Source organism: Triturus cristatus, chromosome 8 (assembly GCF_964204655.1).
Source record: "Triturus cristatus chromosome 8, aTriCri1.1, whole genome shotgun sequence".
Lineage (NCBI taxonomy): Eukaryota > Metazoa > Chordata > Amphibia > Caudata > Salamandridae > Triturus > Triturus cristatus.
In genome coordinates this window covers 1,111,277,213-1,111,421,391 of record NC_140591.1, presented here as the reverse complement: position 1 = coordinate 1,111,421,391, position 144,179 = coordinate 1,111,277,213, and the positions used below count along the sequence as shown (strand labels likewise).

The following is a 144,179-nucleotide window of genomic DNA, read 5'->3' as shown; positions in this document are numbered from 1 at the left end:
GAGAGCACCCCAACGAACCACGAAGCAGCCCGGGGAGGAACGGCACCCCCGATGGGGGCCTATCCCCAGAGGAACTAGCGGACCGAGAAAGAAGTCGCAACCACGAACTGGAACTAGCAAAACTAAAAATCGAAGGAGAGATAAAACTGGCTGAGAAAAAACTGGCAGTAGAACAGTTACGCCTACACGGAGAACTAGAGGAAAAGAAACGACAGAGAGAACACGAAGAAAAGAAACTCCAACTAGAGCACGAACGTAGCCTAAAAGAAATCGAGCTCAAGGCCAAGAGGGTGGAGGCCCGACCCTCGGAAACACAACCCATCTCCTCCACCGTGGAACCGAAGGTCCACATCCCCAAGGATGTGGTGAAAGAATACTATAAGAACGACGACATTCAGCAATGGTTCAAGGCCTACGAAGTCGCCATGACCTCCCACCGTGTCCCGCAGAAAGACTGGGGGGCTGGGCTGTGGGGCCGGTTCCTGAGTGAGGGGAGAGATACCCTGCTGAACCTGCCCTCCACGGTGATGAACTCCTACAGTCACATGAAAGAGGCCCTGGTAGCCAGATATGGGCTCACCCCTGAAATGTACCGGCAACGGTTTAGAGACTGCAAAAAGATACCCGGTACCACCTGGGTGGAGTACGTGAACTTTTACAGCCGGGCCTTGGACGGATGGATCAAGGGCAGCAAGGTCTCCACTTTTGAGGAGCTGTTCGACCTAATCGCATGGGAACACTTAGCCGCTAATTGCTTCGTAGAGCTGCGCCAGCACCTCCTGGACAGCAAACTCACAGACCCTCGGAAACTGGCCGTCGCGGCTGACCGGTGGGTGAACACCCGGACCTCCCGGGGCCCCGTGGGAGACTACGGTCGCCACAATCAGGGACCCCCCCGCCAGAGGGGCGGAGGGAACCAAGGCCGGCAAAGGGAGCTCCCGGGGGGATCCCCGCTCAGCCCTCCCAGAGGACAATCTCTGCCCTTTCCAGCTCCGCCTCCGGCCAGCACCGGGCCCCCAGGGAGGCCGGGACCCCGAGGGAGAATCACATGTTTCCGCTGCCAGTAGACCGGACACTATGCCAGTGACCCTCAGTGTCCCCTGTACCAGCGGACCACCACCGCAACCCCGCCGGCTCGACAGATGGCCTCTGTAGCCCTGGGGGAAGAGATGGAAGACTCCGAAGAATGGGAACCAGCCGCCATGGCCTTGGTCTCCCTAGGGGACCGGGAGATGGTCCCCGGAACGCCCCTGCCCGCCAACACGAAGAAGTACCGACAGCAGGTGACGATCAACGGTCACCGCATCGAGGGGCTCCGGGACACGGGGGCGAGTGTCACGGCGGTCCACTGTCACCTGATTTCCGAGGATCAGATCCTGCCTGATGCCTTTTGCCCCGTCATCTCATCAGACAATTCCGAGAGCCTCTGCCGGATGGCCCTAGTCCCCTTCGAATGGGGGGGGGGGGGGGGGGGGGGGGGGGGGGGGAGTCACCGGCAAGTTAAAGGTAGCGGTCCGAACCTCCCAGCCCGTGGACTGCCTCCTGGGCAACGACCTGGAGAACTCCCCGTGGGGACAAGTGGAACGAAGGGCCCACCTCGAGATGATGGGCCTACCCGAGTGGGTATGCGCCACCACGCGCTCGATGACTCTCCGGGCGCCTTCCTCCGAGGGGGGAGAGGCCATGCCCCTGAACACCGCCACCATCCCCGAGAGCCAGGATACACCACCAGAGTCCAACGACCCCCTTCTGGACGAACCAACCGCTCTCGGCGAAGAATCCGGGCCTTCCGACCCCGCAACCCTGACCAAACTCGGGGACTTGCCAGAACTGGCCCCGTGGCCCTGCGAAGGGGGGCCCTCCCGTGAAGAGTTCTGCCAAGAACAATCCACCTGCCCGTCCCTCATTGGACCCCGACAACAGGCCGAGGCCCAAGCAGCAGGCGACCAGACTGGCACCCACTGGGTATACTGGGAGAACGGACTGCTGTACAGTGAACAGAAGTCGGCCGAGTTGGGATCGGCCCGAGTACTAGTAGTACCCCTACGCTTCCGAAGTCTTCTCCTGGGCCTGGCCCATGATGTACCCCTGGCCGGACACTTAGGCCAAGATAAGACATACCAGCGACTCGTCACCCACTTCTACTGGCCCAAGATGCGAGCAAATGTGGAGGCCCACTGCAAGTCCTGCCCCACGTACCAGGCCAGCGGAAAGAGTGGGGGCAAGCGCAAGGCTCCGCTCCAACCCTTCCCCGTCGTCAGTACCCCTTTTGAGCGGGTAGGAATCGACATTGTCGGACCACTGGACCCTAAGACCGCCCAGGGCCACCGGTTCATCCTCGTCCTGGTGGACCATGCCACCCGTTACCCCGAAGCCATCCCTCTCCGCACCGTAATGGCCCCTGTGGTGGGCCGGGCCTTGATGGGGATCTTCTCCCGCATGGGGTTCCCCCGCGAAGTCGTGAGTGACCGGGGTACGAACTTTATCTCCCGATATATGAAGTCCCTCTGGCAGCAGTGCGGAGTATCGTACAAATTCACCACCCCGTACCACCCCCAAGGAAACGGCCTAGTCGAGCGCTTTAACAAGACACTGAAAGGGATGATCATGGGCCTCGAGGCACCCCTACGCCGGAGGTGGGACGTCCTCCTCCCATGTCTCCTGTTCGCCTACCAGGAGGTCCCCCAAAAATCCCTGGGATTCAGCCCATTCGAACTGTTATATGGACACCCCGTCCGAGGACCCCTGAGCCTGGTCAAGGAGGGGTGGGAAGCAACCCCCCGGGGTACCCCTCCAGACGTGTTCAGATACATCCTGGCGCTCCGCAACCAGACCCGAAAATTCAGGGAACTCGCAGAAGCAAACCTCGAGGCCAGTCAAGAAGAGATGAAGCGCTGGTATGACCAGAATGCTACGCTGGTCGAGTTTCAGCCAGGCCAACAAGTCTGGGTCATGGCCCCGGTGAGACCCTGCGCTCTCCAGGATAAATGGACTGGACCCTTCGAGGTGATCGAGCGGAAGAGCCAAGTCACCTATCTCATCGATGTGCAGTCCCCGCGGAACCCCCTCCGGGTTCTCCACGTGAACCGCCTCAAGCCCCTCTTTGTGCGGACCGAATTAAGTCTACTCCTGGCCACCGACAATGGGACCGAAGAAGACACCGAGCCTCTCCCAGACCCCCTGGGGACGAAGGAAACCGATGGATCCGTGGAGGGAGTGAGACTGTCGACCGCCCTCACAGCCCAACAGACCGACGACTGCCGCCAGCTACTTGGCCAGTTCGCGGATCTCTTCTCCCTGACCCCCGGGGTCACCAGCTGGTGTGTCCACGACGTGGACACCGGAGACAGCCTGCCAGTGAGACATCGGACCTACCGGGTCCCTGATCGGGTCCGGACCTGCATCCAGACCGAGGTGGCAAAGATGTTAGACCTTGGGGTGATTGAACCCTCCGACAGCCCCTGGGCCAGCCCGGTAGTCCTGGTTCCGAAAGAGACTACCCCGGGTGTTGCCCCCGAGCTGAGATTCTGCGTGGACTACCGAGGCCTCAATGCGGTCACTCGAACAGACGCTCCCCCTATCCCCCGTGCCGACGAACTCATTGACCGCCTTGGGGCCGCCTGCTACCTCAGCACCTTCGACCTGACCAGTGGGTACTGGCAGATTGCCCTCACCGAGGGAGCCAAGGAGCGCTCCGCCTTCTCCACCCCGGATGGCCACTACCGCTTTAGGGTGATGCCGTTCGGAATGAAAAATGCCCCGGCCACCTTCCAGCGGCTGGTGAACAGGGTCCTGGCCGGACTAGAGGGGTTCAGCGCAGCATACCTTGACGACATAGCGGTCTTTAGCTCCCAATGGACCGAGCACCTCCAGCACCTCCGTCAAGTCCTGCTGGCTCTACGCCAGGCCGGCCTCACCATCAAAGCTAGCAAATGTCAAATTGGGCACGGCTCCGTAACTTATCTGGGGCACCAGGTGGGGAGTAGCCAGGTCGCCCCCCTCCAGCCGAAGATCGACGCCATCTTGTCCTGGGAACCCCCTACAACCCAAACGGAAGTCCGAGCCTTCCTGGGCCTCACCGGCTACTACCGAAGGTTCATTAAAAACTATGGCAGCATCGCAGGCCCTCTCACAGAACTATCCTCCAAAAAACACCCCAAGAAAATACACTGGACTCCCGCCTGCCAGAAGGCGTTCGACACCCTAAAGGCCGCAATGTGCGCGGCTCCAGTACTCAAAGCACCCGACTAAGCCCAGGAGTTTGTGGTCCAGACGGATGCCTCGGAACACGGTATCGGGGCAGTCCTCTCACAATACGACGACAAAGGCATAGATCAGCCCATAGCCTTCATCAGCCGAAGGTTACTGCCCCGGGAACAGCGGTGGAGCACGATTGAACGTGAGACGTTCGCCGTAGTCTGGGCTCTCAAAAAGCTACGGCCCTACCTGTTCGGAACACACTTCCGAGTGCAAACAGATCATCGACCCCTGCGGTGGTTGATGCAGATGCGAGGGGAAAACCCCAAGCTGCTACGCTGGTCCATCTCTTTCCAGGGGATAGATTTCACTGTGGAACATCGCCCCGGGACTGACCACGCCAACGCGGACGGCCTGTCCCGATTCTTCCGCTTCAGCGAGGAGAACTCCCAAGTGGATGGGTAGTTCTCCCCGCCTTTCAGCAGGGGGGGGGGCACGTGTGAGACCGGCCTCGTGGCGTGGGCCCTCCCGACCAGCAAGTCACACTACAAACACGCCGAACCTCGTGGGCACGGCCTTCCGGCCTCCGTGGACCGACATCCCGAGGGCCGACCAGATCCCCAACACGCATGCCCGGCCGAGGGAGGACGAAACCCCCCCCCCCAAACCAGACCGAGAGGCGCCGACTCTGTCACACCTCTGGACTCTTCCCCGAGGGAGGTTTCGATCGGCCACCAGGCCCCCGGTGAGCGGGCGCCTCTCCTGCTGGGTGTCTGGGGTCCCTCCCGGACACATCTGAACAGATCAAGGGGCTGAGCGACAGGAAACCCCGACACATCGCCCCCCAGGCACGAGACCCCTCTCCGCGAGGACTCCGGACTTCAAAGAGGAGGGAGAGTATAACAAGGGGTGCTGAAGGGACGAGAGGCAGTGAAGACCTGGACTGACGAGAGCCTGCGGACCTGGTCGCGGCTCGATCGCTCACCGAACAGAAGAAACGCTATCCGAACTCTGAAACCATCTGAGCCCTGCTGACGCCGTCGCGGCTCCCCGAACTCTGAACCAACTGAGCCCTGCTGACGCCGTCGCGGCTCCTCGAATTCTGAACCATCTGAGCCCTGCTGACGCCGTCGCGGCTCCTCGAATTCTGAACTATCTGAGCCCTGCTGACGCCGTCGCGGCTCCCTGAACTACGACTCTCCGGTGCCTGCTGAGTGACTCGCGGCCCGCTCCTCCAAGAGAATCGGCAGAGATTGCCGAGAGAAGCAACATCCCCTCAGCTCGAGGATTGAGAGCTGTGCGCCGGATACCTCGCAGAGACACTGATTGAAAGACTGTCCCGCTACCCCTTTTCCCATCATCACAAGATCACTGCCGCTTGTGGCATTAATTCTGCACCTGCCTGCCGGATCATAAAGATTCCTGACAACTACCGATAAAAGCTATTGCCTTATAACGAACTACTGTGTGGTGTCCCTCTATCCGAAGAGAGAGTAAGCGCAGCGCGTGCGATCCTAGGTGCGAGACCCTTCCAGGAAGGGCCTCCCTGCTCTTGCTCGGCCTAATTCTGGGAAAGGTGGGCCTCAGGGTGGTCAGGAACCCATTCCGCAGCCTCCCCGGGGAACGCCTTCCAACAACGGGCTCAAAGAGTCTCGGTAGGGATAGGGGGTAGCAGGACAGTCTTTGGGGATCCGGATCAATGCAGGGACGTACCCGGCGCACAGCTCACAATCCTCGAGCTGGGGGATACGCTGTGGTCATTGGGGTCCAGCCGGACTGAGGGAGTCTTTAGGAGCCGCAAGTCACTCAGCAGGGCTCAAGCACAAGGTCGGAGGTCTTACGATCTTCAGGGGAGCCGCGAGTCACTCAGCAGGGCTCAAGCACAAAGTCGGAGGTCTTACGATCTTCAGGGGAGCCGCGAGTCACTCAGCAGGGCTCAAGCACAAAGTCGGAGGTCTTACGATCTTCAGGGGAGCCGCGAGTCACTCAGCAGGGCTCAAGCACAAAGTCGGAGGTCTTACGATCTTCAGGGGAGCCGCGAGTCACTCAGCAGGGCTCAAGTGTTCCAAGGTTGCAAGGGAGCCGCGACCACGTCAGCAGGGCTCTCGTCGTTCCAGAGTCGAATCTGCCGGATAGTCCCAGAGCACCCCTTGTTATAGGTCAACTCCTCTTTGATGTCCGGAGTCTGTGTAGGCAGGGATCTTAGCACCTGGGGGGGTCGCTTGTTGGAGTTTCCTGCCATGTCGTCCTTTGATCTTTTCAGGGCCGGGTCGGGAGGAGTCCCAGACACACAGCAGGCGTGGAGCCAGCCCTCAGGGAGGCCGGAGGGCCGATCGAAACCCATCTCCCAAGGGGAGGTCAGAGGTGCGATGGAAACTGCTCCTCCCTCTCTCACTCCGTGGGAGCGCGATGTCCCCCAGCCGGGGCGGCGCCTCTAGGCCTGGGTTGCGCTGGAGCCGGGCGGCCATCGTAGGTGCATGAAGTGGGCACGCGGGCCCTGTGGTGCTGGGAAGATGGAGGGCACGGACGGGGAAGTCTGGGTCGGGTGTGTGTGGGTTCTGGCGGGAAGGACCGGCTAGGCCGTGTACTCGGGGGCTGAATGAGGTGCACGGGTCAGGGTGTGTGGCTAGGGGTCAGGGATGGCCATGCCACAAGGCCGGGTCGAACACTCATCTTGTTTTATTTTCAGTTATTAGTTTTTGCAATAGCGCCAAATAAAACCATGAGAGTAAGAGCGCTGCACAACGGAGGTTTATTTGATGTTATAAAAAAAAAAGCAGTGGTGAACTGAAGTGTGTGGTATACAAAAGTAGGCTGTCCTGTACTAACTGGCACATTCATGGATAACACAATAATTAAAATAATGCATTGATGCAGGAGACTTACAGTTAACTATATACAGCAGTTGGATAAAGACTGAGGGTGAGGGAATAAACAAGACAGGCATTCACTGTGCTTAGTCAAGTGCACGTGCATGCCTTACTAACAGATTGTATCACACCCACAGTTTCCCCAAGCCTCTCTGCTGTCCACATCACGAGGCATAGTACCTGAGCCAACTATCTTTTGAATAAAGGTATCACTTTTCCAGTCCTAAAACACTGATGGGATACACTTTCAGGTTTGTAATTAACTGTTTAGCTGGCAGGGAATCAGCTCGTCTTAAAGTGCGTACCATACACACAGTGTTGGAGGGAGGACCACCGGGGAGTCGGGGGGACTACTCCGGGGCACCTTCCTACCGCAAAGTTATAGCCGAGCGCCGCTGAGAAGCCTCCTAGGAGAGGTCCTTCTCCTATGATCGTACTGGGCCCAGCAACACCACCACACAGGACTCCGTATCAGTTGCTTATCTTGGTTCTTTATATAAAAAGGAGCACGTTCAATATTTACAGTGGGATCGAGTGATCCAGTAAGAGTCTCAGTGTCCTTGGAGGGACAGGGTAGCGGGACAGTCTTAGTACCAGCAGGGTACGGGAAGGCTCTGCGCCAGACCTTGGGTGCTGGTCTCAGAGCGGCTCGGACGTGGAGAGCTGCGACGGCGTCAGCAGGGCTCGGGTGGTAGTTCCGCTAGGGTCGAGCCGCGACACAGTCAGCAGGGCTCCGTGGGTAGGTCCGCTTCGGTCGAGCCGCGACAAGGTCAGCTGGGCTCTGATGGTACGTTTCAGCAAGGTCGGGCCGCGACAGCGTCAGCAGGGCCCCAAAGGTTCGTGAAGGTCTTGTAAGCACGATGGAGCCGCGACGTCGTCAGCAGGGCTCAGAGTGTGGTTCTAGGAAGAGTCTTTCTCCGTAGAGTCAGCCGCGATCCGATCAGCAGGGCTCTTGACTCCGGGATACAACTGTCGTCTTGTTGCCGGGTCGCCCCAGATATAGGTCTGGAGCCCTTTGATGTCCGGACCCTTGCACCTAGGAGGGCGGAGAGGCCGGGTAGGGCGCGGCCAGACGCCCAGCAGGAGAGGCACCAGGCCCCAGAGAGCTGTGGGGCGATCACACCTAGGTGTGGAAGGACGGTTGGGGGTCCCATCGATACTGCCCTCCGCCGGGGGTGGGAAGGGCTCACGTGGTATCCCCCGGGCCAGGGGTTGGCGCCTCGATGTCGGGCCTCGCTGGGACCGAGGCCGGGTAGAGCAGGGTCACGTAGGTGGTCACGTGGAGGGACGTATAATCCAAAATGGAGGAGCCCCGAGGTGCATGGGACCTCGTGCGGCTTAGCGAGGGGGAACAGGACCACGCCACGAGGCCGGCTCCAACACACAGAGAACAGTAGGATGTAGAAGACGACACAAGGGAAGTGTACACGGTGTTTGGAGAAGGCCCACAGTAACAGCTGACTGGCACAGAGGCTCCTGGCCCTGCCTGATATACTCTATGAGGTGAACCTACTTCCACTGAATTTTGAGGTGGCCACAGCAACAACAGTGTCAAATGTTGGGAATTTCAGACACCCATAGTGTGTTGACAGAGTTAGACCATGTTTATTAAATACAAAGAAAAAAGAAAAATTCCAGGTGGAAGTGACGAAAGTGAAACTGCACCAAGAGGGAGTCAACGACCACATTAAAAATAAGTACCATGATGGCACACACGCAAAAGCTATTGTTTTAGGTTGTTTTGAAGGTTGGTGGCTTAGGAGGGCATAGGACAGCCCTTACTCGGTTACTTACACTTTCCTTCCAGATTCCCTCTCCTATAGCCTGCTGTTCAGTGTGTAGTGTGGATTACACCCCTCTTTGTCTGCACTAACGCGTGCATTGCACCATCTGCCGTATACATTTATAAGTGCTTTTCAAGGAAATTGTTAAAAGTAAGAACCAGTGAAGACGAGGCAAGATACAGAACTAGTTTATTGTTCATCCACTCTCATGAACAGAGCTTTGCCAACATTCTATTGTCAACTCAAATGGGAGAGACCAATGGAAAAGAGGGAGAGGATGGGCAGGGATGTACCAAGGTAAAGTCGGGAAGGAAAAGCAGGATTACAACACACCTCCCCTGGTTATCTAATAGAAACATTGTTACATTTGACAATCTTGTCACAACTGTCCATTCAAGGAGTACAACATTGTTAAAGGTTTTGGACACTCGACAAGGAGGGTAAAATTTACTTTGACTGTGAAAGTCTTTTACAGTCCTCCTGACCTGTACCTGTCTCCCACCTTCCATTTGAGTGCTTTAACCCCATATTTGTTGTTGTACCAGTTCTTGTACTTGGTTTGGTGACGTTCAACCTTTTTACCAACCGTCTCGGAGTTAACTCCCACAGCCCTACCACCCCTCAACCAATTTGGGTTAAACTTGGTGCTGGGTTCTTTAATTCTGAGGGCAACAAATGAGGATACTCCTGATACAGGATTTGGGGAAGCGTGGGATGCCCACAAACAGTCACGCATCGATGACTCTACTTCACGACAATAGGCTATTGCTAGATCGAGGTGTTATTTTATTAGCTGATTGGTCCTCTCCACCAGGCCATTGGCCTTAGGGCAATAAAGAGCAGTTTTCTCATGTTTGATATTCCAGTTGGCCAAACAGTCTTTCATAAGTTGGGATGTAAACTGTACCCCGTTGTCTGTGACAAGGGTAAGTGGTATGGCTTCGTTAGAGAATACATCCATAAGAAAGTCCAGAACGGACTTGGTGTTGGTGCAATGCACAAATCTGTGCGACGTTTAGTCTACTAAAACCAGCATGAATTTCTTGTGGGTCCCTAAATTGTCCATGACCCTATTATGGCCATGGCCAGCTTGTTCCTTGGCTTAAGTGGAATTTCCACAGGAGACAAAAGGGCTCTGTGAGTGGACCTGGACTGGTCACTCCTGGCACAACTGATGCAGTCCTTAACTTGCTACCCTACTTCTTCCATGAGAGTAGGGTCATTTATCACCATGATTGGACTATCCAGCATCTCCTCCTGTGGTTCTGCTTGCATGGTGTTCTGGACAGGAAATCCGCAACGTTATTTTCGTCGCCTGGGACATATTCTACTTTGAAGCAGTAGTTTTCCAGGCCCAGAATCCATTTGCATATGCGGGATTGCACTGTTCTCCATACATTTCACGGTAAAAACGATGGTTAGAGGTTTGTGATCGGTCTGGATCGTGCAATTCAAACCCCAAAGGAAAAACTTGAAATGCATTACGTCCCAGAAGCACGCCAAGGCCTCTTTTTCTATAGCCGAGTAGTTACTCTAAGCCTTTGAAAGAAACCGAGAAGCGAAGGCATTGATTTTTCCTTCCTTCCCATCCCTCTGCGAGAGTGGCTCCCAGTCCTCTGTTAGAGACATCAGTAGTAACAATGTTTTTTTCCTGGGATCAAATGCACCAAGTGCCAGGGAATTTACAATTTCTTCGAGTGCATCTACCATGCACTTATCTTGGTCCTGCCACTCAAATTCATGTTTTTTCTTTAAATGTTCCCGTAGTAGATCACTCTTTACTGCAAAATTCTTGATGTATTTGGACATGTATTCTAGCAACCCCAATAAGGATTTAGGCTCTTCCTTGTTCTTAGGGTATGGAGCATCTCTCCCAGCACTCAGGAAGTTGTGCTTAGGACAGAACCCATTCTCAGAGATGGAGTGTCTTAGATAGTCTACTGATGTCACTCGGATTCTGCATTTGGTTTTCTGCACTGTCAACCCCGCATCCATGAACTTCTTGAAGACCACTTTAAGAGTATGATCGTGTGCCTCAGCAGTACCTCCATACAACAGGATGTCATCCTGAAAACACATAGTGTGATCTACATCTTTCAGGATCTGGTGCATGATTTTCTGAAAGACCGTTGTGGCCGATCAGCATCCTCGTGAACATGTATGCACCGTGCGTGGTTATAAAAGCAGTGAGGGGCCTAGATTCAGGGTGTAGGTCTACCTGATGGTAAGCCATTGAGAGATCGATGACACTGAAGTATTTTGCCTGACCCATGGTACTGAGCATTTCATTTATGTTGGGTAGTGGGTATCTTTAAACCCAAATGTTTTCGTTCAGGCTCTGCAAATCCACACAGACAGATTCCCTCTCTGTTGGCCTTGGAAGCAATCACGATGGGTGCCAACCATTCTGATGTGTCTATGGGTTGTATGATTCCCATGCTACTCAACTGGTTAAGTTCCTTCTCTAATGGCGCTCTCATGAGATGTGGCACTGGGCGTAACTTGCGCACTATGGGTTTGGCATTAGCCGTGAGCTTGATTTTGTGTTGAAAATCACGTAGAAGACCAAGCTTACCTTACAATAGCTTGGGGAACCCCTCACATAAATCACTACTTGATGGGGCATAATCTGTCAGGAGAACTTGATCCTGATTATTCGGGTCAAGAATAATACCTAGTTCTTTTTGGTGTTGCTACCCCATAAGATTGGATCCTGTTTCCACTATGTACTCCTTTCCCATGGTGCTCCTCCTTTTATACTCCATGTGCAATTCCTTCATGCCCACTTGGTGTATTGACTCTTTAGTTTAACCAGTAGGTAATGTGTCAGGTTTCTTTAAAAAGGTACCTCCCTGCTTGTCCATGCATTCAAAATCACTAAAGTTCAATAGGGTAAATGGGGAACAGGAGTCAGCAAACATGGAAATTCAAGTATTGTTTAGTAGCACATCACAGTTAGGATAAATAACATTGACACTCCATGTCTCATCTTTAAGTTGGAATACATATTTCTTCTAGTTGGGAACAACTTTTAAACTTTTTAACTAAGGTACATTCTTTGTTCCCCCACTCCCTGCTGTGTGGGTAACCCTCTGCACACACTAGCAAAATGCCCCCTTCTAGTACACTTTTTGCATGTGACACTTTTGGCGGGGCATTGGATATTGTTGGCTAAATGATTACTGCTGCCACATCCAAAGCATCTGAACTTCCTTTCATTACCAGGATCTGTGTTGTGCACATTTTCTTTTACTTTGCAGACTTCATTTATCTCCTAGAGATCTTGAACATTGGCTACTAAATCAGTGGGTGACTTAAGTTCTTTGATGCACTAAGCTGTGTGTTCCACGGACTGGGCAATGGCAACCGCCTCTCTAAGGCTGGGGTTCTTGGCTAGTAGTTTCGCTTGTATGCGCCAATTGCTGGTGCATCGCACCAGTTGGTCTCTTATGAGAGTGTCTGTAACGTTGCCAAAGTCACATAATTGGCTAAGACCCCTTAGCGCTGCAATATAATTAGTTACCGTCTCTTGTTTCCCTTGTGACCTGGTAAAAAACCTGTGACTTTCTAGAATGACATTGATTTTGTCCCCAAAGTGTATTTTCAGTTTTAGCTTAGTATTAGCAAATGTCCATTTCCTCTACCCCTGGCAATGTTTCGTATATTCTACGCCCATGCACTCCCAAATTGCGCAGAAGAATAGGTTTGCGCAATGCTGAGCAACGGTCTCCCCCTAATGCAATTAAATATGACTCAAATAGTTTGACCCAGTCTTTCCAACATATTTCAGGTTCTCCATTCTCATTGAGGAAAGACGGGGGTTGGCTTATGCTAGCTGCAGCCATCTTAGTGAATGAGGGATAGTGCTAGAGTGCTGCAGGGTACTATAAAGGAAAATTTGCCAGAAACAACTGGAAGATCAATGAATGTATAGGAAGTGGCAGTAGGGGTTTAACTAACTCCCCCATGACGTCACCTCATCAATCCAGCAGGGGTGTAAGGTACCAGAAATGAAAGGTTCACAGACAAATGGGAACACCATGCCTCAAAAAAGTTCCTGTAGAATACCTGTAAATGGAAACACCCAGTACGGTAGTGTTCAAATTAAATTCTCCCCTTAGTCTGTACAATAGAAAAGGAAGTGCGATGAGCTAGTCAAAGAATTTAAAAGTAGTGTTTGCAAACGACAAACTGTGGGGACGAGAATTCCTGGGGAGGCGCAGGAAATGACTATGGTAATAAAGTCAACGAGTTAGGAATAAAAAGAATAGGGTATGCCAAATATATCAGGAAGGAAGAGGGGTCCCCCCCCCCCCCGATCAGACCTTCCTAAAAGGCAGTTTAATTCAAAAACTAGACAGGAAGCTCAAATTCCTGCAACTGCTTTGACAGAATATTTCAGGTAAACAGTGGAAACTGCTGTGTCCTTGTCATATACTCGCATCTCGCTCTTTATGGTTTATGACAAAAGAAGAAAGCAGAAAAACAAACAATCCTATTAAAAGATGCAGGTCAGTATCTGTGTGGTATGTCAGCAACACTAGAAAATACATGAAGCGGAACGAAGAACACTGCTCCTGTGTGCTGACAAGATATCCGGAGTGCGCAAGTCAAAAGAGTGTCTCCGAGCTGCGCAGTCCCGGAACTCCTTGAGGTGAAGACTAAAAGCGTATCTGAGGAGAAAGACGCTGGCGGCACGACACTCCTTGGGGAACACAGCGCTCAAAGGTGGAAACCCAACAGGAGACAACGAAATGAGTCACACCCCTTTGCACGTTGTGGAAACTCTGACGTCGAACATCACAATTGTGCCCCAGACATTACACCACACCGCTGCTATACCGATTTGACGAGAGTCAACTGCTTGTCAAGAACTGGCACGTTGAAAACTGACTCCAAGTAATGCCCACACTTGAACATCCGCTGACAAGATCAATATATATTTACAGTGCGAAACATTACTCAGTCAGCCCTCGTTGGTGCAGTTAAGCCACCAAAGAAGCCGTCCTGCCAAGCAGAAAGAGGAATGCACAGCAAGACAAAGCACTCACAGTTCGTAGATAATATCCCAGACAGAGCTTGAAAATAATCTGCTATGCAAAGATGACAAGGCACACCAACAGGCACGATGGATCCTTGAAAGAGAAATCCTTTGCTCTTCAATTCCTCACATCTTGCACTTAGTATATGGAGAGAGAACACAAAGGGGAAATGACCAAATCTGCACCCTGCGCAGAGGTTCGTCGCCAGTGTTGGAAGTAAGAACCAGTGTAGACGAGGTAAGATACAGAACTAGTTTATTGGTCATCCACTCTCCTGATGAACAGAGCTTTGCCAACATTATACTGTCAAATCAATCGGGAGAGACCATGGGAAAAGAGGGAGGGGTGTGGGGAGGGGGGTGTGTAGTGTAATTCCTATATCCCCGATAGGCTCTGCGCAATGGAATAATATACACTATAGATTTGACATAGGACTAAGGTCAGTATGTCTCTATCGAGTACATTAAACTTAATTACTTGTGTGTGCCAGCTAACTCAGAGGTCTCTAGAAACTTCTTGAATATACAAGAAGCGATTACTCTGACAACCGCATAAACATTACAGCTTGGTTTCCCTTAGAGTCGGAACAATCTCAGAACCGTGAACACAATAGATAACCGTTTCACTCAGTCAATCGTGCATGCTTCGTTTCTACAGAGTTGCACAGAAATAGAGAGACGGGAGTTTCAATAAAAAGGGTTTATTGAACAGTGTTATTTCTCATGCAAGAGATATGAGCTGCTACAATCGTAAGACAGGCTACGAAGTACAATATGTACAGAGTTAGCAGTAAGATAAAAAATAGCATGGTTTGTAGCTATGACATATTAATTAAAATACATACATAAATAACACGGGCTAAAATGTGAATACTCATCTGATGCTTCTAAATAGTTCTACCCCAGTGTACCCAACCTAAGTGTAGTACGATGTAATAAGTAGGTACTGTTTTCTAAAGTTCGCTAGCTATAGTTTTAGTTTTGCCAAGAGTTGCCAAAAGTTTCTCTAAGTTCTAGTATGCTCCATACCTTATAATGTGCGAGGTTGGAATCTCTTTCCGGGACTTGATATCCAACACCCCACAAGGGGAGTCAGAAACACTGGAGCTGGATTCTCTGCGAGGAGGATGACAGCGTATGGCCAGTGCATCAGGCTGGAACTCTATCTCCTTCCGAACTTGCCGTGGCGAACCACAAGTAGGCAGTAGAGCTGGACCGTACCGGAACCGTGGTTTGCCAAGGCAAGTGCAGGTATATTTATACCTTGAAGATGTTTAGGAATGCCTGTATTGACGTAAAAGTCGGGCATCGGAACGGCATGAATGAACCCCTAAGGAATAGATGTTCATGCATAATATAGGAGTTCTTGGAGAAATCAATATCCAAGCAAGAGAAATTCCTAAGGGCTTAAGAATCTGTTTTTCCAAGAACTCATTGTGACGTGGATGGACAGATGTAGGAGACCATGCCTGTATTTGGTTAGCATGGACAATGCCTAAATAAGGTCTGGATTTTCTATGCCTAAATAAGGGCAGTATGAATTGTACATATACAAGGGCATAAATCGGGAAACGTATATACAGAATCTAAATCTACACACAACACCCACTCCAGTTTCGTATGAACGACATAACTAAATCCTAAACATGTCTAAAAGAGAATATCTCATGATAATCGAAAATATGCTAAAACATATCTAAAAACATATGTCCTAAAAATGCATTAAAAACCCATTGCTAAGCATAAGGTGCTGTACATATTAAAAGCAGTGTTTCATTCTAAGTCCATGCGTGCATTGAAAATGCCAACAAGAATGAACCAGAAATATATACATATGATGAAATGGCTCGATAATACAGAAGAAAAAGGGCCGAAACCATTTCATATCAGGTTAACACAAATCAATTGTTGATGTGACAAGGTGGCATAATGTCCCTGGAAGGTTTTCAAAGAATTCTGTTCTCTATGAATAGTTCTACTATAAGCAGATTACTGTGCCAAAAAAATTAAAAAAATACAAATTTGGAGAAAAAAAAATTAATCATAGGAAAAAAGTTCCAAAGTTAGTCCCTTGTCTGAAAAGAATGAAGGCCACATTCAGAGTCTCATTGGAACACTGTGTGCCTGAATCAAAAGTCAGTGTGCGGATATGGAGAAAACATGAGCCAAATCAAAAGTTATTTCAAGATGCTGGGGAAAACATGAAATCTTCTAATCCTGTTGACAAAAAGTAGTCTACCGTTGTAGGTGAAAGTTGGAATACCTCATTTAGAATATTAACTGCACATAGATGTGATCCATCGCCTTCAGCATTGGTTGCATCAGCAATGTTCGAATCAGAGGTTACCTGCGTGCCTGTTTCCTCTCGTACCTCAGCAGTAGCAATTTGCGTCTGTGATATCTCAATGAATGCCATCATCAGGATTGGTAGCCGCTGGGGACAAAACAGAGCATGGGCCATTATCGGGTCCAGCAGAGTATCGATATCCGTAGGCATGACTGATGGAAGTGTTAGACAGATATCTAGCACGCATTATTCACCGCAGACCAGGCAGCGTAGAACAGGTCAAATGCAATCTTGCCAGATTGGTCTGAATGACAGAAACCATGTGGTGTTTAATTCTCGTAGGTGAGGTAAACCAAAAATTGGGACAATGCGCTCACGACACTTCATCTCCAATAGAGCTCTCTCCATGGTGAGTTGGGTGTCGATGGTTGTGAGAAGTTAGCCTGGTATATGCTGTTCATTAGTTAAAGTGGACACCTTGCACCAGTACAATTCGACTCTTATGGTAGTAGGTTTAAGACAACCTTTTAAAGAAAGCTATCCTAGTGGTAGCTGTGGAGAGCAGCCTTCAGGCTAAGTCTTTAGAGGAAAGTAAAGCATCTTGTTTTACCTTATAATCGCTTGAATCACTAAATGAAAGGACACCACACAGGTATATATATATATATATATATATTTATTACTAGACACACTCTACTAATCTCTTGATGAGATTAGAAGTCAGGACATATGCATAAATCAACATTTCACAATAAGTTAAGCACAAATATGGCTGGGGCCCTAGGAGTGTACCAGACCATATACTAAAAAAGAGACATGGAGATAACGACTTGCAAGGGAACAAGGCCTACGGCCTTCAGAAGCGCTGGGGCCTCACGAAACAACCCAAGGCAGGTAAGTAGAGGACCCACAGGAGACGCATGCAGTGTGAGAACACAGCCGCGAATCCCTATTGACGTCAATGGAGCAAGTCACATTTGGAAATTTAGAGTTTTAGGATACTTCGGGAGAGTCTACAAGCAAGTCACTTACAGGGCAAGTAGTTCTAGAGCCAACACCCACAGGAGCACCGTAGTGCTGGAGTTACCTCACCCAGGGAAGCCGGATGCATAGGTGTCTTTTGGTGTTGGCTCGCAGTGTCGTTTTCAATGGGAGCCAAAGAAGACTTGCTGCTTGTGAAGACAGGAGAAGTGTCCGGTGGATTCCAAGGCTGGATTCAGAAGAAGGAAGACCTGAAAGCAGAGGGGACAGTGTTCAAAGTCACTTGGCAGTGACCCGGGGCAAGGAAGATGGATGCCCACAGTCGTCAGGTGATTTCAGGTGATCCACGGGTGTCTTGACTATTCAGCCACGAGGTCCAAGAGGCGTCGACAACAACCAGGAGCTGGATTCGGCATCTCCCACGAAATCTGCAGCTTACTGCGGTGTCGGTGACCAGATTGGAGTCAACAAGCCTTGGTAACAGCAAGTCTCGTGGAAAGGATAAATAGTCAGCGGTGCAGACCAGCAAGGTCTGAGGGTCTCACCCAGCAATGGTAAGTCAGGGCAGGCCTGGAGCAACCAGGGGAGCCCTTTGGAACTGTAGAAAATTCTTCTGGGGACCCACAAGCCCACCGGCAAGGGATCGCGAAGACACCTCGGGAGGATTCATTTAACAGGGGCCCGCGGTCACTCGGGACGGGGTAGGCCTCTGATCTTCGGAGGGATTCCTGCTGGTCCAATGCACAAGGTCGTAGAACGTCGTGAAGGGGTTGTACTCGAAAATAGTGCACGGTACCCAGGGATTGCGGTTCCTCGTCACTCGTGGGGTCCACTTGCCTCAGCGTCGCTGGGGACTCATGATGGCCTTGAAGAAGTCAGGAAATCCTCTTCCTGGGATGCAGGGACTTCGGACTCCGGCAGGAGCGGGAAAGTTTGCGATCGTGGATTGCAAGATTGGGTGCCTGCCAAGCAGGGGAGTCACTCCTTGACTCAAAGGGAGATTCTTCCGTCTTCCAGAGGTAACGGAACATCGAATGTTCAGGATTCTTCAGAGCGTCATCCAGGGATATCTAGTTTGCAATGGCAAGGGTTCCCTAACTTATACTAAAAGGAAGGAAGGGTCGAGCTCTATGACCCCATCTATGGGAGGGTCAGGGGAGTGGGTGGGTACAACCACTTCCGATTGTCCAGTTTCGCGCCAGAGCAGGGGCAGGTAGCCCCTGAGCTGGTTTGAACTGGTGTATGCACAGAGGAACCTACTGCTCCCCCAGTGCAGAACTTCAAAGCACTCTAGGAGTGCACCCACCCAGCCCCAATACACTAAAACCTGTCTGGGAGGTGGCCACACCTCCCTGTGACAGGATGCCTATTGTTGGGCCTCCTCCACTGCGAGTTTCGGTCATCAGCAGGAGGGCAGCCCAGTGTCTGTGACTGGTGGCATCCATTTTGTGATGCCAGGGCTCTTCAGGATTCTACCGTGTTTCCACAGTAGGTACATGTCTATCCCTCTAGAAGGGTGGGATCATACTCCCACACCAGTTACTGGTGTGGGGGTATGATTCCAAAGCGTGACACCAAACACAACATGTTTTGATGCAGCCATTCCAAAGTTAGCATTTACTGCGAGGTTATAATGCACTTAAGAGTATATGGTTTGACCGCATTCACAAACAGCCCCAGAGAATGGACTCAGAGCTGCAGAGGGGCCCTGCTCAGGCAGAGGCACCCACTCACATGGAAACCAAGCACCCTGCCCTCAGGATTGATAGGGCCTGCCTTAGAGGTGACTGATAGGTTTAAATGTGTGTGCAGGAGAGATATAGTGAACCTATATCTCATTGAGGAGTTCTAACACAACCTCACCCAGGCTGCAGTAGAAGGCCTGTGGTGTCAGATTTAGTCGGCTTCCCAGGGGTGGCAGAATACATGCGTCAGCCCCTGGTAGGCCTGTGAAGTACCTATGCCCTTGGTACCCAAGGTACCATATACTAGGGGCTCATAAGGTACCACAGTATCCAATCACTAGTGCACCGAATATGCACTCCAAGTTGTTTAGAGAGTACAGAGAGCCTGGGGCCCTGATTAGCAGGGTCCCAGCCAGACTATAGCCAGAAACCAGTGTAAACATCAGAAAAAAAGTGGGGGCAACATAAGAGGCAGATCCTACTCTCCTACAATGGTGAGTTGGCTTGCCATATCGTAGAAGTAGGAGCAAAAATAGGATCCCTGCAACGAGTGCTAAAAGGAGCGGCAGTCTGCCAAACACACGAAGTTTGGAAAAATTCCGAGGACTGCTTGAAAAGGTGCTAACAGTCCTGCACACACGTTCTTAAATACATGTACAATACAGCTCGTATCAGACAGGTTTAAGATACGACCTAACATTTCTGAGAAACGTACAGGGCAGTTTGTATACAAAATGGTATGCATCTCCGCAGAAGTCCTTGTGACTTGGAGATCATAGGTTTCTCTGGCCGAGGTCAGTAGCACTTTTTTGTAAAAGAATGGCTTTCATTCTGCTTAGACTATCAATTCATATAGAAGAGATGTTGAGTGATGGCCACAAAGGCGACTCCCTGTGTCTATTTGTGGAAACAAGACTTGCATACAGCAAGTGACCCTGGATGTAACCGTAACTCGATAAAGAATACCTGGCAACATGCCACAGCAGCTGTGATCATTCAACATAAATGTAACTCCGATTAGAAAGTTGGCCAAAAATTGGATTAATCACTGCAGCGGGTGAACAGGTAAGTTAATACCCTGACAAAGGAGAGAACTGCTTAGTGTGTGTTCAGTTTTCACCGCTAAGAAACACTTCACATTCCCCACTCCAACATCTATGTGTGTAAGGTAAATCCCAGGATGTCTTGATGTATCTTTTACCCAACCTTTCATATTTGCCAACTGGTATGTTTTAGGCAATATTGAAAATGGAAAGTTGTAACAGGCAGAGTAATTTTATCATGTATGATCCACTCAGTAGCTGGTTTTTCTGCCACCGTGAATGGTAATTTTCCAGTTTTTCAATGCTCAGCACAGTGTAGTCTGCTCCCCTTTGTGCCAGTCTGATCCGTTTATCAGTGAGATTGAATTTTGAAAATAGTGACGTAGTATTGATTAAACGCAAAGGCACATAGCCTGCACACACGTTTTGTAGCGTCCAGCCCAATGGCATGATAGAACGTAGCTGAGATTGACCATGTTGCAACATGACCAAGTCTTGTTCCATGATGTCTATGACAGAAGACACAATGCTGTCCAATGAATATATTCTGGACAACAGTCGTTAACCCATTGTCTACTACAGAGAGTTCTCTAAATTAATACGATCAATTTCTCTAATTAGTTCTGCAATCTCTGCTTGGGTAACCTTCCATGCTTCATTACAAGTAGCGTAGATACCGGCATATATGAAACGTTTGACGTGGTTTTCTTGGTCCTAGCAAGAATTCCCTAAGTTATGCGCCTTCTTGAAGTAAAATTAAGTGTTGTTTTACATCCTTCAGAGGCAAAGTTTCCCTACACTGTATATTGTTACTACCCCTGGATGCTGTCTTTGAACATAGCGTAGGTCTGGCCTATTGATAGTGAAACCTTGTGTTTAGTTCAGGAATCGATCTGGACAGTTATTCGGGTCTGTGGGCCAGAGCAACCATTTTTCCCATTCTGGATCTGATCTGCTGTGATGCAAAATATTATGAATGTCGACCTCCCCCCGTGTAGTGCTATTACTTGCAGGTATAGGTATGGTCGGTGTGTTCAGGTCTTTGATCCCGGCTAATCCAAGGCAAGACGTTTGCTGGACAGTGACATTCAAAAACATAATTTGCTCTGAGATGATACAGGCTCTAAATAAAGCTTCTAACCCCTGTACTTGCCAATCTTTTGTACCCCAGACAGTTTGTCTCAATGTTGTCTTTCCAAAAGTCAAAACCTTGTCTAGACAGTTGGGCAATAAAGGCTGTAGAATAAATCTGTTTCGTATTAAACATTTTTCATTCCTGTCTTGTTCACATTTTTAAAGTAAAACATTTCTGGATTAGACAAATTGTAGCCTGAAAAATATGGAAATTTCATTGCAAAAGTTTTCGAACTACCCTTTGGAGGTGTAGGACAATGTTCCCATTGGTTATACATAAATACATTTCTAGGTGTTGCAGATTTATGCAAGAAATGACGAGCATAGTGGTTATAACAATACATTTGTTCATAGTTTGATGAACCCTCTAAATATTCATGATTTGTGAATACAGTAGACATCTCTCGATCAGACATCATGTTATTAACAGTCTCAAAGTCCCAATCATCAGAAAAGGTACTAGAGGTAATAAAGTCACTTAATGAAATCTTAAATAAATGTGGAATCTTCAAAAGCTCAGACGGGCCAAAAATGTCATATTCAGTTTGGTCCCAAACTAAACCATCACGTATAGGAACAGCTGTGATGTTCACCACTGACAAGTCTCTTGTTTCACGATGGGATGATTTGTGTGGCTGGAGAAGTTCACTCTTTTACTTCCTGTATTCATTTGTACATATCTTCCATTTATCAGCATACCCAGAGTTAATACCAGAGCTACCCAAAGTAGAAAGAAGAATATTCCCAAAACAATCCATAGTTCAATCCATGGTGAAACCAGATAAGTCTTTCAGGAGATGAAAAAAGTCTGTTGCTTGTTCTTTGAAAGTTCTTTGTGCTGGCGTATTTTCAGGTTCGCTGGGATCCTCATAAAACGTATCAAAGTTCATGAAACAGCCAGAGGCAGTTCTGTAAATGGTTGGAATTTCACCAGCATTTGTTGAATTCGCTGGAACCAGTTGATCACTTGTTATTTCGTTGTAGACATGTGTATCAGGACAAACTGTTATTTGGGTTTCAAGAGGGACGAGTTCCATAGCTTTGTTGCTTAGTCCTTCAGGGGTGTGAAATTTAATAAAGTATCTACTTGTCCATGGGGCAGGTTGCTTCATTAATCTACTTGTCCTGTAATAAAATCTACTTGTCCCTTTTGTGCGATCTAATGCGGCAGCAATCTTATTATATACAAGAGCTCTGAAATATCCTCTCCGATTACGCCAGGGCTCCTTCCATAGTAGGGTTTAAATACTAGCAATTCCCTTACGTTGCCACGTTCCCGCAGATCTACATATTGGGGATGAAGGTAGTGGTAGGCAACAGTTCAAGGATTGGAACGCCCATTTGAGTCTGTGCATACCTACTAACCTGCATGTTTTAAGGGTTTTCACCAACTCTAATCGTTTTCCCATACTGAGAAAGGTTGGACATTTACTCCTGACAAGGGCAAACACAACTTCAAGGTTTGGGATACTATTTCTTGGCCTACTTGTGTAAAGTGCTGTGAATTCACAAAAGTAGTATATCTGTACTTAATACAAGGACATGGGTGCACTTTTGAGACTTTATTTAATAATTGGGCCCCTAATCAAGTCTGGCATTAACCACAACCTTTTGTGTTTATTAAAATTCTGTCTCTCACTCTATCAGCTAGCTTCACTGTGAGTGACAGCATCCTGATCTTTCACAAGGAGCAGATCAACAGTCATTTTGTTCAGTGCCAGGAACTACTGTAGCAATGTGTGCTTTTTGAGACCAAAAGAATTTCTGCTTTTGCCAATGTTTGTTATAATGGTGAGGGCCCCCCACAACTCCCACACCAATAAGGTTTTACAAAAACCATGCCAAAACAAGTCGCACATTAACAAAACCAAAAGGCTGACCAACAATTTTAGGCCTACTGGCTTTACCAATGCTTGTTTATTTTTGTTTCCCATAATCTTATTAAAACTGGTTACACTGATTTTCCATTATATATATTTTGGGGAAATACTAGCATACATCAACACATTTTACTAAATGATGTTGCAAAGAAATGGTACCAAAAATGTTACAGTAGTTTAGCAAAATGTATTTGCATTTTTAGTGAACATTTTATTTTGAAAGCAAAGAATTATCAATCTTGCTTTCAAGCTTCTGCAAATATTTGCATCTAATTAGAGAGCATTCTGGGAGTAGTATACTTAGCCTCATATTGCTAAACATTGAAAATGTGTGTATACGTTTTTATCCTGGAACATCCGTTAATAGTGCAGTCCGAGCTTACAACATTTACTTAAAGCGCTCACCCTAATAATAAAGGCTTTGCATTAATGAACCATATATACAAGTTTGAACAGCATTAACACATGGACATAAATATTACCTTAACTGTAGTCAATGCTTTTCCCTGATCTATAATGTGGTACTGTAAACTGGCAGCCAAAGGGTTGGTGCTGTAGAGGGTTGGGCCTTCTCGTCCCAAGGACAAAATACACATGAAAACTAGTTACCCTTGACCCCAAACAATATTGCAGCTAGAGGAGTGAGTCTGCTACATTGGCGGAGTCCACTTGGCCTACTGCTAAGTATCGGTCACAGTGTGGTTTGATCAGGTCAATGGACACAAATCTTTTCTCCTTTTTACCAGCAAGGGGCAGCAGTAGTACAGTCCTTGATCCATGGATTGCCAGGACAGGTACTTGTCTGTAAGAAGGCCCAAATTCCTTCTTGTCCACGATCTTTTCTCCGACTAGAACACTAAGCTTTGGGATCCCGACAGGCCTTGCTGGGACGGGCGATTCTCCCTCCCCCCCCCCCCCCCCGTGGTGGTTGGCTTCTGGAGCATGTTGCTTTGTTTCGATCTTAGTTCATTTAAGTCCTGTAAACAGCTAAACTATCTTGGATATCAAATTTCTTATTTTCAATCACTGTGCCTTGCAGATCAACGTCCGGTACCAACATTCTAGTTCCAAATAGAACTTCACATGGATTGACACCCCCTAGAGAACTTCTTGGTGTTTGACCCCAACCATCACCCGAACCTAATTCCCTGGCTGTTATAGACTGCTTTATGTCCCAGTTTTTTCTTTCCACCACAGAATTTCCCTCAGTATGGAATAGAGAATACCGCAATGCTACGCCCAAACTGGCCATGGCTTCTTTGTAAGCTCGAGAGCTAAACACAGGACCCTGGTCAGAATGTAGTGTGCCAATTGCGTATGTGCCAATAAAGACTCACAAATCTTTTATAACAGTTCAAGCGTCAGCCGAGCGCTGAGGCCACATCCATAGGAACCTAGAACACAAATCCACTGCGACCACGATATATTTATAGTTACCATCCCTCTGTAAGGGACAGCAGTGGTCCAGGTAAACACATGCTAATGGTTTATCTGAAATTAACAGGGGGGGGGGGGGGGGGGTCTGCGCAGGACGTTTCACAGTAGAGACTTTCATCTTCTAGCATATTTCACATTCCAAAACATAATTCCTGGTCTGTTTCCTAATGCCTGGCCACCAGTAGCTCTGTTTTAATAACGATACTGGGGCGGAAACACCTGCATGGGCAGAGGCGATCCCTTCATGTGCTGCTAGGATTAGTCCTAATCTATGTTCCATGTTTGGTATTACCCTAGCCCCCACTTCAGGGATTCGAGCAAACGGAACATTGTTCGCATCAATTATATAGGAGTGGAAATTTTTTAGGTAACGCTGCACTGCTGCCTTTGCTTTAAGCGTTGACAGCCAGCATTATTTCACTGTCTATTTTCATTTTTAATAGAGCGATTGCAGCTACGGAAGCAGTTTGCACAGCCCCTTTTGCGGCTTCAGTCAATGAATTCCCTTCAACGTGAACGCCATCACGTTGACTCAGCGTGTGTATCACGCGAGTGTTTTGTAGTCCTTTTTGTAACTGAACTACTTGTTCCCAAAGCATTTTATGCTGGATTGTGCCACCTTTTGCATCCTTGAAACCATTTTGAAGCCAATTCTGTAAATATTCATTGTAAGATTGAACACACTAAAAAGAATCGCACACTGTGTGGGAAATTCGCAATCCGTGTTTTCAAATGCCATCTTAAATGTTTGTAGTTCAGCTCGCTGAGCTGTAAAATCTCCAAGCGATTGCGTTTGTGACCATTGGTCTGAATTTGCCATAGCGCATACGACCTTTAACGATTGCACATGCTGCACTGTAAGCTTGTTTACTCCCCGCAGCAGGTTGTGCAGATCAGTTAGTATAAATTATAAATTCGTACTGATCAAGAGGGAGAATTTCAATAAGTAGAGGACATTTGTGTTCGTATTGCAGGAATGCTTGTGTTTTCAAATAAGGATCAAAAACATTCAACATCTGTTGCAGTAAGAGAATTAACCCATTGTAGCCATCTCGATGTAAAGCTTTTGCATTCCGAATGCTAGCTTTAGTAACTGCCTCTAAGACTGGTGCAGGAGTCACAACCATAATCTGTTTCCCCTGTGCTAGGGCCTTCTTTTGCTACAGCGGTTTGAACTGCTGTTAGAATCTTTTCTGTAGAAGTTAATTTCATTTCTGCTTGTGTATACAAGTGTGATTTGTATGCAATTGGTACTTTTTCACCTTCATTAAAAGTTAAGCAGGTGAATCCGCATTGACGTTTACGCGCATTTGCAAGTGTTTCGTTGCGAACATGTCTGTTTGAAGTGAATGCAGAATTTGTGTGTTCTTGTGTCCAAGTTGTGGCTTTGAAATTAGGTTTGATTAATTCGTAGAGAGGCTTAACCCTCTCTGCGTAGTTTAGAATGTATGTTCCTCCAAAATTCAGGAAACCTAGAATCGACTAAGTTTTTCAGCGTTTTGGGAGATTGGAGCAGCGCACTTTTCTAAAAAGTGGGCTGCCAGGCTTTTGCCTTCACTTGAAAGATAATATCCTAGGAAAAGGACGTTGAGATGGGCAATTCTGGACTTTTTAAAGTTGAATTTGTAACCCTTAGAGGTGAAGCCCAATATAATGGTGTCACCCTGTTCAAGTGTCTGTCAGATATCGACATAGGACAATGCCTCGTCATCATAAATTTGTAGTAATTAACTGTTACCCTTCCTGAGAATAACCCCGGGCTGGTTTTGAACCCCTGTGGCAGTCAACAAAATTGACGCTGCGTCCCCATTATTGAGAAAGCGGTCAAATATCTACTTTCAGGTGCAATATTTTGACAATAGAAATCATTTGAAATGTCTAATGTGGTTTTGTACTTTTTACACACAATGTTATTCATTAATGCTGTACTGTGTGCATTTTGCACTGCAAATGTTTTACAACATGAGTTTAGGTGTCTGTAATACAAAACTTGATGATATGTATTGTCTGGTTTGGAAACAGGAACCAAAGGATTGTTCATTGATGAGGTGCCTGTTTCAATCACCCCCGGTATTCAAGTTGATCCAAGATGTCCCCAACTTGTTTTTTAGCTTCTTGCGTAACTGGGAACTGCCTTTGTGCAGTTGGTTGATTTTTTTTTAACTGGATTTTGTGGTGAGGTGTGTCCTCATCCCCTCCTACATGATTCTTGTATAGTGCTGGGGCTTGGGCCACTGCCAATTTCCTGGCATAAGTATATTTTAAATGGATTGGAACATCATTGGAGAAGGTTGGCATAATGAGGTCTTCGCCATGTGGGCACTCTGACAAATTCTGGTGGCCAGTCCCCTTCTGCTAGAAGTATATCATAACCCCTTGAAAGATGCTCCCAAAAGAGTGCTTTCACTTTTCTTTGGCATGTCTCCCTTCATCCGGAGTGTTATTTCATATAACCCATGCGGAAACCTAACCTTGTTGTTGTACGAGTTACTTACCTTTGGTAACGATGTACCTGCTAGAGACGATTCTAGCAGCAGATTCCTTCACGTAGAATTATCCCCAGGAGTGAGACTGGATCCGGAAACTTTTTGCCACAGAATCCATGCACGCCGGGGGTAGGGGCGACACCACGCGACTTCGCCCAGGCGTCGTCCGCATATGTGACTTCAGCGAGGTCACATAAGACCCACCCCGGCACGCCCACGTCAGTTTTGTTAGGAGAACTTTTCCGCACCACAACGCGGAACCACCAGATAAACTGTACGAAGAGCAGAAAAAAAAAAAATGGGAAGAAACGGTGACTAACACCACCACCAGGGTAGTGCCAACACCGCAGAACCCAAGGGCAGGGAAGGAAGGATGAAGAACAAGCAGAAACCTGCGCAGTCACCCTGCCCACACATAACCTCCCATCACTGTGCCCCGGAGGCAAGAACAGGCATAAAGTCATGGCACACAGAGGAAGCCCACCCCCCTCATCCTGAGCAAGGAATGGGACCAGTCCCAAGACAGGGACAACAAACCTCCAAGTCACCCCAACCTAGAGGGCAACCACCCACAAGGGACAAGGGCAAGGCAAGGCCAGATTCCATTAATCAGAGGATAGCAATAGAAGGAAGGGAAGACAGGGATAGAAAGCAATCCCCCCAAACCTGGAGTAGCCAGAGGAGCAGGGCACCGGAACCCCATCTTTCAAGGACCAAAGGAGGAATGAACCGCCCCCAGACGGAGCCACCCGTCAAGAACAAGGAAGGCACTCACAGGAGAGACAGCCCCCCACCGGGAGGCAAGTACCAAAGACCAACCCAAGGGTCCTCATAGAATAGGGGAGGAAGGGCGGGTAGTGAAGGAATCTGCAGCTAGAATCGTCTCTACCAGATACATCGTTACCGAAGGTATGTAACTCGTACATCTGATAGAGACTACTAGCCGCAGATTCCTTCACGTAGAATAGATACCCTAGCAAAACCCCCTGGGAACGAGGGTCTGCGAAAGGACCCCACCAGCCAATGCAGAACAGAGGGCCCCACAGGGGACCAGATCTGTGGACCAGGTAGAACCTCGATCCTGCCAGGCCAAGGGAACCCCCACAAGCCATACCGAACCCAAGGGGATGTAGGAGGGAAAGAAGGCTGAAGAGGCTCGTACACTCACAGCAGAGGAACCAAGGGCAAGGACAGACGCCGAAGCACCCCACTCCCCCACAAGGCAACATAGCTTCCGCCCAATGCCAAGACAGGAAAAGCGGAAGACAAAGAAGAAGCCTAGAGGACCCAAGGAAACTAGGGAAAGAAGGGGAACCCACTCCAGATGGAGAGCAGCCGGCAGTCAAAGCCAGAAGCAAGAATAATAGCCCGAGGCCCTAGGAAGGCTGAGTAGGCGACGCACGGCAAGGGAGACACAGGATCATCCCAGACCTCAGGACAGGAGCAGGGAGAGGAGGAGATGACCGGGCCACCACTACAAGTGGCCGCGCACGCAACCCCAGGAAGCAAAAGCAATCTAACTAAATGCATGGAGAACAGGCACCCGAAGGAGACCAGAACCCTCTAGCAGAGCGCAAGCCATATGACAGCTACCACTAACCCACATAAGTTACATTAAGTTCCAAGACATGGGAACCCTCTTTGGAAGAATGTCCGCAGCTGAGGAAAAAAACAAAAGAGTCACGGGGGGGGGGGGGGGGGGGGGGGGGGAACACCCCAGCTGAAGGTTTGACAAGCAGCCCAAGCAAAGCAGAAGACCCAATCTTGGGGCCAAGTCTGCGCAACAACTCCTGCTGAACCACACACAATCAACACAAGGGCAGTCCAGCAGCCAACAATGCCAAAGTCCCAAGGAAGGATGTTAACGGCAAGAAACCACACTGCACAGTCAAAACACCCGGCCTAAGAAGCCCCAGAATCAACCCAAATCAGAAGTCCCTGAGGAGGAGGATAAGGCGGAGGAGGACGGAGCCCTGCCAAGAGCCTTAGGATGGCGGTGTCAGCCAGGGCATGGAACAGGCTGCCATCAAACGTAAGGTCGATGAGACGCTCCTGAATATTCTCAGAGTATACTCCGTCCTGAAGCCAAGCATGGCGACGGAGAGCGACAGAGGAAGCCATGGCCCGGCAACTCTGAGATGTCCAGAGCGGAACGGAGAATAAACGCCGCAAGCTCCCAGCCATCCAACGCATGATGCCGCAAGTCCACCAGGCCAGACTCCTGGGACGCTGCAGATCCCAGACTCCGCCGAGTCCCACAAACAGGAGGAGGCCCTAGCCAGCACACACAAGGTGTTAAGGGTCCACAGGGCCACGCTGGTCGAGGCGAACATGTTGCGTCCCCAAGAGTCCAGCCAGTAGGCCTCTCGGGACAGCGGTGTCAACAGCGGCGGCAGGGAGGGAAAAGCAGTCCACAAAAGGGGGCTGGCGGCTGAGGGGTTAAGGGAAAGATACACCGGGTAACGTGGCGCCGGTGCAGAAGATGCGGAGGCACCAGGTCCCCTGAGGAAGGACATTTCCAAGCCCCCCAGTCATGAAAGAAAGGAGCAAACCTTCAAAGGGAAATTAGATTTCCCTCCCACCAGAGCCCTGGTGGAAGACCTCCAAAAGATGGTCTGCCGGAAAGTGAGCCACCGGATCACCCATGCGCAGGATGCCCAGCCGTGGACACCGCGTGAGCTTAGGCCGTACCCGCCTCCGTAGGGCCCCGCGGTGGAGAAATCAGCTCCTTTGTGCGCAACAGCTGCAAACTAAGGCTGCCGTCCGAGGCCAAGCGGGGCGGGCAAGGGCCAGACCTGAAAGTCAGAAGGAGCCAAAGAATGAGGGACCTACTGCTCTTCCGACGAACACCTCTACCCCAGGAAGGGTGGTAAGACGCCGGTGAAAAAGACACCACACAGCGACCAGTCTCCAGGGAGGACGACACAAATATGCATGCCTCCGGAGAAGGAGCGTCTGAAGACGAATCCACGAAACGACCCCTGCACGGAGCCATAGAATCCAGCCGCCTGAGATAGGACGTCAGCACCAGCAGGCGGTCGCCGGACAAGGGACCGCCAAGTCACCCTGCAGCGTGGACTGGAGAGGAGACCGGAGTAGAGCTGGAGCCGCACCGGCTCCGGGGTGACGCCGACCCGACCCCGTATGCAGGGGATCGAGACGGGCCTGGGGAGTGTCACAAAGCCCTCCGACAGCCGCGCCCAAGATTGAGGCGAAGATCACTCGGCAACCCATGTGGCAGTGCCAGGGACGATTCAACCTCCGACTCACCCTCCGAGGCAGCCACCTGTGTGGAGGGGCCCGGAGAGGAACTAGTGGGCTCTCCACGGCCTCGACCCGGAGCAGGACAAGGATGGTCCACGACCTGTGGGTCCGCACGGTCCAGCTGCTGTCGGCGTCGTAGCTGCATCACCTTGGCCTTAGACAGGGCCACCCTGTTAAAGGACCAAGAGGGGCTCAGGGATGCGACCCGAGCCCCGGCGACCTCCCGCGATACCACAGGGCTCCCCCGGGAGTTTGCGGCGAGGCAGAGATGCCGTGGCCTGAAGGAGGTGTCCCAGAGGAGCCGCACCCCCAACAGTACCACATCCTCCAAGCCTGGATCCGAACCAGTCAGCGCCAGAGCTGCCGCAGATTCCTGTGCAGAGCGAGGGATCCGCAGACGCCCCAGGAGGGGAAGGAGGAGGAGACGCCAGCAAGGCCTGCAAAGCCGCTGTGTATGTCTCCATTTGGACTCTCGACGCCCAAACACTGGGAAACGGTGGATAGGACGACACGCGGGGCCGCATCACCTGCGGAGAGTCCACGCCCCCTGGAAGCCAGAAACCTGGGACAAACTGCGACACTTACCCACCGGGGAGCAACGCTCACGTGACATCAGAGAAAGGCGAGGACAACGACCACGGCCAAGTCTGAAGCCGTCCGTCGCAGCAGACCAAGGGAAGGACATAGACCTGGAGAGACGCGCCGAGAGAAGTTTCATCCGGCGCTCCTGCCGTGACTTCGGCTTCAACTGTTGGCACTGCGTACAGTCTGTGGTGCCGTGATCCTCCCCCAAACACCACATACAAATGAGGTGAGGGTCCGTCGCCGACATAAGATACCCACAAGACGTGCAAGACTTAAAGCCACAAGGCATTTGCACACTGTTCCACAAAAAAAAAAAAAAAATTGAAGAAAAAAGGGGCCTAACAGGCCCGTAGCAAGGATCGGATCCGCGTTGCATGTGGAAAAGTAAAACCGATGTGGGCGTGCCGGGGCGGGTCTTATGTGACCTCGCTGACGTCACGTATGCGGACGACGCCTGGGCGGAGTCACATGATGTTACCCCACCCCCAGCACGCAGGGATGCTGTGGCAAAATGTTTCTGGATCCAGTCTCACACCAGGGTATAATTCTACGTGAAGGAATCTGCGGCCAGTAGTCTATCAGATGTCAGCAGTTTCAACTTGGATGTCCTCATTCACGTCCACGGTCTCCAGAAGCCCCTTCAGGTTCTGGCGAGCTACTGTAACTTCTGGTGCACTGTCCAACATGGTCTGAGCCCATTCTCCATTCTTGAGTTGTGTTCTTAGAATCTTTGGCATGTCTGATCTTCAGACCGGCTACCTTCTTCTTGGAGAATTGAGGTTTTTGTTTGTTTTTCTAAACGTGTTGATCATCTTTGGACTTCATGCGTTCTTTGTTCTCTGACCATCCTCTTCTTTTAGATGTCTGTGATGATATCTGAAAGGCAAGAGAGGAACGTGTATCAGTAACTTGATATGTCAGGTTTTCTCAAACTATACCTATTCCTGAGGTTGTACCTCCTTTCAGAGGGCTCCTAATGAGAAGATCTACCTCGGGATTGAGAACGCTTCTCTTTGGAATGCGGTTTGCTATTTTCCCCACTTCTTTTTAGAAAAGGTAGGAGTGTTTTTAGGAAAGACTGTTGTGGTTTAACTGTATATTTCTATTAGCTTTTGTATGTTATTAAGTAATTCCTTGTCCGACATTGGTTCAATGTCTGGGTCAGGTGTGTAGCCGGCTAAAATCGGCCATGTTGCTTCTGGTCTACCTAGTGGACCAAGCCTGGTAATGTGATTGTAATGTTTTAGAGCGCCTTTAAACCAGAGCTCATGCTCCTGGTATGTGAGTGGAATTTCAATATCCTCAAAAGATATACATTCCTCAGGTGGATCATCATCTTTGTAGAAGTGAAACAAGTGTGTTACTGGATTTGATTCTGGGACTACTATCCATGAATAGAATACCTCTGTCTGGTGAGATTCATGTGCCTCTATCACAAACTGCTCTACCACCGCTTGGTGTTAGGCCATGTTTTATAAGTTTTAGAGTGATGGCTCTCCATAAATTTGGATGGATGATTATAGCATCGTCGGTTTCTTGAAAACCTGTACGATTAAAAGCTGCTGCGACTTGGTCGTCTACAGCCCCACGGGTCACGGTGTTTGTGCCGTTTTCGGTCATTGTTTAATGAATGTTTGAGCAAGTTTCAAGGGAACAAAGATAAGGTGCACAATATTTTGGAACACTGTATCCTTCAACGTTGAACAAACCAAACAGCTAATACATAGGTTTCTCGTCCTACTCAGCTATAGCAGATATGACCCCTACCCACTCCAGACGTCTTGTGGAGTATTATGAGTAGGGGTCCCTGAGAAAAGCACGACTGAGTTACTTCAGTATCTAGCATTAAATTAGTGCCTTCCCAAACCAATGAGCGCCATGTAGTGTAGTTCCTATTTCCCTTATAGGCTCTGCGCATTGGAATAATATACACTATTGTTTTTGCATAGGACTAAGGTCAGTATGCTCCTATCGAGTACATTAAACTTAATTACTTGTGTGTGCCAGCTAACTCAGAGGTCACTAGAAACTTCGAATGAACGAGGGATTAGTTTCTGACAACTGCATAAACAGGACAACTTTGTTTCCCTTAGAGTCGGAACAATCTCAAAACCGTGGAAACAATAGATAACAGTTTCACTCAGTCAATCGTGCATGCTTCGTTTCTACAGAGTTGCACAGAAATAGAGACGGGTGTTTCAATAAAAAGGGTTTATTGAACAGTCTAATTTCTCATGCAAGAGATATTAACTGCTACAATCGTAAGACAGGCTGCGAAGTACAATATGTACAGAGTTAGCAGCAAGATAAAATACTGCTGTAGCATGGTTTGTAGCTATGACATATTAAAATACATACATAAATAACAGGCTAAAATGTGAATACTCATCTGATGCTTCTAAATAGTTCTATCCCAGTGAACCTAACCTAAGTGTAGCACAAGGTAAGAAGTAGGTGCTGTTTTCTAAAGTATAGCTAGCTATAGCTTTAGTTTTGCCAAGCGTTGCCAAAAGTTTCGCCAAGTTCTAATCTGCTCCATACCTTAGAATGTGCGAGGTTGGAATCTCTTTCCGGGACTTGATATCCAACACCCCACAAGGGTAGTCAGAAACACCGGAGCTGGATTCTCTGCGAGGAGGATGACAGCGTCTGGTAAGTGCATCAGGCTGGAACTCTATCTCCTTCCGAAGTTGCCATGGCAAACCGCAAGTAGGCAGTCAAGCTGGACCGTACCGGAACCGTGGTTTTCCAGGGCAAGTGCAGGTATATTTATACCTTGAAGGTGTTTAGAAATGCCTGTGTTGACGTAAAAGTCAGGCATCGGAACGTCATGAATGAACCCCTAAGGAATAGATGTTCATGCATAATAAATGAGTTCTTGGAGAAATCAATATCCAAGCAAGAGAAAAATTCTTAAAGGCTTAAGAGTCTGGTTTTCCAAGAACTCGTGACGTGGATGGACAGATGTAGGAGACCATGCCTGTATTTGGTTAGCATGAACAATGCCTAAATAAGGGATGAATTTTCTATGCCTAAATAAGGGCAATATGAATTGTACCAATATAAGGGCATAAATCGGGAAAACTCTATACGGAATCTAAGGTAAAGTCAGGAAGGAAAACCCGGATTACAACAGATATGTTCTTAGAAATTGCCACAGGAACCAGCTTAGTCTCAGACTGCTGCAGGCTGCTTAAGTCTGCAAAGACTGAGTGTGGTTTGTAAAGGTGCACCAGGGGTCTACTCCCAAAAACAGATTTTAAAATAAAAACAAACCCCTCTGCTCCTACACCCTAAACCAATCAAGATCCTCCTAAAGCTGCTGACCCTGCCCTCTCCACAGTATGAGCAGCTTCTGGAAAGAGCGGGTATTTAATTTACAAGAAGGTCGAAGCTGGGAAGGCTATAAAACGCCGGAGCTCCGAGACTAGACGTGATCTGGGGCAACCAACCTCGAGCAGACATAAGAGCTTCCTGAGGCAGGCGAGAATGAACATTTCCAATCTGTAAAAAGCACTATAAACACAGAGTATGAAAGAACTATAGATATACCCAGGATACTGGAAGTCTGACACGTCCTGATCAAGCAGACATACAAACTTCTCATGTCTGTGTCCAGCCTATTAAAATTCCAGAAATATACGATAAACAAGACAAGCGAGGGGATCCACAGAGGGACCTCGCAAGCAACGTACTGCTGGCGCTGCACAGGAGACATTCACCCGTTGCCAGGCTCCTGATTGAGCCTTAGGAAGTTCGAGGGGGCTGGAAGCCAATTAAACTACTGACCGACAAAAGGAAGTACTTTGAGCAGCATGTGGTTTTGGCTTTCACCAATGGTAGGCACTTAGACCAGCCACTTCAAACATGAACACAATAAACATGGTCTCCTGTGCCGGAAGTTTAGTGCGTATTATGCGGGCGCGTGCTGCCATTAAAGGAAAAGCGCCGTATGGGGCGCTTTTACAAAAAAAATATTTGCGTTGAAATAGGTCTCGCATTTGTGAGTAAGCTATTGTCATTTCTAATGGCAATCGCTCAAATTCTCGTAAATGAGTGGCCTATTTCATTGCAAAGCAGCGGCCGCGATTGTCCCAGGCTGCTTTGAAAGTAAAAGCGTGCATGACGCACTGCACGTAGAGCTTGCAGGACCAGAAACTCATTAAAAAAAAATAGCCCTTACAGACAAAAATAAACATACAGTGAAAAAACAGAAGCAAATGGGACAGTCTTCATGGGAGGTTACAAATGAAGAGAAGGCGGTACTAAGGAGGGACTAACCAGCCTATTAAAGAATCAGAAGCCAGCATTTACAAAAGGACAATGACAAGCAAATAATGGGCGGAGCGGAAGGGCTTCAAGTCCATACTCTAATACAGCATACCTCGCAGAGCAGCGCATGTGCTGCCCAGGGCCGACCTAAAAAGGAAAACAAACTAACACTAGAGAACAAATTACCACCTAATAAAGCATTCAAATTGCAGGCAGCTAAAATATTCCAAAGTTCTAACTTTTTAAAAATTAAATCTTTATCTGAAGTGCAGGCAGAAAAAGCAGTTAATATAAAAATAAAAAGCACACTTAGACCCATGTATGTGCACAATGTGCACAGGCTTTGTAATCACTCAAATTTAAGGAAGACCAGGAGGGGGGGGGGAAGAGGACAGGCCCATAGGCCCATGAGGTTTGTGGTGGTTGGGACAAGAAAAGCACCAGTGACAATTTAACAGACCAGTGGATAGAGCCCGCAGACCAAAAGTCCCTCCAAGTATGTATTTTATGTATGAACGTTTTGAAAAATAATAGTCTTATGAGACAGCTAAAGTGGTATCAAAGGGCATACCTAAAAATGTGCTTATTTGTCATACTTCCTTATCCATCTCAACACCAAGCACTCACACACAACACAAACATTTCCCAAAGATGCTCTAAGCAAAGATAACACTTTCAACCACACACCCAAACAATGTAGCAGGGTACCAAGGTAGATAAGTGAATTACTTCACAAAATTACTACACGTATTCCACAATACGTACAAATACATATGAAAGTTAACCGCAGTTAAAGTGCAGTCACCAGGACATCACACGAGGCTAAACATAGCCAATGACATCATCCAGAGGCATTAATAATTTCTTTGGTAATGTGCAGCGGGGGTTAGCAGTACGACTAGGCCCAGTGCCCAAGCATGCGACTAATTCACACTGTGCAACAGGAACTTTTTAAACCTCAATTTATTAAAACTGCTTCCACGAGTAAAGTTTTACTCTAGTATTTAAATGGTAGTAATTTCTTTCATTAATCTTTTCCTGCTGCATCGAGAAGAAAAGAAAATTATAAAAAGTAAAAAAAAAAAAAAAAAATGGGAAAAGTCACTTTTAGAACTCGCCCCACTCCTTTTGCTTCCACTTGATGGAACTGCACAAACCTTGCTGTGGAGAACTCAAACATGGCGATGTTTGAGAAAGTTGTATGGCAATTCATGCGACGCCAACATTATTAGCAAAACATGTAAAAAAAACATTGGTGTAGACAAACAAATATATTCATGTGTTTGTGTATATAGCCATCCACACACATATAAATACATCTACACGGTTCACTCTATCCTGGCTTCCGGAACAAAGAAAAAGCGCACTCCAATATAGCTTGCACGTTAAAGTTTTAATCCATGGTACATGCAGGAAAAAGCACAAACTCCCCTTTCTTTGTTCTGGAATCCAGGAAAGAGTGAACCTTGTGTTCAATCAGAGCTCATGTTTGAGTGCCCACTGCTACTGCCTGGGCGGGGGCTGCAGTGAGACAAATTCCGATATATCTCGAGAGCAGAGAGGTTGAAGGGGGAGAGAATGAGAAAAAGAAAAATCACACTCCGCCCCCCCCCCCCCCCCGCCCCCTCCCCCAACAAAGACTGTTTCTGGTTACTGGACTGTTCCTTAACATTAGGTGCCACTGAAAGAACATTCATCTGGTGGTATCAAGCAAGAAACTGGATAAGGGTAATTGCAGCGCTAAATTACACTAACATTAGTTGTACAAAGTGATTGAAATTTGCCCTCAGCCATTTCCACAATAAGTCACTAAACAGGTTATTCCAAAAGCGATTTATTTATGCAAAGCCTATTGGCAAGTGTTTTGAAAAAAGTAATACACCATTTAAGGTAACGTGGGGAGGAAAGATGGGTTTAAGCACTGACGCAGAAATTAAAATGAGCAATTCTTACAAATATTGCAAAATTATTCAATACACAATGCTCAGCTGCATTTCTTCCCTCCCCAAAACAGCTTAAATCTGTACAATATGAAATAGCTCACTTCAAAGTGCTGAAAATACCAGACCATTAAGGATTGGGTTAAGATAGGTAGGAACAGCGTACGCCATCCCTTTTGTACCAACATCTACACAAGCTGTGTAAGTGCTTGACAAATCAAGCATCTGAAAAGCTATACACTCAAGAAAAAAGTTGTGAATGTATGCAAAAATGTATAACTTAAGTGAACAGTAACCCACTTCACAACAGCCAGCACTCCTTCTGGCAGATAGCTGGCGGATAGTTAACGGGAAACAAACAGAAGAAAAAAATCTTTAGCCTTGAGCTTCTAGTTCTGATGGTGCTATGTCAGGTTCTTCATCGTTGTATATGTTTTCAGCCTAGAAGAAAAATAAATATATGCATTAAGTTAGCTACTTTAAGCATCTTTCTAGTGATGAGACCAGACATTAAATGCTGTTCAGCAGAAATGGTTTACTTTAACACGTATGCAACTCAACAGTAATAATTCATTTAAAATTAAAAAAGCACCATGAGTCCAGCAAATTAGAGGAAAATGGTTTCATTGTACTGAAGTTACTAAGAAAATAAGAATCTACTGACAGTTTCCACGTATGATTTGCCTTAAAGTGCCCTGCTTCACATTGGTAAAGGAAAGGTGGAGTGGTGGACCCTAAAATTTAGTTTTAAGTTAATTGGGTATCAATAACTTAAAAACCAATCCTAAATTTTTAAACAAAATAGCAACCACCGTTTTATTTATATTCAAGTCCTAATAAAGACAGTCGTGGAAATTTTCTGTGAATAAAGGCCATGCATGCTCCCTTCCAGTTTAAGTCTGCTTGCCCGGAGTGTAGGCAACAACTATTGTCATGAATTTCTTCAAATAGAGCGGGCTTTGAATCTGCCCAGAGTATCTCGTGTCATGCTTTCGCTGTTTGATGCCTCATTCTGCTCACTAAATAGCACTTGGATTGGAATGCATGAGGTACCATTTTACATCTCAAAAGTATGTTGAATCATCCCATTAAATGGTCTAAAAATTGTTGTTGTTTTTTTTAAAATCACTCTGGAAAAAAATAGTTAGATTGCTTTTTAACAGTGCAAGCTTTTAAATGTTTTAGTCAGAACTTAAAAAATGGCTTGGCCAAGGTTTGCAGTCTTTGGAGTTAGTGTGAGGTTTCCATGTGCTTTCATGTACAGCATGTGAAGCTCAAGAATAACTCCAGAAGCAACTTGATGCATATTTCCAGGTCACCTGATCAACATGTTGAACTAGTCACTGATCCCAGTTTTCACTTGCCCTCACCAACCTCCCAATGTTCAGGTTTGTGGGTGAGGTAGCAAGGGGTTGCCTCCTAAAGATGTGAGGTTGAGCAGCAGGGACACATCCAAGTGCTACCAAATCATACCTGTTCTTGCCTACTGGCTGTGAGAAAGTGCCATCTTTCTTGCATGGTATGCCCCCACTTTTTGCTGAATTGCTGAATGTACTTTGACCGAGTGTGCCCTGGACTCCTGCCAATCAGGTGCCCAGGGCCTATGTTCCTTCCCTAAAGCACACAAAACCCAAATTGGCAAACCCTGGCCACATATCAGCCCCTGGTAAATGGTACCCTAGGTACCCAGGGCCTTGTGACCAGGGAAGGCCTCTAAGGGCTGCAGTACTCATTGTGCCACCCTTCGAGGCCCTGTACCCTTACACACACACTGCCTTTGCAGTCTGGGTGCAAGACAAAACAAAGTCGACATGGCACACATCCCTGTGTGTCATGCCCATCACCTACACTGCCAGGGTATATCAGCCACCCCTCTAGCTGGGTGCCTTATGCCAATGGTGTGGGCACAGGAGCCCTGTGCCCCTACAGTACCCAGGTCCATTCCTGGGCACTGTAAGTACAGTGCTGCCATTTAAGAGTACATGGTGCTGAGAGATCGTCATACACGAACCTAACCTTCAATCCACGTCTGCTCTGAGGCTGCCACACAGCAGACATGTTGCTGGACCCCTGGGTGGGAGAGCCCCTGCTCTCCTGGGCCTGCAACAATGCACATCCTGGGCGAGGTGCTAAATCTCATCCCCCGGGATGGGCAGGGGGAAGCTTCAAAGGCATGCCGCCTCTGAGCTTCCCCAGGCCACTGCAAACCCCCACTCTGGCGGGAAGCTTGGCCGGAAACCCCAAATAAGAAGTGGGGATGTGCCAGCCTGCCAACCCCACCCCTCAGGTGGGGGAGGCGAGGTGAAGCACATCTCCGGGCTCTCGCCATCTTGAAGATGGGAAGCCCTACCCTATCAGGACTAGGCTACTGCCCCTCTCCCACAGGAAAGAGGCAGGATAGGGGGTGTACCCACCCCAGGACAGGGGCCCATTGGTCCCTGCCCTTCACCTACCTGTAACGCCCCTAAATCTAGTATTCGGGGGCACCCATAACCTTCCTTCCCCAGATTCCAAAATACAAAGAAGAGCAAGAAGAAAGAAGACCTGCCCTGCAGCTGCTAAGAAGAGGAAGACACCAACTGCTTTGGCCCCAGCCCTACCGGCCTATCGACCCTCAAACCTGCTCCAACCCGGCATCTCTTGTGGCCAGCAACCTCACAAACCCTGGAGGACCTGGCTACCTTTTGGCTCTAAGCCCCTGGGACTCCCATGAGTAGAGGCTCTACTCAAAACCTACTTTTAATCCCTGGCAGCAGCCCAGAACCACAAACCCAGCACACACTGCACCAGCCAAGCCTGGCCAGTGCCGGAGTGAACAAAGACCACGAGGACGACCCCACGGCGACTGTGACCCCGAGTCCGGCACCCAAGGACCTCCCTCGACACTCCTGAAGAAGCCTGCAGCCTCAGAACAAGGTGCCCCCCCCTACCGCGATCAACAGAGGGTAAGATTTCCCGACACCCAAAGGCACCCCTGCACGCGGCGCCCCGCGGCCCCCTGCGCCCAATCCCGGGGTACCTACCTATCCTCCAACTACCCAACTTACCTCTCGAAGTGGTGGTGGCACCTGAAGAATCCTCGTCCACGAGCTTGCAGTCTTTCTAAACCGGAGATTTCCCATTGAAATCAATTAAGCGCCCGAGGGCTCAAAAGCACCCAGCCGCCCGAGTGGCCCTGGCAGTGCAACCTCCACATACCTACTTCCCCACTTGCCCTAAGTGACCAGGAGCCCAGCTCCAACAGCCGCGTGGCTTGCTAGTCAGCAGCCACCAACCAAGGCCCCCCCCTATCCCTCATAGGATAACATTGGGCCTAACTCTCTCTGCAACCGGCCGCCCTTGAGTCGCTGAGGGTTAACCAACTGTACCTACCTGACCCTGGGGGACCCCTGAGACTATGCCCAGAACCTCAACTCTGCCAGTCGAGTACTTGCCTTTAAACCGATAACTCTATTTTCTTCATAGGGTAACATTGACAGGCTTTTTCCTGAAATTTCTTCTAAGTGTGTACTTTATAAATCTTTAAATATTCACCAAAAATCAATCGAGTAACGAAAACACTCACCTGCTCTTAGGTGAGCTCCGAGTGCTGGATCTTGGTGCGCAGCACTGACTCTGAAAAATACTTACAACTGTACTTACCAGTAACCCACTTTTCTCCCATAGGAAACCATTGACTGTTTTTTTGTGAAATTTCTTCTAAGTGTCAATTTCTGCAATCTTTAAATATTCTTTAAAAATCGTATAATATCTGAAAACGTAATTACTTGCCTGTTTTGGATAAAGGTCCCAGTACTGAGTCTAGGTACCCAGTACTGGATTACAAAAGTAACGAGAACATACTGTACCTGCAACTTGAATTTTCTTCCATAGGGAATCATTGACTGTTTTCTCTGAAATATTTTCTAAGTGTCAACTTTTAAAATAGCTAAATATTGTTTAAAAATCACAGTAATTAAGTTGACTTTCATCACTTGATTTCAAGTACTGACCCAGGACTGAATCTAGGATCCAGTCCTGGAATTCCAAAAGTAATCCTAAAAGTAATCTGTTGCAAATAACTTGAAATTTCCATTGAGCTGAATGCATTGTTGTGTTTAAAATAGTGTTGCCTATTGCAACCACTTGTAACTGTTTTCGAAAGTCAATTGCATATTGCAAAAGTATTTATATAAAGCATCTCATTCTAAGAAAGTATATCTTTAATGCCAAGTGTTGGTTCTAAAATAAAAGCATATATTTTTATATATATAAACCATTGGCCTAGAGTTCAGTTATTGAGTGTGTGAGACCATTTGCTGACTGAGCGTGTACAACAAATGCTTTACACTGTCCTCCGATACTGCCTTACTGCTTGACCAAGCTACCACTAGAGAGTAAGGTTATATCTAACTTTAGCCTCTGCCAAACCCTTGGGGACTGTGGACTCTACACCCTGTACCTATTAGGGAACAGTATATACAGAGCCACTTTCTCACACTGGCCTTCAGATGTGTGTATATGTGTGGGTTTATATATGTGTATAGATCTCCCTTTTGTCTACCATTTTCACAAACTAAGTTAGGATAGACCAAGAAGTGCAACGACCATGACTGATCACTCATTTCAGTCTCTGGCCAACCTTCCTATCCTTTATGATGTCCGATGGGAGGAGAAACCGCACAATCCACCCGAGCAAGAAGTCTGAACTTCAGAATGAGGAGATACAACCAGTGGGCCTGGGAGCAGTGAGTAGGGCAGACCATGGGTGAGGCAAGAAGGCAGATCTATATGAAAGGCCTGATTTGTATGTGCAAAACATTCAATAGGAGGAAGAAAGTAGAGGCTAAAACCGGAAACACTGGCAAAAAACAAAGGCCAAACCAAGTAAAATCCAATAGTCTAAAAATGAAACAAAAACAGATTTCCATGGTCTTCAACCTGTACCCAAGCAACATCTATACTAATATTTCTATGAAAATTATGCAAACATACATCCTGTTTCTTTCCTACAGTGCTAAAGTTAATGCAGTAAAGATACACTTTTCCTGATCTGCCTACACTAGGGGATGAATGGGGCATTAATTAGGTAAATGTTAAAGGCAGAATTCTTAGGTGCACCTAGATATCGCCTCCCAGAACATAACTGGGGGTGGGGTGTATGATCCATAGTATTCTGCCCCTCTTTCAATTTAAGGACATCAGATAACCCAAATTCTATTGACCAGGTGGTGTGCAAAGGCACACTCAGTTAAAGTACATTCAGCAAAAGTGCCCATTCTCCCAATTGTTATTTTTTATTTATTTTATTATTGAATAGGGCCCCTAGCAATCGCTGTTCGAAAAAACAAAATAAGGCTCCAATTCATTTTTAAACATCCAATAATTAAGCTTTATGCAGAGGACATGATGTTTCTCTAAAGACCTGCGGCAGATGTTCAAAACATTCGATATATTTTGTTCGGAATTTCAAGAGCTAGTAGCCTATAAGATTAACAAACCAAAAACCAAAACTTTACTATGCCGCTGCATATTCGACACTAACCGCAGACTTCCAATCATTGGTTAACTTAAATCCAAAGCACTATTTAGGGATATGTATACCTGCAATGGTGATAATTTAAATGAAAAATAGACCTTGAATATAGGAATTATTCCCTATTTTTATAAAACAAAAAAAGGGGAACCGCCTCTCAATTATAGGTAGACTTGCACTAATTCGAATGTCAGTATTCACTCTATTCAATGTTTTTTCCACACTTCCATGCTTTTTGCAAATTAATTTTTTTGGAAACAAAAATAGAGGGGCTGATCAGTTTTCATAAGACTATTAAATCACCACACCTAGCATTACATATTTTGTATAAACCAACAAAGGAAGGGTGCTTCACATTGCCAGATCTCTATTTTGCCCATCCTGCACATTTCCCCCCCTCACTTTTATGATCTCCATTCACCACACTATATTGGCTAATTTTATATATAATCTCAGTTCAATCAGAATATATTAGATAAAATTGTATACGTCAGAGGAGGACAAACTATAGTATTTTATGCGTCTGATTAAATCAAAGAAGAAAGTCTAAAACTGTTCTAGGCTAGAGATAAACGGTTTAGATCACATTATATTCCGTGTTAAATATGTCCAACTAGATGGACGATATTACGCTATTAGGTCAGCCGTTCCTGGTGCAAAGTTTGAGAATAAATGGCTATTCTGGCCTGGAAGATTTTAAGAACCAGGATACTTCTAAAACTTGGGTTAATGTTGACCCCCCATATTATGTGTTTTAGAGCCTCTACACGTTGGTCTGACAGAGCACACCAGTTTTTAAAGAATCTTTATCCCAAAATAGTAAGGGGGAGCTAGTAGCTAGTTGAAGTTCTTATTGAGTTCACTACAATAAGATCAGTTAGATACTGGAAACCCAGATTAGACGCAGCAAAAGATGCTGACATTTTCAGAAATGGCTCAGAAGTGACAATTGAGAAGTTGACCATCTTACACGAAATTTGGAATCAAATACATTATCTTAATTCTAAAAGCAGCAAATTTCCACAGAATACAAACAAAATGATTGTTCTATATCCCTCGCTCACAAAATTACCACAGCAGGTGGCTGGTACCAGGCATAGGCACTAGAAAGTAGCCGACTGTCTTGGAGTAAGCCTCAACTGCCAGTGCTTTGTCAGCATACTCCGGTGACAGACCACCTTTGCGGTTTGCAGAGACCATGTATAAATATCGAAGATGCATTTCCCTGGTCGTGTGTGCCTTGAGCTGTATGTAGGCAGGCTTTTTTTTTTTTTTTTTAGAAGGCAGCTTAGGCACCGGACTTCAAGTTCTGCTTGGACAGCACCTCTGTTAGTCTCCTAAAATAAAGCACACAGGTCTTGTTCCAGAACTGCTACCAAAGACTAGGTGCTACTCATCCAAGCATTAGCATGACACATCCAGGAATATGATCTCCTCTGTAGCAAGAGTGATTGAACATTAGACTTCGCAAGCAATGAAACTATATACAAAGGTCAGTGGCAGAAAGTTATTGAATGGAAAGTGTTCAATCATTAAAAGGTCTTTCCCTCAGGGACAGGATTAGTCAGATGTGTAAGAGGGCCAGAAAAGGTAGAGTAGTCCCAAAAAGACTGAAAGAAGGACAAAGCAAGTACATGCTTAAACCAGAAACATGTAAAGTACAAGATAGATAATCTTCGAAGAGCAGTAAAAAGGAACTACATGGAGGTTAGGTCGGAGCAGAGTGAAATGTAAAAGCGTATTCTCTGGTTGATAAGTTACCCACTTTGGTAGAGGATGTCGCTGGGTGAACTGAAGGAACACAAAGAAAGCAAACAGCCTTAGTTAATAATTTAAGATACACTTGTCAAACTCTTGCGAAAGTGGCATCCTCAGTGAGATGATCCGTCTCTGTACATCATTTCATCAGTTGACAAGCAAAAAGTGTCCAGATGTTCCAACAAGCTTTCGAAGTGATGGAAGGAAAGGTTAATTTCTAGGCAATGCTAGGTCTTTAGCATCTGATGAATGCAGCACTAACAAAATGTTACATAGCTTCAAGCAGCAAGAGAAAAGGCTCCCTGGGTAAGAACATTTAAAGTACATACATACACACACACACACACACACACATATATACACACACACACACGTGTATACCATCTGCCAGATCTGCATGATGTTGTCTTCGGATACAGAGCAAATCACCCATGGTTCATTGGGATTCCAACTGAAATCTGAAATCTTTGCAGTGTGTCCTCCATGGATAAACTGTCAAAACAACAACAAATTTAATCAGGAACCTACACATGGCAAATAGGCTTGATGCAATTTAAGATGTTCAGTTGCTATTCTCTATGCTGCTTAGAACTCAATCTAGGTTTTGAGGTCCTTCGGTAAATAACAAGTTTCTTTTTCTTTATAAAAAGAAAGGCGGCAAGCATACAAGCGAGGAACCTGCACTGAACGAGGACTCGAGAAATGAACAGTACCTGACCTACATCCACCGAGCACTTAAACCAATCTACACTTGATCTACCACAAGCGAAAACTACACTAGAAATAAAAAATTATAATAGCCCATTACTCAAAGGAAAGAGTAGCACGACAAGCCAGGCTAATAATGTAATTACTGTAAATAGCTCTTAAATAAGAGCACATGAGCAACAGAAGGCTAATATCACTGGCTGTGGCTCGGAGAGCCTTTTATCACTGGAAATACACTGCCTTCGAAATAGGCAGAAATATACTCATTGTGCAAGACAAGCACAAGGGCCGCAAATTATACTAAGAGTCAAAGCAAAAATTAACACCAAGAGCCAATAAATGACTTGGATAAAGCATTATCATACATTAGCAAGATCCATAAGTGTGGTATTTGTATGGAATTATATTCATAATCAAGTAGTACAGTACAATTTAGAAGCTAGTTTTCATCTTTAAAATGAACCATACTTCATAAATACATACTGAGTATTTTACACATGCGAGGGTGCAGAAACATTTATACACCATATGCATCACTGGAGTTCTAGCATCTGCAAGACAGTCTGAAATGCTTTCCTGGGAAGAGAACAATCTAATTTCTTTGACACTTTCCATGACTGGACAGATATGCAAACAAAGTGTGCCAATCTCTTCAAAGCGGCAGAGAGGTTAGGATTGGTGTGGAGAAGCCAAAGACCTAATACTTCAGCCAAGGGAGTCACATACTTGCCCCCTTATTCTTTTTTATAACAGTCGAGATGATCTGACAGAAATCACACCCATTATATTAAGATTCTAACCAAAGTGCAATTATAATACAGAAGCACCATGTAGCTTAAAGATTTGAAGCAACTGGCATACCAAAAGTTCAGGTGGTCCATCTTCAGCATCTTCAGAGGACTGCTCTTCTCCAATTTTACTGTAAAAGAAGACGTGGTCATTACATTCTGTGTCAAACGATTCTGCAGTCAGGGAAGGCCGGTTTCGACTGTTTGTATGTATACAGTTAGGGATTGTAGTGTTAAAAAAATCAGCCTGCACAACTTTGCATAGTTTTCTTTCCCCTTCCTTTAGGACTCTACAGGTCTAAGATTCAGTAACCAGTCTCAATCATTGGTTGAGCAATAACCCTTGGATTAAGATATAAGAGTTGATGTCACTTTTGTCCGAACAACAGCAAACTTATGAGCATATAACTTACAAGAGCGAGACAGCACTTCACCCACTGTCTAGCAGCACAGTTGGTACAGGGCTCATTCAACATTAGACAAGTTTGAGGGACACCCAACTCCACACAAACAGCAACCACCAACTGTGTTATATTTCATTTGACACAGAGATGCCATTTTGAACATAGACACACTTAAGATGGAGGTTGGTAAACAAAGCCAAGAAAATCAATTGCTGTACACTTCTCCAATGTCCTGGCTCAAATAAAATATTTTCATAAATCAATCTACATGTGATCAATTCAAAATCATTCACCCAAACTGCCTTTAAAGTTCTAAACTGAATCCCTTCAAATATTTGTGCTTGCTTATTATCATTAACCCAACGAGGGCTAAACAGTACTTACCTCAAATCCCACACATTAAGCCTTCGGTCTGTTCCACTTGAAGCAAGAATGGTTTCATTGTGAGGAGACCAGTGAACCTGAAAAGAAAAAAAAATTAAGACTGTACAAACCGTAGTCCACAAGCAGTGCAGATTCAGATGTATTTCAAGCACCAATTACATGGTCACATTAATTCTTGAACTCAACCATACAATCCTGTTTACTGGCCTCACATTATTGGCTATGCTGTGAGCCAAAAGTACATTTTAAAAATCATCACCTACAAGCTTCATTTTCTTCAGGAACCTAGATAAAGTACATGCACTCTTTTGTAGTACATGCACCACCAGAAGACAATCTGAGCAGACTGCCTTCATGTTAGGCAGAGAAACTCTTAAACGGGTAGATCATTTTTACATTTTAAACTAATTGCCTTACACGAGAGTCCCTTGGGCAAATTAAGTCAACAATGTGACCTGCACACCCATTGTGACCGCAAGCAAATCTCATTCCAATTTCTTGTAGAAAAGATGCTTTGGTAAAACATGTCTAAAGGAGGGTTATACTCCACTGATATTCCATATCTTGCCATAAAAAATACGAAGGAGTATCAATGAATTATTCTTTAAAACTATGTTTGCTGGTCAACATCTGCATGCAGGATCCTCGACATGTGGCTATCATGGTGAAGAAATCAAAATCAAAGTTTTCCTGTAACCGGTGTGGTGAATCCCCAACTTCTCTAAGGCCTTTTTCAAGGCTAATTAGTACGAGAGCTGAAATCTGCGTGCATTTTCTGAACAATCCCTCCTGCAATCTTCAAGTTAAGTTTTAGCATTTAATCACTTTCCTGAGGTCACCTCTTTAGAGACGACGCTACTCAATCCGGTTAGAAAGTGGGAAAAAGGAAACTGTCCCCTCTGGATAAATCTGTTTGACAAGAGAAGCCTGGGGTTTGCCTGTGGACACGTTATGGCGGGAGAAAGGGGCAGGGTAAAATGAGGGAATTAATAAAACGTTATCACTGTTCCTCAAATACTGGAGAGGAGCCCTAAAATGCTTTATAATTCTGTTCCTCATGGAAGGGAAATAATGGACTAGACACCGAGACAGGCCACACTTTTTTATAGAAGTCAGCTGACTGGGCCCTATGGGGCGGCCGAAAGTGCAGTGTGTAGCTTGCCTGGAAGCAGGATCACATGAACTAAAATAACTAGCTACTGAACAGCTAAGTATCAAAACTGGACTATGCAGTATCACGCACTTTAATGTAGAATACCGCCCCCTCCACTCCCAACGCTAAACCACCAATGTAATAAGAGCAGAGGTTAACCAGAATCTAGGTACACTGGAAGAATGTGTGCTGTATCCGTGGGTGTTCAATCCATCAGAATAACCAATACTGTGCAGAATCTCACACAGTAATTCAGTATTTGCATTTATTGCCCCTTCCCATGAGTTTCAGGGATCGTATTAGGCAAAATTCCACATGAATTCTGGCCAGTTATGGCAACTCCAGCCGCTGAGAATCACCACATGGAATTCTGCCTAACTTCTGATTAGGGCCCATGTCACTGAAAAAAGGCTGCCCAGAGGTAGGTGGTGGCTCCACGTACCCTCAACTGCATTACAATCAATTATAACGAAACGGCAAATAATTTTAAACATTAGGAGGTCTAAGAGCTTCTCTTCAAAGTTTGAAAGCATGTTTCTTTTTTGTGTGCTAACCGGGAAGTAGAAAATTCCTCTCTAACCAATATTACCATATCACTTCGAGGGAGTCCATCCATTTTACAGGGATGAGCGCCACCAGTGCCCGATTAAGGTACATTTGTTAAATAATAAGTAATGTTACAGCGAGGGAAATGCTGAATTTTAGCCCCCTTCACAGATAGTTTGAACAACCCTGAAATAATGGAGTGGTTAGTAGACCAACCACGGGTAATACAGACATGTCAGAGTTTTACCAAACACTAGTCAGCGCCTCGGTGTAGGTTTCAAGGTGATTGAATAGACAACTACATCAGCCGCAATTGAGGAGGTTAGAGAGGTAATGGTGCATAAACCATAAAACAATCCACTTGAGCAAAGAGCTTATAGTATCACCGCCAGACAGAATATAAACAAATATTCCGCAATGGTGAAGATTACAGGGAGTTGTGTCGCTGGTATAGCCAAAATTAAAGTAGTCACACCTTTCTGTGACACCGTTAAGAATCTGATGAGAGCATGGCGGAGTGCAGAGTAGCATTAGATGCAGTAAGGGAATTTAGAAATGTGTTATCTACCCTGTTCGCAGTTATGTTTTGTTGTAAGCTGTTACCGAAAGAGAAAACAAAATTTTGTTTTTATGGACAAATAGCGATATGTACAACCGCTCAGACTGCCTATTGCTGTAAAAGCACATAAGTACACTAGAAAGAGGCCAAAAGCCCCTGCACAGTTCTGTAATATCTGAACGGATGTGTACTACATGGAAAATGTGAAATTTAAACCAAAAAAAAGTTGCAGGAAGGGAATTCAACAAGGTATGATAGGTGTTTATCTTTGTAGTTCTAAGATATTAAACCTAGCCATAGATTGTCCTTCTGGGTTCCACTAGTGTATACAAAACCACTGGCCAAGGTTAAAAGGTTTCTCTTGTAAAACCAGAATGCGAAGCAGAGAGGCATAAATAAGACATAGATAAGTCCTTTCCTTTGACCTGAAGGTGGGTAATTTTGAACATGTTGTGGCACTTTAGTCTGACAACATTTACCTAAAAGTTCCCGAGACCACAGGTGAAAATCCAAAGGTTATGACGGACAATTCTGGCTCCGTGCCAGGCCTTAAAGATAAACTGGAATAAGTTGGTGCTGTCTTCCGTCAGGGTGCTGCAGACTACGAGAGCCGATCAACTGCAGGGTTTTGCCACAGTCGGCAGAAGGACTCGGATGTGTCACAGTGGACGAGGTCCAGCAACGTGAATATTGAGCAAGTTATGTTGTGATGGTGAGCTTTGCTGTCTTTTTTACTGCCCTGTCCCCAAATAGACAAGCCATATAGTTCAATTGAAAATAGTTCTGCTACCCAGCTGTCTCAATGTATTTTAAAGCTGCATTAGCAACAACCCAGGGATTTTTTCAGGACTTGACAGCCTACTAAATAAACTAGTTTGGGTTGGTTGCAAGAGTAAAGAGTTCCTGAAACTATTGTAAGAGAGGAAAGTGGTGTCAGACTCTGTAAACCTGTTCATTCAGCAAGATGTGGAATGGTATGTTTTGAGGAGCTAGGGCGATGTTGGACACCTCTAGCTCAGGAGACCTCTACAGACTTTCTAATGGAGTAGAAATATCTAGATTTGTGACCAGTTTCTGAACTGAAAGGCCCTAACCTTTGCAGATATCAGGGGAAAGCTTAATATAGAGGATATGCACTTCATACTGTATCAAAAGCGGTAAGAAACAGCTAGAAATTCATGGGAGACCTTGCCTGACTAAACAAATCAAAAGGGAAAATGATAGAGTATGCTAAGATGGAGGACTTCTGGCAAACCTATAACACTATATAAAGCACTAATGTTGGACTTCAAACGCATAGATAGGAGCCCCAGTCAATCTATAAAGCACAATCAATGCCATCAATCAACCCAGCTTCAATGTTCTGTACATCCTAAAACAAATCTAAAAATACAATAAAACTACTGTTACAAGACCCAATTTGCAAATAAATTAAGCACATGAACTAAATCATTGTCACCACACATTTGAAGGTCTTCAAGGCTCAATAAAATTGCCTGAACCTATCGAGACTATGGCAGACTGCAAGATATTAAATAATGTGGCTATCTAGGAACCACTCTGTTCATCTCCAAACTTCTTATAGAACCACCTAGAAACACAATTTCAGGTCGATTTTAACTATTTAAGATTTATGGAGGCAGGTTGATGAACCCGGTATCTGTGGTCTACTCATGAACTATCTTTAATATTGGTTGAAACTCAACTTGAACTGTTCCTGGACTCAGTCAACCTAGTGCTTTCCTTTGTATAGATAGAGAACCATATTTAAAAAACCTAAGGTTACACACACAGTGTTATATTTTGAACTGGTGCAATTCCCTAACCAATTTGGTCTGAACAATCAAGAAGTAAGGGAAACAGCATTGTTTGAACAAGGTTTGTTTTATGGACTATACCAAACAGTAGTGACATGTAGAAAATATTAAACTGATGAAAATGCACAGTCTTTGCATCTGTGGTTACCATCAAGCCAAAAGACCAGTCAGCTTTAAAGACAACCCTTTGTTTCACTCTGTTGACACAAGCTCATTGGACACAGACGTCCAATACAAGGTTGAGGACCAGGCAAGGGAAACCGTGACAAAAACTTTGTAGCATTGAGAAGCAAATGAGTAGACAAACGAGTGGGCACATTTGTTTGGAATTACTAGCTCATTTACAAACGTTCATTATGACCTGGGTATTAGCATACGGTTGACACTGAAGCCTATGGGCTGCTTTGTTGGGAGCCAGGGGACCATGTAGAAGTTAGGAGTGGTGATACTGCTAAACATTTGGGGTACACCACATCCCAAAAGACACTGAGCATGGAATGTTCTAAGAAAGTTTGTTAATGGCGATTGTCGAGAAAAGAACAAATCAAGTCTAATGGCATACGTTCCAGACAAGTGAGGAGCCGCTCATGGTCAACTATATTAAAAGCCTCCGTCAGAGCTATGTGTTGGTTCGCAGCATAATCCCTAGCACTACAACATCTGCTCCCTAACACCGAGAACTCTAAACACAGTCTGCAAAAAGACTAGCAATCAGAAAGCAAAGACTCTGCCTAAACCAATTCTGCAGCTGTGAGACCACCACAGTGTTACCTTCAAACGGGACAGCAACACAGGAATTGGCCTGTAATATACTAGAAGAGAAATGTAGACCCAAATCTGGTTTCATACAATCAAGGATTACAAAATACCACCATACATGCTCCTCTGCAGAGAGTTATACAGTAGGTAAGAAAGGTCATCCTCAATGTGCTGTGCAACAAAGGCATTAGTCATAGTATCAGCAATAGAGGCATACGGTCAGAGGCCTGGCATCCATAGCTGAAATGAAATCAAGATTAGAAGCTAGAGTTTAAGGGAAAGGAAATTATAGGAGTTATATTATCCATTCACTCTCAGATTTTCAAAATCAGAATTTCAGCTAAAAAACAAAAATGTGGAAAATGCTTTTGCGATGTGAACTCGCTCACAAATTCACAGCTTTTGATCTCAATTATTTAAATTATATAAACAAAGCTGGAGTAATGCAGATCTGATCAATGTTTTTAGCTGCACAAATTGCTTTCGTAATAAAAATCGACTCTAAGGATTAATGTGAGATTCCAATCTGGTTCTATGCATTTTGTGCTCAAGGTTGTTCCTGTAATACTTTAAAGTTGCCAAGCTGTGCAGAACAGCACAGATGTTTCCATGATATTATCGGGGCATATTTTCAGGTGCCAACCTGTAAAAATATTTCCATTTTGTTTCTTATGCCTTACGTCTAAGGGATTACCATTCTTGCAAATAGGTTATGTACATAACTTCATCCTCGGCAATAGTTTTTAAATTCCTTACTTGCTTATAAAATGCTCTGAAGTGGAACATCTGACAAACCAGATTGCCTAAAAAGCAGGGCAATCTAAAACGTAATTAAGGCCTGGCCAGATCACAAAAGAGAATTTGGGGTTTACAATGTGGTCTAACACCAGATCCAGTAGATGACCAGCGCAGTGAGCGACCATGTGTTTGCAGAGGAAAACTTCAAACGGTCTAGAAAATAATAAGCCAAGACAGAATCCATTCTAATGTTGAAAAAACTCAAACAAAACGGTTACCAAAGACCTGTGTTTCTTCAAAATACACTTGCAATTTAATTGCGATAGAAAAACCAGCTGCAGATGCATATTTCACGGTTATCAAAAAATACAAATTCATAGAAATTTGAGTGCACATAAAAATGTGAATAAGCAAGAGCATTGCCCTGCTCTTACAGCCAACTGGAACAAATAGCTTTAAGTGGCAAAGGCAACGCATAATTCAAAATTTTCAGGGTTTAAGAAATCCAGGTCTATGATAGAGCAACAGCTGTGCAAACATTTAACAAGGATATACAGAACGTAGTAACTATTTTAATTCCGATAATTATTTGACTAGGAGCACTTTAAAATACAATGCCTACATAGTCTCCAGTGTACCCTGGATTGCAGAAACTTCGCCTCAGGTAAATGCTTTAAAATTTCACCCTTCAATTGACGCCCTAAATAATCGCAAAGATGCTTAAAACGCAATCACAGCAACTTATCACTTCATTCACCAATACCAAACTCCCAGTTGGTTATGTGTGGGAAAGGAATCAGAGCAGATGTATATACACCCTCAGGGCAATACCCACAACATGGCTGCCATCTATAGCAGTAAGGCACAGGATGATGTAGGCACAGGGCAGGGAAAGTGCATATTCATTCCGATGTGTTCCGCCTAGACATGTGCTCACTGATGCTACTGATCATGCAAAACCAAATTACATATTGAATTCACGCAGCTTTACACAAATAACTATGAACGACATGGCTAATACTCCAGAAGGAAAGGCACCAGATGTTTACTGTAGACAAGCTATGTTTACTGTTGTAGGTTTCCCAGTATGTGAATGTAGTTTTTAGGGTGTCTTTGGTATTCACTGGTGCTAGGGTTTGTTTAGATTCATATACAATGTATAGGACACCAATGCAAATGTTCACAAAAAGAAATTGTATTAAAAACAGCTTACCAAAACAGAATAGTTTGTTTAGCTCACCTGAAAGATCTCATCCTTGTGTGACTCAAAGGAATGAAGTTTCAATTTCAAATTTCGGAGATCCCACAATGCCACCGTCTACAAATGAGAGAATGTGGTTATTTAAAAAGACCACTTGAAAAAAGTCAAAATGATAAATACAAAACAATGATTTTTGAAACATTTTATGGAGTTCTATATGTAACAGTATTACACTATTTCCATTTTCAAAGTTGTTTCGCTTAGCAACCTGCTCAACAGTCCTATTTAGTATTATAGAATAAGTGTGTAGATAACTTTTGCAGTTAGAACAATCCATTCCAATTTAAATGGATTAATGAATGGTCTGCAATTTTTTAAAACAGATTAATGACAGAGTAATTTTTTTTTTAAAGTAGTGCAATATACAAAACAATGTTTCTTTAATGGAAATACTAATTTTAAACCAAATGGGACAACAGACATGACGCCAAAGAAAAGTAAGAAAATACTATCGTCTCTGGTAAAAGGCGATGTTAAGGAACATATTTAAGTGCAGTTTACCTTTCCAAGGATCCTGATCAGACTCACCCATTTAGAACACAACTGTTCATTAGAATGGGCCTCTTAACACTGATTACTTCAATAGTAGATTACCTAGCAGAAAATTAGGAGGTCTGCAAGATGAGGAGCTCAAACACAAAAGGCTGAAATGAACCACTAAAAATAAATGTGTATATTATCTCTACCTCCCTGGTGCAGCAATAGGATTCATGAAACGTGTTGCCATTTGTTTTATGCATGTGGCTACTCGGAGGTGAATGCTCTACTGCTGGTTATTTTAATCTGTGAACTGTAGTTCGCGAGAAACCAGTTGTTGACGTTTCTATACATTGATGGAATAAGTCTGATGCAATGCTGATGCTGAGAGGCGTTCGTCTCAAATAGCCATGAAAGGCACAATGTTTTCAATGGGAAGAGGAAGGACGCAAGAATGTTTTACATTTGCAAAGCAGTATGGACATTGAAGTACTGCGAACAGATGGGAATTAGAATCAGTGTTAACTCGTTTTACAGCTAGAGTGCATTGGTGACTGATTCAATTTTATTAGAGTACAGATGTTGCGATGTGCTCACAGATATCCAAATAATGATAACGGTGCTCTACTAAGTATTTTGACAATCTTGTGAATAATGTGGTCGCGCTCAGAGTCCTTCAGTGTTCAAGTGTGCAGTATATTTAAACCCCAAGAGCAATTGACTACCTCTTATTTTGCATACGATTAAGACCCGTTCCAGTCGAGTCGAATCATGCTGTGCTGTTTGGATTACCTTCTGCAATTAAAATCTTTTGCCACTTAGTCGGTTGGAGGGCTTAGTTCACGCCGTGGAGAATGCATGATTGTTCTCATGTGACATAGATATATCACTGATGAAGCAATAGGACTCAAGAAACATGTTGCCATTTGTTTTATGTATGTGGATACTCCAAGGTGAATTTTATACTACTGGTTATTTTCATCTGTGAACTGTACTGAAGAAACCAGTTGTTGGTGTTTCTATACGTTGATGGAATGAGTGATACACTGCTGATCTATAATCGATGTCTGTATTGATCAGGCTGTTTGTTGGATTATGTTCTGAAAAAATTGAATGCAATGTGTTGCGACAAAAACCCAACAGTAATCAGACAGGGTTCAAATGTACATTAATGTTTTACAATGACTCGGGGGAGTTCTTCATGCCTATTGAAACGTGTGTCAACTACAGACTACTTTCAGTCTTTGCCAAAAGAGTTACACTTTACCCGGCCCATCACTATCATATTGAGACTATTGGAGCAGACCTTTCAACTGCAGGTACACAATCATAATTATCTGCCCCTTGCTCATAGTGCATAGGGAAAGGAAGTTTCAGCTCACTGAAACACAAAGTGGAAATATCCCTAGGTCACTAATTTTCTCATGCAAGTGGAAAATGAGGTACAAGTGCAGTCCAACAAGCGCCTTTGGGAAGGAGCTGGACTAGTCAGTTTAGTTTCCATCAGCAATGACAAGCGGAAACAAACACTTGTAATACTAACGCATCTGTCGTGCCAGTAACACAGCAGACACATGTTGATGTCATTATACCATGCATCACAAACTAAGCTGAGACTAACTGCAGTACCTGTGACATAATTGGGTCACTTACACAAGTACACATCACCAATACACCATGGGTCGGTAGCATGGAATTCCTTAGCTTCCCCACAGAGAAATAATGCAGTCTGTGCCCAGAAGCAGCAAAAAAAAAAAAAAAAACAAGTATTGAAAATGCAATAGGTCTCGCCTTTGATTAAGTTAAAGCCATTTGCTTTGCTAATGGTATTGTAGGCACGGGTAGATTAAGTGATTTGCCCAGATTCACAGGTTGATTAGGCTTCCAGCCAGACTTGAGGCTTGTTCCCCAGCTTCAAAGTCGGCCGCTGTAGCCATTAAGCCACACAAAAGACGGGTGACATCATTGTTAAAGCCTCAGCACAGTTAAGACACTTTGGTATTATTTCTCAATACCCTGGGGTGTTGTTGCATTGGAAATAATCTGGCAAATCTTTATGGAATGCCTCACCCCATGGTTGACCATGCATAAACCTGCTTTAGGATTAAAGTTGTAGCGGTTACCCCAGAGGAGCGAGATGCAGGGCCCCCAACGCCGTTGCGTTGGAGTTTAAATAGGCTAGTGGAGGCCAAAAAAATGAGACTCAACTGCTGACCAACCGCAAGCATTAGCAATGCAATAGATCTCGCAATTACGCGAGTTCAAGCTATTGGCATTGTAAAAAATGCCTTTTATTTATGTTTTTAAAAAGAAAACAAAAATAAAAAGGCAGGTTATTTGCAATGTCACTTGGCTTCGTTCGTGTATAAGCAGTGAAAGTACATATACTCGGTGTGTAAACCGAGAACTGAAGCTGAAACCGCCCACACACCGCAGGCACGCCTGAACCATGACGTAGCAGAGTCACTAACACCAAGAAGAGGCCCGCATGCTCTGCCAGTCTGCGGGGAGGGCCCCGTGAGGCTGTAGACTGTCACAGTCCGAGGCCAAAGCTCGCCAGACTTCGCTTTCTAGTGCTGCGCGCCAGCCAGAAAGAAAAGGCGGAAGATTACAGTGACGAACAATGTTCTGGCACCACACCCAGTCTGACAAAGATATTACTGAAAACTATGCTTGCCCCAACCATACTCGCTGGGCACTGTGGCACCTTCCGAAACTACCATATTATGGCAGACGAGATGGAAGGGTATTACGAAAACAATCATGCTCTCCACTGACTATCCAGTCAAATAACTAGCACGAGTTGAAGTAACTGACCCTATCTTATCACAACTGGGGTTAACTAAATGTTCCGCAACATAAAAACAAACAAAAAAAAAAAATTATATATATATTCAGTGAAAAAACCATAGGTTTCACACAGGTTATAGTTAGCTGGACATTTTACTCGTAAAAAACCAATGAAATTGCCCCGTTATAGTTAGTTCAGCTAACTATAACTCACGCGCCCGCAATGCACTGCTGATGACGTCACATATTACATCACTCATGACATGGTCAGTGACATCACTCATGACATCACTGATGACATCTCAAATGACCTCACTGATGACATCATCCAGTGAATGTGTGTTTTTCTGAAAATTAAATATGTTTTATATATGTATATCTCAAGGTCGATGGAAGAATAAATGGGTATATAAGTGTCTAAATGGATGATTTGTTTTTAAAAAATTGATTGTGTAACTGACTGATTAAGTGTATCTCTCACTTTGTGTATAAGTGGCTGCATGGGTTGGTGAGTAGCTACATGGGTGTCTATATAGGTTAGTAGTTGTTTTTTTGAGTATCAGTCTGAGTGTCTGTATGGTTCGGTGGGGGGTATTACGTAGTGCATAGGTGCATGAATGAGTGACTCACTGTTTGTATGTGTTGAAGACAGCATGTGTGCAGGACTGTATGGGTGGATGAGTGTGTGTATGGGTGTGTTAGTGAGTGAATGACTGTCCCAATAGTGTCTTCAGGAGTAACTACATATGTTTTAAACTAGTATATGTGACTATTGGTGTATATATGTGAGTATATGTGAGAGGGACAGATTGAAAGAGTTCCTGTATGAATAAGTATGTGTTTCTATAAGTGATTGTTTAAAAGACTAAGTATGTGTAAGTTTCCGTAGAAGTAAGTGTGGTGGTGTGTGTATAACTGTATATGCAGGTGAATGTATGTTTGATTCTTTATTAGCATGAGTGACTATGTGTGTGAGTAACTCTATGGATGAGTGGCATTATGTAACAGGATGTATAGGTGTATGAGTACATATGATGAGTGAGTACATGTATGAGTGACTGTATAGGACTGTTGGTGAATGAGTGGATGTGTATGTGGATCTTAGAATTACTGAAGAGGTTGTTGTAACTGGTATTGGTATGTCCATTGTTTTGAAAATTTTAGTCTCTATTTTTGAATGTGTGTATCAAAGCTTATATTAAGGTGAGAGGAGGTCTGCCACTCTATCACAAGGATGATGTCATCAGTGAGGTCATCAGTGATGTCATTTGAGATGTCATCAGTGATGTCATGAGTGATGTCACTGACCATGTCATGAGTGATGTAATATGTGACGTCATCAGCAGTGCATTGCGGGCGCGTGAGTTATAGTTAGCTGAACTAACTATAACGGGGCAATTTCATTGGTTTTTTACGAGTAAAATGTCCAGCTAACTATAACATGTGTGAAACCTATGGTTTTTTCACTGAATTTCTAAGGTTTTTTAAATGCTAATTCCTAACTATAACGTGTGTAAAACCTATGGTTTTTTCAGTGAATTTGTACGGTTTTTTAAATGCTAAGTTACTTTACGCCATTCGTGGCGTGCGCGCCCACTTTACGCCATTCGTGGCGTGCGCGCCCACTTTACGCCATTCGTGGCGTGCGCGCCCACTTTACGCCATTCGTGGCGTGCGCGCCCACTTTACGCCATTCGTGGCGTGCGCGCCCACTTAACGCAATTCGTTCCGTGCGCGCACCGTGCGCTTCGTGCACCGTGCGCGCACCGTGCGCTTCGTGCACCGTGCGCGCACCGTGCGCTTCGTGCACCGTGCGCGCACCGTGCGCTTCGTGCACCGTGCGCGCACAGTGAGCACGCGGTGCGCTTCGCGCACCGCGCGCCCACTTTACGCAGTTAGTGCCGTGCACGCACGGTGGGCACGCGGTGCGATGACAAAGCAAGAAAGCACGTCAACAAATCTGTTTCTGCTTTCCTCCGTGACTATGGTATGGGTGCCATTTACCACAACAACTTGCGTTATGACATGCAAGACATTTATAGAGGAGATGGTGTGCACTTCAATGATGAAGGGAACAGAGTCTTCCTCTTGAACCTTAGACTCTGCATCGGTACTTACTTGTAGGTACCACTAAAAAATCATTTCATAAACACAACGGCTCTTTTTAGAGCCCCCTAATATCTAAACACTTAAATCTGATTTTCATTTTTTTTTTTTTTTCTACCGTACGCTTACCGTAAGCGTACCCCGTGATTTTTTTTAAAATCAATAAATGTTTTTTTTGTACTTTTCTGTCCTTCTTTGACCCCCTTACAAATGTTAGGGGGTCTGTAACTCTCCTCATTGCCCCCTTTCCTTGTTTTCACTCTTTTTTTTCAGAGTGAAATACACAAAATGGCGGCCGCCGCTTCCTGGTTTCGACCGATTCGAATGTTTACTAAGATCTAAGAGCCAATCAGAATCGCGCTCGCGCACGCCACCGTACGCTTACCGTAAGCGTACGGTAAGCGTACCGTAAGCGGGCTCAGATATATATATTGATTTAAAGGCTATTTTCTCAGAATCTACTGAACAGATTTACACCAAACCTACAAAAGGCACTTCCTTGACCTAGGGACTACCTCTCTGCCAAATTTTGAGTAATTCTGTTCAGCCGTTCGGGCTGTAGCTCGTTCTAAAGGTCCTATGGAAAAATGCATGGGAAAAACGCGTTTTGGGACCCCCCTTTTATCTCAGCCCCCGCTTGACGGATCCCCCCCGAGACTTTCAGGGTAGGAGCGGAGCGTAGCGCCCCACCTATTTTGAGAAATTCGCGAGGATTCGTCGACCGGCGCCAAAGTTATTCAAAATAGAATGTTGCGGATTTCCTATGGAAACGTGGTCCTAACTATAACTACCTACTGGCGACCGCCAGTAGGTAAAAAAAAAAAAAAAAATATATATATATATATATATATATATATATATATATATATATATATATATATATATATATATATATATATATATATATATATATATATATATATATATATATATATATATATATATATATATATATATATATATATATATATATATATATATATATATATATATATATATATATATATATATATATATATATATATATATATATATATATATATATATATATATATATATATATATATATATATATATATATATATATATATATATATATATATATATATATATATATATATATATATATATATATATATATTAGTACAGAAAACGCACTGAGTGAAAGAAAACTCTACATCTTCCTAAACAAGTGCTCGTCAGGCATCCGCTGTTTATTTTTGCATCGTGCTTTCAAAAGTGAAAGCGAGATGCAAAAATAAACACGCGGTGCCCTGTCTGCTTTTTTGTCCGGCCCAATCAAAGAGCTGGGCTGGTGCGTGCAAGGCAGCCTGACAAAGCTTCTGATAAGAAACTGTCATGCCAGCCGTAATGCAGGCGAGCCAGTCCGGGTGGGCCGGTCAAAACAGGGAAAAGGAGGCACCCTGGAAAGCTTCTACCCAATGGCGGCGCACCGTTTAACAAACGGTGACGCGAGCCAATGGGAATAAGGGGCAGGGCTTAAAGCCCTTTACAGAAAAGTACTCAAATGCATAAAATCTCGCCGAGCGAGCTGCGCATGTGCGCAGCAACGCTAGTCGAAACCTAAAAAACATAAGGAGTGCCCTGAGCATAAAAAATGGCCCAAGCATTTAATATTTTTTCCAAGATGGAGGTTTGTGGTCCTCTGCATTTATGATTAAGTTCTCTACCAAAGAAATACATCACACATAGGCGAACAACCACCCTCTCGATTCACTGGCCCTGTAAAGTCCCTCATGCAAATTACGGGTAGTACAGTGTCAAAGATATATGAAGGAGGCTTATCATGATAGCATATTGAATACAATTCCTGAACAGTTAATTGGTCAAAATACATACACTACTTACCTTGTCCGCCGAACCAGTGGCTAGGATGAACTCGCTGTATGGATTGAAGGACAAGCAGTTGACTTCTGCTGTGTGAGCATCTACAGAATGACTTGGCTTCGACGTAGTGTTAGACCTGGTATCCCAACTATGGAAAAAGAGGCCACGTTAAAAGAAATAATATACTTGGTATAAGCTGCTGCCAATTCCCCCCCTTTATTGGGCAATCACATGATCACAAAGGGATGCTGCGTGTCAAAGGGGTAGTTTGGTGAACTAACCATTTGCCATTCAGTATATCAGGAGGTGGACACGGTATTTGCAGCTTAAGTCACTTATATTCTGGTGACTTCCATATTACACAAAATCATGAGGAAATGCTGAAAGTATGCATTCAAATGGTCTATCCATTAGGCCTGGAGAGCCAAGTACATACCTCAGTTGGTTTCATTCCCTTTCCAATTACCGTGAATCTCTGAATTAACACCTGGTGCTGCCATTTATGAATGTTTAACAACAACATCCAGCCTGTTCTCTATGTACTTTGCACTCATAGTTTAGGTCAATGCTTACATATAGCTGGCCGTGGTGCTAAAGTTTTGGAACAAACTTTTGCAACCCACCTAGCTTTAATGGACAGGAGTCAGGCAATTATTTTTTATGGAACACAATCACTGTGGTAACGTACTGTCTTTACAGACAGCACATTTCCCTTTGAAATAGCCACTAAATTTGCATAGACACTTTTCTACGGATTAAACTATCGCCCACAAATGTGTGGAAATCATGTTTTAGGGAATATTTATCATTTGTGCATCACTAAGTAAAGTGCCTTGATTGGTTCTGATCGCACTAAAATCTTTATTCTCAAGCTTAAGAATTACAAAACAGCGCTTCATTTTTGCTTTGCTGAGTTACAGTTCATTTACAAGTATTTAGATTTTTTGTTTTTTACAAAAAAAAACTGATGTCCTACAGCCTTTCCTTTCACACAGCCTTTCCTTTCACACAAGTAAAGTGAATTACGTGACACTTTTCTTCCTCCAACTGCACAGTGAGAGGCGTTCTACACCAATCCTCACGTTAAAAAACTAGGCAGCAATTGGTCAGGAGAGGCAGCCTGACATTCGAGATCAGTTTTTGAAGCGAAGCAAATGTGACAAAAAAAACCCCAAAAAAGACACAGAATTCAAAGGCATTTTTATTTATTGCTTGGAATTTTGCCCGCCACCAAATACATTTTTTTTTAAAAACGTCTGTACCCACCAGTGGGGTGCAACCCAGTTTGGGACGCACTGGTTTAGGTTGATTTCACTGCTAAATTAGGATGACAGCTTCAGCCATCTAGGTCCTCTACTGACAAACAGTCTATATATAAAGGAGGCAGTGGTCAAGGAAATTTACAGCTACTAACAAAAATACTTTTGCAGCCTCATTAGCCAAGATTTTCATGTCCTAGAGAACCTGTAAACTAGTGAATGGCACGTTACTTTGGGATAAAAAAAATTAAGGGTGTGGGTGCGGAATGAACTTAGTGTGCAATGAGACGCCTCTTTGCCGACCACTGCTCCACAAGGTGTGCCTCCTCCTTTAGAGGAGTGCAAATGTTTACCTTTAGTTCTCATTTCTCAGCAGGTCTAGTGAGTGTTGGGGTGATGCCTTACTAAAGCCATTCAACCTCCCAGAGGGTTTGAGTGGGTACATGCGATTCGAACTATCCAAATATATTGTTACAGAGAAGCTAAGACTTTCAACCAGATGCAGCCGCCAAGATCAGAACTTTGGTGGCCGGTAGAGCTCAATCCGCCTCCTGAACCTGTACAGGTGGCAAAAATCCTAGGTTTTAAATTAGATTCTGCACTTACAGGCAAAGCACAGGTCAATCAGGTCTCCTCCCAATGTTTTTGGAAACTAAAAACCCTACAAAGGTTTCTCCATTTTCTCCTGATGGACAGTAGGAAGACTGTGGTGCATGCTCTGATCACCTCACAATTGGACTATGCCAACAGTCTGTATTTAGGCCTCCCAGCATATTTAATCAGGAAACTACGGATCATCCAAAACTCTGCTGCAAGGCTGATCAGGAACGTTCCACTCCGCCACCATATCTCCCCCCACCTACGAAGCCTGCACTGGCTTCCAGTGAAGAAAATAAACTCCGCCACCATATCTCCCCCCACCTACGAAGCCTGCACTGGCTTCCAGTGAAGAAAATAATCTAGTTAAAAGCACTAACTCGGGCTCCGAGGGGGAAAGGTCCTAACTATCTGAAAGCAAGAATACAGAAATACGCCCAGACTAGGGCCCTAAGATCCAACTTCCAGGAACGGTTAGTAACACGTCGTTACAAAAAAGCTAGAATCAGTGGATGCTCGTTCTCTGTAAAAACGGCTACATTGTGGAACACCATGCCTCTAAACATCAGGAAAGCCAAGACACAGATTGTTCAAGAAAACTGAAAACCTGGCTGTTTAGCCTCCCCTGAACCACAGTGCTAGCCTCCCCTGAACCACAGTGCTATCGCCATCCCTGCTGCGGCTAGCGCTGGGACACCCCCGCTGGGGGTAGCCGTGCGCTTTATAAGTGGTAATAATAAGACTATTAAAAATACACATGATGTGCATGGATAAGCAACACATCGTCATTGTGGAGGTAGGCTGAAGGTTGAAGCAGGTTTTGCTCAACCTCTGTCCCTCCTGTGCATTGCTCAATGCCTAACTACAGTTATATTTGAGGTGGGCTGAGTTAAGTTTTAGCTTTCCAAAAGGTTTATGAAGGGAGGGTCAGTTGTCCTGAAAGCTTTGGCCTCTTCTTAGCTTTTGCACTGTGCTCTCCTGTCTTCAAATGCAATGAATTCACTGCATTTCTGTGAAGTCATCACATGCATTTGACACACTAACTCGCAAGCTCAGGTTTGGAAAATTGTTTTCCACTTACTGGTATTTCCAGAATAGCCATATTTTCTAAATTGGGTCCAGCAAGTAAATTTGTGCTGCCGTACGATTAAATTACATACAATTCCCTCTTCATATTTATGCAGTTTTAGTAATTGAAATAGACAAGTTAGGTATACACTTGAGATGAATTACGAGAGGGTGAGAAGTGTGTAACTTGTGTCAACAGAACTGTATAAACAGACCTATTTTGCTAGGGGTGTTTATTAACTCGTAGTATTGCTAGTAGTCATTGCATCACTAAATTTGTAAAAGCTGCCTGTGCACTGGGTTAACAGGGTGCTTCACGAGTCATTAAACAATCAGTGAGATATGATGCCACAGGACTGGGTTTGCCCCATCCCAATTCTACCCCAAACAGTAGCGTACCTTCAGGGGTGGCTGGTTAAAGTCCATCTCCTGAAGCGTATTCAAGAAAGGTGCAGTTTAATTACATTTCAATTCTACTGGTCATAGCACATTATAAACATAAATACAATAAAATATAAATTTCTGAAGTTCCATGCAAGCAGATTTGTTAGAGGTCAGTGTTATTGTGTCTTAGCAAAGTAGACGTAGTAAGAGAAGTATGCAAATTACAAGCATCCCAGGGAATTGAGAGAGTTCGCCACGGGTGTACCCTCCCACCTACAGAAGAGTAAAATATGCGATAGGGATTTAGTGGAGAGGAAATAAAGCTTTGAATAAAACCCTGTGGTTTTGGTAATGTGCAGTATAGAATGAGATATGGGATAACGCATCTTCTTCAGGAAGGAATAATGATGTTAAAGTTTATTACTCCGGGATACTTGGACTGTGGTATGCGGATTAGTTACTAGTTCTTATGGAATTGAACTTTCTAGAACAGAGTTCAATTGGTTATCAATTCAGCGGGTTACCATCAGGATCTCACAGGTGTTGCCCGCATGGTGGAGCCCCTGAACAATTTAGGGCTTTGGGCATTTCCCATGCAGGCAGGGCTGGTAACGGAAGATCGAGGCACCAGTTCAGTAAGTGTGTGGTGCTACTAGGGGACGTGCACGGTCCCACCTATAAGAAATGCTGGGAACCTGTGCTTACTTTTTTTTTTTATAACAAATTAATCACTAATTATATGTTTAGCCAGAGAGCCAAAAGAGTTGATGTATACAGCATCACATCCGGTTTATATGTCTGAGTTTTTCCTGCTGTGGCAACAACTTGAAAGTAAACTCCTGGAGCATAGCTCCCATCCAGCTGTATATTTTTTCTAGACTCATTGCCAGGTTATGGACACTATAAATGGTGTATATGACAGTGCTTCCTACCCCTACAGTACATCACTTCTGTACAGGTTAGCATAAACTGACCAGCAGTGAAGGTGTGCCATACATGGGGTAGGCAGTGCCTATGTGTATCACCATGGCTGTATGCTATGCATACTGTAAACAAGTTATCCAACATACTGTAATGCCGAGGACGCTTCCTCATACATTAAACCCTACGGATGCCTTGTATCACATAGCTCAGGGGAAAGGGTGCGGCCTGGTGGGTAGTGTTGCAGACCTGGCCTCAGGTTCAAATCCTACCAATGGTTCGAAATCTTGAGACTCGAAGAAAATCAAAGAATCTCCTGTGCCCACTAAATAACCTGTAACAAACATCGTTAACAGCGCGGCTTCACGTCGCATTGTCTTCTAAAAACTGTTGAAACTCTCCTGGGGAATTCCATTAAGTAGGTGAAGATATAGGGAGGTAACCCAAACAAGCATTTGCAATGCAATAGGTCTCGCATTTACGCGAGTTTGAGATATTGACATTGCAAATGACAATGCCTTTTATTTTTGTTTTTAAAACCTAAATAAAAGGCATTGTCATTTACAATGCCAATAGCTTAAACTCGTGTAAATACGAGACCTATTGCATTGCAAATGCTTGTTTGTTGCTGGAACCGTAATCCTGCCTTCCTGTCCCTGCTTAGAGGGCAGCTAAGGAATGAGCTTCCCAGAGATAAGCACCTGATTTATGAGGTCTTTGAGCTCCGCATGAAGGCCCCTTGATGTTTACAATCCCTTGTGTTCGCACTGAAAGGGGGGTGGTTTATGGCCTTCACAGTCGCCTGCTAGAAGCTTCTTAGATGTTAGCTGTATCTGGGTCCGTGTTGTAATTGTGTTGCATGCAAAAAAAACACAACGCAGCGTGGAGGACAGAAGTTTAAAAGAATCTGATGGCCCAAAGGAAATTTGGAACCGTAGCCAAAGTGAACGGACACTAATTACATTTTTGAAAGGGTGTCCTTAATTTCACATCACCCTTACCCCTTCCTTTCAAGCGTCATAAAGTGTCTGTAGTCTTGGGGCTCTCCCCTAATCTGGTCTTAAATGGTCACAATCGTTGTACTTTCCTCCTTCAGCCCTAGCACCCTCACCATATCTATTTTTAAGCAATTGAAGAAAAAAACATCATGAAAGAGTACTGGAAACAAGACAAACATGAAGAAAACTGGAAATTACGAACAATTAAGACGTTAGAATAGTGAAGTGCAACATTGATGCTGGATCGATGGCTCAGTAGACTAATGTGTCCACCTAGAAATATGTGTTTGACCTCATGGACACAGGTTCAAATCCCCGTGGGTCCACTCAGCCTTTCATTCTTCCGAGGTTGATAAAATGAGTACCGTTGGGTATCAATAAACACCTGTATGTCAACGTCAAAATATCCTCCAAGGTGAACGCTGCTGTTTAAATATACACGTTAAGTTATTTAAACAAATACCCTGAGTTAAACAAGGGGTTTATACACGTGCCATCTTTTATTAAAAAACTGTTGTCACAGGGGTTGATATGTTGTGGGTTTTTTAATCCACTGGCCAACAGTTTTCTACCAATTCATTTAATTTGTTCTTCCATATATTTATCATGTAACTTTAGTTTTTTTAAACAAATTAAGAAAAAACTGTGTAAAGGACCAGAGGGCGCACTCCTTTCTGCATATTCATGTATATTTTTTTTAATGGGTGGGAGTGTACTTTTGTTTGAAATGTCTTTTTTTCGTCCTAAATACTAACATAAAGAGGTTCACACTGCATACTGCAAAATATTCTCTGCTTGGCGGAAAAAAGCAAGTACAAACGTCCTTTTGATGAACGGTTACACTGCATATATGTAATCCCTTCACATTTACGCATGCCTAAAGAATTACCAAAGTGAGTGGTTCTACAAATCTGCGAGTATTTCAGCTTCCCATGACTATGTGTAGACTTTTGGGGAGAATTAAATAGAAAATACGCCATAGGTCGGTTTAAATCTACGGACTTTTGAATCCAGCTAATCTTCCCCATGACTGAGGTTGCCTGTGAAACTCGCTGCACTTTTGGGCCAAATACAACACAACAGAGGAGTGAACATTTCACATCGTGTAAAGGGCCAATCCAATTCGGAAGCAATCTTAAAACAGTTTGTAGAAACGTGGAAAACCGAAAGCCAGGAAGGGCTGGTGGCTGGTTAAGATTCGACCGAGAAATGGCCTTGACAGAGCGGTGAAGCGCTGACTTCCCGAAACAAGCACATGTTTCTAAATACTAAGGGGCAGATTTACAAGCCCCTTGCGCCACCTGTGCGTCACTTTTCAAATGTTAAAAATGACGCAAAAGTGGCGCAAGGGGCTTGTAAATCTGCCCCTAAGCATTAAGCATCTCGTAAGAGTTTACTGAGCGCCATATGGGACAGTTTATAGTTTCAATGAGGCAGGGTGGTAAAGTCTGAGAACACAACAACAGAGTTACAAAATAAGCAGGCATAGTGTACAAAACCCACCTTAAAAAACATTTGATGCTTTTTATGAGACACCGCGAGGGTGGTGTGGGGTGACGGGTGAGGACGGGACTGAAGCGAATGGAAAGGCTGTTTAATGCTGGAATGCGATGGGAGCCGGTGGGCTGAGGTGTATTGACTGGGCTGTGCCTGGGCTCTAGAGGGAACAGTGACACGGTCAGGACAGAGATGCACTGATTGAGCAGTACTGACTGCATAATATGCCAGTCCCAGTGATGGAACGGGGAGTGCCACGGGTGGACTTAGGTGCATTGAGGGAGTTGGAATAGCAAAAGGTGCAGCAGGTGCAGTGGCACAGCTGTGTATGTGCGTGTGTGAAAGTGATCGCGATCACATCAAAGCGGCCGTGCGGCCCGCGAAAGTGAAAGCAAACGAGTGCTTTCAGGCCTCCAAATGGCCGACGCACATGCACTGTATTTGGAGGCCTGAAAAGCCACTGTTTGCACTTCCAAAACTCGCTTACTATAAGTCTCGACAGAGCAGCGCTAAAGCGCTGTCTCAGATGAGACCTAAAAACGGAACATGTATAAGCACGGCGACAAGAGGAGAACCAATAAAGAGCAGTGCCAGAGATTCCAAAAAAGACAAAATAGAGAGCAAGATAAAGTGGTCGCCTGTTTCGAAAGGAGTGGGCTAGTCTAAGAGGATGAGAAGTAAAACATTTTAGGTGACAATCAGAATGCAGATAATTCGAGACACTGTAAACTCCAGTATGTGTGAATATCTTGTATTTTTCAAAATGATCTATTCACTTGTTTTTTTGTCTGTCGCCGCATTCTCCTGTCAAGCCCACTTCATAAACGGGAGCAGCTGGAGGCCTTTTAATTGGTATTCAGGGATTACCCCCTTCAGGCTTTTAATAAGCCCTGATGCTTGAAATGGCGGCTAGGGTGCGCTCGGAGACCATTACTATTCAGTGCTGGGGGCTGAGGGCTTTTCAGTGGCCCAGATGGCTAGGGTTCAGTGGGTTACAAGTCCTCGTCCTCCTGAGAGCAGATCACTGGAGCGGAGAGGTTATTGGACTGTTGTGAGCATGGTGAGGGGGGCGGGGGTGGGCGAGACCTCTAACTGCGGGTTAGACCGTATCCATTTACAGATAATCAGCGCTGTAAAAGCAGCACTTTAATCACCCTACTGCAGATGAAGTAATATAACCACGGAACTGCTTGGTGATCTCGTGCGAGGGTGAGGCGTTAGACGTATAGCGCTACGCACATTCACGTCTGTTGTATTGTTTTGTTTACTCTGGGCGATGGATGGTGTTGTGGCTGCCAGCGAGCACTGAGCTGAATCAGTCACTGCTGAAACCGACAGGGCTGGAATGGCAAGTGTTACCGGGTACCAGATGGGATGCCGGGGAGAGATGTCGAGCAGCAGAAGTGACCTTCACACGGCCATTTTTTTTTCCAGGAACAGATAAATGTTTCAATCTGCTTGTGGCCATGGCTGCTGCTGTGTTTCCAGCTTGCATCAGAAGGAAGCTGCGCACAGCGGCGGGTTTCCGTTTCCTGTGGGGTCAGCCACGAGGCAGGAGTGTTTGCGGGTGGAATTTCGGTCAGTAAGTTGCCGCCGATTAGCCCAGCGGCGTGTTGATGAGGGGCAGAGCGGCGCTTTCCATCTCCCGCCCTACAGAGCAGCTGTTCCCCCATCTGGGTGGACAGACATTCGTTTTTGTAATCTTTATTCCCCCTGATGGCAAGGAAGCTAATATACGCCTTTGTGGATGAAGGCTAATGTTTGCTTAAGCGAGCTCCGAGGTGCTCTGCATAAACTGACTGCTGGCCCCTGTTCTAGTTAGCTCTTGCAAGGCAATCTTCTCACGTCCAATTTGATCAAATAAAATGCATATTTACCTCATAAAAATAACGAGCAGTGGGGGAACCAGTGGCCCGCGCGCACTACAAAGGAGCGGGGGGAGGGAGCGCGGCAGCGAGGCGAACGCGCACTGCTGCGCGAGCTAGACACGGTCGGGAATGGGCGTTGCAAAGCCGGGACATGCGCCCGCATTTGCCCAAGCGCATGCCTTTTAAAAACAAACAAAAAAAAAAGCGAAAGCCATTGCCTGTCGGTGAAAGCCTGATCACACGCACAAGCGTGTGGTCCGCTTTCAAAACCCCATACAAAAGGACTCTCGCTGCGCGAGCAGTGCTATGCACTGCAACGCAGGCGCAAGCCCTAAAAAGGCCTGGGGCCAGGATGGACCATAAGAAGTAATCTGCACAAGAATGCACTTTTAGTTCATGGGGAAAACGGTGGATAAGAAATGAGGCTATTAGTTGTGAAGGATGGCAGTCTGTCACAAAAAGTCCACAATTGCCTCTTTATTGGGATCTAGGCACCCCGTAGTAGCATTTGACGCAGGGTAGTGAAGCAGAGAAATCCAAGGCCTACTGATGGAAGAGGGTTTGGGCTGGTAACTGCAGTTCGCGGATAGACACTTAATGAATTGACCAGACCGTGCCTTTTCCTTTTTAAAAGTACTTCATTACACACTAATCCACACTATGCATTAAATTACAATTGTATACACTCAGGCAACTGGTAATATGTTTGGTGACCAACTCATAACATTTTACACCCCTTGCAAGCCCCTTAATCTCAAGCACAATACCTGCTACCTATACTAGGTCACAATATAACAGTGTGTGGTCATCAACAAGACAGGCCTATTGGCTCTCTCAGGAATTGACCACACAGTGAAAGCAGCACCACTGCAATCAATGGGAACTGTACCAATATACAATACATTCGACAACCAACCACTGAAGTCAATAGGGGTAGTGACAACATTCAATGGCATTCATTACTCTGAAAGCTTGGATTGTTAACCATCAAAGAGGTCAATAAAGCATTACATTTAATACCATGTGTACAAGTCTCTTCTACTTCGTTGCAACTGCAGCTTTAGAACCAATCAATATGCCTCTCCACACACTAGGGCTATAAAGACAAAGCTCTAGCTTCAGGAGTACTTGAACGAAAAGCCTTCTGGGTCAGGTATTCAATCAACTGACAGGCTTAGGGTGAGTTTTTAGAGACAATGCTGGAGAGCTGCTCTATTCCCTGCAGCCCTGACAAAACCCTTCAGATCCATTGGTAGCGCCCTTCTACCTGGGGCACCACATATGCAATACGCAGATTTGAGAGCCACCTGTAGGATGACTACTGACTGAGCACCACTCTGCTTGCTCTTGTTTTTTGTTGATGTTTTTTCACACTAGTTACAGCCTGTGTCTCGGTCCCTGTGATGGGGCATATGAAGTATAGCTGGGGCCACACGGGTAGTCCAATCTCGCATGGCCACCCAGCTCCCACTGCAAGCAGCAGTTATGTGCTGCCCTCCTTCAACCTGGCTTGGGGGCCGGGGTAAATATAGAAGGGGAGGGGGAGGGGGGGGGGGGGGGGGGGTAGATGGGCAGATTTACTTGTCCCAGAAGAACTGCGTGGTGCTATGTGAGGGGCAGGCTATGCGCCTGGCACTGGTTTGAGGGGATTTAGACCACTGGATATCCATCTTTACATCAGGCTCGCGGGCTGAGAGTGAGCTTGGTGTAGGACCCCACGCATGATATACCGCACCTCCCCACCCCCAACCTGGTGATTTACAGTTGTAGGCTGCACAAACATCGGACCTGGCCCAAGGCCATCCAGAAGGTGTTTTAAGTACTTGTTGCAGACTGCTACATCCTTTGTTTTCCACTCCGGCCCCCAGGAGGACCAAGCTTTAAATGCTCATATGAGAGAGAGCAAAAGAGTGCGCGCAAAAGAGCGTGCGCGCTAAAGAGAGCAAAAGAGTGCGCGCAAAAGAGAGCAAGAGTGCACGCAAGAGCGCGCGCAAAAGAGAGCAAGAGCGCAAAATAGAGTGCGCGCAAAAGAGAGCAAGAGTGCGCGCAAAAGAGCAAGAGTGCGCGCGCAAAAGAGAGCAAGAGAGTGCGCGCAAAAGAGAGCAAGAGTGCGCACAAAAGAGAGCAAGAGAGTGCGCACAAAAGAGAGCAAGAGAGTGCGCACAAAAGAGAGCAAGAGAGAGCAAGAGAGTGCGCGCAAGAGAGCAAAAGAGAAGAACAAGAGAGCAAAAGAAAAGAACAATTGTTACTTACCTGTAAACAGGTGGTTCTCCAGTATTGGTGTCTTTCATAGATTCACATGCTTGAATATTCCCCGTCGTCGGAGTGGGAGTCCCACGGTAAATAATATAGCAATATATACAGTCATAGTACATATATTACCTACTGGCGGTCGCCAGTAGGTAGTTATAGTTAGGACCACGTTTCCATAGGAAATCCGCAACATTCTATTTTGAATAACTTTTGCGCCGGTCGACGAATCCTTGCGAATTTTTCAAAATAGGTGGGGCGCTACGCTCCGCTCCTACCCTGAAAGTCTCGGGGGGATTCGTCAAGCGGGGGCTGAGATAAAAGGGGGGTCCCAAAACGCGTTTTTCCCATGCATTTTTCCATAGGACCTTTAGACACAGCTACAGCCCGAACGGCTGAACAGAATTACTTGAAATTTGGCAGAGAGGTAGTCCTCAGGTCAAGGAAGTGCCTTTTGTAGGTTTGGTGTAAATCTGTTCAGTAAATTCTGAGAAAATAGCCTTTAAATCAATATATATATCTGAGCCAGCTTACGGTGCGCTTACCGTACGCGTACGGTGGCGTGCGCGAGCGCGATTCTGATTGGCCCTTAGATCTTAGTAAACATTCGAATCGGTCGAAACCAGGAAGCGGCGGCCGCCATTTTCTCTCTCGCACTCTGAGGGGGGAGCTGATAAACAAATGCCAAAAACATATAAAGGGGCTGTTTAGACAGCGCCCATGCACATAACCATGTTAGTTGAGTCTTCAAAGATCCCCCAAGGCAAAAAACGGTAATTTTTTATTTTTCGAAAATTTCGCAGATTACGCTTACCGTACGCGTACGGTAAAAAATTATTAAAAAAAAAAACCCCACTCTCCACCCCGTGTACAAACGGTGGCCGAAGGCCACCATTTGTGCATGGCATATAAGAGCACAGCATTTCCCCAAAAAATTTCAACAGATTACCTATCACAAGGAAGCGCATAATATGTCCTCCATGTGCGCACGGTGCGCGAAGCGCATCGTGCGTACATGGCCCATCTAGCGTAACGTGGGCACGCGGTGCGCGTAGCGCACCGCGTGCCCACCGTGCGTGCACGGCACTAACTGCGTAAAGTGGGCGCGTGGTGCGCTTCGCGCACGGAACGAACTGCGTCAAGTGGGCGCGCACGCCACGAATGGCGTAAAGTAACTTAGCATTTAAAAAACCGTACAAATTCACTGAAAAAACCATAGGTTTCACACACGTTATAGTTAGGAATTAGCATTTAAAAAACCTTGCAAATTCACTGAAAAAACCATAGGTTTCACACATGTTATAGTTAGCGGAAATTTTACTGATAAAAAACCAATGAAATTCCCCCGTTATAGTTAGTGCAGGAAACTATAACTCACGCGACCGCAATCTTCTGCTGATGACATATGTGTCTTTATGAAAAAAAAAATATTTGTAATATATGTATAGCTAAAAATTTATGGAAGACGACATGGGCAAATAAGTGTCTAAATACAGTATTAGCATCAGCAGAGGATTGCGGTCGCGTGAGTTATAGTTTCCTGCACTAACTATAACGGGGGAATTTCATTGGTTTTTTATCAGTAAAATTTCCGCTAACTATAACATGTGTGAAACCTATGGTTTTTTCAGTGAATATATATATACACATACATAAATAATCATATAAAAACAGAGATATAAGTAGGTGATAAACATCAAGAATGTCCCTAATGAAAAACTCCATAGAGATCTATGGAAAGAGAAGAAAGACATTCGCAGTCTATCTCTGTCATTATGTTAGTCCAAACCTTGGCCAATCAGGCGCCAGCTCCTCTCTAGAACCTTCTCCTCAGAGCTCCTCACCTCATTTTCGTAGCACCAAAGTGACTTATAGTGTATGAGTAGAAGGGAGCCTCTGAAGGGAGGAGGGAGGGTTGCATGTGAATCTATGAAAGACACCAATACTGGAGAACCACCTGTTTACAGGTAAGTAACAATTGTTCTTCTCCAGTATTGGGGTGTCTTTCATAGATTCACATGCTTGAATATAGAATAGCTAGCAGTAACAATAACCATCATTGTTTCCATGAGCATACAACTTTGAAAATTGTAAGGACAATCAATCTTCCATGCATATGACAGTACTGAATAACTAACAGTATAAATGCATCATTATGTCAATTCTAAATGGAAACAATATGGAGGCGGGAGGAAGAGGCTCACCTTATTTAAACAGATTGCGTAGCACTGCCTGTCCTACTGCAGCGTCCTCCTCGCTTAAAGTTGCCAAGCAGTAGTGCTTAGTAAACGTGTGTCTGGTCGACCACGTAGCTGCTCTGCAGATGTGTTGCAACGGTACTCCAGCAAATAAGGCGGTAGATGATGATACTGCCCTAGTGGAGTGTGCTCTCACTGAAGACTGTAGGGGTTTGTTTGCTTTCTGGTGGCAGAAGACAATAGCTGCCGAAATCCAGCGTGCAATCGTCGGTTTAGTAACCTGACGTCCTTTATGACAACGTCCATATGCTATAAAAAGCTGATCGGATTTTCGAAACGAAGCTGTCCTAGTGATGTAGAATTTTAGGCATCGCTTTACATCCAGAGAATGTAACCTTTGCTCCGCAGGTGTCTGAGGATTGGCAAAAAAGGTCTTTAATATTACTGGCTCATTAATATGAAAATCAGTAGGCACCTTAGGTAGGAATGAAGGATTGGTGCGTAACACTACAGCATCCGGTTTGAACTGCAGGAACGGAGGTTTGATGGTGAAAGCATGGATGTCACTGACACGACGTGAAGACGTAAGTGTCAGAAGTAGTGCGACTTTCCAAGTTAGGTATTTTAAGTCGGCCTTGTGAATGGGCTCGAATGGAGGTCTCATCAATTGCGCCAGCACAACGTTAAGCTGCCACAACGGAGGAGGGCGCCGAATAGGCGGGAACTTCCGAAATAAACCTCTAAAAAATTGGCAGATTATTCTTGAGGAACAAAGGGAATTTGATCCATCCTGCCGAAAACGGGAAATTGCTGCTAGGAAAACCCGTAGGGTTGCATGAGACAAACCAGAATTAGCTAGGTGCAAGAAGAAAGGTAGCAATTGGTGCGCCGTGGAGTGTATCGGGTGGACTCCGTTAGCAGCACACCAGTGGCAGAATCTTTTCCATTTGAACTTGTACGTCCTGATTGTAGAGGGCGCTCTTGCTTGGGCCAAAATATCCCTACAATCATGCGGGATGTCTAGATGGGCGAACTCATGGTGTTCAGGTTCCAGGCCGATAAGCTCAGTGAGGAGGGATTCGGATGGCAAATTCTCCCTTCGCTCATTGTGAGCAGATCTGTCCGATGTTGCAGGAGGATTGGTTGGCATTGGGACAGCAGGAGCAATTCTGAGAACCATGCCTGTCGGGGCCAGCGTGGGGCTATTAGAATCATGTGGCAAGGTTGTCTCTTCATCTTCCAAAGGACCCAAGGTATGAGGGGAATTGGAGGAAAGGCGTACGCAAATAGATTGCACCAGTTTATCAAAAGGGCATTACCTTGCGACTCTTTGTGGGGATGCCAGCTTGCATAGTTCCGGCATTTCCGGTTCTCCGGCGTAGCAAAGAGATCCAGTTGCGGACGACCCCATAGTTGGAATATCCTCTCGAGTGGGTTGGTGTAATTCCCACTCGTGGGTCGATGAGGAGGACCTGCTCAGGAAATCCGCTAGGACATTGGATACTCCTGGTAGATGTACTGCTGTAATCATGATTTGATGATTGAGAGACCAGTCCCAAATTCCTTGAGCTAACCTGGACAGGCTTGGGGATTTTGTACCGCCCTGTTTGTTCACATAGTGCATACAGGTTGTGTTGTCTGTTAGTATTAGCACTGATTCTCCTTGTATTACGGGCAGAAATGACTTTAGAGCGAGATAAATTGCCATCAACTCCAACCTGTTGATGTGCCAAGTTCTTTGATGTGTTGACCATCTCCCCTTTACCGAGAGATCCTCTAAATGTGCACCCCATCCCTCTAATGAGGCGTCTGTCGTGATTGTTCTGTCCGGTGGCACCGACAGAAAAGATGTGCCTTCTGTCAAGTTGGCTGGATTTGTCCACCATGCGAGTGCGAACCTCATTTGGTCTGTGACACGTACCATGTCGTGGAAAGAACACGTTAGACGCCACTGAACATCCAGTGCTTCCTGAATAGGCCGTGTTCTCAGCCTGCAATGCGGAACTAAGGCAATGGAGGATGACGCCATCCCTAGAAACGATTTTAACAGTCTCACAGAAACTGACTCTTTTGACCTGATCAAAGCTACCAGCCGTAGAATCTTTTGCAGACGTTCTTGGGAGAGAAACGCTCTTGCTGATACCGTTTCCAGAGTTGCTCCCAGAAAATCCCTTTTTTGAGCTGGATGTGGTTGGGATTTCGCTGGATGTGGTTGGGATTTCGCTGAGTTTACGGAGAGACCTAATGAGCGAAAAACGCTCTGGCACAGGAGTACGTGTTGTTCCAGACGAGTGCTTGACTGAGATTTTAGGAGAAAATCGTCCAGATATGGAAAAATTTGCACTCCCTGAAGTCGCAGAAACTATCACTGGAGCTAGTACCTTCGTGAACACACGAGGGGCTGAGCGCAGACCCAACGGTAACACCTTGAATTGGTAATCGTGTTGACCCACTCGAAAGCGCAGGAACTTCCGATGCCTTTGTAATATTGGAATATGAAAATAGGCATCCTGGAGATCTATGGTTGCCATGAAATCTTCCTGCGAGAGTAGACGCAAGATGTCTACTAGCGTCATCATACGAAAGGATTGGCTCTTTAGGTATTTGTTTAGTGCCCTTAGATAGAGGATGGGCCTCCACTTCCAGTTCTTTTTCGTAATCAGAAAGAATCGGGAATAAAAACCCTTTCCCCTTTGCGATACTGGCACCACTTCTACAGCTCCCTTCTGCTGTAGAAGGCGAACTTGATGTAAAAGTTCCTTCATGTGAGCAGGTGGTGGTCCGGAGGGTGGTGTGGAAGGAGGGAATTTGGTGAATTCTAGGGCGTGTCCTTTCCTCACAATGTCCAACACCCAACGGTCTTTTGTGATGGAGGACCATTGAGAAAAGAACCGAGAGATTCGACCTCCAACCATGCCTGTCCGGAAAGAGTCACTGTCTTTTAGATGAGTTTCCTCTGTATGAGGATTTCCCTCTATACGACTTAGAGGGTTGTTGTCGTGAGGACTGCTGTTGCTGGCCATTCGAATATCGGTTGGATCCTTGATTATAGGGTCTGTACTGATTACTACCCCTTCGAAAACTGGAGGAGGTGCCGCGTCCGCGTGCACCACGAAAATTCTGCCTTTGAAACTGTAGGTTTCCTAGAGATCTAGCTGTCTCTGTGTCTTTCTTTATGGACTGGAGTGCCTCATCAACGTGAGCTCCAAATAATGACTCGCCGTCATAAGCCATGTTAAGGATCATGGACTGTACTTCCTGACGAAAGGATGTTGATCTTAACCATCCTTGCCTGTGCAGAACAGCCGCTCCGGCAAGCTGACGGAACCCCGTGCAGGCGATGTCTACTGCACAATCAATTATCTCCGTCGATGCTGCTTCTCCCTCTTGAAGCAACTTCATTGCCTCTACCTTAGATGGCTCCGGTAACTCTTGTAGCACATCTGAAATGTCAGCCCACACTTGTCGGTCATATCGACCCAATATGGCCAAGGCATTAGCTGCTCTCACCACAGTAGAGGCCATTGAAGAGAACTTGCGCCCTATGGCATCCATCCTACGTCCGTCACGATCCGGTGGTGCGGTGACAGTCGACGTCGGATTTCTTGCTTTACGTTGCGCTGCCTGCGTAACGACTGATTCAGGTTTAGCCTGTCCTGTGAGGCATGCTGGGGTTCCTATTGGTGCCTTATATTTCTTCTCTAATCGAGGCACCTGTGCCGGCAAGGTATTCGGTGTTTACATCAACTTCTTGCCTTCTTCCCATATAAAATCCACAATTGGAATAGCATGAGTCTGTTTAAAAGGTTGACTCTTGAAATCATAAAGGAAGCAATCTTCCTCTCTGCGCTCTGTTAGTTTAAAACGTTGCGCCGCCCTCTCCATTAGCTGATGAAAATTCGCTATGTCCACTGGAGGTGAATCCCCTGTGACTATCTGAGAGGGGGATGGTGTCTGTACTTGGTAATTGTCCCACTCCGCCATATCATCATCATTGTCCACATCCCCATTATCATCTGGGATTTCACCCTCTTCTGTCTCTTGAGGGACTTCCTGCGGAGGCTGATAGTGAGGCAAAAACCTCTCTGGGACCTGCCTTGGTGGTGCAGACGGCAGCAGAGGTAAAGGATTCTCTATTGGTATCAGTGGTGTAGTTGGAACCACCGGAGTTGACGGAACCTCAGAACCTTGTGGAGGTAGCGGAAAACGTTGATTATAGTCATCCAACATGCGTTGGAGATTAGTTATAAGCGACAAAGGAAGAGTCGCCGTTGCTTGTTTCGCAGGTACCTGCTGCATGTAAACCGGATCTTCATCCTCACTGCGGTCCTGGCATTTAATTATCAAGTCGGATGGGCTTTGCGCCGTTCCAAAGGACTACGGCAAACCCTCGGACTCCTGATCCGAATCCGTTGCAAATAAAGGTGATGGTGGCTGTGCCTCTGATGACAGCAACGCTGAAGTTGCGTGAGGTAGCTGGTCTCCTCTTGACCCTTGGGCAGACGATACCTTCTTCAACTTTATCCTTATAAAAGAACCGGCCGTCGACTGCTGCATGGTATGCCCTGTGGATGTCTTCGGAGAAGGCTTCGTCGACGGAGCTGTCGATAAAGACACGATGGTCAAAGGAATAGGCGCCGATGGACCTTGCGCCTTGGAATTCGACGTCGACGGAGCAGTCGTCGACGGAGCCGCCGTCGACGAGGTCTTGGTCGACGAAGCCATCGTCGACGATCCCGTCGACGGGATCTTCTTTTTCGTCGACGAAGTGGGCGTCGACGAGATTGACGGCGTCTTCGTCGACGACATGGGTAGCGCCGACGGTGCCTTTACCTTCTTCATCGTCGACGATGTAATGGGCAGAATTGAAGTCACCGCCCTTGTACTAGTGATGGTCCCTGTCGAAGAGGATAACGTCGACAGAACGCTCGTCGACGATGAGGCAGCTGATGTCGTCGTCATAGTCACCGTCGACAAGCCCGATATAGCAGATCTCGTCGTCGGCAGCATCGTCGACGAGGCGGACAGTCTTTTCCCTGAGGACTGTGAAGTAGACGCCTCTTCAGCCTGAGAACTGTGTCCCTTAGGTGACAAAGCAGTAGGTGAGACAGCAGAAGTGGCAGCTGTCATAGTCAAAGAAAACTTCTTTTTCTTGAGGAAAGGAGATGGTAACTCCTGCACACTACTGCGCTTAGAGGCTGGTTGAGAACGGCCAGAATATAGACTTTCCACATCTGAAATTGGGTTGTCCTTATCCTTTAGTCTCTGTAGCCATGTTAACAGACGGCCTTCTCTGTCTTTTAAAGTCTTTGTAGAAAAAGTTCTACAAATTTTACATTTTGCCACCTCATGATCTGGATATAAACAGTAAATACACTTACTGTGTGGGTCCTCAGAAAATAAACGCAGCTTTCCACATGAAGAATATGGTCTAAACAAAGATTTCTTACTTGAAGACATTCTGACTGACAAAAACTGAGCAGAGCTCAGGGAGACTCCCTGTCACACAACGTGCGGTAGAAAATCTGAGGTGAGGAGCAGGTTCTAGAGAGGAGCTGGCGCCTGATTGGCCAAGGTTTGGACTAACATAATGACAGAGATAGACTGCGAATGTCTTTTTTCTCTTTCCATAGATCTCTATGGAGTTTTTCATTAGGGACATTCTTGATGTTTATCACCTACTTATATCTGTTTTTATATGATATATATATATATATATATATATATATATATATATATATATATATGTACTATGACTGTATATATTGCTATATTATTTACTGTGGGACTCCCACTCCGACGACGGGGAATATTCAAGCATGTGAATCTATGAAAGACACCCCAATACCGGAGAACAAGAGTGCGCGCAAGAGCACGCGCAAAAGAGCAAGAGTGCGCGCAAGAGCGTGCGCAAAAGAGAGCAAGAGCGCTCTTGCGCGCACTTTTGCACGGTTTTGAGCGCGCAAAAGAGAGCGCGCATAAGAGAGCAAGAGAGCAAAAGAGTGCGTGCAAGAGCGCGTGCAAAAGAGCAAGAGAGCAAAAGAGTAAGCAAAAGAGTAAGCGCAAGAGCGCGCGCAAAAGAGCAAGAGCGTGGTGTGTGGGTGAATGTGTGTGGAGAGTGTGTAGGGAGGGGGGCTTAGATAGAATATCAAGGACTGCAAGTTAACACTGGATGCAGGTTTATCCCTAGTGTGATAACTTGCTGACTGTACGCCTAAGAGGTGAAATTGTATTTTGAGAAGATTTATCTTATAAAGTGCAATACAGTTTAAGTACTAGTCATTCAGTAAGCACTACAAATGTACTCCATTAATGCCCACTCACATTACAAGGCCTAACCCAGGTCAGTATCAATGCCTTAAGAGTGCCTTGTGCAACAGGCTACCTGCGAACAAATACTGTCCCAGACAGTCTCACATGTGTTCACCTCGATGGTGTTAACCTGTAAACAGTTCAGAGCAGTTCTTAATTTGAGCCAGTAGTTTCCAGAGCTCACCACCAGCATTTAATTGTCAACACCGGCACTTATGGCAGCTGCCATCTGGTGGCGCGGTTTGTGTAATTTAGAGATGAGCAGAATAGTTATTTGTTAATTCAATATATATTAAAAACTACTAATAGCTGCTGCCCAACCTATTAATATAGCTTTGTGGGCCTCGAGCAGTCTGAATGGTCACATGTAGCAATATGATGGTGAGTAGTTGTGTTGATACGGTCATCGGCAGTGACTGGTGGTCTCCTGACAAGGGACCTGGAACGTGTTTGTTTTTTGTTTTTTTAATAAATTAAGCACTGATCCAGAGACTTAGACCAACTTCCCAGCAACAGCCTGAGCTTAAAAGGCAGATAATGGCGGCTTGTACTCAGTCCATTTACCATCAATTTAGAGTGAGAGATTAAGGTACTGAAGCTTACTCACAGTAAAGATTTAAAAACTGTTTAGATAATAGAGAAAACTCCAGTGGGACTGAGAGGCACTTGGTTCATAGCGACTTGATAAATTATTCTTCAGGAGACGATGTACCTTTCAAATTCAATTCATTGATTCCATTCATAGAGCGCGCGGCTACCACCAACGGTGGTGTCCCGGCGCTGGTTGTGCATTATAAATATTAAAAACCCTTTCAGTAAATGCTCTGCAAACCCCTTACAGAGTGAACAGAATTTTTAATACAACTAAAGCAAATGACCATCAAATTGTTCTGTGGAGACGGCAACTGACTAGAGAAATATTCCAAGTTTATAAATCAGAGAAGATTACATGCTAGAGGGCCTAGTGTGGAGCAGGGCAGTACAGTCTCCTCAAAATACAGTAATATGTTAAGAGTGAATCCCAACTTCCAAGCACCCATAAATGTCTATTGTATGCAAATCATTACGTGAGGGCCAGCTCCAGGTAATGTATAAATAGGCTGAGAATAACCAACAATGACTGAAAAGAAGCTATAAACATCACAAAATTGTCTTTATAAGAGAGAAGACAACACAGAGGTAAATGGGCATTTTAGATTTAAGTCTCTATACTGTAAGGTTAAGGAAAATGGAACGTGGAAGATGAACTTAAAACGTAGTACAATAGCCCTCTGCAGTGTACACAAGTGACGATTAGTTTGCATCCACCAGCTAAAGTTAATGACCAAACACATTGCATGTTTGATGGGGTACACAGTACAAAATACAGTGGTAAAAACCTCATATTTCAGACTACCCTGAATTACGGAAAATATTTCATGGTTCACTGTGAAATATTGGTTTTATTATAATGGCAGCCCCCAATTAACTCGGCTTTACAAAGGTCAGGTCAACTCGGAATATGCAACATGGAGAATCAAAATATGTGACAAAAAGGTAAACTTTTAGTTAACATTCACAGGTATTTTGATTAATTCTACTTGGGAACAGGTTTTGTTAATCTGCAAATTATGTAGCAAAGTCAGCAAACAGTGCAGGTACATAACGGCATAAATCCACTTGCCCTCACCACTGTCAGTTGAAAGGTAAATCAAACCTAAAAATTCTAATACAGTGCCAATTGCGTTTTATTTCACCAGAACCCCTGCATGGCAATAAGTACCACATTATAGGGTTACCTGAGATTTTTGTGATGCACGGTCGGTGAGAGAAAAATAAAAAATACACAAGAAAAACTACCCGCAAGTGTGGTGCCGCTCATTACCTGACCGAGGAGAGAGGATGGGATGCTGTCCGTATAATATATTCTATATACACACACAAACTTAGGACCTAGTTTCCACAGATGAAGATTTTTTTTTGTTTTGCTAATAACTTTGGCCCCATTTGACCAAACCTCATCACATTTTCAACTAGTACGCCAATCACCTCACCTGCTATCTGGAAAGTTCCAGGATGATTAGTCAAGTGGGGGCAGGGAAGGGGGGGGGGAAGCAGTGTCCCAAAACCTGTTTTCCCAATGCACTTTTCCAAGGGAATTTTAGACACTACTGAAGCCCGAAACACTGAACAGACCGACAATAAATTTGGCAAAAAACTATCCTGGTCTAGAAAGATCTTAGTAATTTGGTTTAAATCAGTTCTTAGTTTTGGAGATATCAAAGAACAAAGTTTATATACATGTAGGGATGCGGATCCAAGTGCCATAATGCTGTGGCTGGCTGCCATCATTTCAAACAAAGGGGGAGGGCACTGTGCAGCCCCCCCTCCCCGGGTCAATTTCCCAGGGCCTGGCCACATAATCAAAGGGGAGGGTGGCCGCACGGACCCCCTGCCCGGGCGACTAATCGCCCCCCCCCTACCCCCCCAGGGGGCGGGGAAACCTGTACTGGCGAGAGCAATTTCACAGCTCCTGCCAAGCGAGAGCAAAAATGAAGTCTGCTCCCAGCTGGCGGGAGCTTTAAAAATGCCACCACCAGCTGAAAGTGGAGTTTAGATCCGTTTCTCTGCCTGCAGTGGTGCGGGCAGGGAAAATGAACCGAACATTGCTCTCACTGCAGAGAGGAGTATTTGTAGTTGATCCCTGCGGGTGGGAGCAATGCCGGCTCGTGCTGTATGCGGGGAGCTAGCTGGGGCACAGGACCGGTGGAATCTTTCCACGCACGCCGCCACCCCCGAGGACACGGTGGGTGCCCTGGGTAACCACCCTTTGATGGCTGGGCCCCGGTGCCGATATTGGCCCAGTGAGGAGGACTGCACGCCCCTCCCCCTTTACAATATGGTCGGGCCCTGGGAAATGTGATCCCTGGGGCAGATATCGGCCCGGTGAGTGGGGCACATCACCTCCCCCACAAAATATGGCAGGCACTGGTGGAAGGGGGCCCGAGGGCTGAAACCCACCCAGGTGGTGGGCTGTGTGTCTCCCTCCCAGGTTGGCTCCATGCGGGGGGTTGGCTGCGATAAAGGAATAAATAAAAAGAAATTCACTAAAACAAAGGTTATAGGAACATTCTAGTATGGTTCAGATTTTGCACACAACCATAGAAATTCATAAGTTAGAGCTCTCAAGTGACTAACTTGTGCCCTAACGCAACTAAAACTCGCGTCCTCATCATGCACTAGTTACCCCTTATATTACAGCACTCATGACATCATTGATATCACTGCAACATTTGCTGTAAAATTATTAATGGGAAAACTGTGCATGGCGGGGGAGCGAGTTGTACTTGTGTTAGGTCAAGAGTTCTAGTTACTTGAGATAACTAATTAGAACTGCTGTATTTCTATTTGTTTGTCTGTGTTAAATCTGAGCCTAACCAACGTCCCTGTAGCCTTTGATATTGAGATTATATAGAATATAAAAATACACACACACACAAATTACAGGGTTCCTAAAACAAACTCACATCATCAGCTTCTGATCATCTGCAACAGACCCAAACAGTGACTCGTGAAGCAGGTGCCAAGCCACATCTTCAACCACAGCCGAATGCCCAGTAAAAATAGCCTTCGCATCAACAATTTTGCCTTCTTTTGGTCCAGCGCTTATGTCCCACAGACATACAGTCTGAAAAGAAAGTAAAACAAAAATAAAATGGTTAATGTGCTGTAGGTAAAGAGGCAGAGCCTAGATTTAACAATAAACATTAAAGTAGTACACTTGGTGATAACGTGCAACCCAGAGAGCAACACTAGATTATAGTAAGTATAACATTTATCAAAACTTTCAATTCCGACTCATCGTGCCACTGCCCGGTCATAACAGATCAGAGCCAGTTTCGGGTTTAAACTGATCCATGCAATGAAAAGAACGAAAGCAAGAACAAGGCAATGACATTTAAGTCAGATTAAACCTTTAATAAGCATTTAAATCTGAATACAAAGGAGTGTTTTTTTCTAGAAGAAACAAGACAGAAAGCATTAGCTGGACTACTCCCACAGTGCAGGCCCTTACACGAACACCACTCGCCCTCCTTTTCGCAGTGAAATAGTGTGCTTTACTCCAAATTCAGTCTTAGCAGGGTTAGATTTTTGCATCTCGGTAGTCTGTGTTGCCTGAATTCGGTCATAATTTCAGCAACTGCTTATGCAGTTCGTCATTTGTAGGATACCAACTTAAATTCCCTGACTTTGCCAAGGTGTGCTTTCCAGATCAATTCATTAGCTAGACAAGGGCAAAGGCTTTGAGGCCTGGCAGTTGACCCGTCTGGTGACGAGTCAAGAATTACTACAAATGGCTAAATTTACAGATAAAAAGAAAAAGCCCCACACACTGAAAGAAGGGAACCAACTACAGATGTGTATTGCACTTTAGAAGTGACTCTTTAGCCTCTTCAACTAGTTTGTTTTGTGCATAGGGCTTGCTCCAACTAAAGCGTGGCTTGTAGAATTGAAATGAACAGCTGCTTCTACAATTCATAGGCCAACCATCACTACACTTTCTAACATTCAGGTTTCTTACATGGTCGTCCGATGCACTCAGGAGGTGTCCACTTAAGTTGGAATTCCAAGATAAGCCATAACCTTCTTTTTGGTGCCCTCTTAACCGCAAATCCGGGCTACATTCGCCACTTGGATCTGAGAAAAAAAACATGCACCTTTTAAATAAGGCCCCGCAAGATAACACAATTTAGCAACCAATGCATCTTTAACTTACCTTTAATCATGCACCCTTATTGCGAAAGAAAGCATTCCCCTAATTTCTGAAAATTAAATTCTTGAACTATGCAGGACTGGGGAAGTGCAGCCCCATCCCCATGTACGGCAAAACTGCTGGAAAGCACTGCCACCCACAAGACTTTCTAGAAATGATAAACTACATCTTTCAAACAATATTCAGGTCAAAGCATAGAATGTAATCTGTGCCATTAGCATTGAGACGTCCGTCAAGTGGCAGATCACAATGGTGTCAATGCCATAATTCCAGAGGACAACGATGAACATCTTGCGTGAACAACTAGCAGAAAAGAAAGGTGGCTCTGCGCGTTCTCCAACAGGCCACACTCAACATGGTGGCTAGTCCACCTTTTATTTCTGATCACTTCTAAACAGGGAAGAAGGGGTGGGTGGAGGGTGCACAATAGGGCGCACCATGGAACCCTCAACTTTCACAAAATTCATGGCATAAAGTCAAGCATCCCTACAATGCTTTTGATTGGTTAACATCCCAACCGTTTCGTTCTAAATTATTTTAAATTTAAAAAAAGCTACATCCAGGCCTTGGTTTGTGTTCAGGAAAACCTTTCCTAGTTTAAACCGCAAATCTGGCAACAGGCAGACTAACACGAGAATATGGAATATCGGTTTATTACCACTTGCAAAATCCAGATTCTGCAATAGTGAGAAAACCTTTTGTGGAGAGAGAGGAGAAATAAGCCTTTAAAGATTACTACACTGTGCAGTGTATCTTCCTTCTGGAAAACCATAACAATATGGACTCTGGACATGATCATCTTATTCCACGTTGCTTCTGAACAAGTCTGTTTTAGTCACAACGCTCTCTATAAATGTATCCTTCAAGTCTTACGGTCTAGCAATACAAAGGCTGTCTCACTTCATTGCCACAGGACTAGGACAAGCAAACCTTGCCTGATGGGCTAGGCGGTGGGGAGGGGATAACGGAGGAGGTAGAGATTATGCCAACTCTAACCTCCGATACGAGGGACCTCCGCTCGCACATCGCAAATCTAATGGCACCTTTTCCTGGGTCCACCTAGTAGTACCAGAATTCATTATACTTCAACCAACCTCTACAACTTCCTTGCGACTTCCTCAGCAACTGGTAAAGTGCACCACCATTCTGTTAAAACCAAAGCATACATCCAAAGGTGGTTTAGAGGAAAGGATAAGCACAGTGTGATCTAAATACGGAGTTACACATATGCAGGCACTGAAAAATTTCTCCCCATCAAGAGGTCATGCTCTTGACAGTTTTAGCTGTGCTGTTTACCAATGTACCTGACCCAGACTGCTCAAGATAGGAGTGTATTACTAGCAATACGTTTAGCCATTTATTCTCACAAAAATGGGGGGGGGGGGGGGGGGGGGGGAATCAAAATATTTACAGAAAAAGGCTAGAGCCAACATTTAAAGTAGGTCAACAGTTCACAGCATTATGACCGATTACTTTTTTTAGTGCAATTAAAAAGTGGCTAACAGCTATTGCTACATCCATTAATCTCATTTCGGCATTTAGTGTTTTTATTCTATCACAAGTCAATGTACCTTATTAGTGTAAAAAGAGGTTCAAGAATGTGACATTTTAGGCTAAGGGAGAACCAACATATTCCACAAAGAAAGCTTAAGTTTAGCTGCAACTAAAGAGCACAAAGGTTTATAGCCAACCTAAATGTAAAAATAGCTTGGAGCATATTCATGATAGGGAGCTGTGAGCTATAATCAAAATGATAATCTGAACCTCAGGTGCACAAAGCTAGGGATTATAGATGGCTTCATTTCGAAATAAACTGTGTCCCTTTGATGAGGTTGACAGGAGCAATCGGGGGCAATTCACGTATGGAGGTGCAGAGATCCCAAGGGAATTCTATTACTCCTGTCAAAAAAATATCCTGGCTATTTGCTTTCTAGCTGCCTTAGCCCATTTGCTCTCGTTGTATTTTAGTTTGTTCCAATAGAACACTGATATTTTGGCTTACATTGGGATAAACGTTAAAAGACAATAATTAGACGATTTACCGCTAGGAACCAAGACAGCACAAGTTCTAGTCTAAAGGCCTAGGCTGTAATTCTAGGAGCTACTTCCAAGAACAATTTCTATATCCTCCCCAGATACTTCGGGATTCGGGGGTTAAGCTTTAAAAAAAGTACGTGCCTTGCAGTATTCGAGAAGGGACTTTAGGTTTAAAAACCTTTCAGATGGGCCATTAAGAAAGCCTACTGAAATCTCTATTGAATTGCTTGAGGCTGGATTTTATTGGTACGTCTTCAACGGCCCTTCGACTTGTCTGCCAAACTTTTCTATTTTCCTTCTGTCTGTTCCCTATAAATGTTGCGGTCCTAATCACTCAGAAAGCCTGAGGAAGGTCCAGTGGGCTCTGGAAGTAGGAAATGCATAAAATCAAAAAGGTACAGCATTATTAAACTGTGAAAGTATCCAAAAAGTTGCAACAAGGAACAACCCCCCCCCCCCCCCCCCCCCAAAACGTGAAATAAATTACATGCGTGACTAATATGGGTTCTAGACAATGAATGCTTTCCCTTGCATGAATTTAAATTTGAATGTAAACGGATATTAACCACCCACCTGGCTTTGAAGGGTGTTTGGTGTAGTCGAATACCAACACATCAGAGGAGGGTGTCTTTGTAGCGATAATGCAGGGATTCTGTGGCATGTACCGGGCCCGATTCACCTCGCCTTCATGGTTGATCTTAATCTCAGTTTCAATCTTGCCAGTTACAGATCCGAAGCCTCCAAACTCTAGGGTTAGTACACACACATGATAAAGGATACATGCTTTGGCATTTTCCATAACAAAAACAATTTGATGAGCCTTTCCTTTTAATTAAGTGCAGAAGATAAACGCAGGTACACAATACATGGAAAAAAAAAACATTCATGCCATTACTAGCAAAGGTATTAGGAATTTCTGGAATACATGGTACTTACTACAGGCATACACCACTTATAGTATGTAGTGTTGCTGGAACACGGCTATCCTTTTGACGGCATAAGAAAAGGCTGTCCTGCTAACGGAATAGATTTAGACCCAGAGGGCATATCCAGTGGAGGACTGCCTTAGTGCCGGAGCTCCAAAGTTGGTGCTGCCCCTTCCTTCCGTCCCACATGGGATGGACAGTTTCCAGGCAACGTAGTTTGGGATTCCAGAGCAGAACGATGTAGGCTAATTTATAAACAAATCTTGCCTGAATGGAGAGTCATTTCAATGCAAGTGGAAATATGTCCACTGTGTACAAGGCCTCTTTCAAAGGGGTTGGAACGAGAAGGGACTCTGTATTAAGCAAACAGTGCGAGATGGCTTGATGTCAACAAAAGCACTGGCAACACCTTTAAGGTTGTAAGGAAAGGGAATTTTCAAATAAGTACTGTCACCTTAAAAATATTCCCAGGAAACAATTCCACATAAAGAATGAAAGTAATGCAAAAATGTGAGCTTGAAGAACAGCTTTGAGGAGCACACAGGATCTGAATGTAAGTTTGCTAATTTTATGAGGACATGGATGTTAAAAGTAAAAGGACAATCAACTGAGGACTAGGTTACTGAACACCACTGTATCCTTAAGTTTTTCCAAGACAGTAGAGTCGTTTACTGTGCCCAAACAGGTTCAGGAGGATGAGGTCTGTACCTTACAACAGTGTTATCAGTAGGGTGTAACATGGGTACTTATCTTTAGGGGAGAGGGCGAGGGATATGGTACAGCCATCAAAAGAATGTACCCTCTAAAAATTAAATCTATTCACAATTTGTTTCATGAATATTGCTATAATTCATTAAAAAACACCTAAAAGTGAGTTGTGTGTGAAGTAGAAGCCTCAACTGCAAATTTGCTAAGAAACACAAACATCAAGGCACACCAAGGCCAGTCATGACAGTTGTGTCATGTCAGTGTTCAAGATACCGTCAATTAAGATCACATATTTAGGGCACTAACTAAATATACAACCTTAAGTGTCGCCCACACATCTTCACCAGGCATTTCTACACGTTACTCCACCAGATGTGTAATACAGTACTTACTGTATTCATACAGCTCACCATCCAAGGGAGCAGGACAATACCATGCATCGCAAACCCCAATCCCCAAGATAGACTTCATTCCCTGCTCAAAAGACCTATCATATTGCAGCAATATCCGCAAGAACATGCAGACGTGCTCCCTCTCCTCAACGGATTACAAAAGCCTTGTTGAAGGTCATATCGTGATGTGAAGCAATAAATACTAACCCGGCGTTTGCATGCATGAAGACTGCTGTAGATCCATCGGAGGGAAAACATACTTCCTACAAGTACAAAACAACCAACCAGACTAATGCTTCTACAGTACTCACCTCCTTTCTCACTATCGTAGTGAGATGCATCAAACTGAGCATCATCGTTAGGAATCTGTACTCGTGCAACCACCAAATGATTCTGCTCGTCAGAAGTGTGGGTCCCTAGAACAAGCCAATGGAGTGCATAGTCCTTTCCTTCTGGCCTGAAAAAGATGAACAGCATTGATCAAAAGCTGAGGCTTTGCCTCGGTTGGGCCATCCATTCTACATTCTTTTTAGTGAGTAAGAAGACATATCCACGGCTTCATTTGTAGGGAAAGGAGCAATTATTTTGCATTGGTCACTCTCCCAATTTGAAAAAGGCACTGCAGAGACAGTCTTTATTAAAATAATACTTTTAATACCAAAAGGTGTCACTTGACAAGTCAACAGGTATTTTGCTCACAAACAGGCCCATGAGAAAATGACAAGGAGCTGCATCAGCGTACCAAAGCTGGTCAATGATACTGTGTGCCTACTGAGATTGAGAACAAGCGCTAGCTATGACGTATACTTTTGGCTTTTTGATCCGTCCCACTTGGACGGCCTCGCCCGTTTTCCTTCTGAAGTAAAAAGTTTCTTTATGGCGCCATGTGCTTGGCCCCATAAAGATAAGAAACCTTTTACTTCAGAAGGAAAACAGGCGAGGCCGTCCAAGTGGGTTGGCTCAAAAAGCCGAACGTGAAAGTCACAAAGAGCTCTTTCCCAATGGCTGGCCACCGTTTAGCATAAACGGTGACGCTGGCCAATGGGAAAGAGGGGCAGGGCTTAAAGCCAGATACTGAAAACCCTCTAAATCATTAAAATCTCACCAGCGAGACTGCGCAGCCTACGCCAGGCGAGACCTAAAAACTACTGAGAAGGCCGGCTCTGCTCAAACGCTAACCAGCATATACCAGAAATTACATGGATATTCAGGACAGATTAAAACAGAACAGAGACACTGAGTTTAAGATAAAAAAAATATAGGCAAATCAGTTATAAAAAGCATTGTATCAAAATCCAATTTAAAGTCACGTTTGTAAACATTACAAAGAGATACGGCTCTTTTGGACCACTGTACTAAAGAGTTCAAAATGAAACTAGTATTTTTGACGCTTCTCACTGACCAGCCCCATTACTCATCTTATTCTCAGCAAGCATTTAACAGTTGGACCTTAAAGGACTACTTAGCAATACTACCACTTCTCACACAGGACGTTTTCGAATGTATTTGTCCTTGAGGAGTAAAGCGGCGCTATCAGCGCGTGGATGTCCCCACCTGCTGAGTCAGAACTGCACAGGGTTTATGGTATTGGAGTAATAGGATACGAGGAAGAAACCTCTAGTGGTGCTAAGAGAAGATGGCCACAATATACATGTAAACACCCACACTTGGGGGATCTAGATATTTTCATTGCTAAAGATTTTGGATGCATTATTCTAAGAATGCTGTTTGTTACTTGCTTTAACACAAAGAAATTCCACTGTCCACACAAGTTCAAATGTATAGTGTGATCACATTCTCCATTCCGGATGAGATGCAGCGCCAATGGTTTGCAAACTGGATAGGACCATATTGCAAGAACTTTGGCACAACAGCCACATAGCTTTCTTTTTTTCCAGAAGGGCCTTACATTAAGACTTCAGTGAATCTGTTTGATTGGATTTTTAAGTTGCAGGTAAATTCAGTACAGACTTATACCTAGTGCTTGAAATATAAAGAGCAGGTGCAAAGGTGGGACAGGCAGATTATCCTGCCTTCCCTCACCCGTCCACGCTCCCATGTGATGGTGGAGAAGTCTGTGGAATCAATTCCATACAAGGAGCCCTCAATCTGCCCATTTTCTCGAATCAAGTTTCTCTGTAAAGCTGCTCTTCTTAATAGTGTCTTTAAATTCGGCATGCAGGGTTAAGTTTACGTTTTCAAAGGTTCTTTAAATTAACTTAATCGACTAATTATCAATTTTTCAAATAGTCCTTTGCTTTCTGTAGCTACCAACCTCTACAAGTCGTTAATAAAAGGTTTCAGTTGTTGGCCAGTGTCTGCAAGGAAAATCTGGCTACGGGAGCTAAAGAACTCCCATCAAATGCTTCAGACTGATCTGTGAAGTTTCACTACAAACAAAAGATCTCTGAAAACAGCCTGAAGAACTCTCCCTCCCCCCCCCCCCCCAAAAGAAACCCACAAACAATAGTTCCCATGACCCTTAACATTACCTAGTCACATCTGGCAGCCACTGAACTGTAAGGCTTGGCCACTCCAGAGCATGTGTCATGACCAGGTCATACAGGAAAGGGGTGTTCTTCTTCCAGATCTTGTACTCCTCATTGATCACTCGCTCCTCAACCGTGTCTTCAAACACTGAAAGAAGAGATTTCATGAGAAGAAAGAAATTAACCACAACTAGCTTCAAACAAACCATGGTCTTAAATCCCAAGAACAGAATTCACTATGGCATTACAAGAAAGACTCATCCTCGCTAAAAAGCCTACATTTAAGCACAGTAAATGGCAATGTACTACAGCAGACAAACTTCACAACAGAGATCATCATGGGAACAGATAACAATACTACAGTGAAAGGTCAGCAAATAAGTATTGATACTAGACAAAAGTGGTGTTCAGACCAAAAAGATGACAAATAGTATGACCTGCAAACCAACAGCCCACACTCCCCTACTGCGGGGATTCTTAATCTGTTGGTATAAGAGTCACAGAACTCAAAGAGAATATACAATGGGCTGCTAGGAGAAGCTCTAAACCCAAGAACACCACCACCATAGTGTCCACGGGCAAATATGTCAAGGTGGTGTGCTCAAGTAAAATATAAAATACTGGGTATATTTTAAAAAGGGGTCAGGCAATCTATACATACCGCCAGGCGAACTTCGAAACCCTGAGACCGGACTCCTTTCAAATAAGGCGGTTAACTGCCTTCCACCCTTGCACAGTAAGCCCAAATAGTATTTCCCCTCTTCGAAGTAACAGTGATTGAATTAGTTAAAATATCCAGAGACTGTCACTTTAGGCCATACAGCTAGCCAAACACCACAGTATTTAGGCTCTGGCGAAATCTTGCACATGCAGGTCATAGTGGAGTTTGGGGACAAGTATGGGACTAGAAAGAGCTTTTTGGTACCATCACTTTGTCCTGTCCCCCCCAATAAATAAATCACTAGATGTCTCTGAAACGTACAGGAACCCATGCAGACCCCAAGGATCAGATTCATGCTTACTTTCAAAACATCTACTTTTCTGCAATTGTATTAAAAGGCAACCATACACTCCTGTGGGAACCTCGGATTTACTCTTGCTCACATATCGCTCCTAAACCGTGGTACGGCCTCCCACACCACGTCAGACCCTCCTCCTCATTTTGAATTCACAAGTATCTGAAGACCTGACTTTTCAAATAACAACCCACAGGCAGGACTAGGCACGCACGGCACCAGGATACACTAGACAGTGATAGCGCACTTTATAAGTACCACATTTTCAACAGAGCCGCCGACACCACCGCACCCATGCTCTGCCACACCATCAACCGCTCCCTGGCAACCGCCTCATTCCCTGACGACTGGAGACATGCTGAGCACAACCCCCTCCTGAAGAAACACTCGGCGGACCCCACCGACCTCAAACTACAGACCCATCTTCCTGCTCCCGTCCCCAGCGAAAGTCATCTAGAAAGCCATCAACAGCCAACTCGCCACATTCGAAGAGCATAACATCCTCTACTCCTTCCAATCCGGCTTCAGAAAAATACCACAGTACGGAAACTGCCCTTCTCGCCGCAACAGACGACATCCGTACCTTACTGGACAAAGGAGAAACAGCAGCCTTCATCCTCCTCGACCTCTCAGCGGCGTTCGACACAGTCTCTCACCGCACCCTAATACGCAGATTCCATGACGCAGGGATCCAAGACAAGACCCTCGACTGGATCTGCTTCTTCCTCTCCGGCAGAACACAGCGGGTCAGACTCTCCCCCCCCCCCCCCCCCCCCCCCCCTTTCTCAGACCCTACACCTACCCAGTACCCCAGGGGTCCTCCCTAGGCTCTTCAACGTCTACATGGCTCCGCTCACCCCATCGTCAGAACCTACGGACTCAACATTGTGTCATACGCAGACGACACCCAACTCATCCTCTCCCTTTCCAACAAACCAAACACTGCCAGACATCTTTCGAGAAGGCATGGAAGCAGTCGCAAAATGGATGAAAAACAGCTGCCTACAACTAAACACCAACAAAACGAAATAGCTCATCATGGGACAAAACCCAGATGCCTGGAACGACACCGGGTGGGACCCCGCCCTACCCCACGGACCACGCACGCAACCTGGGAATCATCGACTCAGAGCTCAAAATGGACCACCAGATCAACTCTGTCTCGGCCTCCTGCTTCCACACCCCCCGCCTCCTACGCAAGACCTTTAAATGGATCCCCTTCGAACACAGAAAGACCGTCACTCACGCCCTGGTCACCAGCAGGCTCGACTACGGCAACGCACTATGCCGGAACAAACAAAAACCTCACCAGCAAGCTACAGAACATCCAAAACGCCGCCGCACGACTGGTCCTCAACCTGCCAGGACACTGCCACATCTCCCATCACCTGCGCACACTCCACTGGCTCCCCATCGAAGCAAGAGTCACCTTCAAGATGCTAACCCATGCTCACAAGGCCCTCCATGACACCGGACCAGCATACCTGAATAGCAGACTCATATTCCACAAACCCCAAAGGACCCTACGATCAGCCCAGCTCTCCTACGCCGTGGTCCCCTGCACTAGAAAGACCAGATTGGGAGGCCGCTCCTTCTTCCGCGCAGCCAGAGCTTGGAACAACCTTCCGCTCCACCTCAGACAGATAACATTGCTCTCCATCTTCGCAAGAAACCTCAAAACCTGGTTCTTCGACGGACCCTTCCCACCCCCCCCCCTTTGATGGACTGGAATCTGCGAACCACCCCCCACTCCCTCAGCGCCTTGAGACCCTTACAGGTGAGTAGTCGCGCTTAAACACCTGATTTGATCTTTGTCAGTTTTAGTTTTCCTTACTCTCCCTCATTTAGTTTGTTTCTAACTGCCTCTCCCTGATCTACCAGGCCTCTCACTTACCTTACCTGTATTTTTTGTTTGTTCCATCTTCCCGTTCCTCTTCATTGTCAATCTTTATAGGGCACAGTGACCCGAGGACGCTTCTGAAGATACCAATGGCTACTAGAAGTGAAAGAATCCTGCTTAGATCTATAAAAGGTACTGCATAACCACCCCAGATTTGGGCTGATGCCAGAGTCAAAAGTGAAAGAACAAAAAGAGACAGTCTTAATACTTGAGTGCTGAGAGTAAAGCAGGAGTTTGTAAAAACATCCAACACAGAAAAGGCACTGGAAGGTGAGGGAGTGGGGCATGTGTGCCTATCCTACTGACAGTGCCACTTAACTTGTTCACTATTACACAGTGCGCACATGGTAATTGCTCTAGGCTACGGTGGCACACAAAACCCAGTGTGGTAGCAGGGTGGAGTTCTAGGAAATTCCCAGAAGAAAGAGTGGCAACAATGACAAGAATGCAGTAAACCCAAAGAGGAAGAAGCCGCGAGTGTCATGTTCAAGACCACTTTGATATGGTTTTGGGGCAGAGCCTCATACATTTTCCCCAATCCAAGGTAGCAACTGCTACCAAATTCCCAATCCAATATGTCTGAAACACCTTTCAAGTTTTTCTTTATACTTCGTTTCTATTTTGCTATTAAAGGGGCTCGGCTTCCTTTGTTTCACAACACTTCTGGGTCATTTTGTGCTACTGGAAAGTCACCGCCGCCCTTGGCGTACTCGTTTTTTTACCCTGTGATTTTAGCCTTTTCTCCACCTCACCTTGGATCTGATAATTTTCAGTTACCTTTAGCTCTGTTAGTCTCCCCAGCAGTTCAGATTGTTTTTTTCTCCAATTGTCCTCTTTTCTTCATCCTATGTACCTTCCAGGTCTCAAAAAAAAAAAAAAATCTACTTACCCACTCGCTATGGCAAGTCAAATTTTATCAGGGCGCGCCAATTTTAGCTTCCACTGGCCCATTCTGGCGAGTGACTGGAGCAAGAACTGGTGTTCTGTTCATTCAGAAAGTGAATGGGCAATAAAGATGCCTATAAATCTTGTTTTTATTTTGACAGATTTGCGATATGTTCAAAGACAGAGGTCAAATGCCAGCTTATGCCTTTTTACAAAGTCCTGGAGATTGGCGTTACCTTTACTTTCTCGGACTATTAAAGTATTTTATAAAGTAACCTATCTGACAATTGTTGTCAAATGAAAGGCTGTAGGATGTCAGTTTTTTCCTAAAACACATTTAAATAGCTTGTAAATGAACAGCACAACTGTTTGAAAATGAATCAGCAATTAGGAAAGCACATTTGTGCGTGATGGATACAAAGATTTTAATAGGATCAAACTAAAACAGAACACTTAACTTGGTGATACAAATGATTTATTTGGAGAAAGTAATTCTAAACATTATTACGTGTAGGGTAGATAGTTTTACCAGTAAAACTGCACATCAGTGGAAACGTTTGAGTCCATTTCAATAGAAAATGTGCAGACTAAGTTAAAGTGTACCATCACATCATGCTTTGGTAATATATTTATTAAAAGTGAGTTTTTAAACATGAACTGAGAAACTTTCTGGCCCTAAGGACAATGCTGTAAAAGGACTAAGAGGTCAGTTCAGGGCTCATGTGTACCCTATATGAGGGCTAGATTTCTAATATATATGGAGAAAATGTTTAGTCTATTAACTCAAACAAACTAGGTTTTTAATACATTAGACACGCCGAACATACATATTTGAAGGTGCTCTAATATGTGATGATGAATGCAAGGGCGGCTCAGTTAAATACAATATTTGCCCAGGATCACAATTTGAGACCAGTTTATTAGGTCAAGAGCATTACAGTTAGGTGGAATAGATGTATAAAGTCACTAGACCCGCAGGTCTGTTAACATATCTATGACTGAGTCCTGCAGTCTTGGAAGTTTTTTTATGGCACAAGCTTTTTCCTTTAGTCTAGCAGTTCCTTTAACAGGACACTCCTCAATTCAGTGTTAAATCACTAAGTAGGGATAGGGACTACTGAAAGGGGTTGCCATTTAATCAGAAAAGAAACTCCAGACCAATAAGCAGCTACTGTGCTCTGCTCTTGCCTGACAAACAACGGTCAGCTTCAGGTTTTGTTATGGACCCAACTCGATCCTTTGCAACACCATCCAGTTAAAGAATGTTAAGCTAATATCACTTAGTTATAAGAATACTGCCCTGCTGCAGACAATTGCTACAGGTGGCACCCCAGGACTGTTCCAATTTGATGGGAGATCCCAACAGATTTTTCTAGGCGCCTTATCTACACATTTCACTTGCAGATCCACCCAGCTTACGCTCGATAAAACTAAGGTTGACCATCGAGTTAGCGGTCTGATAGGAGCAAGTCTCTTCAGGGCTACTCAATTATATCCTCATTCAAATTATTAGCCTTAATGGAAGCCTTTCGTCATGTCTTGAAAGTCTAATTTAGAATTCCCACCAGAGGATCAACTGTGCCATTTTCAACAGAGTTCTCAAGATGGTGATCTTCAGTAACCTGCTTCAGATACTTAGCAGATTAAACAAACTGGATGGAACTGACATTGTTCCATTGTGGATTGAAGGATGACATTAAGAATGTACCAATACATTAACCACGGACCCTCCTCTTTAACGGAGGCTACAGTCATCGCAAATAACCCCATATAAATTAAAGAAAATAAGAATAATGGCGTGGACACGCTTCTAAACGGATCCATTTTCTTCAGACTGTTTTCTCACCCCCATCTATGCCCATTAGTCATTTAGAAGAGCCCTTGCAGACAGTAATGACTGAAGGCCCTAAGAGGAACAGAAACAGATAAAAAAGGTTTTTTTAATAAGCCAGTGATCGTTAAACCCAATAAGCAGTCAGGAAACTTAAAAACCAGATTCTGACGTGAAGAGGAAGGATTGGGTGCCGCTACTCTTACAGCGGCCTGCTAACAAAAATCAAGAAGAGTTACTTGTTTTGTTAACGGATAACTTCACATGTCAATGGTGGTTTAAACATTTTGGTGTTAGTATTATTGGTCTGTGAACAAATGGCATGTTTCTCCATAAAGTTTGGGCCTCAAAGCACCATATTCCTCAACTGTTGAAAGAGAAAGCTGAATCCTTACAAGCATTGCACAGAGTGGATGGGACACCTTTGACATTGGGTCCTGTAGCAGACTAAACATGGTTACCCTCATGGCATGAAGTAATCAACAGGAAGTGCTAAAGTAGGACTTCACAGCTTCGGCAAACTAACCTGTAGTTTTTGGTCTAGGATGTTGGTCATCACAACCCCGATATCAATAGGGTTACCAGAATGATTTTTTTCGTTTTAAATTTTGCAATAAATATTGCTTTGTGCCAGAAGGATGAGGTTTAGGATTTTGTGCCTGATCATACAGACACTTTTTGCTATGGTTTGTCTATCTTTGATACTGCAGAGGTAGCATGCTAATTCTGAAGTGTTTTCAAATGCAAAACTAATTAGCGACTTCCTAGTCATTAATTCGAACACTCTAAAACCCAAATCAGGAGTACAGTTTTAGAGAACACATTTATCAGAATCTGAGAAAAGTGTGATTCGACAATATCAACATGAAATCGTGACAACGGCCTCATCGATCCATCAACTACTGCTGGGGGTGTCACTTTTCTTTTTAAACCCAAGATACAACCGAAGATTTGAGACCTTTTATAAATTATAGAGAACTAAATAAAATAACAATTCGAAAATAATTAATCTCTTTCTTTAGTTAACATGATGGAAGCTATACAAGCTGTTCATGCGTTTGCTAAACTTAACTTATGACGCACTTACTACCTTGGACATATAAAGCATAGGGACGAGTGGAAACATCGCTTTCCACACAGCATGGTAATTTTGAACACCGAGTTATGACTTTTGGACGAAGCAATGCACATGGGCATTTGTCCCCAATATCCTCAACGTCTACATAGTGGTCTCTCTCAAAACATCTTGGTTCTTAACAAGACTAACTCAACATTGTTTTCTTGTACTCGAGGTACTAGACCGACTGAAGTCCAAACACCCGTCCTGAAAGTCAGAGAAGTGTCTACCTAAAACATCCGAAGTTGAGTATATGGGTTGCCTACCAGCTCAAATGAATGCCAAAAAATAAAAAAAATAAAGACTTCTGCTGTACGGGATTGGCCAGCTCTTCTAAATAAAGACAGAGGATTCTACGATTCACAATTATGAAAGATTTAGCTGCTTGTGAAGAAAAGCATAGGTTCAAATCGATTGGGATTCTACACCAGAGGCTGTGCAGCCTTCTTAGCCTTAAAACAGGCTTATTCCAGCACTCCCTTTTTCAATCGTCCTGATCACATAAATACATTTATTGTTGAAACCAGTGCTTCAGAAAGTCTTGGAGAACAGTCTCAATTAAATTTCAAGAGGACGGAAGGAAAGAAAATCCTATTACTCTGGTACCCCCAATCCTTCAGAGAGAAATTATTCTGTGTTGGAACAATACTATTGAACTGTGAAAGACACTTCCAAGGAATGGAGACACCAGTTCAGAAGAGCTAAACATCCTTTGAAATTATGACTGATCATTGTACCCTTCAGGTGTAACAACCTGCTCAATGTAGAACTAACCATCAAACCAAATGGTACACCCCAAACACAATTATGTCATCACTTGCATATCGTATTAATCAGAGTGGCCGATGCCCCAACCTGCTGTTATCCTGGAGAGGTCAGAAGAATACCCTTGGGTTTATCTTACGGTCGTCAAGGCCAACTATCACTGAATGTGTTGAATAATGTGAAATTATATCCAGTTTGTGCCCAAAATAAGACTTCAAACCCTTCTGGCCTTTTACAGATAATTGCCAGTATTGTTGAACTTCCCCCATTCCAGGGGGGTCTTTCAGTTTAAATGGTGAAAGTGGATACTTTCAAATGCCTCATTTTTCACTGTTTCGCAAAATGCAATCAGCCAAAGAAATGGTGCAAAGGTTTGTTTGGAATAAATTTCACCCTCATGGCCTTTCTATGTTTGAGGGAAAATCTGTTGAACAAACACCAAGAAAACAGGTTGACAAAGCAATATGGGTTTAATCGATTACACCTGCTGGAGATGATCGGTCCCCTGGTTACAGAAGAAAAGCTGGATGTTCTGAGGTGCTGCTAACATGCAGAGATATTTAAATTGTAAAACCACAAAGGGAAAGATTACAAGCTTATCCTTTTACGCAAGCAATGGTCACACAGGATATACAAAATAACATCAGTAGACCTAGTTCTTTCTCAGAAACAGAAAGAAGTGCATGTAGGTGGGCCTAGCCTCACATGATGAGTGGAAACCCCCCCTGTGGGTCTCGGTATCGAAGTGGTATCAAATATATATTTGTCTAACTGCGCAGTTATACCCTGCTCAATGCCGATTGGACAAGCTTATCTGACTTTTTTGCATGTGGTTTCTTTCACCTAGCCATCGAGCCGGTTATGTGTGAAGCTGTGGTTTCTGCAAAAGCAAGTGACCACCTATCTGACCTTTAGGTGCGATCTCAGCAGAAGCGTGCACATTTGCGCCAGAATGTACTACGGCAGGATGAGATACTTGGTATTTTTTCCAATGTACATGTTCAAGCTAAAGGTGTAAAAGACCGAAGTTCTACATAGGAAGAGGGCTCTTATGTGATTGGTGCCTCTCTGCTTGTTCCCCCTAGTAGTTGGGGATTGCGTAACCTATTTGTGGGACCCATTTGGTACAAAGGCTCATCTGGACTCACCACTAAATGTTCTAACAAGTTTCCTGAAACTGAAGGAAGACGTGCCCCATTTTCATGGGGCAGGTCAGCTTGAACCAACCACAAGATGTTTTCTGACTTTGTGCGCTATGAGACCTCTTTATTTCTGCTGAACTCGTGCCATCAGACCTGTGTTGCTTTCAGGCCCCTAAAAACTATTTCTAACCTGAATGATTTGCCTGGGTCTTAAGTCTTAAATCTGTGTGGGTCTTTATATGCTGCATCCCATTTTTCCCTGCATCACCTAATACAATCTGATGTAAATCCACAATTTATGCACCAATTTTTGAAGACCAGGTTCCTCTTGAGAAATCAAGAGCTTTATCCTTGGATTTCATCCTCAGACTAATGGTTTGACAGAACCAATCCGACATTGGAGCAGTATCTGAGTGAGATGTCTTTGTAATGCAACCTGTGATAATTGGACTGACTTGTGCCACGTTTGCTTATAACAGCAATCCTAAGATTGCTCCTCATTAGGTCAATGCCACAGACCGATTTAGCTGTGCGGCAAGCAGACCTATTGCTTCGAATATATAACTTAGAGTAGGCTTTGAGCCGTCTCGTAACTGGATTATTTGCTTGCCACTTTCCATACTCCCAATTTGAGGACTTTCTCCCTGCTCTTTTGTCCCATCCAGGGGAGCGAATGGGTTACCACCTTAAGATATGATGTTTTAGCCTTATATAACAGGTGCGTGGTAATTATATGGCAGCTTGTCCATTTCAAATGTTTACTGGTGATTTGAAGGCTTTCCTCCATATTTTTGTGTCTTCCTCACAGAGAGGAGGGTTCTTGTTTCACCATCTTTAGATTCAACAGAGCAGAGTATTGCATTGAAGGACAGACTACATCTTTGGGGTTCACCCCTTCCCTTTCACTCACGTTCCTTAGTTTGTTTTTATTATTTGACATGCTTTTGTCAGGACCGGGGGTCCAAGACTAACCTTAGTATGGCCACCCTACTTGTTTGTGCCTCTGCTCTGATAAGCCATGAAGAGATCAGGCACTCCTGATATTCATTAGAGGCCGGCATGGCTAAGGGGTGGGGGCACAATAATAAAAAAATTAAAAAATAAATAAAATTAAAACCTACCTTTTCGCCGGGTCCCGCATCGTCTCTCCTATCTCCGACAGGAACAGAAAGCAGGCAGCCACACTCCCTCCCCGAAGCCAATCACAACGCTGTAATGCAGCGTTGTGATTGGGCGGGACAGCGCCCAGCCAGGGGCTAGTGGGGTGGGCACCTTCTCCATGCAGGCTGCAATGCAGCCTGCATGAGGAGGGCAGAGTGCGCATGACTAGTTTGGGCGGCCCGAGAAGGCCTACCAAACAGTTTTTGCGCGCTCAGGAGTAGGCAAATCGCTCCTCCCCTGCCCGTAGAGCAGCCCCACCCACCGAGAAAACATAAAATGGTAATAACTTAAGGTTATTCCCATTTTATGTTTTGGCTTCTCGCACTGCGAGAAGGCACAGTGCTGCGACGCTCTGCCATAGCAGAGGAGCCGCACCTGCTGATGCTACGTCTCAGATCAGAAAACAAGTGTCTCATAACACAAAACGAGCAGATAGCAGCTTGTTTTCCTGCAGCATCACCACCACCTCGAGCCTGCCATGATTAACACACTAGAGACCAAAAACAGAATAGCCTATTAAGTTATATTCTCTTCCTGCCTCAAATACTTAACCCCACCTCCTCCTAAACATGCAGCCTCCTTCCTATGCGAGTACCAGATATCTTGCATTGTACACAGCCATGCGCCTGGACAAATACACTTCATGGACAAACATCTGTTAAAAGCAGTTCCTATTCACCTCATTTGCTTTATATTCCACATGGACATTAAGAAAAATGGAATACAACTTTTAAAAAGTTTATTTTTAAAATGTGTTTTACACATTTTTTTTTTTTACATTAAGCCAAGGAAAAATTATCCAACACGATTTTAGTTTTTTATTGGAAGAGCGGGAACATTTTAATATCCCTGTATGGTACAGGTGTCACCTGGACAGTCAATGCATAAAGGACTGTTGAATCACAATGTGTCTTGTCCCTGGTCTCTCAATTGAAGCCTTTAAACAGAGACAGCCCTGACCACTGCAACAGACTACATCTGCACACTACTCGAAAGAAGACAATCAGCCGCCCTGATTCAGCTTGACCTCTCTGCAGCTTACGACACAGTCTCCCACCACACACACTACAACCCACTATGCCAGATTGGCATCACAGACTATGCGCTCAGCTGGATGGCTTCCTATCTCAAGAGGCCCACCCAGAGTATCCGCCTCCCTTCATCTCACAGTCCAAGCACACCATCTCCAGAGTACATTCCCCAAGGCTCATCCCTACCGCCTTCAACATCTAAATGACAGCACTTGCAGACATAGTCAGATCTCACTACATCAACATGCCGACAACACCCAGCTTGTCCACTCGCTCTCAGCGGACGCCACCTCTAAGACCAACATCCACCACTGTATGGAGAACGTCTCAGCATGGATAAAGGATTGCCTGAAGCTCAACGCAGACAAACCTGAAGTTCTGATCTTCTGCAGACACTCTGCCTTCTGGAATGACTCCTGGTGGCAGGCGGAGCTCTGTCCCACCACCAAGCCAAAAGATCACACCCGCAACCTCTGCATCATCCTGGATAGCAAACTCCAAGAAACGTCAGGTCAATGCAGTCTCCTCAGCCTGCTTCCACACACGCCGCAAGGTTATCAAGTGGCTCCCCATCCGCACCAGGAAAATGGTGATGCAGGCCCTCCGAACACCAGCCCACTGGACTACGCCAACGAAATTTATGCAGGCAGCACCGAACTCATGCAAACACTCCAGAAAGTTGTTGCCGGACTGATTCTCAACCTGCCCAAGAGGAACCACCACATTACCAAGCACCAGAAGGACCTTCACTGGCTCCCCATCCAGAAGAGAGGCCAATCAAAGCTTCTGACCCGCCTGCATTTTCCCTGGCCTCCCAGAATCCTCTGTTCACCTGAGATCACGCATCTACTGCTGCTGCTCCAGAGGACACTCCTTCTCCCACCTCAGCGCCAAAGCCTGGAACATCCACCCATTCCACCTCCGCACCCTCGCTGACCCACTTCAGGAACTGGCTTTTCGACTAACTGCAGCAGAGGGCCTGGATACCCTCTATGGTGATAAGCCGCGCTCTACAGGCACAACCAGATTGATTGTTTCTGATCACTTTTTTTAACAATCAACTCTTTCTCTTGATTGATGGCCATCCTGAACTTGTGGTTTCTGACACTTAAATTCTCAACTTTTTTTTCATGGAACCTTACAATATTAAGATGGAATGGATACCAGTAAGTGATCAGCCATTGGCACTTGCTACTTCTATCTGTGCCTTCACATTGGCCTGTAGATTCCACCATAGACATCTTGATGACCCCATTGACCTTGGGTAGGAGTTATAGTCAGGAGGGGACTGCAAACTTCAGACACTGCCAGGTACCTTGCAAGGCTTTCGCTGTGGGTGATTCTAGTCATTGCTCCAGGCCAAGGCAGCACAGAAAACCGTTCAATACGGTTAGAAATGGGGGTCTCTAGTTGGCAGTGATATACGCCCTGTCCAAGTAGAGACCCTTCCTTCTAGTCAGGATGAAGGAAGTACACGTCTATTTTCCCGGTACTCACCCTCTGGTAGCTTGGCACAGAGCAGTCAGGCTAAACTACAGAGGCTATGTGTAAAGCATTTGTACATAACCCACAGTAAAAATAGCACAAATAAAGTATCTTTATCTAAACCAAACAAGACCAAAACGACAAATCCAAACATACACAACTAAATATGTTTAAGGGGAAAAAAATGTTCTGGCCATAGAGAACTATGGATGTGTCACTTTTGGTGCAAAGTACCTGGGATGTGTCAAAACTCACAAGCAAAACAGATGCTGGGGAGGTGATGCGTCTGTTCCTTACTGCCACCCAGGGGAGGTGATGTGTCTGTTCCTTACTGCCACCCAGGGGAGCCGATGCGTTGGTCCCTTTCTGCAGCCCCAGCTTTGATGCATATTTAGGGAACAGGTGCGGTGCCTGAGAAAATAAAGGCACTGCAATGATCTCTGCAGCTGCAGACAGGTAAATGCCTCCGTTTTTTTTCAGGCGCACAGCAAAGGTTCATCTAGGGAGGTTATCCTTCAGCCTCCCAGCGGCACGGTTTCCGTATCAAAAGGAAATTTAGAGTACTATGCCTTAATCTAGGGTGCATTCTTCACAGGCATATATTAATAGGAATATCTTTCTCTGCACCCTGTAACACTGGAAGCATCGGGCCAGAACATGGTCCCTTAATCCGTCTGTTTCAAACAGCCTTTAGTTGGCTGATCCTCATCTTCAGGGTTACCCGCTATTCTCACCCCTCTGGGAATATCTGTTCACTCTGCCTTTTACCTGTGATGTACTGTGATGCATTTGGCGTGTTATTGATCCTGTGTTAAACTCAGGCGCTCCTTTTTGTCCCCACTTGTCATTCTAGCTTAATGTGCTCTGAAGAAGGTGAGGCCCACCATTGGGGTCACACACCGAAACGTGCGCCAGAGCTGCAGTCCTGTTTTCCATGTCTCCCCCTGAGACTTTCCACTTATGACAATCAAATTGTGCAAATGAATTGTATTAACAGGTTTGGGTTTCCTTCGATGAAATATTGAGTTGATGGTATTACTATCCCATCATATTGTAAATTGTGGCTATTTCAGTGCCTTTAACCTTGTACGGGGGGTAATCACAGGATGGGATTCAGAGGCTGTTGGACATGTTTGCTTCATTTACATGTGCAAATGAATGAACATGCATTGGTTTGATAGAGTGCTGTGTAGTGTGAATGTTGCGCCTGGTTTTTTTTTAGTAAAATGTTTATTATTGAATATTTATCAACTTGATATATTAGGACTGATTTGATACAATAAATTTGATGTAATATATTTCAAAAATAGTTTTATGACACTGTATTGCTTCTTTTTTTGTTGGGGGGGGGGGGGGGGGTATTTGACTTGTGTGTTTTGTACATCAGTGACGATTAGCATTTTTTCTATGCTTTTCAGGCAGTGGGGTTGCTCTGAGTATTACGTTGTTTTTTCCCCCTGCCTATGCATTTGCTCAGGGGCCACCTTCTGTGCGATTTTTTTGCACAGCAGGGCCTGTGCAGTCAGGGTGGTATTCTCAGACTTCGGAGACCCGTGCAGTGAACTTGGCGTGCGGCGGTTCTTCGGGCCACAGGCATGCACGGTGTCGATTTCTTCAGCCGCACAGCAGCTGTGCACAGACATTTCTCCTGCACTGAGGTGGTGTGTCGGAAAAAACGGTTCTGGAAGGGCGATGTGTGGACTTTCACCAACAGGACCAGCAAAACAACCTACAAGGGCCTAGAATGGAGTTTGGCACCACAAGGCTGGTCAGAACTCCCAGCAGGTGAAGTCTGTGTGTCCCTGAGACTTCAGAACAGGAGGCAAGCACTACATCAAGGCCTTGGAGATCTTATCAAACAAGATTCACCGCAAAGTTCAATCTTTGTCCTTTTTCGGGCAGAAGCAGGCAACTGCAGGGCAACCTAGCAAAATAAAAAGGCAGCAAAGGGGCAGTACTCCTCCTCACAGCTCTTCAGCCTTTCTCCTTGGCAAGAGGTTCATCTTGATTCCAGAAGTATTCTAAAGTTCTGGGGTTTTAGGTCTAATACTTTTATCCCCTTTTCCCTTTGAAGTCTTTGTTCAGAAGGTCTCTCTTGCGCTGTAAAACCAGTTCTGCCCTCCCTGGTCCAGTTACACTAGAAGAGGTGGAGACCGCATTGTCGGGAGCAGCCACAGCCTATTCATGTGTCCGTGACAACTCCTCCCACCACTCTAGCCCAAGATGGCTCATCAGCATATCTAGGGCACACCTCAGCTCCCTGTGTGTGTGTCTGTCTGGAGTGAAAGCACAAACAGCCCATGTCTAAAACCAGAGAGTGAATCCACAAGCAAACACAAAATTCACACAATTTTAAAAAAATACCTTTACTAAAAAGGTGTGTTCTTAATTTCAGAGGTCAGAGAGCCTAAACTCAGAATCATCAGCTGTTCCCAATTGAAATTTACACCTGTGAAATGTTGCAAAGCAGCTCCAATGATAGCCAGTCCTTGCAATAGTGAAAAATCGAAATACACAGTATTTCACTATAAGGACATGTACAACACACCAGTACATGTCCTACCTTTAACATGCACTGCAACCTACCGATAGGGGTACCTTGGGCCTACCTTAGGGTTGACTTACATGTAATAGAAGGCAAGATTAGGGCCTGGCAAGTGGGTGAACTTGTCAGGTCGACATTGCAGTTCAGTTCAGTTCATAAGGCTTTATTCGGAGCTTAAAACAAGTCCATAAAAGCAAAACAAAATGCACATCAAATACATCAAACAATACATGGTTAAAATGTAGACAGGTTACATGATTTAAGAATATAAATAATTAAAAGAGCATACCAGGCCTTGCTTTGATAGCTAATAAGAGGTAGGTTGCGGTAAAAAAGCATACATCGGGATAAGGTTTAAAAAGCAACTTCATAGCATCTTTCCTGTTCCTTACTCCGTATTTTAAAAAGATGGGTTTAAGATAGGCTTGACGGTAATTATCATAAAGATTACAAGCCAAGAGAAAGTGCATAGTGCTTTGATCTGATACGTTATCGCATGGGCATGGGCCTACCGGGTATTTTTTTTTATATATGGGTAGGCCACCAAATGATGAACTATCCCAAACCTTAATCTGGTGATAACGTACCTATGGGAGGGCCGGGTGACTAAACTCAGATATAGCTGGAAACCCTCATCTTCGCAAAAACTACTATAGAAAACACATGTACTTAAATTTCTGCTAGTTCTTTCCCTTTGTTTTTGTACAAAATTCATAAAAACTAATTTCATCACATTTTTAGACAGACTGGAGGAGGCGTTAGTCATTTTTAAGACTAATACCATAAATCTCGAAGTAACAATTAATAACATATTTAATCCAAGGAATTTTCATATGGCCATCAATGGAGAGACAATCTCCGATAATTGCTCTGCTTAGGGAGGTTTCTTCTTTTAACCATACAGAACGCCACAACATTAAGGGCCTTCGTGCCAGTAAATCTGAGATGTGGGAGATACCTAGTTCTCTATGAACCAGATCATTTGTGGCAGATTTGGGTAGACACAACAACCTTTTTAAAAAGTGGTTTTCCTCTACTTGCAGGTTCCCTGTCTTTGTATGCCCCCACACTCCGGCTCCATAAAGGGCCACGGACAGACATCTCATTTGAAAGATCGTCAACATATCTTTGATCCGTTTATCTCCAATGTTTGTAGCGAATTTGAACACTCCATGCGAGTTTTTTGCCATCCTAGCCTGGACATTATTAATCTCATTAGTCCAGCTGCCTGATTTAGAAAAGGTGATGCCGAGATAATTAAAAGATTCCACTGTAGACACCTTATGACCTTCTAAAAAGTAAGCATGTGGCTTCTTACACACCGCCCCGCATTCCATAATGAAAGTTTTAGTCTTGTTGATCAACAGTTTTCTATCGTTGATGAACAGCAGAAACCTGTCCATCAAACGCTGCAGACCAATAGGGGTCCTAGACAAAATTACAGCGTCGTCCGCATAGAGAAGTACGGGGACGCTGAAATCTTTTATTTTTGGTGCGTCAGCCGCAATTTCCTTTAAAGCTGCGTCCACTTTATTAATAAAAAGAATAAAAAGCAAAGGGGCAAGCACACACCCTTGCCTGATTCCCCGTCTGACCCCAAACTTAGGGGTACACTCCCCGGCCTGGCCATAGCAGACACTGGAATTTAATTTGGCGTAAAGTCTAGCTAGAAAGTAAACAATTGCCTCTGGGGCCCCCAATTCCAATAGCGTGGACCATAGGATACTGTGATCCACCATGTCAAAGGCACTACTCAAGTCTGCGAAGCAGAGATAGAGCGATCCTTTTTTTGCCTTGGTATATTTGCCTATGATTAAATCTAGATTGAGGCATTGTTCCAATGTTCCTCTGCCCGGCCTGAAGCCGTATTGGGAGTCAGCAAGGATATTATTGGACTCGGCCCATTCTTCTAACCTGACCATGAGTACCCGGCTCATGACTTTCACCGAGGAGTCCAGGAGGGATATTGGGCGGTAGTTCTTTGCATCCCCCCTGTCACCTTTTTTGAAAATCGGTACGATAATGGATTCTTCCCAGGTGTGTGGGACCCCAAAACGTACGGCAGTGTTAAAAACTTGTGAGCAGTGGGCCCCATAATTCAGGTACTGTTTTGTATACGTCAATAGGGACCCCATCAGGTCCCTGGGCCTTCCCACCCTTGCTGGATTTAATACTATCCCACACTTCAGCAATAGTGATGTCCAAGGGTATAACAGGCCATCTGTCGTCATGGAATTCTCCAGTTTTGGTTGAATCAAAGATCTGGGAGAAGTGGGTAACCCAGCTCTCCGAACTGACATTAGCTGTTAATTCTGGGATCTTTTCGTCCTTCAAAAAAGGGCTATTTACTGTTGCCCAAAATAGAGAAGAATCCGCTGTAGAGGCTGCTAGATCTAATTTTTCCCAGGCCTCTTGTCTAAGTCCATTTTTCCTGGACTTGGTAGCCATCTGGTAAATCCCTCGTAATTCCCCGATGGTTCTAGTATCTCTCTTCTTATCTGACAGTGCTGTTTTAAGTTTTTTAAGTGCGATAGTGCAGGCGTGATCAAACCACCCCTTGGGCTGGTGTTTCGTACCCTTGTGCGGTACAATAAAGTTGCTACTTATAATTAGGTTAAGATTAATAAAAGTATGCAGGATTTCAGCATTTCCCTCCTCCCGTTCTAATATAGTAACTATTTCTGTGAGACACTTTGACACAACGGCATTAGACTGAATGTCCGCTTTATTGCCTTTCCATCTAATACGAATACCGTTGGGGCGGTGGGGTTCAATATTAGTAATAGTACATGGGGCAGACACAGGTCGTTCCTTCCATAGAATTAACTCTGCTGTGATACAGTTATGATCACTAATCATGTTGTCTACAACCACAGGGGTAGAACACCTTGGAGCGATTCCAGATGATAAACAGATAAAATCAATCACTGTGTTGGCGTTCCTTCCCGTATAAGTGGGGACAACTTCGCCTGAATTGTTAGTCTGGTTAGTCAATATTTCCATGTCATATGTCATTAAAATTTTGTTCAGAGAATTACCATATGCGTTGTGAGGGAAGTGAGGAACCCCGTCTCCCCAACTATCAATAAAACCACATACCTTTTGGGTGGCAAAGGGGCACACCGTTGTATTGAAGTCTCCCACCCAAATGATATCAAAAACAATATCAAACTTAGTTACTATATTTTCCATAGCAGATTCTAAAGCAAGTACAACCTGGTACCTTGAGTTGTCAAAGACATTGTTATAAAAATTAATTAAAAGCATATTCCTGTCCTGCTCCTGTTGAAGCCATAAGATCTGAGAATGTGTTCCAACCAACACATGTTTTTTGACTTTGACAGGAATATCAACAGCAATCATAACCAATAGGCCACCCTTGGCTCTACCCGATGTTGAGGCCTCAGCTGGTAGGTTATAAGAGACAAAGCCATTGTAATTGATTGGATTAACACACCAGGTTTCCTGGAAACATAAAATGTTAAAACTGTTAATAAGTTCAACCCATCCTGGGCAAATAATCTTACAGGAATGTCCAGCAATGTTCCAGCTAGCGATCGAACAGGCACTCTGATTCCGTGATCTAAGGCAGGAAGGGGGGCTGTTGGAGTCGGAATGGATGGGACTGCAGGGCTGGTCGCTGAACAAAGGAGCACAGCTCTCGTCTTCACAGTTGCCAAAATTTCCAGCGGCAATAACAGTCCCTCTGACATTCACTGGGTCTAGAGCCCTCACTGCTTCAGTCCCTCCCTTGTCTCCTGTGATATTAGCCACAATAGTTGACTCAAACAGATCTATCCCCAGTCAATCATTCCCATCTAATCCACTCAATGCTTCAAATCGGTTTACCGTGGTAAAGATAGGACCAGGGGGAACATACTTATCTCTTTCCCTCACCCCTGTATGTGCAGTATTTGGACGGGTGTTATGGTGTCTGTAAAAATATCCTAAAGGCCGAAGGGATATCCCTTTTTCCAATGAGGGAGAGGATTGCGCTCTTAACAGAGCTGTGGAAGCAAGGTGCGGGTTACGGAAATTGACTATAATACAATCACCCCCACAGGTCTTACGCGAGCTCCCGATCCAATCAACTCTTCTAGTGCTTATGATATCCTTAGCCAAGGCTGCTGGAAAGCCACATTCCCGGTGCAGCCAATCCACGGTTTTATTTTTCAAAGAGACATGGGTTTCACTAAAGTTACGACCAGTTTCTTTAACTTGTGGCACATTTGTAAGGACCGCCACAAACGGGGCGCAGGCTGGGGGCAGGTCGGGCCTTGAGGTACCTAGATTTTTTACACCAGGACCAGGGATATAAGACGGTCCTTGTTGGTCCGGGATCGGCAGAGAACCAGTGGAATTTCTACTTTCATTAACTTGCATGCTTTGTGAGGCCTTAGGGGGGTTGGTCGCTGGGTCAACTGACTCAGAGGTCTGTCGAGAAGCACGGCTGTTTACTAGGGTTTCGGCGATTGCTTCAGCTCCAGTGCTTACTTTGAGATGGGATTCTAACAGACCTCCCAACCTAGCCACCTCATTAATTGCCATATCTAATTTATTCATTAAGGGTTTGATTAGTAAATCAAACTTGGCATCAATCATGCTAATTAGAAGATCCAACTGACCACTTTCAATAATGACCGGGTTACTATCCATCACAGTGGGAGGGGTTTGGGTAGAATTCATGGCCAAAGGATCGATTCTTTTAGTTAATGTTCTCCCCCCCCCCCCCTCCTAGAATGCACGGTCTTATTGTATGTCTTATTATGTGACCGACTAGAACGTAGTATTCTTTGTGATGAGGTAACCGCTGTGGCAGCAGTCGAAGAGTCTCCAGTGCATGTTTGGTCCTCAAGAGATGGGTCAACTATATTGGTGTCATCTGCGGAGGCAGGCACACTAAGGTCTGCCATATCATAGATTCGATCATGATTACTGGGCTCATGGTTGGCATTAACATTGTCTATAGCAGATGAGTGAGAAGGAGGGTTGGTATCTACAAGAATAGGGTCGATTACCTCCACCCGCCCCAGTGATTTTCTCCGCTCTTTATTTATTTTATCAACCATCTTCACCAAATAATTGTCCATGGTTGATTTGGTTGAGGAAGGTTTAGCTTTTGACATAGGGTTCTCTAACACCACACTGTTACAGGTCAATACAAATAAACTGTTATGTCCCCTGACACTTCTATCACGTTCCCCTCAGTTCACAATAGCCTATTACCCGGTAGTGTCCCACAGTAACAAGAGGAGGGTGGAGCACCTCCCGTCCTCCACAACCGACAGAAAGCCACTGGCCAACCGTTAGTATTGATAACAGTACCTTCACACAGTGTCCCAGTATCCGTGTCGCAGCACCTCAGGGGGGTGGCCCAGCCCAGCCTCTTCTGGCCACAGACGGCCCGCCCTCTGCCCGGCGCCGCCCGCGCGCGTCCCGCGAGGCGTGGCGCAACATCGGTTATACGCGCCTCCTGGCGCAAATGTGGCGTCCAAGCTCCGCGCCGCCGCAGGGACAGCCGGGAATTGGAGTCCCGGTACGGCGGTATTCAGTGCTCCTTCAGTGTCGCCCTTTGACTCTTGGCGATGGACCGGCAACCAGGGAGCAGCTGGGCACGCAGGAATTTATCCCCCTTGACTCGTGGCGATGGCGGCGTTCACAGTGATGCAGGTAGGACGAGTTCCCCCCGCTCCGCCGGGCGCAACGTCGGTTATACGCGCCTCCTGGCGCAAATGTGGCGTCCAAGCTCCGCGCCGCCGCAGGGACAGCCGGGAATTGGAGTCCCGGTACGGCGGTATTCAGTGCTCCTTCCGTGTCGCCCTTTGACTCTTGGCGATGGACCGGCAACCAGGGAGCAGCTGGGCACGCAGGAATTTATCCCCCTTGACTCGTGGCGATGGCGGCGTTCACAGTGATGCAGGTAGGACGAGTTCAGTTAAAAACTGTGCGCGCAGACACTGCAGTGGCAGGTCTGAGATAGTTGAAAGGCTACTGGTGTGGGTGGCACAATCAGTGCTGCAGGCCCACTAGTAGCATTTGATTTAGAGGCCCTGGCACCCTCCGTGCACTTACCCAAGGAAGTACCAGTGAATCAAATATGCCAAGCATAATCACAATTTACCGAGGAAGCACTTGCAATTTGGCACTGATCAGCAGTGGCAAAGTGCCCAGAGTACCTAAACCAGCCATTTGGGTGAAGCAGCAGCAGCCACATTTAAAGATGAACATACTTTGTCTCTATGCTTAGGCCTGAGCAGAAATTAAATACCATGACAAAACAGAACTAAGGGTTTGGTTGCAATGACAGAAGGGAGGATTTTGTGACAGGGCTGGGGAGGGGATCATGTGGCCGGCCTCGCTTTTAGCTGTCTGTAGGCAAATGCCTCTTGTGGACCAAACCAAAAACTTACTGCTCATTATTCACCACTGGTTGTCTTTCTTCTCACTCATTTGCTTGCTTTTTAGTCAATAGCTTCCCTTCCTCATTTTAGGTCGAGCCTACAAGGCAGCAAACCTGGTTGTGAAAACTCTATTGTGGCCTTACAGCTCAGAGGGGCATACAGCCCACCCATTGCCAAGTATGGATTGCCTTTCTCATCACTCATTTGCTTGCTTCTTATCCCATGGCTTTGTCCCACATTGACCCTCGTTTGTCCAACCCTAGAGCATACCCTCTATCATCTGACTGTCTGGCTTTTATCCCTTCACTGCTAGGAACGCATGTTATCCGTTTTAGTTTACCACTCTATGGGAGTGCATGTATTTTCCAGCTCTCTCTTGTGTACTTCTGTCGCCCTGCCTAGCTCAGTGTTGCTCCCTCATCCGTGTACTTTTCCATTGCCTCCTCCGTGTTGTGCTTGTTAATGTGCGTTTCTCCCTCGAGTGCGGCTTTTACCCACCCCCTCTGTTGCTTACCCTCCCACACAGTGCAGGAAAAAGAAAAAATTAAAGAAAAAAAAAAAACTCATGTTGGAGGCACGCATGCGAATAGGAGCATTTGCTCATTCCTATAGAAATTACAGCTCAAGTACCACTCTTTTGTGCCATGCTGCACAGTTCTGTCCATCCTCTTCCCTGTCCATCCTCTTCCCTACCACACCAATCAGTACCCACTGCCCTCGCACGCTGTGTTGCTCTCTCCTCCCCAGACCCCCGTTTCATACACTGTTACTCCTACCCGGACTCAAGCTCCATCATGCCTCGCCCACCTCTGTCCATCTCTCCTGATGCATGTTACACCCCTCCACAACCACCACCGAGTCTGGTACCTGACATTTGTTGCTTGCCATTCAGTTTTACAATTAACAAAATGTACCTCTTCAATGAACGGTCACTGTTAGAAATGGGATTTCTGGTTGGCTAAGGCTTGCGCCAAAGCCAGGCAGAAACCACCACTCTAGTCAGGGCAAGGAAGTTACACGCCAAAGATAACCCCTGCTCACCCCCTTGGTAGCTTGGCACGAGCAGTCAGGCTTATCCCTGAGGCGATGTGTAAAGCGTTTGCGCACGCACCCAGCAACACCACCCAAGGCCCACCACAAAGGAAACTCCACACAAGGTATTATATAAAAATAACCTTTGTATTATACACAACACATTAGATAAAAACACACACTTTACAATGTGCCAACAGGCACGGGCAAAATTTACAAGGGATTATATATACAGGGGACAGGGCCACATGGACCACTGTCAGGAATTAGCACTTTTTAGAAATAGCACTTAGAACATAGGAATAAAACTTTAGAACATAGCACATACCCAGTAACTACTGGTAACAGGAAGTACCACCTACGCAACCCTAACCACCTTTAGGAATATATCACGCAGGGAACTAGGACCTCACTAGTACCACCTGTACTAGGGAGAAAACAACCACCTAAGTATCACAATACCTGTAGGGGTCTAAGCACATAAACACATGATGCATAACATTCAGAGGTGTAGGGAAGGAAAATATCATGAGGACATTGCGCAGGCGCAAAAGTACATATATGCAGATCACCAGGTACCCTGGGCGAGGGCACAACACAAAATAACTGTCCCCAGGCCAACTGGCCTCTCAGGGGGGGGGGGGGCAGAAATGACCAATATCCAAGAATGTCAGGGCGCGACTGCGCAAGCCAGGCGCACAATGCCCAACCTAAACGTGGCAGCTGCCCACTAAGTGCTGGGCAGCTGTAGGGACTGAGGCCTGGGCACCTCTGGGCCCTTAGACAGTTATTGCCCCCTGAGCCTCGCAGGCAGGCTCTAAAACAAGGAATGCCCCTGAGCCTCGCAGGCTCTAAAACAAGAAATGCCCCCGTCGTTGGAGCCCTCTCAGGCTCTTTAAACAATGGCCTCGTTGGAGCGCACTAGCGCTCGGAATCCACCAATGGCCCCGGGGTTGGAGCCTTCACGGGGCCCTAGGCAAGGACAGAAAGGCCCCCCAACAGTGGAGTCCCTCTGGACTCGAGTCGACTCAGGCCCCCACTGGAGCCAAGGAGGTGCTTTCACCAACTCTGTCCCTGAAGCGCTGCCGCTGCCCACTGTCAGACGGGGCAGCGGGAGGGAGGGATGAGCACTGCGCCCGCAGTGCTAGTCTTCATCACAGGGGCGGCACCGGACAACGCGCCTCACCACATCCCCCAGCCACCCAGCAGCGGAGCCGCACTTACCGGCTTGCGGGCAGGCAACACACGGAGGCGTGGTGGGCTCCCGGTCCTCCTCTCGTCGGAGTTACTTCTCTCTCGGTGGGGCTGAGGGCAGTCACGGCGCTTCCTCTCTCTCTCCTTGGTCGCGCCGTGATAGCCCTGCCCCGGACGGGTTCCGCTTCCTCTGGCTACTTCTTCGGGCTGCACCGGAGCGCGGGGTGGCCTCCCGACGCCTTCCGGCTCTATTTCCTGGCACAGGAGCGCGGGGTAGGCTCCCGCCCGCTTCCTGTTTTGAACGAGGCCCCGCCCACGTCCCAACCAGGACAGCCTGACTTCCTGTCCCAGCCCGGGCCGCGGCGGTGATTTCGATACCACGCAAATAAGCGGGGTGGGCACCCGCGACAGCACCGGTATGCGGAGTGGGCTCCCGCTATCGAAATAATAAAATAAGCGGGGTGGGCACCCGCCAATGACCACGGCAATGCGGGGTGGGCACCCGCTTCAACTCTCGGCCACCAGAGGGGGAATCCCTACGCCGGGGATTCCCTCGTGTAGGAGGAGCGGTGCTGCAGGGGCAACACAGGCGTGCTCTAGGAGTGCTGGGGCACCAAATAAAGCGTTCCAAGCGCTCTAAGTAAAATAAGAGCGCTTCCAGGCGCTTAGGGGCTAAGAAAAGCGCTTCCAGGTGCTTAGGGGTGCCAGTAAACACAAAAGTCCAGCAAAGTTCTTCAAAAGGCAGGGGGGCAAGGCTGGACCCAGAGCCAGCTCACTGGGCCTCCAGGCAGGGAGGTAATCCAAGTGGCGGTCCTGTGGTCCAGCAGCAGCAGCAGCCCCCCTCAGGTAAGATCCTGGCAGAGAACAGTTTCTGTGGGGACACAGCCCCATTTTTATACAGGCAAACCCTTTGTTCTGGGTTCAGGGTGAGGGGGAAAACCAGTCGCAGCTGGTTGGGGAGCACCCTTGATGTGCTCAGCCCCTCACTCTATTCACTGGAAGGGCTAGGGTCGTCAGTCGCACCACAGGGGGCGGGGCCAGCATTGTGTTTGGAAAACCCTGTCCTATTCAGGACCCAGGTGGACTCCTCCCACCCATCTAGCTGCTGATCTCCCCATTCACCACTGGGTGACTCATCCTGACACTGGGGAATCCCTAGCCCGTCACATGACATGACCAGCCAATCACGCGACAGACACACTGCACACAGAAGTGCCCACTTCTAGAAGTGGCACTTCCACACTAGGTACATACACGCCGCACACATCATCGCGCAGCATTCACTCCCACGAGTCTGCACATACCAAACTCGGGCCTGCACACTCCACGCATCAGGAACTACTAGGGACACATACATTCCCCATGCATTCCTATGGGAGGGCAGGCCTATCTCACCACATGCACTCAGAGCACGCACGCACTTTACCCTGGGACACAGGGAAAGTGCGCAGGAAACCAAAAAATCACCACACCAAGTCATCAGTAAAAAGCAAAAAAAGTTCAGGGGTGAACCTGCCAGAAGGGCCAAGTCCAACAGTCACCATTCTCGGAATGGTGAATAAAAAATAAAAATAAATTGCCTGTGTCATTTTGTATGCGCACGCGTGTGGTGACACGTATGCATATGTTTTCTCATGTGTGAACTTGAAGAATGGTAGGACTGTCAGCAGTACCATGACACGTTCATACCATTACCTCTTTTTTTTTTGCTTAGGCATTCTCATGGAATGCTTAAAGAATTTTTTTTTATAAAAGTGAACAGTGGAAGAACACAAGAAATGAGAGTATACTACAGGGAGGGACAAACATGTTGGACAAGGCAAACCATTGAAAAAAAGAGCAAGCAAATGAGTGACAAAGCTAACCAATGGGTGGGGTTTTAAGTCCATTGTAAATTCTTGGTTAGCTTACAACTGGTCATTTGCAATCAGACCGCTTGTGCCGTCATTCCTTGGCCTGAAAATAATAGTGATTATTATTTCTCTACACAAGGAGGACAGTAAGAGCAATATAAAAACAAACCCAAACAGTCAGTTAACAAATTAAGTAAGACACCAATTCAAATTCAAGGAACCTAACAAACGTCATAAGCAGCATATGCCCTTCCGACAGTATGTCGACTACGCAAAACTAAACCATCAATGGAGCCATGGTTCGGTGCAGCAGTTATATGGACATTATTTTGTTCCATCTGAATGGACTTCTGAGCCTGACAGCCCGGGCAGTGCCACCTGGCCTGATCTTTCTTTGTGTCATAATTCGGCAAAGTAGACGGAGGTGCAGACACCAGTGCAATGAAAAAAGTGGATTAGGGTAGTCGGCAAAGCGTGTATTGAGGGGAGCATATTCATGTTAGGTGCGCGGAACAGACAGCGAGATTAGTTGAGAGGAGATTGCTACTACTTGCTAAATCAAGCAAAACAGAGGACCACCTTGTTACGACTCTATACACGTCCGTTTTCTTAATATCCACATTGCACAATTAAGTTATATTTAATCGTATGGCCATGCTTATAACCCGAAAACCTATCACGGAGTCGGCCGCAGAGACCTCCAACCCCATTCAGATCAGTCATACATGGAACTGCACACGCTCGGCGGGTTTGCCGCCCGGCATTTTTCGCGCCATTTCTCATCAGCTTCCCACACTCAAAACAGAACCCTGCTCTTCAGAAGCACTCAATGGGTTCTACAGTGATCATGCATTCGGAGCAGTATAAACATGCTGAAGTGCGACGACGTCATAAAGAGTAATGAGTGCTCCAGACCCGGTGTGCTATGACGTCACAGTGCAGGCCGCTGTGTTCTTCCCCACCCCGAGGTTGCGTGGCGCTTACTTTCTTTACTCGCCATCTTCTCGGGGTCCTCTTCTTCGCCCGCGTACCCCGGGCACCGAAGGCGTTCACTGGTTTTCCGCCCCTGGTTCTAGGAGACAGCCACCACCACAAATCTGTCAGGCGGGGCTGGCGTTCCCACTAATTCTAGTGGTGAGGGCGGACTGAGCGACGCGGTCAGCGGCCGCGCTGCTCTCTGACGGGTTTCAGATGTGTCTCGCGCTAAGCCACCTCTGCTCGCGCCCAGGCCGCGCAAAAGTTAGATTCTCACTTTCAACCCGCGCCGCCGATCATTACACAGCTATCAGCGCGCAGGCGTGACCTCCAGGGAGAAGGCGCGTGACAGCTACTGTCCATCCCTTCTTTCGATTGTTGGCCAATCACAGAAGACGAGGCAGTGAGTTAAACACTAGAGCGAGTTTTCCTTAAAGCAATGGCACAGGCGTGGTCTTCGGAGGCTGCCGCCATAATTGGGATTTGGAATCACGCTCCTTCTTAAAAGATTGAGCGGAACTTTGCCGAGATATTTTCTTTCGTCCCGTGTTACTGGGATGAAAGTTTGCCTTGACCGCTTTTCAAGAAGGATGTAATGTTTGCCTATGTATAATGTCTGGTCGCGTTTTCTATAACAAATCGTCAGCTAAAAAAGTAGGGCTATGATGACAGCACAGATAGGGGATTCCACGAATGGGGCGAGGATTCAACAATCCTTCACCTTCCATTCACAGCAACCAATTCAGTTTACAGCAAAACAATAATGAAAAAAACTACAAGTCCGAAGTAGCAAAGAACTACAAAACCCAAGTTACCATGTACACAAGCAGAGTCTGTAACGCTCTAAATAAATATGTAAAACTCCTGTTGACGCACCGCTGGTTGAAGCTTTGGGTCATATTTTGGTGCTATGTATTTTTCGATTATATTCATATTTTTTACATCGGCTAGTGGCTCTTGTGCGGACCGTGAATGCGGCGTCACCCGTGGTCATTATCTGTCTATTTCTGTGTTCGGCTTCGGCTGTGTGTGCGGTGCTGGGAGATCTGTTATTTCTTTAGGGGCCTCCATGGGACCCCCGGCAACGGCTCACCTCATGTTTCTGGCAAGGAATTGTGCCATGCCTACGCTCCACTTTTCTTGTTTGACTGAGATCCTGTGGTGCGCTTCTTTGCTGGTTTGTTGTCCACTCGCACCTCCTGCTTCTGTCAGGCGGAGTTGCAAGAATTATCGTGCGCTACCTAGCCGCTGGGGCTCAGCCCATCCATTCAGCGTGATCACCTGAGGGATCCCTCATCCCTATTTAGGAAGATGGAAGGCGTGCAACCCAAGTTTAATTGCTCAGTGTCCATCGTGTCATCTCTGGGCCCAGGCGAATTTTACTATGCAGCTGCAGCCTTTGTTTTTGGCCATGATAAATCTACTCTAGACCAGGCTATGCAAAAGTCTGTGCAGTAATTTATTTCTGCCACTTTGGGCCCCCGTGGCCAACAGCTGCTGGCTTTATTAGCCCTAATTCCTGTCCATGACAATGAAAAATCTTCATGAGTGGACTCAGTGCCGTCCAAAGTGGTGTCCTTCACGGGACTAGAACCCCACCCTAAGGCAAGCAACCCCATCACTGGTTGGACATCCTAGAATTACTGTAGACAGCATATGTAGAGCATCTCTTATGTGCACCCAAGCTTCAAAATTTTGAGAGCCTGTTAGTATGTCCTGGGAGAATACAGGGACTCAGATGAGTCAGAGGAGGTCAACCTGAATAGATTTCTGGAGCGTCCTGGGCCTTTGGTGTATAGTCTCTTAGTCAGGTCATCAAAGACTTTCTTATTGGTCGATTGAACCTTTTATAACTGACATCAACAATACAATGTGCTTGTGAAGCCCATGTGACTCCACACTGAGGACTAGAAATCACTGACTATGATTAAAGAGTTTTATTTGGATTACCAATTAATCCAGTCAATATGCAAACTGTATGTAAATTCAGTAAGCACACCAGTACAATAGGCAAAGTAAAATATGTCAGTTGGTTGAGACACAATATAATGAGTTACAGAATTGTGACAGCCACAATTATACAATAGCAAATCAAAGTGAAAAGGTTTTCCATAAAGAAACTTCCCTTCTCTAACATGGGTAATATATAGGATCATTTATCAAGGGTCTCTAATTTGGGAGCATAGAAGCAGAAGGTGTCAGCATAATCCAACTCCAGTAGAACTCTAAAGGAAAAGGAAATAAGTGTTTAGCATAAAACTTCAGGTTCAAGAATAAGGCAGACAAAGAAGTCTGTACTGCTCTTAAGTCTAAAGGGAATCTCTCTTAACGCAAACTATGGGAACACCAATATAAAAGTAACAGGAGATTCAAGCACATTATCTCTGTTCACACCACCAGGAACCAATCAGAACACTACTCAAGTGTATCTGCATCATAGCTCTGAATTCCCAATGCATCAAACTGAGGCTGCTGTTCTCAGCCTTGAACAACTTGCCAGGTTGATACACAATGAACAGAAAGCTTCTATAGACCATTGTTTCCCCACGTTCAATATCAAGTCTCTCTCGGGCCTCGCTATCAGCGACTAATACATACAAAGAATCTTTCTGTAGCTAATAAAATAATAAACCTGTATGAAAGGTGTAAGACAGTGGAATATTATGTGGTTTGGCTGGGTGGCTGCAGTATCAGGCAGGTAATAACACGCTGGAACAAGTAATCTTCCAAAGGTAACTTCTTTAATAATAACCCCATAGAAAGTAGAGGTCCATCTCAATGTCACGGGACACCGTGGCTCCAGTCGCGCTGTCAGGTGCTGACAAAACTACTATTCCCGGCAGCCTGATGCTCGAGGAGACGTGGGACGTCTCCAACGCGCGTCCCACGTGATGCGGAAGCGGCCGCTCAAGACGCGGCAGTCGGCGGAAGACGCTGCCGATTATTCTTGGGATTACTGGCTCACGGCATTTCGTTGCTGCATCTAGAGGCTGGGTAAGGGTGTCCGTGACACCAAACCTTCAGTTGTTTCTGTGATTGGGGCATCGTGTTTTGACTTTGGATTCGGCAACACGCTAGGATTGACGCGTGTATTGCCGGAGTGTTTCTAACCAGCATACCTGTTCTTGACAATCTGTTTTCCGGGTTGTCAGAGGGTGGCGAACTTTCCCTTCGTTGGCAAACTCTTTCCCTGATTCCTATTCCGAGTTCATGCGAGGGAAAGGCCACTACATTGTTAGGTCTAGAGGGGACGCCCTCGGTGTTTAACTTGTGTGCTTTGATGTAGAGTGACGTAACTCTACTCCTGTTGATTAATGCGGAGAGGTGCTTGTGGGGGTCACTCAGTACCGCATTTGATTTAACGCGCTCCTTCATTCGCTACCTCCGCTGAAAGTTTCTCAAACCTATAGACGGTGATTACCGTGGATTTACCTGAATTACAGTGCATTCGGTGAGAGTGCACGCTGTGACTGGGACGTGTGGGTGTTCTAGATACCTGCTGATTACACCCTCGATGATACCCATCTGCATATCAGCTATTCTTTCCTATTCCCCAGGGGGTGCTTAGCAGTACTAGGTTTTTTGCACAAATCTTGGGCTCCAAGAGGTCTAGGCTACACCCCGGAGGGTTGACTCATCCTTCTTTTCCTTTACAGGTTAGTGAGGGCAAGGAGACGGGGAAAGGGAGAGTGGGACTGCAGGAGTGTAGGAAGGGTGGTCCTGGTACTAACCAGTGTTTCTCTTGTGTCTTCTACAGGTCTCCCTCCCTGCTGTCCCCATCCTTTCCTTCCCCCGCTTAACCACCCTTTAGTCTGCGTTACCTTGATATCCAGACTTGGGGAGGTTGGGAGGGGGACCCCTTAGAGCATCGATCCGACTCCGAGGATACGTTCAGGCCTGGGACACTCAACACAAGTACAATGCAAGAATGCTGAAACATTCTTTTGTATGTGCCTTGTATTGTATTGAATGCATCTTTTGAATGTGCTCGCATGTGGAAATGACACAAGCGGATCTCTCCTCCGCTCGTGTCGTGTTCCTGCCTTGAGCGCAACTTTTGAATGCACTCGCGTGTGTGTGAGACACGAGCGGTTCGTCCCTCAGCTCGTGTCATGCTCATGCCATGTTCTTATGTGGCATTGAGAGTAACGTTGGAGAGCTCGCGGGTGCGGGGTTCAAGTTAAGGGGACATTGTAAATATATGGTGTTTATCGGCGGTTGCGGCATTCGTTGTCTGGACTGTGCTGCTTCCTGCCATGTTGTGTACTTAGCCGAATAAAGTCTTTGTTTCAAAGCTGTTCTGGAGTCTCCTCGCTTTCCTCCCCGTTTATGTTTTCCAACACATCCAATGGCCTCATATAAATACTAAGGACATGGAATAAACAATACAGAGGTTCTATGTTCTAAAAACACACCTGCTACAGATACTATACATCCTTCCCCCTTTTAAAAAAGAAATTAAAAAGAAAGATGAAGAAAGAGAAAAAAAAGAAAAAATCAGTAAGTTGTTGAAAGCAGAGCAAAATAACAATATAGTTTTTTACATATTCTCTAATCACACAGGAAATCATTGAAATTACTAAGTTTCTCAACAACTCTACCCAGGGAAGTTTTCAAGTCAGCAGAATAATAAGGAATTCCTTGATTCTGCTCACCTTGTTTAAGTACACCCTCCAAATTTCCTCTCCTTAAAACACGATCTTCTCTCTCAATATCTCAAACGCTCTCACGACACGTTGAATCACTCACACCAGATGATCTAAAACTACCATCATTACTACTCAACCACCAATAGCTGTTTAGAGGAATCTGATTGTGACTGAAACTCTCACTACATTTATCTGTAAGAGCAAGGCGATTCATGTGCCAAACTTCTCCGTTATTCAGAACAACAGTGTTGTTGTTAACTTGGACAATTTTTCTAGGTTCGCTAAACCTACTCTCACCTTTGGGCATTTTTTTTGTTTCATAACGTTTTTATTGGCATTTATAAAGGACATATAGCGCATTACATGTTACAGCAGCCTGTACATGGCTCAATAGAATGCTGATTCAGGCATCGTAAAAGAAAGAACATTATTTTCCAGCGTCCCATCGTATCCCATGCCCAGCTAACCCTGCAGGTCTGAAATCGACAAAGGTAATCCGGTAATCCAAAGCAGTCAGGGCAGCCTCGCTAATAATGACACCTCTGTGCTGCATCACTATGGCGTTGTTATACCAATTTACTGTGTACCATAACTCGCAATTTGACGGAAAAAAAAAAAAACCCCAATCAATGTGGAGAGCGGAAGGGTAAGCAGGGGGTAGTGGGGTATGGTGAGAGAGAGCGGCGGGGGGGAGGTGGCAGTTCCCTACTACCACTATCTAGAACCACTGCAGTGCCAGAGAGTGTCGCTGCAGTTAACCCAGACATCGCCTCCGGTAAAATGTATATTAAGGCTAGAGGCGGTGGCAAAGGCTCAAGCGTGGGGGGCAAGGGCATCCAAGCCAGAAAGAGAGTCTGAGAGCGGCATCATCTAACAACTGCAGTGCTCGGAGTCTAGGTGGCTGCAATCTAACGTGTTCCAGTCGCCCCAGGTGGTCAATCAAGGGCTTCCAAAGTTTCCGGAATTTAGTGTCAGGGAGTTGTAGACGTGCCGTGAGCAGCTCCATCGCCACCACATGCCACATGCGGGTAAACCACACGTTTATGGAGGTTTAAAGCAGTGAGGGACTTTTTCACTGCTGCGGACATAGCCCCCACCCCATGAAAGGCGCCCCCACAGCGATCTAACTCCGCATCCCACACTAAGTTGAAGTCCTCTCCGACTATAAGATCCGAGTCACATCAGCCTTAAGGAGGTGGGTCTCTTGCAAGTAAATTATATCAGGATTCTGCAGTAGTAAATACCGCCATATTTGGCGTCTCTTGTTGGGGGAGTTGAGCCCTTTCACATTAAGGGAAATAATCTTCCAACAAGGTGTTGTGTCCATACTCACCTAACATCAGATATAGCTGTCACCCTGCTACTTTTCCACATGACAGAGTGCTCCCCCCGCCAAGAGGGTGTATAGGGAAGGGAAAGAGAAGGGAAGTGGTGGGAACGGGAAGAATAACTAAAATACAGCAACGGCCAACATGGCCAACAGAGCCTGTTGTAAATTAAAGCAGAATGTGATTAAGCATTTACTGAAAAACATTAATGCTTCCCCTTTAGATCGTGTTTTCCTCGTTATGTTGACAGAAGTCCGGACTCCATTTTGTATTGACATGCTGCCACGTGTTCGTCACGAGGAGAGTCCGACCTCTGTGTTAGTTGCTCCTGTATTCTGCCTAGTAACAGTTTATAAATAGCTCTCTTGTCCATCTGGCGCATGCCCTGACTTGACCACATCTGTTATAATTAGCTTTGCTTGACCATGTGTTTTCGCGGGCTCAAAGAGTGTGTTAGCTCCGCCCATGTATTGATTCAGTATCGAGAATGACCATAAACGGTAATGTTCTTCGACCTCATGTTGTATCCACCCACTATGAGCCCCTCTGTTGTGTATAAAAGGGGACTGTGTACGCAAGTTCTTTGTGCTACTCCTTACAATACTGAAGAGTGTTGTGTGGATTGTAGGACCACCCTTAAGGGTTAATAAACGTTGTTTTTGTACTTTGCAGTTTCCGTGCCAACTTCCTTATAGATTCCGTTACAGGAGAGCGAACCCTTGTGCTTTGCGGGCCTAGCTGGGGCCTGTATTCATCAATTGGCGCCCGTCACGTGGGGCTCATCGGCGACTCGGATGCTCGAAGGACTGGTCGCGACGAAGGTGAGGAGTTTGGCCGGGGACGTGATCACTGCCAGTGGCGTCTTAGCCCTGGCATCCCGAGGTTTTTCTTCCTTCCCTTCCGAGCTGACCGTCTGGGTGGCGCCGGTCATCGACTGAGACCTCTTCTGTCGGTCCTGCCGTGAGAGCCGTTTGGGCGATTGTGGAGCTTGGCAGTTGGAACCTGGACTCTTGATTGGTAAGAACCGTTGTACGGTACTTGCTCCGAGTTTTGAAGCCTGGTCTGGCTATTTGAGTTTGATTGATGGTGACTAGTCATATTTTGAATTTGTCTTTGTGAAAATATATGCGTTGCAACACATATAGGCAGGTAATGTGGAGAAATTTCTCCGGAGCTGTGTAAACTTTGAACGGCGCAACGATTAAGTGCCATTTTCTTTATAATATTGCATATTTTGCATTATTCCTAGCATGCCTGCTTTTAGCGCACTCCGTAAGTGGTGCTGCTGTTTTGGAAACCGGTTGAACCTCGAGGAATCTGCTCCAGCTCCCCCAGAGGGGACTCCTAATAGGGATATGTACGTGAAGCATGGTCTTTCTTCCATAATGTACAGCACGTTATGGAGGAAATACACGAAGAAGGACCCTGAGTTGCGATGGCCTTTGTATGGATCGTTTGATATACGTAAGATTGAGTATGTGGAACAGTGTATGTGTAAGCGACGTGCTCGGCAGGATATGTTTGAGTGTGTGCGATTATGGGTGAAGGAAGTGCGTGAGCGAGAGAAGCGTGAGAAAGCGCTGTTTGATAAAGAGCAACGGAAGAATGATCATGTGCGAGCGCAGGAAGCGAAGCATCGGGAGGACAAAGAGCAGACAGATAGACAAGAGAAAGAGCGTAGGCTACAAGTTTCGGGTCAATATGTTGTTCGCCAGCCGCTTTATCCTGTCCTTAATAATCCTGATGATGATTTTTATTTGCTAGATCGCTCTCCGCCCCCTTATGTTGGCGCATCTGCTCCACGGCCGCAAGATTCTGACCCGGCTTCGGGTAAGGTAGACACACGGTCCATGCTGTCGGCCGAGCAAATGGCTGAGCTTCGGACACTTTCCTTCCGCGCGCTTAAAGGCAAGGTATCCATGGAGGACTTATTTCAAACTTGGGGGCCGTGGCAGGAGAGAGATAAAGTGTATTTTCTGGGTCATTTCGCGGAAGAAGTGATTACTGCTTTCCGAAAATATTCTCATGTCCTTGAGCCTGACGAAGTGTCTTCGGACGCTAGAGCAATACGTAACGGTGCTTTTTCTCCCTCTAAGGCTCCTGAGGCGGCTCGGCGGCTGTTCGCCTTGCGGGACGAGGTGCTGGCCCTTCGAGAGAAAGCACGCCAACAAACGGAGGCGGAGAAGCAGTCGGATTCGGTTGCGGCAGGGGGCTACCCATCTACCTCCCAGTCAGATAAGGATGATGTAGTGCATGCTAAACCAATGCGAGAGGCGGCGCCTTTGTATGTTCCTCCTAAAGGAGCGGGGACTAGCCCGGACATTAATTCTGTCGATGCTAGGGGATATTTTGTGTATAATTGGGTTTATACTCCATGGCATAGAGCCGATGTTATGGCATTGAAGAATGCGTTGCCTGACCCCCGCAAGAATCCAGCGGCCTTCTATGAAGAAGTTGAGGGGGCCTTGAATTCTTGCATTATGACTTTAGCGGATATAGACCTGTTCTTTGGCCTTATTCTACCACCGGACACGTGGAGGTCTGTCCGCAGGGTAGATGATGTAGTTGCCTTTAAGGCTCGATGGTCTGATCTTGAGGATGAGGATAGGGAACGGAAGCCCGCACAGAAACCACCCCAGAATATTTTAGATCTCCCTGCTGCTATTGTGGCTAAATTGAAAACAATAATCCCCCCCAAAAAGATTGACTGGAATATGTTAGCAGCATGTAAACAGAAAGTTGACGAGTCAGTTGCAGATTTCTTCACGCGCTTTGAAGAAACGTTTCATGACTTTAGTGGCCAGTCGCTTACTGACGACACAGGCCGCCACCTTTTCGCGGACAAATATGTGGCTAATCTGCTACCGGCAGTTGCGGCCCGGTTAAAAGCGAGTGAGAGTTCTTGGTCCTCCGCGACACCGACGGCCCTTCTGACTATCGCTCAGTATTATGAGCGTCAGGAGCACGAGGCGAAGGGCCAGGAGGAGAAGAAATCGAAAGATCTCAAAACCAAGGTGATGTTAGCACAAGTATATGGCCCGCCCCGACGGGGTAATAATAATAGAGGAAGGGGCGGATCTTATGGTCCCCCTTCGGGCCGATCTGATTTGAATAGGAACCAGTGTGCGTACTGCAAGCAGTTGGGCCATTGGGCCAGGGATTGCCCAGCGTTGCGTGCTTCGCGTCAGGGGCACACTCCGGGTGGCCCGAGAGGTAGAGGGGGCTTCTCGAACTTTAGAGGGAATTCTAACGATAATGTCCGTTTCGATACTGTCGGGCAGCACCGAGATAGCTCAAATGTTTTTGATCGCCAGCACCAGTATCATGTATCGGACATCGATCAATCGGGATATCATGATTCTCAGCATGCATAGGAATGCGTTGGATGGGGGTCCGAATCAGTTGAGGTGCCGGTCGATCAGACGGGTCCTTATGTATCGGCTGAGGTTTTAGGTTCTACTGATCAGTTCCTAGTGGATACAGGAGCGACACGTAGTGCATTGTCTAGGTACTTGGTTCCGGGGGCTCCCCCATCCGGCTCAATAGTTACATCGGTAGGGTTTGACGGTACACTCTCCCGAAGCCCTCTTTCACAGCCCCTTGCATTTAAAGTTGATTGTTTTTCTGCGCCCTGTCCGTTTCTGCTTGCTCCGTATACACCGGATAACATTATGGGCCTTGACATGTTAAAACACTTTAGGGCTACAATCCGCTGTTCCCCTGAGGGTGTGAGGGTGATCTTAAATGACAACTATCCCAGGTCTGGGCGGATGTGTACGATATCAGAGGATGCATTGTTGGCTACCCTCCCCCGAGCTTTATGGGCGACTTCGGACACAGATGTGGGACAAATGGTGATTCCTCCGGTCCACATTAGTGTCCAGGAGGGGGCGGTGCTACCACGCCTCCCGCAGTATCGTATTTCCCAGGAGGGCGAGGAAGCTCTCATACAGATTGTGCAAGATTTGATCGCAGTAGGAGTAGTGGAAGAAGTTCCCTATAATATCTGTAACAGTCCGATTCTCCCTATTCTGAAAAAGGATACAGATGCAAGGGTCTATCGGTTCATAATTGATTTGAGGGAGGTAAATAAGATCGTGATACCTCAGTACCCGGTGGTCTCCGATATCACGACGTTGCTTACCTTGGTCCCGCCTACGGCGACCATGTTCTCAGTGATTGATTTGAAAAATGCCTTCTTTTCTATTCCCATTCACCCTGATAGCCGATTTCTTTTTGGGTTCACATTAAACAATAGATCTTATCGTTTTTGTAGAATTCCCCAGGGCTACACAGAAAGCCCTAGTATTTATAGTCAGGCTTTGAAACGACAGTTGGACTCCTTTGCCTTACTCGAGGGGGTCGCCCTCATTCAATATGTCGATGACATCCTGTTGGCGGCTGACACCCTGGAGTTGTGCGAGAAAAGCACGCTAGCCTTACTTTCCTTTTTAGCATCCCACAATCACAAGGTCTCTAGGAAGAAATTGCAATTCTGTAGACAAAAGGTGACTTATTTGGGTCACCTTTTGTCTAAGGAGGGGCGTGCACTCACACCAGATCGTATCCAAGTAATTTTGGACACACCGAGGCCATCCACGCAGAAGGATGTGCGTGCATTTTTGGGCCTTGTTTCTTTTTGTAGACAGTGGATATTGGGGTTTTCACACATAGCTAAGCCATTACTAACTCTCTTGACAAAAGACACGCCCATCCCGATCCCCTGGTCAGATGAGTGTGACGCTGCTTTTCAGCAATTGAGACAGGCCCTTTGTTCAGCACCAGTGTTAGGGACCCCTGATTATACAAAACCCTTTTCGTTGTATGTGCATGAGAAAGATGGATGTGCATTATCAGTCTTAGTGCAGATGCACGGCGATAAGCAACGCCCTTGTGCATACTTTTCGGCTGTACTTGATCCTGTCGCCCGAGCATTGCCAGGGTGTTTTCGCTCGGTTGCGGCGACAGCTGTGTCAATACGGCAGAGTGAAGGAATTGTGTTGTCCCATAAGCTGTTGGTGTTAGTCCCCCACGCTGTTGATGCCCTGCTTAATCAAACAAAGACGCAGCATTTGACCAGTGCCCGTTTAACGGGATATGAGTTGACGCTTTTGGCTCCTCATATTACGTTGAAAAGGTGCGTGACATTAAACCCGGCCACATTGTTGCCATATCCCGAGACCCAGCCGGAGGCGCAGAAAGCGCATGATTGTATTCTTGTGACTGAGGAACAAACAAAGGGTCGTATTGATCTCCAGGATACGCCCTTTTCAGAGGTAGATGGAGAATTGTGGGTAGACGGATCATGCCTGAAGCTACCAGATGGTACGACTTCAGCAGCGTATGCAATTACCACGTTACAGACGATAGTGGAGACAGCACGCATACCGCAGAAATCAGCTCAAGCAGCGGAACTGATAGCGTTAACACGAGCGTGTGAGCTCAGTACAGGATTGTGTGTGAATGTTTACACAGACAGCCGCTATGCCTTCGGAGTAGCGCACGATTTCGGCCTACTCTGGAAGGAGAGAGGGTTTTTAACGTCACATGGGGTACAGATAATGCATGGGGAGTTAGTCCACAATCTCTTAACCGCATTGACATACCCGAAGAAAATTGCCATTGTTAAGTGTAGTGCCCATAGGAAAGTAGTTGATAAAGTTGGAGAAGGGAATGCGTTAGCAGACCGGGTAGCACGGGAGACTGCGATGCAGCCCGGCGCTACTGCCATGTATGTAGTAAAGTCACAGGTGGAAAGATGGCGTGATGCGAAGGAGGAAGTGCGAGAAATGCAAAGGACCGCTTCTGATAAAGAGCGGGAGCAATGGGCTAGCGAGGGAGAGTTGGATGATGAGGGTTGTTGGAGAAATAAGCAGATGGATAGATGGAAGTTACCCACGGCTTTCGTACAACCTATGGTTCAAATGGCACATGGGCTGGCACATGTTGGAGCTTCCGCAATTGTGAAATTGCTTACCCAAGTCTGGGAGCATCCAGAGATTGCTAGCACAGCAAAGAGGGTGGTGCAGACCTGTATGATCTGTCTGAAGTATAACCCAGGGAAAGGCACTCGAACTCCAGCAGGAGGATTTGCGACGCCCACTGCACCCTTTGAGGTTCTGCAGATGGACTATATCCAGCTTGAGCGCTGTAACAATTTGAAGTATGTTCTAGTAGTGGTTTGCGCCTTCAGTAAATGGGTTGAGGCGTACCCTACGAAAGACAATACTGCAATGACTACAGCGAAGCTATTGCTGAAAGAGTTTTTCCCTCGATACGGCGTCTGTAGACTTCTGTGGAGTGATAATGGCCCTCACTTTGTAGCGGATGTTATAAAATATGTCTTGAAGGGCCTAGGCATCACCCAGAAGTTCCACGCCGTATTCCACCCCCAGTCTGCAGGACTAGTCGAGAAGTATAATGGTACACTGAAGCTTAAGATCGCCAAAATCCAAGCTTCAACATCTTTGACTTGGCCAGACGCCCTGCCACTGGCGTTATTGTCAATTAGGTCGGTGCCACACTCTCGAACTGGCCTTACGCCATATGAAATCGTATTTGGACGCCCAATGAATATTTGGGGTCCACCAAGGCCTAAGGCGGTGTATGATGTACCTTGTGTAATGATGAGCGATTATCTGGCACAGTTAACGGATAATTTGGTTTCTATTCATCAACAGGTCCGAGAGGCGCTCCCTGATCGGTCTACCGGCGAAGGACATGGTCTCCGGCCTGGGGATCATGTCATGGTGAAGGTCTTCGACAGAACGAACAGTTTGGAGCCGAGATGGGTCGGACCTGAGCAAGTCCTCCTTGCAACAAGGACGGCAGTGCGAGTCTCGAACAGGAAGAATTGGATCCATTCCTTACACTGTCGAAAGGTACCGCCCGGATTGGTGGAGTCTGCCGTGCTGACCGATCAACGAGAAATCCTAGCAGCAGAGACAGGCCGTGCTGCGGAGCCAAACGACACTGAGGAGCTCTTTCCGGACCACGCGACTTCTGGAGGAAGGCGATATCATCTGCGACCAAGGAAGTGAGGTTTCCAGTACCGGGACATACTGTCAGAACGGCCCTTGGGTTAGTGAAACGGAGAGCCGATGAGGCAAGGGGGGGGGGATCAGCCCTGCATTAGTGTAGCGACACCCGTCTTGGCCCGCTGGTGAAGAAATCAACCGCTGCCCAAGGGGAAGAGTTCTGACAGACCTTTTTAGTTTCAGGAAGATATCAGGGTATTGTTTCCTTTGACATGGAGAAGAAGAAAATTCTTTGTGCGTTGGGGTTCATGCTAACCGTAGCTATCGTTGGTATAACTACATGGTTTGTAGAGGAGGTAACTCCTGCTCGAAAGACGCTTGTGTTGACGACTCCAGTGCCTGCGGAGCACTACTTTTATACATTGCCATATCAAGAGTTGAAGCATCGACAGTCCTATTTGAATAACACTTTCATTCAGATGCTGCATCACACCCACGTTGCTACGAACGCTACGAACTGTTGGATATGTGGGATGATGCCAGCCCATCAGAAGAAAGGAGGTACGCCATTCATACCACTTCCTTTCTCTCATAATGGCTCTTGTAGAGCATGGTACACTTTGCTGTTTGCCACTCGGAAACCGACAGTGGGACGATTGCTTTTCAGACTCAATAAAGAATGTCATCAGGACAAAAATGGATATCCACAAGCAAATGGGACAATTTGGGAATGGGAAGAGTACCGACCAGACAATGAATCCATTCCCTATATCTTCACGAACACCAGAGACACTCGGGGGAAGGACAAATTTGTGATCCAAGTGGCCCAAGCCCAAGCGGACCTGTGTGTCCAGAGTGTGGGTTTTATCCCTGTTGGTGTCAGTGATTGCATAACCGTATTGAACATTGACGGGTTGAACAACAGTACCTTCCTAGCGTCCCATAATACCTACTTTGTATGTGGAAATAAAGGTTATTACCGTTTGCCGGCTGGGTGGTCTGGGGTATGCTATGTATCATTCCTATTACCTCCTGTATTCTTAGCACCCGCGTCATATCATAAGGATTTGAAACTGTTGAATAATGTGACTGTAAATAGATATAAACGTACTCTATCAATTGATGATGTGGATCAAACCGATACCAGCTTGCAACAGTATATTGATTTTAACTTAGGACTGTTTTTCTTTGTTGGAGCTGCTTTGAATAGTAGGAAGATCCGAAGATTGACAAGAGTGGTAGAAGCTGTGACAAATCAGACTGCTGCCGCTCTTGGGAATCTTACGGAAGAATTACAAATAACTAGGATTGTTGCATTACAGAATCGTATGGTATTAGATGTAATGCTAGCTGATCGAGGTGGAGCCTGTAAAATTATTGGAAGTAGCTGCTGTGTGTTCATCCCTGATCATACGCCATCCGTTTATAACGCCATTAACAAGCTGCATAAAATAGCAGCTGAAATCCACACAGAAAACGGCACTTGGTCCTTTTCTGGATGGTTTTGGGCGTTGGTTACTGCCTGGGGATGGAAGGTCTTAACTGGTCTCTGCATTATTATAGCAGTTCTGTTCCTTTTCTGTATGTGTATTCAATGTGGACCATTGTGCTGTTCCGTATGCATTTCATTCTGCATTCCAGATAAGAAAGCTATTGCCGATGTTGCTCGCCAGAAGGGTCTAGCTAAAGAGGTTAAGGGAATGATGATAATTGATATATATGATGATTATTCTTGGAAGCCGGATGTCTTCAGTAAATGCTGAAAGGGTCGTCTGTTGTAAATTAAAGCAGAATGTGATTAAGCATTTACTGAAAAACATTAATGCTTCCCCTTTAGATCGTGTTTTCCTCGTTATGTTGACAGAAGTCCGGACTCCATTTTGTATTGACATGCTGCCACGTGTTCGTCACGAGGAGAGTCCGACCTCTGTGTTAGTTGCTCCTGTATTCTGCCTAGTAACAGTTTATAAATAGCTCTCTTGTCCATCTGGCGCATGCCCAGACTTGACCACATCTGTTATAATTAGCTTTGCTTGACCATGTGTTTTCGCGGGCTCAAAGAGTGTGTTAGCTCCGCCCATGTATTGATTCAGTATCGAGAATGACCATAAACGGTAATGTTCTTCGACCTCATGTTGTATCCACCCACTATGAGCCCCTCTGTTGTGTATAAAAGGGGACTGTGTACGCAAGTTCTTTGTGCTACTCCTTACAATACTGAAGAGTGTTGTGTGGATTGTAGGACCACCCTTAAGGGTTAATAAACGTTGTTTTTGTACTTTGCAGTTTCCGTGCCAACTTCCTTATAGATTCCGTTACAGGAGAGCGAACCCTTGTGCTTTGCGGGCCTAGCTGGGGTCTGTATTCATCAAGCCTATTCCAATCAAGGGAGGAGCCAGGCGCAATGGCACAAGCTGTCCCGGAGATGTCACTCTCCCAGAAATAGGAGTGGGGGTCGGTCATCGTGCAGGTCATGACGCCTGGTCACCGGTGGGCGTCTCCGGGCCACCGCCCCGGTGTTGTAGACAAGGCTCCCGATAATGTGACGTCGGGGGCACCGTGAAGGAGAGCAGAACAATCACAGGTCGGACCAGTCATGTCATGCCCCTAGTCAGGAGACAGATGGTAGACTATTCACCCAGAGTCTAGGCAGCTCAATTGGAGGCGGACGCCTGTGATCCGGTGGGAGACGGCCCCCCCTCGAGAGACTTTATATGCCGTATGATGTCTTGCTTATCCCGCGATGATCTGCTACCATCAGGAGAAGATGTGTGTCTGGGGCAGCGCACCGTGGACCATTGCGGTTGTGACGGGACTCGGGGCTTGGCGGGCCGGCGAGCAGGGCTGGTTGGCGGGCTGTCCGGGATTTGAAGCAATTGGGCCGCCTCTCTATAGGATCGCAGCCCGCGGCGCTTAGATTCCCATTGGAACATGAGGGCAAAGGGGTGACCCAATTGATAGCGGATGTTAAGTTCCCGCAGCTTGTCAGTAATGGGTCTGAAATCTCTCCGGCGTCGAAGGGTCGTGGGAGCCAAGTCTTGGAATAGCTGGATGGGCGTGGCTCTGCATAATATCTCGGGCTTTTCCCTGGCTGCCTTAAGAATGGCTTCTTTTTCAACGAAGAAATGAACCCGTGTCAGTATATCCGGAATAAGACCAGGTCTTCCATGCGGTCCCGAGGCTCTATGCGCATGATCCAGTGTTGGTGTCGAGACGTCGTCATCTCCTCTGATGTCATGGAGTAGATCCGCCACAAATGACACTATGTCTTCACCTTCCGCCCCGATTGGTACACCTCGTATGCGCAGGTTGTTCTGGCGCCCCCTATTTTCCAAGTCTTCCTGTTTGATCTGCAGTTCAACATGCTGCTCTTCCAATGCTGCGAGCCGCTGCCACAATTGCTCCTGGCCCTCAGTGCGGGCGTCGAGGGTCTTCTCCAGGTCATCCACTCGCCCCCCCAGCTCTCCCACGTCTCTCCGAAGGTCCTTAACACTGGCTTGCACTTTCGTGCGCAGAGACCCGATATCTGACTTAAGCTCCTGCATGAACAAAGCCATGAAGGATTGCGTGACCGGCTCTGAGGGGTCCTCCGCCCCTGCCGGTGCAGCAACCGTCTGGGTCGAGCCTGGCTTGTTCCACAGGTCCATAACCATAGCGTCCTTGGCGGCCACCTGGGATTCCCTTCCTGGCTTGGAGCGCGGCATGATCTGCAGGCGCTGATTATTGTCCAGTTGTGTGCTGGAGAAGCTGTCTCCCCGCCGCTAAACACCCACTTGCCCAAGTGCCGGGAGAGCCGCAGCTATCAAACCAGAAGTCTAGAGAACTATACTCCAGAGGACTCCGAGGACCGGTACCATGGATATAGGGCGCGGCCACCAAAGATCCCCGCAAACAAAGGGAGGGCGACACAGGTTTCCAGTCCACCAAGCAGCTTGCAGTCTCTAGGCCTCTAACAGGCTCTCCAGATAGCCCTCCAACGTGTCCACCCTCTCACCCCTGTGATCCACTTGTTGCTCCGACCCTGTCACTCGAGGGGGACGCAGAACATACAGGCCAGCGCCAGAAGGGCCACAGGCTCACGTGCAAGTGTCCAATGATCCAGCATTGGGGAGGTGTGCCGCCGAGGCTGGCTGGGTCAGTGAAAGGGCACTATTTGACGGACCCCCCGTGACAACCTCAAGTTTCAGCCCTGTTCTAGTGAGGCGCCGGCATCTGTGGATTGCATGGTGGCCGCCTCTGCGAGGATACTGTCAAATGTCCATATGCATCATATTCACACCAAAGTCTATCCGTCAGGAACACCCCAACGAGGCACGGAGGCCGGGCAGAGTACCACCACGTGGCGCCACTGGTCCTAGCACACCGTAGGTGCGACTTTGACTGCTTGCAGTTGTCTAAGCCCAGATGATCGCGCGGTGGAGGGGACCCCCCTGGAGAGTGTAGATCGTGGGAGGGGTGACCTTCGCGCCAGCTACTCACCGAGGCCCCTGAGCAACCCCAGGTGATCAGTGTCCCCGAACCAGCCCAGCTGTGGCCAAAGGCAGTCCCACACACCGCTGCACAGAGTCCAAAGCCGTCTGCCGTGTCATAGAATAGCTCAAGCTCCCAACCGTGCTTTGATGGGTCCCGCCAGGGCAACAGAAGTGGCAACCAGGCCGCCAGCAGCAGCGGGGGCAAAGAACGTTCAGCCCTGCACCCCGGCCGGAGTGCAGGCCAGGAGGGTCATGTGTCAAGGTGTGCTTTCCGTTATGCCCCTGTGAGAGTATCCAAAGTTCCGATGACTCAATCGCAGCTCTGGGGTGCATGCAAGCTTAAGCCCACTCAGTTTGGAGGCAGGATGGTAGCGAAGAGTCAGTGGTGGCAGGTGGGCTAGGGCTTATCAGTGGGGGCCATCGACCAATCCTCCCCAAGGCGGTGAAGCGCTGGATTTAAGCACCCGGGGACTGCAGGGCGCCGCTGCCCGGGAAAACACACCAGGCCCCTGCAGGGTCAAAGTCAGTGGTGGCAGCGGTGAAGCGTCAGCGGCAGGATGCGGTGCCCCCCGGCAAAACGCTCCCCAACTATCTATGGCAGCATGCCCCAAGCCAGGTACCTCTAAAGTTCTGGTCACCACCCTGGCGTTGTCGATCTCGAGGCAGGGATCGCGGACAAGGGCCAGGGCCCGCTCCGAACGCCTCCGGACGAAGGTCACAAAATGGCGGTCGCGGTCTCCCCCGCCTCCGCAGCCCGGTCTCCTCCGCCGTCCAGCCGGCAGAGCAGGAGGGTCGAGACGCTGACACGATCCGTCTGGTACACCGCTCTGTAGTCCTCCGAAGCCACTCCGCCGGCGGCCCCTATCTTGTGCATGTGGGGCTCGTCTCCTCTGCAGCACGCCGGGTCCGTACGCGCAAAATGGCGGGCGCGCTCTCCCTGGTTGGGGCCTCCCTTCCGTCACAGCTTTCACCGCTGCCGCTCGATTCCGGGATTCCCGAGCCTCCAAATAGCTGCCCGCTCTCTTCTGCTTGTCGTTCACCCCCAGTTGGGGTACCCCCGTGGCCGTTTCGCTGCTTTCATATGCTGATTTAACCGGCGGTGGCCCGGAGCTCCGATAGCGCGCGTCTCACTCTATCAGCAGCGAGACCACGCCCCCTGCGCATTTTTTTTAACCTCTTTTCACACGTACCCATTGACCAACATTCAAATTTATCTGTTTAGTGCCATGCTTCTTATAATAGAAAAGCTTATTTTACATCTGAGATTTCTTAAATTGCTTTTCACAAATTCCCAATCATTCTGAATTGTTTTGCTTCTGCACATCCATCCAGGATTCTCCCTGGAAAAGGGAATTCTACCTCTCATTACAGAAAAAGGGACTACATCATACAGAAGAATGACATGTCACTCTGTAAGCCCAAATCATTTTCATAAGTTCATTTTCCCAAAAGATATTAGCTTTATTGGACAATTGAAGGATCCCCTTGATAGTTCTATTAACTCTTTCCACAACACCATTTCCACTTGGGTTGTAAAGTGCAGTGAATTTTTGTTTAATTCCTGAGGCTCCAAGATACTGGATCATTTAATTGGATTTAAATTGTACACCATTGTCCGTGAGAATGGACGCAGGAAATCCTTCTCTCAGAAACACACTATCGAAAAATTTGATAACCACTTCGGAATTGACATGCTCTACTATGTTTAATTCAAACCATTTAAAAACATGTCAGCAAGAACAATAATATACTTGATGGAACCATCTTACTAGTTGATAGGTCCCATAAAATCCAAAGCTGCCTCCTCCCAAAGCATATTAGGACAACGCAAGGTACATGAGGGGTGATTGAGAGTTTTTTGGAACTTATCAGAAGCTGCACAATAGACACACTCTTTTACAAACCTTTCCACACTTATATTTGCTGCAGGCCACCAATATACTGCTTTGAGCCTTTGTTTGGAGCGAGTAATACCAGAATGTCCTTCGTGACAAAAGCCGATAATTCTCTTTATTAATGAAGTAGGGGGTACAGCTTTTTCACCTCTCATCAAAAATGGATCACTCACACACAATTCATCTCTAACTTCCCAAAATCCTCTTAATTCGTCAGTCAACAGTTTTTTTTCAGCACCATTCCCACCGTTAATTACTTTGGATTTGACATCCAACAGAATAACATCCTCCATCTCTACATTAGTCCATTCCTCTTGCTCAATGCTTCGTTCCAACATATCACTATGTGAAACACTGGCAACTGAATACTCATTCCAAGACTTACTATTGATTTCAGTTAAAGGCAACGCCATACTACTTAAAAAAGGGGAACAGCCATTACAACGCGGTTTTTACCACGCGCAGCTTTTACATCGCATGCGCTGTAACGCATGCGATGTTACAACGCAATGCCATTACAACGCAAGTCTTTACATCGACTTGCGCTAGATGGCGTGCTAACATTACAAATAGTGTAGTTTACTATCCCAACACCTTCCCTACTGTTACGTGGACTGGAGTTGGAATAGTAAATTACACTTTTCTAATGTTAGCACGCCATCTAGTGCAAGTCGATGTAAAGACTTGCGTTGTAATGGTATAGCGTTGTAACATCGCATGCGTTGTAACGCATGCGATGTAACTGCACGCGTTGTAATGACACGCGTTGTAATGTCATACATCCCTTAAAAAATCTCCTGTAAGGTTTTTTGCACCAGGAACATACTGGACATTGTACCTAAAATCTTACAACCGCATAGAAAGTCTGGCAATTCTGGCGGTAGCTCTAGACAAACCTTCAGTGGTAAGTAATTTAGTTAACAGCTTATGGCCACACCTTAAGGTTAATTGTTTGCCCCATAGAAGTTTCCTAACATGTTCTAGTGCCCACATACACGCTAGAGTCTCCCTTTCATTTACAGAGTATTTATCCTCTGTAGGTGATAATGATCTGGATGCGAACGCAATAACAACTTCTTTCTTGTTATCGTCAAGTTGAGTTAAAACACCACCTAACCCTTTACTGCTTGCATCTGTGGTCACAAAAGTACTAGCAAAGGGATAAAAACCTTGAAGATTGGGAGGCTCGCTCATAGCTTCCTTTATGATTTGAATAGCTTGTTGACAGGCGCGGTGCGTCCATTGGGACGTTGGGGTGTATCCCCCCCACCCACAGCTCCCTTGGCGTCTTTGAACTTAAGTAAACTGAATCAGTTTACTTAAGTTCAAAGACGCCGAGGGAGAACTGACAATCATGTCAGTCAGCATGACGTCAGACCGCCCACCTCCTTCAGTGTCTGAAGTGGGTGGGCGGTCCGGCGTCATGTTGACTGACATGATTGTCAGATGGACCAGGGGCAACAGGCAGCAGCACAAGTGTGCATGATTGGGGAAGGTCAGCGAATTTTTGCGCCGTGCCCAGTCATGCGCACCAGTGTCTGCTCTGGCTGGCGCATGCCCATTAGGAGAGCGAGGGTTGAGCAAAGGCTCAAACCTCGGTCTCCTAATGGGCAGGCGGGCGAGTAGTAACCAGGATTGGCTGAGACTGAGGGGCTGTAGGCGCCAACGGACCCGAGGCGGCGCAGACCTGCTCAGGTAGGATTTTTAAATTTATTTTAAAACTCCCCCCTCACCCCCCCCGGCCCACACCCCCGCGCACATACCCCCGCGAGCCGCGACTGACCAGTGACGTATTAATGACAAATCAAATCGACATTTAATGTAATCCTCAAATTCTGCCGGAATACTATTACCTTTTTCAATGCAACATGTTTATCTCTCCAGGACTGGCTGCAAGGTGCTTTGTGGATTATGTACCCGGCGCGTGTCAAGCGCATTACACTGTATTAAACACTTCCATGTGATTTAGAAAAACTGTTTTTGAACTTTGAAGAGTCTGTCATATTTTCAAGTTTGTTGCAAGATTTACAAAGAACGCTTAAGGTTAAGCCCGTGCTCGAGCTCTTAGAGCCATGCCAGCCCTTTGGCTCGACTCTGCCTCTTAATTTATTGCCGTGCCCACATCTACCTCTGAGAGATCTTTATTCCGTCTCCTTGGGAGGATAGGGGGTGCGCGTTTATAAAGAAGCCAGCGCAGCTGCATTCTTTACAAAAGCAAAAAATTCAGCTCCTCTCGCCCAGTACCGCAAAGCTGCTCTCAAGGACATGGCTGATTGGCTGACTACAAAATACAAGTGGAGACAGGCAGGACCCTCCATGCCAGGACCCCGGACTCCATCTCTATCACCCTGGTGGGGTCCCAGGGCCAGGGTGAAAAGCGACTTCTCAATCACTTTGGCCATGATTTCCTTCCAGCCGGCAGTGGGTTGAGAGAGCATTGTGTGTCACCGTTTGCAATTAAAAGTGTCATTCCAAACCTACCAGTCAATGGGCTTGAATACCACCCCACTAGGCACATGAACGACCACCGTCACAGTAGTCATCATGCTAACAATTAACATTATGAAAAAAAATATTTTGGAAATCGATCGCACTGACTCGCACTCCGGGACAAGCTCGACTCAATCTGGACGGCGCTGAGGGTGTGGGGGCGGGGCTGCTGCAGTGAGTGACACAGCGCGAAAATAGCGCAGCAGGCCAGCAGCAGCAGTGTGCGCATGTCAATTTTTGGGCTAGTCATGACTGGCCGAAGATGCGCACACGCACACAATACCTTGACCTTCCCTCCTCCCCTAGCGACTCAGACAGTGTGTGGCGGCGAGGCGAGGGACCCTTCACACCGCAGCCCCCGGGTCTCATTATGGGCAGGGAGTAACCCTGCTCTTGGCCCAATCCTGTTGCAGTGCGCTGCTAATGCAGCGCCAGGATTGGCTAAGACACCGCAGCCTGCATGGTGCCGCGCGTGGGTGGTGGCAACTGCCCAGTGCCGCACTTATGGCCAATCACAGTGTGGCTGGCTTATGTGAAGCCAACTAGGTTATTGACAGGGTGAGGGCCTGTATAAAACTGTGCACTGTTCACAACGTGTTGACTGCCACTGTAAGTTTTTTTACCCAGTTGTACATTTATTTTCAACTTTACATCTGGTAAATTATCTACTTAACCATGCCATTCTGTACATAACAATTTTTCAAAGATGTTTAAACACAAAACAATATAATCAGTATTGATTTCATGAACACCTGTTGTACAATGTCATGTATAATGTGCTTGTTGACATAAAACAATAAAGTTGTTTGACATAAACAATTTCAAAGAAACATTTGGGTCAAAACCCAATCAATGCCCAATGCATTTCGGAACCTTGCGGTTCCTTCGTCAGGGGCCAATCTGTGTTTATTTTTCTTTGGGTGGTGTGCTCTGGGGAATTTTAATCGTGTGTCGCAAATGCGAGATTCATACAAACGATTTCGACGATCGGAGTTTTGATAAACTGCAATAAGTTTATCAAAACTCCGATCGTCAAAATCGTTTGTATGAATCTCGCATTTGCGACACACGATTAAAATTCCCCAGAGCACACCACCCAAAGAAAAATAAACACAGATTTTCCCCTGACGAAGGAACCGCAAGGTTCCGAAATGCATTGGGCATTGATTGGGTTTTGACCCAAATGTTTCTTTGAAATTGTTTATGTCAAACAACTTTATTGTTTTATGTCAACAAGCACATTATACATGACATTGTACAACAGGTGTTCATGAAATCAATACTGATTATATTGTTTTGTGTTTAAACATCTTTGAAAAATTGTTATGTACAGAATGGCATGGTTAAGTAGATAATTTACCAGATGTAAAGTTGAAAATAAATGTACAACTGGGTAAAAAAACTTACAGTGTCAGTCAACACGTTGTGAACAGTGCACAGTTTTATACAGGCCCTCACCCTGTCAATAACCTAGTTTAACCACGGCAGAAGGGGACATACTTCTACACAACTGGTGCACCGTTGTTAAGAATTCGCAGAAAAAAGCAGTGTAAGCTTTAAGTATCGGAGTGCTCTCCTTCTTCATAACTTTTCAAACTTTTATGTGAAGCCAAGCCATGCAGTAGTGATTGGCCATTGATTTCCCGACCTCTACGCTGATACGCTCGCTGACTCGGCACGTGTCGCTCGCTCGTCCCCGCGCCAGTGCTGCCAGTGCCACATGACTCGAGTCACTCACGGACACGGAGTCAGTCACGAGTCGCTGTTGTCGTTATTCACCTAGCAGAAAGGTAAAGCGGCACTGATGTTCTATGCATTGAACCTGAATCACCTATATAATAGATGGCGCGCCCGCAAGGTCTGATTAACGAGAGACTAACCTGGATCATCTTGCCCTGACTTAACCTACGCCGCGCCGCGGCCTACCCCTCTATACTGGCCCATCACTCCTTTTCAGTCTGTTTATTCCCCCCTCGCATACCCTTTCCTCAATAAAAACCTACAAATGTGGTTTTGTGCTCTTGTTCTCAACTGCGGTCCAAGCTCCCCAAATGGCCAAAGTGTTCCGACCCTACTCGTCAGTCTCTATATAGTGCTGCTGGCTGCTAGTGGTAAGTGAGGGTATGCACATTCATGCCGTAACACCCCTTCCCCCGCCGCAACCCGTAATTATTACTTCATTAAGCAAGGAACCCCCGTTACCCCCGTGTCTCGAGCCTTTACTAGACAGAGACTCACCAGAGAAAAATGAACTGCGTGTCTCCCTTCCCTGATGAGAAATTGAGAATACACCTCAAGTAAATACAACGAGCAGTAAGGGAGAGGGTAAACCCTTTAAATAAATGATGAAAACTCGAAATATCTCTCCCATGGCGAGGAAGCAAAAGCATCAGTGATGGAAATACTAGAGCACTTCTGACTGGAACGCAGGTAAATCAAATGTAATCTGAAAGTACAAAAAGAAATAGAAAGCCTTGTTTCTGGGAAGAAACTGTGAAAGCTGGAAAATTCAGGCTCGCATTTTTATTTTATATTCATTTCAAAATAAGACTTTGCCATTGCCTATTTTGCAACTACATTCTTGCTTCTACGCAGCTTTCGGGGTTGAACTTTATTTTAGGAGGTTGTTTCTTTTCGAGACGGCGTTCTGGGTCCTGCTAGTCACTTCATTTGCCCCTGACTGTTGCTCAGAAGAGGCTCGCCCATCATTTCTTCCACAAACATGCACGCAGCAGTGCGCGTTGTGCAGTCTACATGAGGGATCACTTCCCGAAGCACATTCCATCCGAGGGCAAATGAAAGGCAAGTACAAAATGGCCACAACATTTAGAAACAATCATTTTGCTGCTTGCCACAAAGCCATAGTTTTCAAATACGGTCATTTCTGTGTGTCTTTTTGAGGGCCACATTACTTCGGTTTTTGTGGAGGCAAGTTTGCCCAGCCTGGCTGTGGTGAGGAACCGACAGTCTTACAGGTTATTGCCTTGCCTGCTAAGATAGCTCAGCGAGTTAGCGGCACGTTGTTGAGATACATTCATTACAATAACGTGGACCGAAATCCTTCCACCTTAACTGCAAGGAAATTGCCAACACTTCAGTGCAGTTTTATGTTATTTGACGTTCTTTCAACAAGACAATCTGCTTTTGAGCGCCTCAATGACATTGTTTTTGTTCCTAGCTCTAATCTACCAGCAGGTGGTTCTGGTTTCAGTACTCTATGGGAGAAACAGGATAGAAAAAACAGTGGAAGAGAAGTTGAAGGACATTTTGTTTGTAATAAATTATTTTTTGGATATAAATTATGGGAAAATTATATTGGAGTTGCAAAATGATGATATGGTGTCTGTGTCCGCCATTTTGCCTGTCTGAGATCTGTTTTCATTATCAATATTGATATGCGTGAGGGAGTTTCAATGTCTTTCTGGATAAAATGAACATAGTCTGTAACTTTGAGAGATTTTTAGAGAGGTGTGCTGCGTATAAGAAGCATCTCGAGGGAGAGGTGGAATTGACAAAACAAAAGAGAGGAGACAGTGAGAGGTTTAAAAATAACTTGAAGGGACAGAGAGTGGAAGGGCGAATACTATTGAACGAGAGAGAGATAATTTACCACAAAGGGGAGAAGAGACGAGGTATTACGTGCCCAGAGTTGCTTCTTTGGTGTGGCTTCTGTTGGCAGAAGTCCTTTCTTTGTCGAATGCAGGAAATCACCAGACTGTGCATTACCTCACCTCTGCGACGAGGACCACGGGAATGCAGCTTTTGTCCGATATATATATCGGGGCGTGAATCCTCCAACATCACCTACTCGTTCTTACTGTGGCAGAGGGGCAGAGCCGGCAGCAGGTCAGATATAGGCGGACTAGGCGACGGCGTAAGCTAGCATCTGGCAAGATCTGGGTGGCGGTGCATAGATTTACAATATTGCATTGTGACCTGACTCACTCGGGCCCTAGCTAGAACGACAATAGTACGTGAGCTTTTCCTATTGTGATTGATTGATTGACGTGACGATAATGGTGGTTGCTTGTTTGCTTCGCCCACTGGCTCGAGCGCGCCATCTATAAAACCGCAAAATAACTAAATAACACGCTGACCAGTGTCTAGCTCTGACATGCCAGGGGTGGTGAACAACACAGCAGAATTAGGGTGCCCTGCCTTGTAGAGGGGTTCAATGCACGTGTGCCACTTCATTCGTTCATCTGTTTATTTAATAACTAATTCGTTCATTAAACCATTCACGTAGCGTTTTCCATTAAGTTATTCATAAATGTTTGCCAATGTATTAATTAATTCGTTCATGACTGAGAACCATGACTTATGAATTTGCTGTTAAATGTCACAAGATGCACAATTACCACTGGTAATTGTGCATCTTGTTTTACCACATGTGTGCTGTCCTAATCCCCATTGGGCATTGAGGGTCTGATTAGCTGTAGATGGTCTATAAACCTGTATCAAATAGTCATTGAAATTACGACTGTGTTTGACCACCTAAATGGGGTCAGGAAACTTCATTTTGCCCCTGTGGACAGAACAAACCAATGCTTTAATCACCCTCTGAGCTGGAAACCCCCAGTGTTAGCATTAGACTTCAGGAGAGTTCATGTACCTGATGCAGGTCACAAAATGCACATGAGGTCAGTGAGTCACTGCATTTGTCAGAGAGATCATTTTGTTAATTGCAGTTTGTAAGTAAAGATCCTAACATACAACAGTGAGCTATGAACTGTCATCTAAGAGCTGCATGCAAACTGCAAGGTAAAAATTGTAGCGTTATGTTTTTTTCGCCCAGTCTTTGTTTGATTACCCTAATCTTTCAAAAATAAATTGTTATATTTTTATTTTCAGCACCTGGTAAAGCCTGACAAGTTGCAACTG

The 144,179-nt window shown here is 45.9% G+C and overlaps 1 protein-coding gene across 4 annotated transcripts; it reads right to left on the bottom strand.

Annotated features, from left to right (window-relative positions):
• Positions 1-36,764: 36,764 nt before the first annotated feature.
• Positions 36,765-117,848, bottom strand: RBBP7 (RB binding protein 7, chromatin remodeling factor). Of its 4 annotated transcripts, none has more exons than XM_085622673.1 (13): positions 117,497-117,792; positions 94,070-94,166; positions 91,158-91,302; positions 88,977-89,122; positions 87,213-87,386; positions 84,411-84,526; positions 83,356-83,516; positions 60,519-60,645; positions 53,256-53,333; positions 46,444-46,520; positions 45,729-45,786; positions 44,541-44,651; positions 36,765-37,327 (listed from the first exon to the last, which is right to left on the bottom strand). In XM_085622673.1, the coding sequence occupies exons 2-13, from the start codon at positions 94,107-94,109 to the stop codon at positions 37,262-37,264; spliced, it is 1,299 nt and encodes a 432-aa protein (XP_085478799.1). In that variant the 5' UTR covers positions 94,110-94,166; positions 117,497-117,792; the 3' UTR covers positions 36,765-37,261. The 4 variants fall into 4 exon arrangements, with proteins under 4 accessions (XP_085478799.1, XP_085478798.1, XP_085478801.1 ...); XM_085622672.1 differs by having other exon boundaries at positions 60,510-60,645; positions 117,497-117,762; XM_085622675.1 differs by lacking the exon at positions 94,070-94,166 and having other exon boundaries at positions 117,497-117,848.
• Between the last annotated feature and the right edge of the window lie 26,331 nt (positions 117,849-144,179).

Bases quoted from the DNA above. Each gene is read 5' to 3' on its own strand.
- RBBP7 (XM_085622672.1), bottom strand. From the start codon at position 94,109: ATGAAGAGGAACGGGAAGATGGAACAAACAAAAAATACAG. The intron at 84,527-87,212 runs GTGGGTGGTTAA...TTTTTTTCTCAG, and splicing joins CAAACACCCTTCAAAGCCAG to ATCCAAGTGGCGAATGTAGC. The intron at 46,521-53,255 runs GTGAGCTAAACA...TTTTCTTTTCAG, and splicing joins ACAAGGATGAGATCTTTCAG to GTTCACTGGTCTCCTCACAA.